General features: G+C 46.5%; 2 protein-coding genes, 1 long non-coding RNA gene and 1 pseudogene across 5 annotated transcripts; 3 read left to right on the forward strand and 1 right to left on the reverse strand.

Moving 5' to 3' along the window:
* Positions 1–4,587: 4,587 nt before the first annotated feature.
* C13H8orf33 (chromosome 13 C8orf33 homolog) lies at positions 4,588–14,057 on the forward strand. Of its 2 annotated transcripts, XM_060116391.1 has the most exons (8): positions 4,588–4,679; positions 4,768–4,807; positions 4,905–5,053; positions 5,253–5,337; positions 5,504–5,650; positions 6,028–6,151; positions 13,179–13,329; positions 13,630–14,057. In XM_060116391.1, exons 1-8 carry the CDS (start codon positions 4,674–4,676, stop codon positions 13,711–13,713), a joined length of 786 nt encoding a protein of 261 aa, XP_059972374.1. In that variant the 5' UTR covers positions 4,588–4,673; the 3' UTR covers positions 13,714–14,057. The 2 variants fall into 2 exon arrangements, with proteins under 2 accessions (XP_059972374.1, XP_059972375.1); XM_060116392.1 differs by lacking the exons at positions 13,179–13,329; positions 13,630–14,057 and having other exon boundaries at positions 6,028–6,635.
* A 7,598-nt stretch (positions 14,058–21,655) lies between these two features.
* On the forward strand, positions 21,656–31,363 carry LOC132500656 (voltage-dependent N-type calcium channel subunit alpha-1B-like). The gene is given in 10 exon segments (XM_060115749.1): positions 21,656–21,744; positions 22,888–23,054; positions 23,546–23,658; positions 24,436–24,563; positions 27,004–27,134; positions 27,285–27,384; positions 27,386–27,404; positions 28,634–28,838; positions 29,072–29,319; positions 29,707–31,363. Coding segments are annotated over 10 exon segments (1,737 nt in total). The 3' UTR covers positions 30,244–31,363.
* A 1-nt stretch (position 31,364) lies between these two features.
* LOC132500911 (uncharacterized) lies at positions 31,365–87,320 on the reverse strand. 2 transcript variants are annotated; one of them, XR_009534094.1, is made up of 5 exons: positions 87,155–87,320; positions 85,912–86,008; positions 38,155–38,231; positions 37,499–37,741; positions 31,366–31,576 (listed from the first exon to the last, which is right to left on the reverse strand). It is a non-coding gene; the product is annotated as an uncharacterized LOC132500911 (long non-coding RNA). The 2 variants fall into 2 exon arrangements; XR_009534093.1 differs by lacking the exon at positions 85,912–86,008 and having other exon boundaries at positions 31,365–31,576.
* LOC132501013 (probable ATP-dependent RNA helicase DDX28) lies at positions 40,249–46,901 on the forward strand (annotated as a pseudogene).
* Positions 87,321–129,387: the final 42,067 nt, after the last annotated feature.

Consider the following 129,387-nt stretch of genomic DNA (forward strand, 5'->3'; position numbering starts at 1 on the left):
ACTCATATGATGGTTGGCATTTTTTAGCAATATTTTGTATTAATGTGTGTACATTGTTTTTTAGACATAATGCTATTGCACACTTAACAGACTATATTGCAGTGTAAACATACTTTTATATTCACTGGAAAACCAAAAAAATTGTGTGACTTTTATTGCAACATCCACTTTATTGCGGTAGTCTGGGACCGAACCTGCTGTATCTCTGAGGTGTGCCTGTATATTAACTGCCACACTTTTTGTACTTTTATGCTTTTTCTTGGGGATTTCACTGTTTAAAATGGCCCTCAAGCATAGTGCTGAAGTGCTGTCTAATGTCCCTAAGTGCAAGAGGGCTGTGATGTGATGCCTTTATAGAGGAAGCGTGCTAGATGAACTTCATTCAGCACAAGTCATAGTGCTGTTGGCTGAGTTCAGTGTTTATGAATCAACAGTATATATTAAATAAGGTGTCTTTAATCAGAAACACACATAAAACAAGGTTATGTATTCATTGGTTGATGAAAATGTCGTGACTAGAGGCTCCGAGGAAGCTAACTCTATTTCCCCTAGGAGCAATGGTTTGTTATTCCCTAATTCAGCGTTCTCAGCTACTTTATAGAACTACCATGGATGATGAGAATTGGCTCATCATATATGCATATATTTGCACATATGAAATTTATAGTATATTTTCTAAACAGGCCAGGGGAATAGGCCAAGGAAAGACTGTGTCAGTGGAGACTAGTGTGTCTCAAGAGACAGAAAGCAGCCATGATGGTTGAGAGTGAAACGTTAGGCATGATTCCTGCAGTGGCTGTGGAGGTGCAGACAGCCAGGCACAGCTAGATGAAGACTTGCTGTTCATTTTATGAGCCTCTATTACATGCCAGGGTGGGAGGCAATGCAGAGGAGACTTGGGGACTTAGTGACATGGAGGACTAGGTCGTCTATGCTTTCCTCTCTAGAGCTCTTCCAGGACCTACTGTCTGAGTCTGGGGGTTTGAACAGGTGCTAGTACTGTCAGGGAAGAAAAATGAGGTGTCTGGCTGGGCAGAGGGCAGTGGGGGCTGCAGCGGCCTGTAAGGAGGGGTGGGGGTTGAGGCTCGAAAGGCTGGCAGATCAGCAGGGCCAGAGCAGAGTGAGGTCTGGAAATAGTTGCCTCTGTATGACTTATGGGGCATGTGCTGGCTGGAAGAAAGGAGCTTGGACTTTATGCTGGAGGAAATAGAAGATTTCTAGGCAGGAGAGCAACACAGTTTCTGCTTTAGAAAGACCACTCTCACCACGGGATGGTTCAAAAAAGACAGGAGAGAGTGAAAGTGCAGGCAGAGAGATGAGTGAGAACTCGATTGCAGTGCAGGCCAGAGATGGTGTGTGTTGGGGGGGTGGGGGTGGGTAGGGGTGGAGATTACTTAGGAGGTAAACTGGTTGGATTCAGTGGCCGACTGGGAATAGAGGCTGTGGAAGGGGAAGCATCTGCTGTGAGGCCTGTGCTCAGGCACACATGTCTGGGCTGAGAAGGCTTCTGTAGGAAGCAGTTTTGGGCCAAGTCATAGAGGGGTTTCACAGCCAAAGGAGGCAGGGAGAGGCCCCTTAGGGTCTGGAGTCCACTCACCACCAAAACCTCAGTCTCGGGCCTCCCTGGTGGCGCAGTGATTGAGAGTCCGCCTGCCGATGCAGGGGACGCGGGTTCGTGCCCCGATCCCGGAGGATCCCACATGCCGCTGAGCGGCTGGGCCCGCGAGCCATGGCCGCGGAGCCTGTGTGTCCGGAGCCTGTGCTCCGCAACGGGAGAGGCCACAGCAGTGAGAGGCCCGCGTACAGCAAAAAAAAAAAAAAAAAAAAAAAAAAAAACCTCAGTCTCCCAGGACTGAAATACATCCTAACTGTGGTTGTTTTAAAATATATCTAAAAAGTCTTTGGTCTTCCTCCAAAAGGTGAAGCAGCCTCAAAGAGAGCCTGAGCTAGAACCAACCAGCTATGCTTTTGCTAGGTTCCTGACCCTCAGAAACTATGAGATAAAGAATGTTTGTTGTTTTCAATCTGATAAGTTTTGTGGTAATTTGTTACACTTCAGTAAATAGCTAATATATTAGCTATTTGGGTTGGCCAAAAAGTTCGTTTGTTTTTTTCTGTAAGATGGCTATAGTAGTGCTTAGTTGTCTTTAACTTCATTCGAAACAATTTTGTTAGATTGTATTGCGACAGCGGTCATATCAGCATACAAAAAAAACTTATCAAAATTGGTGAATTTTTGTGTAGCCATTTTATTTTACTTTTTAAAAATTTTTTTAAATAAATTTATTTATTTAGGTTTTTTTTTTGGCTGCGTTGGGTCTTCATTGCTGTGCGTGGGCCTTCTCTAGTTGCGGCAAGCGGGAGCTACTCTTTGTTGTGGTGCATGGGCTTCTAATTGCGGTGGCTTCTCTTGTTGTGGAGCACGGGCTCTAGGTGAGTGGGCTTCAGTAGCTGTGGCACACAGGCTCAGTAGTTGTGGCTCGCGGGCTCTAGAGCGCAGGCTCAGTAGTTGTGGTGCACAGGCTTAGTTGCTCCGCAGCATGTGGGATCTTCCTGGACCAGGTCTCAAACCCGTGTCCCCTGCACTGGCTGGTGGATTCTTAACGACTGCGCCACCAGGGGAGTCCCTGTGTAGACATTTTAATATTGGAGAAGGAAGAAAACCCCAACATTTTCAGCATATTATGCTTTATTATTTCAAGAAAGGTAAAAACGCGAGTGAAACACACACAAAAAATTTGTGCAGTGTATGGAGAAGGTGCTGTGATGGATCGAACGTGTCCAAAGTGGTTTGCTAAGTTTTGTGCTGGAGATTTCTCACTGGATGATGCTCCATGGTTGGGTAGACCAGTTGAAGTTGATAGCGATCAAACAGAGAACATTAATTGAGAACAATCAACGTTATACCACACGGGAGATAGCTGACATACTCAAAATATCCAAATCAAGCGTTGAAAATCATTTGCACCAGCTTGGTTATGTTCATCACTTTGATGTTTGGCTTCCACATAAGTTACGTGGGAAAAACCTTCTTGACCGTATTTCTGCATGCGATTCTCTACTTGAACATAAAGAAAACGTTCCATTTAAAAAACAAATTGTGATGGGTGATGCAAAGTGGATACTATACAATAATGTGGAACGGAAGAGGTCGTGGGGCAAGTGAAATGAGCCACCACCAACCACACCGAAGGCCAGTCTTCGTCCAAAGAAGGTGATGTTGTGTATGTGGTGGGATTGGAAGGGAGTCCTCTGTTATGAGCTCCTTCTGGAAAATCGAACGAGTAATTCCAACAAGTACTACTCCCAATTAGACCAAATGAAAGTAGCACCTATCGAAAATTCTGTTGGAATTAGTTAACAGAAAACGCATAATCTTCCATCAGGATACCACAAGACTGCATGTTTCTTTGATGACCAGGCAAAAACTGTTACAACTTGGCTGGGAAGTTCTGATTCATCTGCCATATTCACCAGACATTGCACCTTTGGATTTGCATTTATTTCAGTCTTTACAAAATTCTCTTCATGGAAAAATTTCCATTCCCCAGAAGACTGTAAAAGGCACCTGGAACAGTTCTTTGCTCAAAAAGTTAAGAATTTTTGGGAAGACGGAATTACGAAGTTGCCTGAAAAATGGCAGGAGGTAGTGGAACAAAACGGTGAATACGTTGTTCAATAAAGTTCTTGGTGAAGATGAAAAATATGTCTTTTGTTTTTACTTAAAAACCTAAGGAACTTTTTCACCAACCCGGTTCTAACTACTGGGATGACCAAACTCTACCTTCTGAGACCTCCCATCCCCTCGCCTCAGGAAACAACGCCGATTTCACTGACAGGAATCATCGGAGAGCAGCACCTCAGACTCCTGTCCTCTCAAGCAGCACCACGCACCCGGGTCCTCCTGACGCCTGTGATGCGGGACAAGGAGCGGCGCATGGTGGGGGGGCGGCCTTGGGCAGGGAGCGCAGAAGGGCAGGTAGATGGTGCCCACGTCGGGACGCCAGCAGGTGCGCGGGGTCTTCCTGTTTCTGAATCCCCTCCAGGTCCTCCCCTCCCCTGCCCCAGCCCCTCTGGGCCCTCACCACACAGCAGCATCTGGGTAAGGCCGCGTCACTCCTCGGATGGATGAACGTCCCTCAGTGCTTCCACTGCGCTTACAACAGAAGCCGCCTCCCGCTGCGGTCCAGGGCCCTGCAACTCCCCCACCTCGCCTTGCACCTCGGCCCCCGCCCTCCTTTCCGCTGCCGGACCAGCCCCTCCAGGGCTGCTACTCCTCGCAGGACTTTGCTGACCACTCGCCACCCCGTTGGGGCCACTGTTATTCACAGCGCCGCTCTGGGTGACAGCTTTTCATGTCTGTTTACCTGCTTTTCCCTCCCCACTAGCAGGTGAGCTTTAAGGGAACATTCCCTCGTGTAGGCGTCGTCCTTTCATCCAGAGCAGTATCTGCAACATACTCAGTGTTGGGGAGGGTCTCCCGCCCACCGCGCTCCGAACGGCCCGGGCCCCGCCCACCGCGGCCCGCCCACAGCGCTCCGGAAGGCCCGGCCCCGCCCACCGCGCCGCCCGCGCCCTGCGGAACTCTGCTACGCAGACGTGTTTCGCGGGGAGCGAATTCGGCGTCGGTACCGAAGTCCTCCCTCCTCAGGGTCTGGCTGCGGCTGCAGCGCATGGCGGTGAGTGCTGCGGTGAGGGCGCACCGGTGGCGGGGCCTTGGGCCGTTGGTGGCTCCTCGTGACCTTCTTACTGTCCCCCTTTCTCCAGGCTCCAGGACATCCTGCTCGGGAGACATCGGCAGCCCCAGGTACTGCCCACGCACCTCGCAGCCCCCGGTTCCCCCCGCCGCTTCCCGGCGCCCCGAGTCCTTCCACTGTAAGGCCCTATCCAGTCTGTCTGCTTAGGGCACCCTACGTGCAGTGACGCTGCCTCCAGGGCCAAGAAGCAAAAGAAGAAGAAGAAAACCCGGAATGGGGCCTCTGCAGCGAATGGAGGCGGGAAGGCCACAGAAACGCCGGCCCCAGAAGAAGCCCCCCTAAGTGCGGAGGCCCAGGCAAGGGCGGGCCTTAGTCGGGAAGGGTGGAGCCTCGGGGTGCATTCTGGGTGGGAATCCGCCTGTGGGTGTAGTCTCGGATTTGCGGACTTAAAGCGGGGAGAGGATGAGACGGGGCGTTTTGGGTTCCTGTGGGATGGGGCTGGAGGCCGCGGGGTCCAGGTGCCCTCTCACAGCCACTATCCCCGATCCACCACAGGCGGAACAGCTGGCCCGGGAACTGGCCTGGTGCGTGGAAAAGCTGGAGCTGGGGCTGAAGATGCAGAGACCCACCCCTAAGCAGAGTGAGGGGCCTGTCTGTAGAGTTGCGGGGGGCGGGGGCGGGGGCGGGTGAACGGTCACAGTCCTGTGGCCTGCAGGTGCTCCCAAGAGATGGAATCGTTACTTTTGCGGTAGGACAGTTGGAGGTGAGCATAGAGAAGGTTACTAGTCCTGTGTCTTCATTTGCAGAGGAGCAAGCTCTTGGGGCAATCCGAACCCTGCGGAGCCAAAGAACCCCCCTGCCCCGGAAGAGGCAGCTGATGCGCTCCTTGTTCGGGGACTACAGGGCTCAGATGGAAGCCGAGTGGTGCGTGGCCCTGCGGGCTCTCAGGACTGGTGAGGATCTGGGAACTGATTGGTGCACACCTGCCTAGGTCAAGGGGACGGGGAGGAAGAGCCTGGGCAGTGGAAGGAGGAAGCCCAGAGCAGTAGGGCTGGCGGGGGTAGAAGATGGCTCAGGAAAGCGTCAGGGAGCAGGGAGAGAGAAAGCCTGGATCTCAGGAACACAGAATTTGGGCTTGGACCAGGGAGGCAGGGGCAGGAGAGTTAGTGAATCTCTCTGTGATTCTCAACGGGGTGTGATGATAGTGTGATACCTTATAATTTTGAGAAGTAAGTCAGTTAAGTTTTACAATGGGGATAGAGTTGTATGGGCACAGTTAGTATTAGCCATTATCATTCAATTCTGATACGGTCTCTCCCCTCCCATACAGCTGCCCACTCAGTCCAGGTGCAGCCTGTAGGTGAGGCCGCCAGAAAGAAGAGCCGAAGGGTCTGCAGGCCTCGTCTAACAGGGAGAGCCAAGGACACCCTAGACACTCCTGATGAAGAGTTTAGGTTCAATTTCTTTTAGCCTCTTCCCCATTCTGGAATGGTCCTCCTCTGCAGTTGGTGCAGGGGTTTGTCTTGAGTGCAGAGCTTTTCAGGAATGCTCTGTCAGACAGATGTGGGGTTGCCCTATCCCTGGCTGGTCAGTGAATCTGGTGCCATGGCTGTTGGACGGATGCATGTTGGGTACTGACCTGACTGTCAGACAAGCCCAGGACCCCATTTATAGGTTTTCAGCTGAAATGTCTCTCCTGCCAGAAGAGGGAGGTCCATTCAGAAGTTTCTACAGTAAACTGAAGTGAGTGTTTAGCATGTTGTAGAAGGACTCTTTTACAGGCTTAGGAGCAGACTAGTAGATGCTGGAAATAAGGATTAGTAGGGAAGCTACATAGTTATACACTGGTGCTTACTTATGGAAGGATGTTCTGTCAACTGGTGTAGAGCTCCACGCCATTGTGTCACATTGCCGTAATAAAAGTATTCCTCATAAAAATGGAAGAGTGAAAGCGAGTGTTAACTGTCTATATAGATGAGGTGGTGTGCGGCACTGCTGGGTCCAGGCTCTCACCCCAGTGCTTGGTCTTTCGTCTATATTGCCTTCATTCCTGAGCAGGTATCATCCTTGGGGAGCCATCGTAGCCCCCAGCAGCCCAGGCTTTGTTCTGAGGAGCAGGTAGCTTCCTGCCCTAAGAATCCCAGCCAGACACCAGCATTGAGCCTCAGTGGACAAGCTCTGATGCCAGCTGCTCCAGGTGATAATCCCAGGCCTTCTGCATTAAGTTGGGTTTTCAAGGGGGCTTAATCCTCTTCAGTGGTTGTGATGCCATCTTTGGTGGTGTCTCCCAAACTTGCAGACTGGACTAGATAGATACCTGGAGCCCACCTGCCTACTCAACATCTCTTATTTTGCTGTTTCACCGGCATTTCAAACTTGACGTGTCCAAAACATCTGATAAGTCCCTAAATCTCCATTTGTTTTCTGCTTTTCAGTGAATGGCCCTACTGCCCAACTAGTTGATCAGGCCAAAAGTCTGTGTCACCTCTGCAAAAGGGGTTCGTGGATCCAATTCCAATGTGTGTGCGTGTTTGTGTCGAGGGTTCCCGACGCCAACAGCAATTCTTGGATGTCAGCAGCGTGTCCAAGAATGCAACTCAGTTCTGACACTGTCTACCCAGAGATGGAATCAGATTCCACAGGAAAAGTGCTCAGTCCCACAAGACCCCCCCTCCACTTCACATGCCAGTCACGAGTCCTATAGTTGTTCCCTATACTTCTGACAACTGGCTATAAATCAGGTTCCTGTGACCCCCTTCTTTTTTTTTTTTTTTTTTTACATCTTTATTGGAGTATAATTGCTTTACAATGGTGTGTTAGTTTCTGCTTTATAACAAAATGAATCAGTTATACATATACATACGTTCCCATATCTCTTCCCTCTTGCGTCTCCCTCCCTCCCACCCTCCCTATCCCACCCCTCTAGGTGGTCACAGAGCACCGAGCTGATCTCCCTATGCTATGCGGCTGCTTCCCACTAGCTAGCTATTTTACGTTTGGTAGTGTATATATGTCCATGCCTCTCTCTCACTTTGTCACAGCTTACCCTTCCCCCTCCCCATATCCTCAAGTCCATTCTCTAGTAGGTCTGTGTCTTTATTCCTGTCTTAACCCTAGGTTCTTCATGACTTTTTTTTTCTTAAATTCCATATATATGTGTCAGCATACGGTATTTGTCTTTCTCTTTCTGACTTACTTCACTCTGCATGACAGACTGTAGGTCCATCCACCTGATTACAAATAACTCAATTTCGTTTTTTTTTATGGCTGAGTAATATTCCATTGTATCTATGTGCCACATCTTCTTTATCCATTCATCCGATGATGGACACTTAGGTTGTTTCCATCTCCTGGCTATTGTAAATAGGGCTGCTATGAACATTTTGGTACATGTCTCTTTTTGAATTATGGTTTTCTCAGGGTATATGCCCAGTAGTGGGATTGCTGGGTCATATGGTAGTTCTATTTGTAGTTTTTTAAGGAACCTCCATACCGTTCTCCATAGCGGCTGTACCAATTCACATTCCCACCAGCAGTGCAAGAGTGTTCCCTTTTTTCCGCACCCTCTCCAGCATTTATTGTTTCTAGATTTTTTGATGATGGCCATTCTGACTGGTGTGAGATGATATCTCATTGTAGTTTTGATTTGCATTTCTCTAATGAGTAAAGATGTTGAGCATCCTTTCATGTGTTTGTTGGCAGTCTGTATATCTTCTGTGGAGAAATGTCTATTTAGGTCTTCTGCCCATTTTTGGATTGGGTTGTTTGTTTTTTTGTTATTGAGCTGCATGAGCTGCTTATAAATTTTGGAGATTAATCCTTTGTCAGTTGCTTCATTGGCAAATATTTTCTCCCATTCTGAGGGTTGTCTTTTGGTCTTGTTTATGGTTTCCTTTGCTGTGCAAAAGCTTTGAAGTTTCATTAGGTCCCATGTGTTTATTTTTGTCTTTATTTCCATTTCTCTAGGAGGTGGGTCAAAAAGGATCTTGCTGTGATTTATGTCATGGAGTGTTCTGCCTATGTTTTCCTCTAAGAGTTTGATAGTGTCTGGCCTTACATTTAGGTCTTTAATCCATTTTGAGCTTATTTTTGTGTATGGTGTTAGGGAGTGATCTAATCTCATACTTTTACATGTCCCTGTCCAGTTTTCCCAGCACCACTTATTGAAGAGACTGTCCTTTCTCCACTGTACATTCCTGCCTCCTTTATCAAAGATAAGGTGACCATATGTCCGTGGGTTTAACTCTGGTCTTTCTATCCTGTTCCATTGATCTATCTTTCTGTTTTTGTGCCAGTACCATACTGTCTTGATTACTGTAGCTTTGTAGTATAGTCTGAAGTCAGGAAGCCTGATTCCTCCAGCTCCATTTTTCATTCTCAAGATTGCTTTGGCTATTCGGGGTCTTTTGTGTTTCCATACAAATTGTGAAATATTTTGTTCTAGTTCTGTGAAAAATGCCAGTGGTAGTTTGATAGGGATTGCATTGAATCTGTAGATTGCTTTGGGTAGTAGAGTCATTTACACAATGTTGATTCTTCCAATCCAAGAACATGGTATATCTCTCTATCTATTTGTATCATCTTTAATTTCTTTCATCAGTGTCTTATAATTCTCTGCTTACAGGTCTTTTGTCTCCTTAGGTAGGTTTATTCCTAGATATTTTATTCTTTTTGTTGCAGTGGTAAATGGGAGTGTTTTCTTGATTTCACTTTCAGATTTTTCATCGTTAGTGTATACGAATGCCAGAGATTTCTGTGCATTAATTTTGTATCCTACTTTACCAAATTCACTGATAAGCTCTAGTAGTTTTCTGGTAGCATCTTTAGGATTCTCTATGTATAGTATCATGCCATCTGCAAACAGTGACAGCTTTACTTCTTCTTTTCCGATTTGGATTCCTTTTATTTCCTTTTCTTTGATTGCTGTGGCTAAAACTTCCAAAACTATGTTGAATAAGAGTGGTGAGAGTGGGCAGCCTTGTCTTGTTCCTGATCTTAGTGGAAATGCTTTCAGTTTTTCACCATTGAGGACGATGTTGGCTGTGGGTTTGTCATATATGGCCTTTATTATGTTGAGGAAATTTCCCTCTATGCCTTCTTTCTGGAGGGTTTTTATCATAAATAGGTATTGAATTTTGTCGACAGCTTTCTCTGCATCTATTGAGATATCACATTGATTGATTTGCATACTTGATCATGGTGTATGATCTTTTTTTTTTTTTTTTTTTTGTGGTACGTGGGCCTCTCACTGTTGTGGCCACTCCTGTTGTGGAGCACAGGCTCCGGACGCACAGGCCCAGCGGCCATGGCCCATGGCCCCACCACTCTGTGGCATGTGTGGTCCTCCCGGACTGGGGCACGAACCCGTGTCCTCTGCATCCGCAGGTGGACTCTCAAACACTGCGCCACCAGGGAAGCCCGTGTATGGTCCTTTTAATGTGCTGTTGGATTCTGTTTGCTAGTATTTTGTTGAGGATTTTTGCATCACCAGTGATATTGGCCTGTGGTTTTCTTTCTTTGTGACATCCTTGTCTGGTTTTGGTATCAGGGTGATGGTGGCCTCGTAGAATGAGTTTGGGAGTGTTCCTCCCTCTGCTATATTTTGGAAGAGTTTGAGAAGGGTAGGTGTTAGCTCTTCTCTAAATGTTTGATAGAATTCGCCTGTGAAGCCATCTGGTCCTGGACTTTTGTTTGTTGGAAGATTTTTAATCACAGTTTCAGTATCAGTGCTTGTGATTGGTTTGTTCATATTTTCTATTTCTTCCTGGTTCAGTCTCGGCAGGTTGTGCATTTCTAAGAATTTGTCCATTTCCTCCAGGTTGTCCATTTTATTGGCATAGAGTTGCTTGTAGTAATCTCTCATGATCTTTTATATTTCTGCAGTGTCAGTTGTTACTTCTCCTTTTTCATTTCTAATTCTATTGATTTGAGTCTTCTCCCTTTTTTTCTTGATAAGTCTGGCTAATGGTTTATCAATTTTGTTTATCTTCTCAAAGAACCAGCTTTTAGTTTTATTGATCTTTGCTATCGTTTCCTTCATTTCTTTTTCATTTATTTCTGACCTGATCTTTATGATTTCTTTCCTTCTGCTAACTTTGGGGTTTTTTTGTTCTTCTTTCTCTAATTGCTTTAGGTGCAAGGTTAAGTTGTTTATTTGAGACGTTTCCTGTTTCTTAAGGTAGGATTGTATTGCTATAAACTTCCCTCTTAGAACTGCTTTTGCTGCATCCCATGGGTTTTGGGTCATCATGTCTCCATTGTCATTTGTTTCTAGGAATTTTTTGATTTCCTCTTTGATTTCTTCAGTGATCACTTATTATTAAGTAGTGTATTGTTTAGCCTCCATGTGTTTGTATTTTTTACAGATCTTTTCCTGTAATTGATATCTAGTCTCATAACATTGTGGTTGGAAAAGATACTTGATACGATTTCAGTTTTCTTAAATTTACCAAGGCTTGATTTGTGACCCAAGATATGATCTATCCTGGAGAATGTTCCATGAGCACTTGAGAAAAATGTGTATTCTGTTGTTTTTGGATGGAATGTCTATAAATATCAATTAAGGCCATCTTGTTTAATGTATCATTTAAAGCTTGTGTTTCCTTATTTTTTTTCATTTTGGATGATCTGTCCATTGGTGAAAGTGGGGTGTTAAAGTCCCCTACTATGAATGTGTTGCTATTGATTTCCCCTTTTATGGCTGTTAGTACTTGCCTTATGTATTGAGGTGCTCCTTTGTTGGGTGCATAAATGTTTACAATTGTTATATCTTCTTCTTGGATCGATCCCTTTATCATTATGTAGTGTCCTTCTTTGTCTCTTCTAATAGTCTTTATTTTAAAGTCTATTTTGTCTGATATGAGAATTGCTACTCCAGCTTTCTTTTGGTTTCCATTTGCATGGAATATCTTTTGCCATCCCCTCACTTTCAGTCTGTATGTGTCTCTAGGTCTGAAGTGGGTCTCCTGTAGACAGCATATATATGGGTCTTGTTTTTGTATCCATTCAGCCAGTCTGTGTCTTTTGGTGGGAGCATTTAATCCATTTACATTTAAGGTAATTATCGATATGTATATTCCTATTCCCATTTTCTTAATTGTTTTGGGTTTGTTATTGTAGGTCTTTTCCTTCTCTTGTGTTTCCTGTCTAGAGAAGTTCCTTTAGCATTTGTTGTAAAGCTGGTTTGGTGGTGCTGAACTCTCTCAGCTTTTGCTTGTCTGTAAAGGTTTTAATTTCTCCATCAAATCTGAATGAGATCCATGCTGGGTAGAGTAATCTTGGCTGTAGATTTTTCTCCTTCATCACTTTAAATATGTCCTGCCAGACCCTTCTGGCTTGCAGAGTTTCTGCTGAAAGATCAGCTGTTAACCTTATGGGGATTCCCTTGTGTGTTATTTGTTGTTTTTCCCTTGCTGCTTTTAATATGTTTTCTTTGTATTTAATTTTTGACAGCTTGATTAATATGTGTCTTGGCGTATTTCTCCTTGGATTTATCCTGTATGGGACTCTCCGTGCTTCCTGGACTTGATTAACTATTTCCTTTCCCATATTAGGGAAGTGTTCAACTATAATCTCTTCAAATATTTTCTTAGTTCTTTTCTCTTTCTCTTCTTCTTCTGGGACCCCTATAATTCGAATATTGGTGCATTTAATGTTGTCCCAGAGGTCTCTGAGACTGTCCTCAGTTCTTTTCATTCTTTTTTCTTTATTCTGCTCTGCAGCAGTTCTTTCCACTATTTTATCTTCCAGGTCACTTATCCGTTCTTCTGCCTCAGTTATTCAGCTATTGATCCCTTCTAGAGTATTTTTAATTTCATTTATTGTGGTGTTCATCGTTGCTTGTTTCATCTTTAGTTCTTCTAGGTCCTTGTTAAATGTTTCTTGCATTTTCTCTATTCTATTTCCAAGATTTGGGATCATCTTTACTATCATTATTCTGAATTCTTTTTCAGGGAGACTGCCTATTTCCTCTTCATTTGTTAGGTCTGGTGGGTTTTCATCTTGCTCCTTCATCTGCTGTGTGTTTTTCTGTCTTCTCATTTTGCTTCTCTTACTGTGTTTGGGGGTCTCCTTTTTGCAGGCTGCAGGTTCGTAGTTCCCGTCGTTTTTGGTGTCTGTCCCCAGTGGCTAAAGTTGGTTCAGTGGGTTGTGTAGGCTTCCTGGTGGAGGGTGCCTGTGTTCTGGTGGATGAGGCTGGATCTTGTCTTTCTGGTGGGCAGGTCCACGTCTGGTGGTGTGTTTTGGGGTGTCTGTGGACTTATTATGATTTTAGGCAGCCTCTCTGCTAATGGGTGGGGCTGTGTTCCTGTCTTGCTAGTTGTTTGGCATAGGGAGTTCAGCACTGTAGCTTGCTGGTCATTGAGATAAGCTGGGTGTTGGTGTTGAGATGGAGAGCTCTGGGTGATTTTCGCCGTTGGATATTACGTGGAGCTCGGAGGTCTCTTTTGGACCCGTGTCCTGAAGTTGGCTCTCCCACCTCAGAGGCACAGCACTGACTCCTGGCTGCAGCACCAAGAGCCTTTCATCCACACGGCTGTTAGTGCTGGACGGTCTCCTGCAGAGGCGGGCGGTGGCTCATTTTCACCATGGGGACAAGGACACTGGCAGCAGAAGTTCTGGGAAGTACTCCTGGGTATGTCTCTGACCCCCTTCTTGGGTTCAGTTAACTTGCTATAATGAATACCAGAACTCAGGAAAACTTGTTCACTCGCTAGATTACCAATTTATTACTAGTATATGAATAAAAGCCAGATACATAGCACCCCGCATGGGGAAAGGCATGGAACTCTCCTTCGGTCTCCATGTTCACCACCCGGAAGCTCTCTAAACCCCGTCCTTTTGTATTTTATGGAGTCTTCCTTACATAGACATTATTATTTTTTTTTTTTTGTGGTACGCGGGCCTCTCACTGTTGTGGCCTCTCTCGTTGCAGAGCACAGGCTCCGGACGCGCAAGCCCAGCGGCCATGGCTCATGGGCCCAGCTGCTCCACGGCATGTGGGATCTTCCCAGACTGAGGCACGAACCCGTGTCCCCTGCATCGGCAGGCAGACTCTTAACCACTGTGCCACCAGGGGAGCCCTACATAGACATTATTGATTCAACTTTTAGTCCTTCTCCACTCCCCAGGGGTGGGGAGTTTTAACCCTCTAATCACATGCTTAGTTCTGCCGGCCAGCCTCCATCTTTGGTCGGAATTTGAAAGTCACCTTCCCTGAAGTGTTTTCAGGAGCTGAGGACAAGAGACCAAATAGCCTATCGCCATTGTTCCTCAGGGAATTCCATGGATGAAGACCAAATACATGTGAGAAATACATATTTTGATCATTTGAATGAAGCACACATGTATGTGTATATATATATATATTTCTTATAAATCATGGTATTGTGTCCTGTGTTGCGCTTTCTCCCCCACATGTGTTCAGTACTTCAGCTGGTACGAGCTCTGTCTTCAAAATAAGCCTCAGATCTTCCGCGCTTTCTTTGTCTTCTCTGCTAAGCATTCTCATCCTGGCCGCATCTCTCACCCTGAGGGCTCTGGTCCTCCAGGTGCGAGTCCCCTCTGACAGCCACTCTTGCCTCCTGTCTGTTCACCAGCTAGAGTGTTCCTCCTCCATGTGTGTTGGGTTCTGTTCCTCTGGCCCAGTGACTTGATTGTACCTAGGATACCATATGAAGGCTGGTGGATGAGGCCCCACACAGGGCCTGCACACATTTAGGCTCCTGACCCCCTGTCTGATGTGGCTCCCTCTCCGCCACCCACATTCCTGCCTTGCTGGCTTCCTGTCTGCTCCTGAGGTAACCAACTTAATCCTGCTTAAAGGTCTTTAGTTCTGCTGCTCCCTTTGCCTGATTGCTCTTCCTTCAGATCTTAGCAGGACTGGCCTCTGGGAGAGTAAATGGCTTTGATGGAGAAGTCGCTCCACCCTGTCACTCCTCAGTTTGAGCTGGGGAGGGGCACACAGAGGTGAGCAGCTCTGAGGTGAAGCACGGCAGGTTCCATAGAGAGTCCACCTGCAGCAGGTCCTGGACTTTGGGAAACACGCGACAAGGAAACAGGACGCATTTGGAGACCAGAGATATGGGGGAGCTGCCTGGCCTCTGGGTGGGCAGTCAGCTAGGCCGCCCTCTCTAGCCTTGGATCATCTTTCTACTTGGGATGCTCCTCCTTTGCCCTGTACCCAGTGGTGGTCTTGGCGGGGTTCCCTCTGTGACTTTTTTGTTGCGCAACTACAGCCAAGTCAAGTCCCTTCCCCTGTCCTCTGTTCAGCCATCTGCACATGGGGTGGGTGGAGGTAGTGGTGGGCGAGGTGAACTGGAGGGCCTCACCCACCTGCCGTGCTCTTCAGCGTGTTCTGGTCTGTGCAGCAGGCCCTGGTGTGGGGTGGGGGGTCTCAGGCTGACACCAGCTCCACGGCTCAGTGGCTCACCTGCAGATCCTCCAGGTGGCCTTTGCCCTCTGTGTGAGCTACACCCACGTGTGTGACACAAACCACTGGGCGATGTCCTCCTGGTCTGACCCCTGCAGGGGTGCTGGTGTCCAGCCACACTGTGAGCCCTCCGACCCCCCCCCCAGTTGCCCAGTGACCCCACTCAGGGACCCTATTTCTTTTCCTAGTCCCTGCTTTCCTGGGGCCCCTCTCATGCTCTTCTCCTTCCTGCTCTGAGAAGACAGTCCTCCCCCCCAGCTCTTCCCCCGGTGTCCGCTCCCTCTGCCCCGCCCCCAGGCCCTACTCTTCTCACTGCTCCCCACACTCAGTACCCGTGCACCCTTGGGCTTCCTGCACCCCGCTCTCTACCTAGTGTCCCACTCCTGCTCCTTCTGGAGACATCTGCCTCCTACCTTTAAGAAACCCATCGTCCGCCTGCCCCCCCCCCCACCAGGTTCCTTGTTCCTACCCGGGTCCCCATCCAGTCAGCTCTCTCGCCCCCTTCTAGATCAGCTATATCTTGGACTTCTTTAATCCTGCCTGGAGGAGGAGGCGCTGGGATGAAAACCCTGCCTGTCCCTGCACTGGCCCCGGGCAGTGCTGACCACAATTGTGCTGCCTGGTCTCTTCCTCCTGCCGCTTGGAGCCACCCAGGCAGGGCCCACCTGTGAGTCCAGTTGAGGTTCAGCCTGTGGGTCACTGTGTCTGTGGTCCTGGCAGGACCCTCGCCTGGGATGGCGGCAAGGACTCTGGACAGGCTCCAGGTGTCCTGAGCTGGTGGCAGCAGTGTGCTGGCTCCACTGCCCCCACACCCTTGTGTGCACTGGGCCAGAGCTCCGGGGGTGCCTGGGGCAGCCTTGAGCATTGTAGGAGGGACCCTGTCCTCATAGCTCACTGAGGACCCCCTTTTTTTTGCGGAGTTAGGGAAGGGGCCAAGAGGTCAGAATGGATGCGGTTTTGTAAAATGTAATGTACACGTTGGTTTTTAGTAAAATAGACCATTTGTTTTTCCTACAAAATGTTATCAGCACCTGCTCTGTCCCCTATGGCCTGTTCTGAGGACTGTGTTCCTTCCAGGAGAGGGAGGCCCTCCCCCTTACTTTGAGTCCTGTTGTCTCCTGAAAAATGGAGGTGTGTCCCCCACCCTCTGGATGCCTGGACAGGTTTGGCTCAGGGATACGCATTCTGCCCCTGAGATTTCAGAGCCCCAGCTATGTCCACCTGCAATTACACATACCTTGGTATCCTGGGGTCCCAGCCTAGTTTGTCTGCTTGCTGTGTCCCCATGGGACTCACCAAAAGCTGATCCCCACCTAAAGTCTTGCCCTTCCAGTCCTGGGCCCCAGCTGCCCACTCCCCTCTGGTCATGTGGACCCCACACCTGGGGAGCTTCAGAAACAGGTGACACCCAGACACTCTCCTGTTGTCTTCCTGCGAAAGGAATGCTAGCTGCTTACAATTCACAATAATGAACGCTGGAAGAGTAGATCTAAAGCTGTAAACTAACCTCTAGAAATGCTGGGGTAAAAAGCGAGAAAACATGTTCAAGACTGGAGTGTGGGGAAGATTTGCAGAATTTTATAATTCATTCCACACGCTGGGAAGAATATATCTAAAATGGCATTCAAGCCTTTGAAACTGATAACTGAGGGACTGACATTCCTGAAGGAATTGCTGAACACACAGAGCTTACTTTCTTCAATAAGAGGGTAAGTAGTAAATCTAGCTTTAGTTAGGATAAGAGGCAGGACATTAGCTAGGGACAGTGTCAGGCTAGGGCTAGTGTCAGGAAATGAGCTAGGGATAGTGCCAAGACCTTAGTGACTGAGACATCAAGGCCTTATTTACTACCAGCGTCGGGGCCTCAAATAGTACCAGCAACAGGGCTAGAGGAAGGGACAGAATCAGAGCCTGAGTTGGCGAGAGTGACAAGCTTTGAGTCAGGGATTTCGTCGGGGCCCGAGTTAGGGACAGCGTCCCTAACTAGAGAGAGACAGGTCTCACCGTTGCTTCTCCACCTTCATCTCTCAGAGGTGGAACGTAGGAGCTTAGACGCATCTCCGGCACAGTCTGCTCAAAACCTGTTTGAAAGTACTAAGTCATCTGTGTCACACAAAACCTTACTCTCAATGCTCATTAATGGAGGAATCATTGCAGTAGTTGTTCTAATTCTGATAGTTTTACTTCCAGTCATCGTTAGAATAATTATTAAAAGCATCAAACAACTTTCCGTGGAGCTACATCCCGCACTTTTAAAAAATAAAAAGGGGAGATGTCGGAAGCCATCCTGGAGCCATTGCACCATGACAAAGTCATGAGCAACGGAAGGCGAAACTGCAAGGCAGCGCCGTGCCAGGAAGGTGGACTACAGCTCCATTGTTATGTTTTATGATAATTTACATACAAGGGCAATTTTGGGGGGATGTTGCCCCACGTGAAAGAAAAATTCCTCTAGGACTCCCCCTCCTGAAACTAGTACAGAATGGGAAGTACCCACTAAAGCCCCGGGGAAATAGGTAAAGAATAGCCTGGAACTAAGGGGATGTTTTTATGAAAAACGCCCTCTAGTATGGAGTTATGGCCATGGGCCGGAGTTCCTGATGACGACATAGGAAATTTATGGTTCTATTATAAAGGAAGATTAATTATAGAAAAACAAATGACTAGAGCAGAATTCGTTGCCAGGATAGGAAGAAAACACTGTCTTAGTTGAAGAAAACAATGAGAAAGAGCATGCAGGTACATTGTAAATATTTTCATGGAACCATTGTAAAAGGTTGCTCATGCGAGAAGAAAAGTAAGAACAAGTAGCTTTAACTTTTACAATTGATATAATCATACAACTGCTTGACTTGGTTACTAAGAAACAACCTGTGATTAATGGGAACTTGGGGAAATATTTTAATAGGACATCTAGAAACTAGGGGATATTTGTTTTAAAAAATCTTTATAGAATATTTTGAGGTTTGATTGTGCTAAGATTGTTTGGCCACGTACCTGGTAATGTAATCAACTACAATATATAAACCTGTGATTGTAACAAAAAAAGAATGAAAAGGAAGAATCAAGAATAAAGACATGAGAGAGAGAAACATGCAATGCTGAAGTAATAGAATTATTTCCTTCGCTGACGCTATCCATCCCTCGGGTATCCCTGGACTCGCTGGAGCTGGACTCCGGCAGGACCAAATGTGTTCTGTGGAGCTGGATGATTCATACAGACAGAGGGCAGGTGTGACTCCTGGGCTCCCACCTCCCAGGGACGCAAATGAAGTCTGTGTGCCTTTTGAGGCACACAGGCAATCAGGGCCAGCCTCTGATGTGAGGCCCCGATGCCCAAAGCAAGAGTCGAGTTTACCACCAACAGCAAAGTTGCTATTTTAGCAAATGGAAGAGCTTCCTGCCATCAGGGGAGGACAGCAAGAGCCCTGGATGGGTGACCACAGCCCCTGACCTTAACTGAACCTCTTCCTTTCTGGTAAAATGGACATTGAGTGGGTGTCGCCTGGAGTTTCTGGAAGTCCTGGATGCAGCGAGAGAGACTCTTCCTGTGAATGGGGCCACCCAAAGGCATTTAGCAGGATAAAGGATTGGAGGGAGACCAGATCACACTGCAAGAGAGTGAGCCACCAGAACTGCCAGGTCCAAATCCACTCTTAAACCTGTCTCTTGCAGTTACTAATTCATTTATATCATTAAAAAATAATGATTTATTTTACTTTAGTAAGTGTGTCCAGTCCATTGGAATCACAAAAGTCATAGCTGATAACATCAGAACCAATAATCCCCGAGACTCCCTTGGGTGCCCTACTGGATGGGGCCTGGCTGGGCGAGACGAAGACACTGAGTGCAGTCCGAACTTGGGGGAACTGCCAGGTTGCTGTGTCTCCATTCCTTCCCTGTCCCAGGAGAGAGAAATCCCGGATCAATGAAAGGAGAAGCAAAATGGGGAAGAAGTCTTTTGGTGGCTAACTGTTCTGTGTGTGTTTTCCTTTGTTCCGTTCCATTTTGTTAATGAGTGTTTTTACCAGGAAGTTACCCATTTCGTCTAGATTTCTAGTGTGACGCAATAGGTGTCTCATTCTAGTTTTCAACCGAATTGTCACAATTAATGATAAAACGTCAATACCTTATTATTAACTGACATCCATATTTCACTTGGGTTTCCTTCATTCTAACTTTTTCTCTTCCAGGATGCCATCCAGGGTATCACGTGACATGTCTGTTTAGGCCCCTCTGGGCTTTCTCAGTTTCTGAGACTCTCCTTGTTTCTATGACCTTGACGTTGGTGAGGAGTACTGGTCAGGTATTTTGTTGACTGTCCCACATTGGCATTTACTTGGTGTTTTTCTCGGGATTAGGCTTGAATTATGGGTGTTGAGTAAGCAGATCACAGAGGTAAAGTGCTTTCTCATCACTTTATATCAAGGGAACAGGCTCTCAGGGCAACTTATCACTGTTAATATTAACTTTGGTCACCTGACTGAGGTAGTTTGTCAGATTTCCCCACAATGAAGTTAAGTTTTTCCCATTTCCATACTGTGTGTCTTCTTTAGGAGGAAGCTACTTTGGGAACCAGCACTTATGGAGACAGGAGTTATCTCCACCTCCACAATCCATGGATGGCTGAGTGTCCACATCAATTATCTGGACTTCCACATAGGAGATTTCTATTCAACCCTATTCATTAAAACAAACAAACAAACAAACAAAACCCTGTGCAGTTACTTATTTTTACCAGCATGGACACCTGTGGATAGTATTTTTTGTTTTGCTTTGTTTTTTTAACGTTTTGTTATAATCCAGCAGTCCAGATTTTGTTGCTAAGTTCATTCCTACTTTGGCTATTGAGAGCTCTTTCCATTGGTTCCTGTTTTCCTTTGACATCATTCCATCCTGTGGTTTTTTTTTTTCTTGGTACTTCCTTATTTTCTGATATAAGATTCAAGATTGTCCTGGCTCATATATTTATTGTGTCAGTCCTAGTGTCAGCCTTTATTTCAAAGAGCTCTGGTTCCTTTTACTAGAGAATGTTACTAAAAAGTTACATATAGGGCTTCCCTGGTGGCGGGGTGGTTGAGAGTCCGCCTGCCGATGCAGGGGACACGGGTTCGTGCCCCGGTCCGGGAAGATCCCACATGCCGCAGAGCGGCTGGGCCCGTGAGCCATGACCGCTGAGCCTGCGCGTCCGGAGCCTGTGCTCCGCAACGGGAGAGGCCACAACAGTGAGAGGCCCACGTACCGCAAAAAAAATAAAAATAAAAAATCAATCAATATAACAATATATCAAGGAGGAAAATCTATATGATTATCTCAATAGATGCAGAAAAAGCTTTGACAAAATTCAACATCCATTTATGATACATACATTCTATATAAACTAGAAATTAAAGCAAACTTTCTCAATCTGATCAAGGATATCTATGATAAACCTACAGCTAATGACATGCTTAACAAAGAAAGCCTGGCTCCTTTCCCCCTAAGATCAGTAACAAGGCAAGGATGTCTCCTGTCACCATTTTTGTTCAATATCATACTTGAGGTTCTAGCCATTGTAACAAGTCAAGGAAAAGAAATAAGAGGTGTACCAATTGGAAATAAATAAATAAAATTGTCTCTATTCATGATTGACATAATTATGCAGAGAATCTTAAAGAATCAAATAAAAAGTTAATAAAACCAAAGCATCTACAAACCTAGGAATACCAAGGATTGCTGGGAACCACCAGAAGCTAGGAAGAGACAAGAAGCATTCTTCATTAGAGCCTTTCAAGGGATCACAGCCTTGTCGATACCTTGATTTTGAGCTTCTGACCTCCAGAACTGAGACAATATATTTCTGTTGTTTAAAGCTGTAAGAAGAAGTTACTAAAACTAATACCTGAGTGTAGCAGGGTCAGTATTTGAAAAGCAAATGTATTTCTATAGATTAGCAATTAACAACTGAAACTGAAAAAGTTCCATTAAAATTGCACCCAAAACATCAAATAACTGGCTAACTCTAAAAATATATATGCTAGAGTGTATGCTGCAAATTTCAGAATATTGACCAAAGGAGTCTGATTTAATAAATAAACCAAGCACTATATCACGTTCATGCATTGAAAGACTCAATATTGTTAGTTCTCCTCATATTGATCAATAGACTCAGTGTTATGCCAATCAAAATCCCAACAGGCTTTCTGGGTTGAGATTTATAAACTGATTCTAAAATATACGTAGAAAAGCACACAAATTTGAGTAACAAAAACAATTTTGCAAAAAGAATAAAGTATTTTAGCCATTTAAAGAATGACAATATTAAGTACTGATGAGAATGCAGAAAACTCGAATTCTTGTGTTCCTAGTGTGGATGCAGTGGTACCGCCGCTTTGGAAAACAGTTTCACCGTTCTTTATCGTGTGGCTCAGGCATCCCACTCCTAAGGGAGATGACATGAAAGTATACACGCACACAAAAACCTATACGCTAAAGTTTGTGGCTTTATTCATAATCGCGCCAAACTGTAAACAACTCAACCATCAGCCAAATGGTGACGGATAATCAAACTGTGGTGTGTCTGTGCGATGAGACGGTTCTCACTCAGCAACAGAGAAACAGGCTGCTGATGTGCTTGGCGTGGGTGGGGCTCAGATGCATCGTGCTGGGTGAAAAGTCAGACTCGACAGCATGTTGCTTGAAGCCACTTGTATGACATTCTGAGAAGTTGAAACAGTTGAGACAGAAAACACATCGTTGATGCCAGGGCCCTGGGAGAGGGCGAAGGGGTGGACCACAAAGGGTACGGAGGGAGCTTGGCAGGGGTGCCGAGCTCCTGCCTGGATTGTGATGGTGGATCCACGGTCATATGCATTTACCAAAGTTCACAGAGTGGGAGAACTAACAAGGTGAATGTTTATGTACGTAAATCACACTTTAATAAACACGATGTTTAAAGAAAGATGGATCAGAGTGCTTTATCCCTCTGCTTGGACCCTCTGCTGCTTCCTGTCTCAGCGGCCCCCACCTGCACGTCCTCTCCCTCTGCTCCAGCCTCGCCCTCCTGGCTCCCTGGCCCCCTTCAGGGTCCCGTGAGCCCTTTCCTGACTGTTCTGTCCAAACTGCAGCCCTCCTGATAGTTCCTGCCCCTCCCCTCTTGGTTTTTCCTGTATCCAACATACTGGATTTTTAACTTACTGCTACTTTATTGTAGATTAAAATCATGTAACTCCACAAGGGCAGTTTCTTTTTTTTCTTTTTTCTCTTTTTTTTTTTTTTTGTGGTACGCGGGCCTCTCACTGCTGTGACCTCTCCCGTTGCGGAGCACAGGCTCTGGACGCGCAGGCTCAGCGGCCATGGCTCACGGGCCCAGCCGCTCTACGGCATGTGGGATCTTCCCGGACCGGGGCACGAACCCGTGTCCCCTGCATCGGCAGGCGGACTCGTTCAACAACTGCCCTACCAGGGAAGCCCCAGGGCAATTTCTTTTGATTTTGTTCCCTCACCTAGAACAACACCTGGTGTTCGGTGGGCGCTCAGTAACTTTTATGGAATGATTGGTGAATGGCTGGAACACCGCGGTGTCCCTTCCCAATCCCATCGACACCCACGCCTACACGCCTTCACACCCTCGCCACTGGGCGGCTCAGCTCCCACACCTCTTTAGACAGGTTCTGCCAGGGAGCTCTCTGACCAACCTCCAAGGCAGTGTTTCTCCCCCCTGCACCTTTCCTCCAGCATGGGGTCTCTCCCCGCCCACCCCAGCTCTGCCTGTTTCCCCAGGGGGGCTGCGGGATGGCTCCTAACATCTCTCCTCCCTTCCCACCCTTATCCTGCCCCAGCTGGCACAAAGCAGCATCAGTGTGACACAGAATTGAGGAAGGAGATTTCCTCTGTGTGGGCCAATCTGCCCCAGAAGACCCTGGATTTACTGGTGCCACCCCATCAACGTGAGTGGGGTGAGAAACTCCCCCTGCCCACCCCTCTTCTGTCACACCCAGAGGCAGAGCAGGGAGTCCTGGGTGAGGGCAATTGTTGAGTCACCTTGGAGAGGAGGGCTCACGTCCTTGGTACCCCAGAGCACTCGTCTCCAAGGTGGGTGCCAGGGGCTGTGGGAGGAGATGCCTGGGCCGTATTCCGTTGGGCAGAGTCACCCACACTCCTAGTGTGGGGAATTCCCTTCAGAAAATCCAGAGAAAAGGTAGGGGGACACCTACAGTTGGAGCTGGTAGAAGGATGAGGTGTCTGGGGTTAAACTGAGCTGTGCTGTGTTGGGTGGAGCCCAGCGGGGCCTGGGGAAGAGTCAGTGCAGCTCCAGGTGGTCCCACGGTCCCGCCCACGGGTCCAGGAGTCCTCGTGGTGGGCGCTGGCTCCTCACCGCAGCCCACCCCACATGTCCCCTTTCTCTTGTATTCCCTCCCTTGCCTGCCGTGCTCTCCAGCCAATGAGATGACAGTGGGGAAAGTGTATGCAGCTCTGATGATATTCGACTTCTACAAACAGAACAAAACCACCAGAGACCAGATTCACCAAGCTCCCGGAGGCCTGTCCCAGGTACCAGGTTCCAGGAGTTCCAGGAAGTAACCCCAAGCCTCTGCCACCTTCCACTGTTTGGCAGCAGAGGGGACCTGGCCCCTTCTTGAAGAAAGTGCAGCAGGAAAAAAAGGAAAATGAGAGGTTCTTGTAGCCGCCTCTCTGGCCCACAGAGTCAGAAACCCCATATAGCCTGTGCTTCCGTTAGTGGGAAGTGCACACAGGCGGGGCCCAAAGAGGTTCAAACCAACTGCCCAGGGTCATGATGTGTCCCACTCATGCCTCTGGCTGGGATAGTTTGGAGGACTTTCTTCCAGAGGTCATCCTTCAAAGATGACGACTTCACCACACAGCCAAAACCTTTGGTGACCGTGTGTAGACTCTCATCTATAAAGTTGTCTTGTGTCCAGCACTCAGGACATTCACCCCCAGGGTGCGAAGTGTCTGGTGCCCACACCCCAGCCCTGAAATCTGCTCCGAATTCTGCTCAACCTGGGACTCTGGCAGCCTCTACCAGTCCATCCAAGTTGATGATGAGATGAAATCTTTTTGCCATTTGTAATCAGATCCAGTCCCCAAATTGTGTAGGAAGGGAAACTGAGGCTCCAAGAAATGAAATGACTGTCCTGAAGTCACTTACAGGCCAGACTGGGAATGGGCTTCTGATGGGCGAGGGGCAGGCCCAGGGATCCCCATCCTGCCCTGGGGGGTCCGGACAGGTGGCCGAGCACCTTGGTGCCTGGGGTCCATGGGGCGTCCCCATCCTCAGAGACCCTCCTCCTGGCGCCCCTTCTGCAGATGGGCCCCGTGTCCCTGTTCCACCCTCTGAAGGCCACGCTGGAGCAGACACAGCAGGCCGTGCTCTGCGGAGCCCGGGTTTTCCTTTGGCAGAAGAGCTCGGCCTCCCTCAGCAATGGTGGGGCAGTGTGAATACCACCGGGCAGGGTGTGGGGCCTTGGCGGGAGGAGGGCAGGGGTCCCCCCGGGGCTCCCGTGGGCAGTGCCCCAGGACAGGGAGCACTTGGGTCTCACCGCCACCCAGCCACACCCACCTCCACCCAGATGCTTCGCGGTGGGTCCAGCTGGTCCAGTCTGCCACTGGAGCCAGTTCTGTGGTGCATCTGAGGCTAATTCCTGTAACAGTAGACAGGTGCTCTGACGGCACCGGGGCCACCTGCTTCAGACAGTCTGTTATTCCAGCCCATGCCTCCCACTGTGGGAGCCTGTTCCTCTCTCAGGTGAGGGCTCCCCTCTGCTTCCTCGTTGGTCTTCGGTGCCTGCAGACCATTAAGAAGGTATCTGTTTCCACCTCAGCTTCTCACCGCTTTTTGTTAATGGCCTGTTAGTGTTCTCATCTTCCTTTAAGACACTTTCCCTCTCAGATCTCCATTTTGATATGGATGTCTGTTTTGTAGACAAATTGGCAAGGTCTTTCCCTATCACGTAACTCTTGGTAATGACCCCAAAACCAAGTGATCCAGAATAGCCATCCCTGTGGCACTCTGAGGGGTGCCAGGCTGGGCCGCACCGGAGGGCAGGACTCTCTCAGCCACCGTCCCCAGTCAGAGGGGGGTGTCCCACATCTGCTAACATCCCGTTGGCCAAAGCCACTCATTGGTTGAGCCCAAAGCAGGAACGTGCGCTCTGTTTCACCGGCAGGGGCTGAGGGTGGGCCTCACACCCACTTGCCGTCCTGGAGAACCACGAGGCCAGGCAGCAAGCATGGCTAGGGCTCCCGGTTTCTTCCTCTCCTGTGCATGTTTTGGACACACTTTTTGAAGGCTGATTTTGGGTCATGGACTGTGGATCAGGTAGCTTTTGCTGAGTAACAAACTGCCATACTTAGGGAGCCGGCCCTAAGTGCTTTGGCAGTGCTTTGGGCCTGGGCCCGGGCCAGCTCCTGTGGGGCTGGTGGGCCCAGGACAGCATATTCTCACCTCCTGTGTCTGGGCTCATCGGTGTGGGGAGGCTGGAGAACAGCCCGAGGGGAACAGTTAGGGTGCAGGCGTTCAGGCCTCTCCTTGTGCCCCAATGGCCAAAGCAAGTCACCTCCCTAGCCCGAGCTCATGGGACAGGGGTTGACACTGCGGTGGCACAAGTCCAGAGGTGGAGAGGCCACAGGACACTGGGAGAACCTAAGCACAACTGGTAACGCTCGCGTGTGAAAACCGCACTCTTGAGTGCGTGCAGGCCCTGAGGGCGGCCTCCCGGCCCCCGGGAGCCCCCGTGCTCCCACACTCTCCTTTCTCCATGCTGATTACGATCCCTTTTGTGCATTTAAAGTTAAACAGTGGATTCTGAGTGTCCATGTGTGTGTCGGAGGGGATGGGGTGGGGAGGTGTCTTTGTGGATTGATCTGAGCCGGGCTTTCAGTTCAGGAAAATGAACTTCGCTTATTTCCAGGGTTATAATTTCTACACAAATCAGTTACCACCCCTTTTTGTTGCATGTGAGAGAGGGCCCAATCTACCGGGGCCAGGCAGTGGGGGCATTTACTGAGCCTTCTGATGGCTGGTGTAAGTGCCCACCCGGCCTCGGCATGGTGTGACCTCAGAGGTGACCAGGCCTTGGGGCCAGCGTCCGTCCTCCTGGCCGTGCTTCCTCTCAGGATCAGCCTTTCCTGAGGCTAGAGCAGCTCCAGACAGCACAGTGCAGGGGAGATGCTTGCAACTTGAGAAGAGGAAGGATGTTCTCAGAAACCCCAGTGATGGTGGGTCTGGTCATCAGTGTGGCCAGCGCAGGCCGTCAGGCTCCACCTCTGAGCTCAGAGTGTGATTGTTGCTGCTCAGCCTGGGTGACGGAGAATGTACGTGATGCCTCATTGCACACGAGAACGAGCAGAAACCCAGGCAAATGCTGGGCTGTTTTGGTGCCACTTGGGAGACACAATAAGAAAGACAGACACTGACAAGGAGAGGGCAGGCGGTTAGGTTGCGTGTCGTGGGGAAGGCCTCCAAAAGTGGGCTCACCAAAGGTGACACTTGTGCCTAGACCTCCGGGCAGGAAGGCCTCCGTGGCTGGGGTCAGGGGAGTCGTGAGTAGCCGTGGACCATCAGGGCCGACGGAGCAGCCGCGCAGGCTGGATGCCTCACCCGTGTGCATGTGTGTGGCCTTGTCCCACTGCACATGTAAGCCCCTGTCTAGGCCAGATGTCCCCAGACTAGGGTCCCCTCTCTGCCCATCAACTCTGAGCGGGCACGACCATTGCTGTACCTCCACTGGAGAGTGGCCACACTCAAGAGGCCTCCTTCCTCTGGGCTCCTTCTAGCCCAGAACAGGGTCGGGGTGGAGGTTTCTGGCAGGTGGGAGCCACGTTCTGTGGCCCATGGACCTCCAGGCCCACAGGACAATCCTCTCTCCTCCACAGACATACCCAAGAGGGTGGCATCAAGGAGTCGGTCTCCTGGGGCACTCGGAGGACCCAGGAGGTGCCCTGCGAGGTGACGATGCCCCTGGAGCATGGCCACTCCACGGAGATCCCAGTGGTGCAGACAGGAGAACCGATGAGGGCTCCCAGGGCTGGGGGGCCGAGTTGGGGGTGGGGTGAGAGTGGGAGGGTGAGGGCGAGAACAGGATGGGGGGGAGGCTGGCATGGGGGAGAAGGTGAGAGTGGGATGGGGGTGGGTGTGACTGGGGGGCTGCTGCCCCCCCAGGCTGTGGATGTCCAGATGCACAGCATGGCCCTGAGAGGCCCTGACGGGGAGCCCCAACCCGGGCTGGAGAGCCAGGGCCGAGCGGCCTGGCAGCCGCCTGGCAGCGGAGACTCAGGTGGGTGGTCTGGGAGGGTTGGGGTCATGGGAGGGGGGTGGGGGTGAGGAGACTTGGCATGGAGGAGCTTGTGTCCCACACACGGGCTTTGCTGGGGTGGAGCCTCCCCGAATGCACTGTAGCCTGGACACCACCGGCCCTGTTTGGAGCCCTCAGAACACGATGCTGGCCTCGAGAGGTGTGGCCAGGCCAGCAAGAGTCCCCACTGCCCCGTGTCACTGGCCCAGCCCTTCCCTGTCTCTGGGACACGCCTCTCCGGCTCCAGCTTTTCACTCCCCCAGAAATCACACACACGGCCTCCTCAAGCCATCCTTTTCCCTCATGTCCTCTCGGAGGCCCTGGGGGTGACCCTGCTCTCTCTCTGGACACTGGAGGTTCTTTCTCTGGGACTCGCTTGACCACCTGGCAGGAAGCCCCTGGCCTGGGGGCTGCAGCACTGTTTCCTGGGCTGAGCCCTTGGGTTGAGCATTCCTCTTCCAACCCCTCACTCCCCCGTCTCTGCCCACTGCGCCTGGTGACCTCCTGGCCTGGCCACCTCCCTTCGGTGCCATGCTGGCACCTCTTCTCCCTCCTTCATGCTTGAGCCCGAGCAGTGGCTCTGGGTGAGCCCATTTCCGTGGGTTGTGCTTTCAGCCCTTGGGGAGCAGCCTCACGGTGCTGGATGGACGGAATGGCACAGTGGTCTCGGATGGCACAGTGGTCTCACTGTGGCCGCCGAAGCAGCTCTGGGCCCCACTGGGGATCCTTCCAGCCAGGCCAATGGCCTCCCTCTTCCTGGCACCCTCCCTGTCCTGTAGGGACGCTGAGGCCAAGAGGCCTCCTGGGCCCCGCCCGGCCTGGGAGAGACAGGCACACAAACAGCATTTTGTGCAGAGTGCTTCTGAAGAAGCGGTGGGTCTCGGGTGGGCAAGAGCAGTCCAGGGAGAGGGAGGGGCTTGGTGGTCCCTGAGCCCCAGCCCCTCAGTGGGCCTCCCCAGGGACCCTGCCAGACCGCAGGCCAGGCCCTCCGTGGCGCCATGCTCCCCCCCTCCCCACCAGCCCCCTGGGGCACAGCCTCCCTTGTCTGGGGAGATGCCCTAACTTCAGGGATAGAGCCCCAGGCCCATTCCTCCCGATGGGACGTGTCCTGTGGCCCGCCCAGCCCCCGTGTCATGGCGGCTTCCCCGCCGCTCTGGGCCTCCCCGGACCCCACTCTCAGGCCGTGCGCCCGCCCGTGTCCCCGCCCGCAGCCTGCCCCAGACGCCAGCCCCATGAAGCGCTCCGTCTCCACTCTGGCGCCACAGCGCCCCCCCGTGGCTCGTCTCTGCAACGCCGCCCTGGACCGCGCTCCAGCCAGCCAGGCCGCCCCCCACCATCACCACCGCTGCCATCGCCGCAGGGACAGGAAGCCGAGGTCCCTGGAGAAGGGGCCCAGCCTGTCCGCAGACACAGGTGGCGGAGCGTGCGAGGGGTCTCTCGAGGGGCGGGGGCTCGAGCTGGGGGTTCAAGAGCACATGGGAGCACCTCACAACCGCACAGCCAGCCCTGAGCCTGAGACCAGGCAGGAGCAGCCCCCAGCTCTGCCCTGGGACCCTCTGCTGGGGGCCAGTGACCTGGGGGGCCAGGCCGGCGTGGGGTCTGTCTCGCCGCCGGCTTGGCTGTGCTGACTTCTCCTCTCCCCCCGCCAGCACCCAACAGCGCCGCGGGGCCAGGGCCGCCCCCGGGGGACGGGCCAGCAGGCTGCCGGCGGGAGCGCAGGCAGGAGCGAGGCCGGTCCCAGGAGCGAAGGCAGCCCTCCTCCTCCTCCTCCTCCGAGAAGCAGCGCTTCTACTCCTGCGACCGCTTTGGGGGCCGTGAGCCGCCCCAGCCCCAGCCCCCCCTCAGCAGTCACCCCGCGTCGCCAACCGCTGGGCAGGAGCCAGGACCCCCGAGACAGGTACGTGGGCCTGAGGACCCCGCCTCGCCCGCGCTCCCTGGGGTCCGGGAGGGAGCCCCTTCCCGTCCTGGTTCCTAGGCCCCAGCCTGCGCTCCTCGCTTCCCGGGCCCGTCCGTCCCGCCGGGCGGAGCCCTGGCCCTCCCGCTGTCCAGTCCCTTCTTTGCTTTCCTTCTGACAGAGGTGGGCTGGGCTGTGGTCTCCTGGTCCCTGGCCCTGTGCCTATCCCTTGCTGTCACCACCATCCCCAGACTGCCATCCCACCCTCCTGGGGCCGCCCCGGGTCCATCGCAGCTGCCCGCCCCCGCCCCCCGCCGTGGCTCTCCCCTGTGCCGTGCCCTGTTCGCCGTGTCCTTTGACTGGGATTTGCTGTGTTCCCGTTTCCTGCAGGGCAGTACTTCAGCGAACGGGAGCCCCCTGCTGCCAACATCTGGTGCTAGCACCCCTGGCCGCGGCGGGCGGAGGCAGCTGCCCCAGACCCCGCTGACCCCCCGTCCCAGCATCACCTATAAGACGGCCAACTCCTCGCCCGTCCACTTTGCTGGGGCTCAGACCAGCCTCCCTGCCTTCTCCCCCGGCCGGCTTAGCCGTGGCCTTTCAGAACACAACGCCCTGCTCCAAAGAGACCCCCTCAGCCAGCCCCTGGCCCCCAGCTCTCGGATCGGCTCCAACCCGTACCAGGGGCAGCGTCTGGACAGCGAGGCTGCTGCCCGCACGCAGCCTGAGGACACGCTCACCTTCGAGGAGGCCGTGGCCACCAACTCGGGCCGCTCGTCCCGGACTTCCTACGTGTCCTCCCTGACCTCCCAGTCGCACCCCCTCCGCCGGGTGCCCAACGGCTACCACTGCACTCTGAGGCTCAGCTCTGGCGGGGGCGGCCGCGGGCGGCACAGCTACCACCACCCCGACCAAGACCACTGGTGCTAGCCGCACCGCGACCGGCGGGCGCGTCCCAGGTGATGAGTTTTATCATCCGCGCTGGGCTCCGGGGCGCTCGGGCGCTGAGGCGGGGGCAGCAGCCCTGGGAGGAGAGCCTCGCCCCTGTGTCTCCTCCCTCGCGCTGGGCGGAGCGGTCTGTAGAGGGCTGTGGCTCCCTCTCTACCCCTCCCGCGCTGCCTCCCTGGGTCTCAGAGCTCAGAGCCTACCCAGGACGCGGCTGTGTGTGCTGAGCCGCACTGGGTGAAGGGCCCAGCATCCGAGGTGTGTGCTGGGGACGTTTTGCAGGAGGGCTGGATCTTGTGCGGATCATCCTTCATCCAAACGTGCGGTGCAGAGGAGCGGGCGAGACCTCAGGCCAGAGTCGGTGGTAAACCGAGCAGGTCTCGTCAGCCCCCGCGCACCGGCAGTCCGGTGGCGCCCTTCGCACCTAAAATGGCAAATAGGCGCTAGAAACACACGCAGATGCTCTGTCCTCCCAGACACGGTCAGCCCTGACGGGGACCAAATCTGGACCACGTTCTTGCTGTTGGTTTTGATTTTTAGTCACGACACCCTTCACTCGTTTGTTGACTCTATATACTTGATCAGAAAATAAAAATAAAAAACCAGAATAACGGGGAAGGGAATGTTAACATGACTGTGAAACATCAAACCTATAGGAGGATCTCAGCCTCTCAGGATGTGTGTTCTCGGCTTGCTCGAGGAGATGCTCTGTGTCCAGTCCAGGCGGCCAACCAGACCACCCCGGCTCCCGCGGCTCTCGACCAAGTGCCTGACCTCCTAGCCCCTCGCGCAGGCTCCCGGGGCCGGGACGGGAGGCCTGTGTGAACTGCGAGTGGGCTTTGTGGAAACTACTCCAAAGAGCAAATGAGTAGAAAGCGGATGTAATGGAGAACGTGCAGCAAACATCCAGTAGGTCCGTCGTAGTTGGAATGCAGCGGCCGTTTGCCCTTTTTCCTCGAAGCAGTAGAGGCTGCAGGGCACGGGTAGCACGGCCCGCGTGGGCGGGTCAGTCTTTCTACACGCGATTCTCAGGGACAGGGTGCCTGACAGGCAGGGCGCAATCTCTGTAGTTGTGCAAATTTCTTTTCACAGAAGGCTCATCGGGGATAGGCTGGTGGGAAGCGGGGGAGATTGGGGATGGGGTGGGGACTGGCGGAGCGCCCGCATCTGAGCAGATGAGGGCAGCTGGGAACCAAACGGGAATGAGGCCGGAGCTCGGAGGAAGGAGCAGCTCAGCTGAAGCTGCTGAGCTGGGCATCTGAGCCCACACTCTTTCTGGCACAAGAGGTGGGAAAGCAGGCAGCCAAACGAAGTCCCGCTTCAGGGCCACATTCAAAGGAGAAACACCACTGTTAGGATCTGGTGCATAAAACACTGGGAGACCCTTTGTTTTGTGAACAAAAGGAGCATTTAGATGAGTAGATTCTGGTGTGTCCTCCATATTTTGAAATGTGAGATGATCTCTTTGCTGGATCATTTGAGTGTTCCCATTGGCTTTTACCCCATGATTCTCCTAAAGAAACTTGGAGTGTGATGTGTGTGTGTGCGTGTCTGTGTGTCCCCGTGAGTGGATGCCATTAACCCATAGGGCTGTGCAACAAAAGACACACATTTATTATTAGAAATAAAACACACAAGACCGCCACCTGTTCTAGGGTTTGAGCATGATTGTGACCAAACCATTTTATAGAATTTCCTTACTTGAAGGCACAACACTCTGAAACTTTAAAATAACAGAGTATTTTACTCAAATAGGATATAATTAAAATCGGAATCTCGGGCTGTTCATGTCATCACTGGCTCCTGTTGCAAAGCAGAAGGATGAGTATTTTGGGACTGATGCTTTGTCTCTGGTCCCCCAGCCCATATTATTTTGAGTGTATTCTTCTGTGCAGAACCACAGCTGCTTCCCCAGGCCATGCTGGGCAGAGAATCCACTTTTCCAGACGCACACAGCCATGCTGGCTTGTCTGGATTCTTCTAGACACTGGAATTGGTGAAAATTACAGACAGCGGGGGATATACTGTCTTGTTTTCCTGACTCTGCATTTTGTTTCTGTACTGTCTCTTCTCAGCTGTCACGTTTCCCCCCAAATCTCATAGTGAGTTGCCAAATTTGAAGTGCATCACCCAGTTGTCTGCATCTGGAACCAGTCAAGCAGTGGCTGTAGTTTGAATAAGTTATGTGTGCATGTAAAATATATACGTATATACATATATTCAAGTATGTGCATGACATGTATATCTTCATACTTTTTGATAAAATGTATTCATTTGTTAATTTTTAATTATATTTGATATAAATCAAGGGTTTGTTGCAAAACTTTATATTTAAGAACAGTGTTTAAAAAAACAAAAACAAAAAGAGAAGTGCCAACCATTCAACACAACTGGGACTTGCTTTAAAAAAAAATTCTGTGATTGACTAGTTTGCTGCCTGAGTAATATTTATCAGCCAAACTTTGGATTCTGCTATTGTTTCTACAATGACATTTTGTATGAAGCAAAGTCCTTGGATTAAAATAAAACTTAGCAAAAAATCAAAAACAAAACCCCACCATGCTGCTGGGTGATATATGCAAGGGGTGCGGAGCCAGGTGGATGAGCCATCTCCGTGGGTACGGGGCTCGGGGGCGGAGTGCACAGGGCTCAGAAGAAGGTGAGAACCTCTTCAACTTGCTCTGGGCCTGATAGGATGCAAGGGTGGATTAGGCCCAGCTTCACGGTGAGGATCAGGGTAGGCTTGTGGCTGGAGGAGCCAGGATGACTCACGGGGGATGTGGTTGTGTTTTAGGGTTAGGAATACAGTTTGGGAGTTGAGCAGGCATTGGCTGAGGTTTGGGGTGGCTGTGTTGGGTGGGTTAGTGGTTAGAGGTTAGAGTTAGGTTTGGGGTTGAGGTTGGGGTGTAAGTTAGAGTTGGGGTTAGGAATTAGAGGTTAGGGTTAGGTTACAGGCAAAGGGTTTGTCTATATAACCACTAACAGTGTAGGGTTATGTGGGTATAAGAATTAAGGTTTTGTTCAGTCTACTGTACATTAGAGCTCATTTAGAAAAGGCATAATTGAACAGGCTTAGGTTTCAGACAAAAATGAAAATTGTGGTTCTGATTACACTGGGCAAAGGGATTGGAGTAGGGTTCAAGTTTTTCATCTGTTCTGATCTGGGCCTGTATTTGGATTAGGGTTAAGGGTGGTGTAGGATCATGGTCAGGCTCAGAGGTTAGGGTCAGGGAGCAGAGTAAGGTTCAGAGTTCGAGGGTCAGGAGTGAGGATGGGAAGTCAGGCTCAGCGCTCGGGGTTAGAATGTAGGGTCAGGGTCAGGGTCAGGGTTAGAGGCTCAGGGACAGAATTAGAGGGTACATTAAGAGGATGAGGGGCTTCCCTGGTGGCGCAGTGGATAGGACCCCGTGCTTCCAGTGCAGGGGGCCTGGGTCCGACCCCTGGTCAGGGCCCTGGATCCCACGTTCATGCCGCAACTAAGAGTTCGCATGCCACAACTAAGGAGTTGGCAAGCTGCAACTAAGGAGCCCACGAGCCACGACTTAGGAGCCCTGGAGCCACAACTTAGGAGCCTGCCTGCTGCAACGAAGACCAGGTGCAACCAAATAATAATAAAAAAAAGAGGATGAGGTTTTGAGGGATAAGAGTTAAAGGATGCAGGCTAGAGGGTCAGGGTTAGAGGGTCAGGTTAGATGGTCTGAGTCAGGGTCAGGGTAAGGGTTAGGAGTTTACAGGTCAAGGTCGAGTATCTAGGGGCTAGGGGTTAGGAGCATTAGGGTTTAGGATTCGAGATTAGGAGGTTAGGGTTAGGGAGTGAACAGTAGAGGTTTGGGTGTTAGGGTTAGTGGGTTAGTGTTAAGCACAACTGGCCCACGGCCCCCCTAACCACACACCTCTGAGTCCTGTAGGGTGGACAGGACTTGCCCGGGGTCACTCACGAGTGTGGGGTTCACCTGGACCACTGGTTATCTACCCCCATCCTGTAACCTGAGAGCAGAAGAACGAAACGTCTGCTCGGGTCACTGACTGTTTCAAATCCTACTCAACCTCAGTCAACGGCTGTTAGGGCCTCAGAAGCCCACAGGGTTCCCTCCTACCATCTGAACTGGAAAGAGTAGTGCTAGCCCCACTTGGCCTGGGCAGCCCGGGTCCAGCACAGGCCTGACTGAGCTCACTCCATGGTCATGTTATGAATTTATATAGAATAAAATTCAGCCCCCAGGTGCTGCCTCCTGAGGGCTGCTGGGGCCCTCCTGGGACTGCAGGCATCCTTTGTCCCATCTGGGTGGGCATCAATAGACATCAAGTCTCAGGACAGCCCTTGACCTCTGACCATCCAGGCAGTCATCTGTGGTCCTCCAGGTCAGGCCAGTCTGGTCCCTGTCAAACCTCTGTGGCCAATTACTAAGCTGACCTTGCTGCTGGGAAATTGAACAGCTACCTGGGCAGCACAGACAGCCCTTTGGGATGTTTCAGTTACTAACATCCATGTGGTTGAGAAAAGGGCCTCCCCCTCACAGGCTCATAGCCTGGTATGAGCGAGGTAATAACCGTCTAAACATTTGAGTGTGTCCCTGACACAACAACCATACAGCAGATCATGGCCTTGGAATCCTTTGGGCTTCCAGCTGTAACAAATTTTTGATATATATATATTTTTGAGTCTTAAGTAATTAATTTATGAAATTCTTTTCTTAAAAGACTTGATATTAAAGAAAAAACATGGGTTAAACATATCTGGGGGAAATTGATATCTTTGCACAAGTCCTATTTGTGGTTCTACACCTGTGTTATTATTCCTTGGGGTTCATATAGTTTATCTTTTTTTTAATATCTTTATTGGAGTCTAATTGCTTTACAATGGTGTGTTAGTTTCTGCTTTATAACAAAGTGAATCAGTTATACATATACATATGTCCCCATATCTCTTCCCTCTTGCGTCTCCCTCCCTCCCACCCTCCATATCCCACCCCTCTAGGTGGTCACAGAGCACCGAGCTGATCTCCCTGTGCTATGCGGCTGCTTCCCACTAGCTATCTGTTTTACATTTGGTAGTGTATATATGTCCAAGCCACTCTCTCACTTTGTCACAGCTTACCCTTCCCCCTCCCCATATCCTCAAGTCCATTCTCTAGTAGGTCTGTGTCTTTATTCCTGTCTTACCCCTAAGCTCTTCATGACATTTTTTTCTTAAATTCCATATATATGTGTCAGCATACGGTATTTGTCTTTCTCTTTCTGACTTACTCCAGGTTGTGTGATTACATCTAGAATCATCTACAGTGCTGCACAGGGCAATGTGTCCTTTTTTGTTCCTTGGCTAATATTTTGTCTGTACTTGTACCAGTTCTTCTTTGTCCACTCATCTGTTGCTGGACTTTTTGGTTACTTCCATATCTTGGCTATTGTAATACTGTGCAGTGCACATTTGCCTTCCTGTGCCTTTCCAATTCTGTCTTCTTTGGTTATAGGTCCAGGAATGGGCCTGCTGAATGATATTGTAGCTCAATGTGTACCTTTTAAAGGCATCTCCATTCTGTTCTCATTAGTGGATCTTTCAAGGGTACGTCCAACTGAAAGTTGAGGTTATGCATTTCTCCACAAACACTTCAGCATTTATTGTTTATAGGTTTCTTGCTGATGGTTATTCTGAGGTGTACCAACTGAAACCTCTTTGTAGCTGAATTTGCGTGTGTCTCATAATCCGTTGAAATTAAGCTTTAAGGCATGTCCATTTTATTTTTCAAACTGTGATTACAGCTTAGCTCTTCAAAGTGTTTTCTTAAAGTATGTGTCACATTTTGAAATTTATTGGCCATTACCTCCCTCAAGGCATTTTGTGGGCAGGTCTCATTTACAGCCATGCAGTACTTGTTCACATGAAGTGACCATTAGCACAGGTTTTAAGCTGCTTTTGCAGGTAACGGCCAGAGGGTGGCAGCCTTTCTACGTTCCCCATGCTGGTACTAGGGAAACAGACCTTCCTGCCACTGGTGTTCCTCGGTTATAAATTAGAGAGAAATGTGCCCGGATAAACCCCCAAATGCTTACGTCTCCTTACTTATGTTTGTTTTTAAATTTAATTTATGCTTTTTATTGGAGTAATATTCCATTGTGTACATGGACCACTGCTTCTTGGTGCACTCCTCTGTTGATGGACATTTTCGTTGCTTCCAAGTGTTGGCTATTGTAAGTATTGCTGGAGTGCAGAATTGCCAGTCTGTGTGGTTTTGATTCTCATTTTCTCAGGTGACAGGTCCAGCAGTGGGTATGATTGATTGCCTGGTAGCGCAATGTTTCCCTTTTCAAAGCACCTCCATTGTGTTTTCATTAGTGGTTCTTACCACGTCCCCCTTAGAACGGAGGGTACGCACTTCTCCACAATCGCTTCAGCATTTATTGCTTGCAGCATTTTGTTAATGGCCATTCTAACTGCTGTGAGCTGATAGGTTTTTGTAACTTGGGTTTGCGTGTCTTTACAAATACCTAAAATTCATCATTTTTCCAAGCCGTTTTTGTTTGTTTAAAAAAAAGGAGAACGAATTGTTCATACAATATACCTCTTGAAATTGTCTTCTTGGAAGGTTGCCCTCTTTTGAATTTCTTATTCGGTTTTCGACCCCAGGAATTTTTTGGTGGACAGATGCCATTACAGAACTGCACGTTTGGTGAATAGTTAGTGACCATTAGCAGTGGGTTTAAAGCTGCTGTTGTGTGAAACGGCCACTAGGAGGCAGCATTTCTCCATTCCCCAATCTGGGTAGTAGGGCAGGAGACCCTTTCTGGAAGTCGTGTTCCTAAGTTATAAATTAGAATGGAATGTGCCAGGAGAAACCTCCATACGTTTATGTCTCATTACTTCTTGTTGGTTGTCTTAATTTTTGTAATCGGTGTAATGATTAGAATATTGTTTGCCCTAGCTGTACACAATCTGGCTCATTTGTACATTATATATGTCTATTCATATACAGATCCTCTTCCCATGCAAAATATTACAGTGTTCCGTAGACCTCCCTTGCTATATGGTCGGTCTTTGTGACACATGTATATAATATGTATTGGTATATGTAAAACTGATCTTCATTTATCCATTCCTCCCACCTTTCCTTTTAGATAAGTATAGTTTTTTCCTACATCTGTGAGCGTCTTTTCTCTGTGGAAATATTTTCCTGTGTGTCAGTTATTAGATAACGCCTATAAGTAATATCATAGGATATAGGTCTTTTGATTTCCAACTTACCTCATGTTCCATGATTATCTCTAGGCTCATCTGTGATGCCTCAAAGAGCAGTAATTCATTGTTCTCCATGGTGAATATTCCATTGTGCACATGGACCTCTTCTTCTTTATCCATTCACCTGTTGATGGACATTTTGGTTGCTTCACCATCTTGGCTATTGTGAATAAGGCCGCAGTGCAACTGATACAGCCTGTGTCTTCCCGATTCTGGACTTCTCAGGTGAGAGGCCTAGCGGTGGGCCTGCTGCGTCGAATGGAAAACGTAGGGAGTAACCAGGCAAGGTCAGTTACCATGGCAGCCCTGGGAAAAACATTACCAAGTGACACTAACACTCCCAGGAGGCTACATTTGTTTCCACAATAAGTAAACCTTTCTCATTTCTAAAGTACTATACTGTGAAATATGCATCTCAGTCACAACTAGAGGTTACTCAGTGTCTGCTGTGACTGGGAGGAAAACAGAAGGGCCTTACACAGTACCTAAAGTAATGACAAGAAGAAACTAGGGGCCACGGGCAGAGACAGACAGGCTCAGACAGGCTCCTATCCCTATGACATTCTGAGGAGATCACGTTGTAAGGGCTCGAGCACGAGAAAGCAGCCACTAACCAGCTACCCTGTCTCAAATATTTGGAGAAAGTCAATGCAAATACATACCTATGTATTATTCTTTTCTGATCATTCTTTCAGTGTAGCCCTTCTGGCTTTGTGCAAAGCGATTCTTTGTTTTGTACCTGAAAAATGAGTGGCACATGTAAATGGATGAAACATGTCAGAACAGACATCCAACGAGCACTTCAGCTAACGAACGAGGAACTCGGAGTTCTAGGAAAGAATCGTAAAAGTAGTGTAGAATCACAACATCTTAGAGCATCCTTTATATCAACTCCCCTCTATCATATCACCAATCAGTGGTCATCAGCCTATACATGAACTTTGCAGTGACAGAAAACCCAGCACTCTCTAGACAGATCTAGGCATTTCTAGTTGCTACAGCAGTCTATATCAAATTCAGAATCTGACTCTCTGTCATGCATCAGTCCCAGTCTGCCTTCTGCAATGGTACACCCCATGGCACACCTCATCTCTTTTCCATCTGGCCCATTTCCCAAACACATGAGGACAATTTTGTTCTTCCTAAAGCTCTCTTCTCCCACGTCACCCTCCTAAACCACTCCTTCCTGTGTTTATGACTTTGAGGAGCCCCCAAGGTTTTCTCATCCCAAGGCCATGACAAGCAATGGCATCAGTGTGCCTGCTACAGATTCTGGGAAAGGGGCAGGGCCACACAAGAGTCTGGAAAATGTGACTGACAACCTGATGTGAGAGTACATGTGAGAACCTCAGCCTCTCTTCAGTCCTCAGCCTCTATCCAAGGTTTCTCCATAGCACACTATTGACATTTTGGGCCAGATAATTCTTTTGGGGTGGTGGGGAGGGCTGTCCTATGCCTTGTACGATATGTAGTAGCATCCTGGCCACTACCCACTAGATGTCTGCAGCACCACCACCCCCACACCCTGGATGTGACAATGAAAATTGTCTCCAGGCATTGTCAAATGTTCTGGAGGACGGGTGATGGCAAGATCACCTTCACTCAAGAGCCACTGCTCTTTCCAATGACTCTGTTCACCCATGAGGACTCAAAACCCTCTCCTCTGCTGGCTTAGCATTCAACTCTCCAGAAAGTTTATCGGGTTTAAAAATGCTATTTGAAATTTGATAGTATTTATCTCTATAACGGTATCTGATGAAAGTAAAACTCTTTCTCCAGATGTTAAGAACCTCCCAGGTGATTAATCCACGTTTACCTTATCTCCTACCCAAGACACTGGAAATTACAGAAATGATCGGACACCCATTTTCGGTATCCGTTCAGGAAGTACCTGTTGTCTAAGGCTTTTTGGCAACCTGAACAACTGAATTAAAGTAAAATATTCTGCCTGACCATGGCTTTGTGAGACAAGACACAAACCTGTAGCAGGACCCTCCTCTCTGCTGTTTACGGAATTGAGGTATCTGACTGGAAAGCCGTTGGAGGTGAACTACCCAAGAAAGCAGTGGGTTCAGGATGAGAATTTGGAAAGGGTGACAAGGGAGGGGAGAATGAACCTCAGCTGAAAAGAAAGGGGAAAAGTACCAAGAGATGAGTTCTCTTGACTGAAGAGAAGATACGCTGAAAGCCATCAGCTTGCCCTCGGGGCCCTCAGCTCTCTGGGGAGCTCTAAGGGAAGGGTGAGCCTGGACCTACGACTCCGGACTCCTGGTCTCGGCCCCCAGGCCTGACCATTCACTCAGACTCTCAGTAAATACTTGTATTCAAAGACCTTACACGGGGACCACATCTGGGAAAACATCGCCGCACCCTCATCATAAGTCACAGGGAGAGACCCGAACTGGCCAAGCCATGACAGGAGCTGTGAGGGCGACAAAAGAGCACGGCAGGGATTGGACATCGGATCGCCAGAAGCCCTCCGCCCTCCTGGTTCGTAATGCCAGGGCCCCATAGCCGCGTATCGCCGGACCCCGGTCCTGCCTCCGTCGCGCACCCTTCCCCAAGGTTGGCCGGGGTCTGGAGTCACCATCCCCGGTTCGGGCCTACAGACCTCGCCGCTGCTGAGCTCTACAGATCCCGCCCTTTCCACACAGTTCGCCGAGTCCGCGGGCCTTACTGAGCCGCGCCGGCCACCATCCGCGAGGCCTTGGCGCGCCTGTGACGTCACTGTCGTGCGCCTCTCCCGCAGCAAGCGGAGTATGGCTCTCGCACGGCGGCTGCGGCTGTTGTCGCTCGCGGCTCGGTTGCTTCTGGCGCCTCGCCGGGACCTGACGGTCCGCGGTCCCAACGAGCCGCTGCCCGTGGTACGCATCCCGCGGGCTCTACAGCGGCAGCAGGAAGAGCGGCACAGCGGCCAGCGTAGCCCCCCCGCGGCCGATGCTGGCGCGTCCTGGGCTGACGCTGATGTCAGTGCGGCGACCCGACTTGAACCAGCCGGCTCACCTCACGCTGGGCTCTTGGAACCCGCGCCACTCTCTTCGTGGGGCTGGAGGAATCGGTGCACCCACGCGGACCATTTCTCCATCGAGTGCGCGCAACATGAGGCTCCAGCGCTGCGGAACCTTTCGCCCAAGGGCAGCTGCACTGAAGTGTCTGGAGCTCTCCCCGTTCTGAGCGCGCTACAGGAGGCTGCTCCCGCAGTTTTTCGGCCCACAAACGTGCAGTCGAGTACCATTCCCCCAGTTCTTCGCGGCCGCCACATTCTCTGCGCCGCAGAAACCGGCAGTGGCAAAACTCTCAGCTACATGCTACCTCTCCTTCAACGGCTGTTGGGCCAGCCAAGCTGGACCCCTGTCGTATCCCTGCTCCTTGAGGCCTGGTTCTTGTGCCTTCTCGAGAATTAGCCGAACTGGTGCGTGCCGTGGCCCAGGCCTTGGGCAGCTCCTTGGACCTCCAGGTGCGGGAGTTAGGGGGAGGCCATGGCATGAGGAGGATCAGGCTGCAACTGTCCAAACAACCTCCAGCAGATATTCTGGTGGCCACTCCGGGGGCTCTGTGGAAGGCCCTGAAAACTCAACTGATCAGCCTGGAGCAGCTCTCCTTCTTGGTGTTGGATGATGCAGACATGCTGTTGGATGAAATCTTCCTGGAACTGGTGGATTACATCTTGGAGGGGAGCCATATAGCAGAAGGCTCAGCTGACATAAAAGACCCCTTCAATCCCAAAGCTCAGTTAGTGCTGGTGGGTGCCACATTTCCCGAAGGTGTAGGCCAGCTGCTGAGTAAAGCTGCCAGCTTAGACTCTCTAACCCCCGTTACCAGTGACAAGCTCCACTGCATCATGCCTCATGTCAGACAGACATTCATGAGGCCGAAGGGAACAGAGAAGGTGACTGGGTTGGTACAGATCCTTAGGCAGCATGACAGAGCATATAGGACTGGCGCCGCAGGAACTGTTCTGGTGTTCTGTAATTGCTACAGCACTGTGAACTGGCTGGGGTATATATTCTGGATGACCACAAAATCCAAGACTTAAGACTGCAGGGACAAATGCCAGCCTCAATGAGAGCAGGCATCTTCCAGTCCTTCCAGAAGGGCTCCCGAGACATTCTTCTCTGCACAGACATCGCCTCTCAGGGCCTGGACAGCACCCAGGTGGAGCTAGTCATCAATTATGATTTCCCTCTCACCCTGCAAGACTGCATCCACAGAGCAGGGAGGGTGGGCCGGGTGGGGATCAAGGTGCCAGTCACTGTCATCAGCTTTGTGACCCATCCCTGGGACGTGAGCCTGGCTCAGAAGATTGAACTGGCAGCTCGCCAGAGGAGAAGCCTTCCAGGACTGGGGTCCTCAGTGAGAGAGCCTTTGCACCAGCAAACCTTATTACAGCAGGCTTATATATGATGCCATAACAGGGACCTTTCTCTCTGTGCTGGATGGGTGAGCACACTTGTCAGTAGGGTGCTCTGGGCTGCCTAGTCACCTTCTGAAGACCCGGGCTGCTGTCTGGCTTCAAAAGGTTAGTTGCTGGCCAGCACTTGAGGGTGAACTACTGAGCTCGGCTCTCTGTAGTCTTTCACGTGAAGAATAATGTTGATCTTGGCTCTGTATTATGTCATGGTTTCTAACAATAAGCGATGTTTCTATGGGTGCCCCTTAATAACAGTGTCCACTGGGGCAGAATTCAGTAGACCCTGAGAAGATTCACACTCCAAACTACCACACTTAGGACGAAGGCTCTTTCAATTGATGTTTTAGTTTAAATTTTGTTTCCTGCCCCCAAACATCCATTAAGCCCCCAGGAGAAGGAAAAGGGGATGTGACTAGCAATAGAGAGAAACTTTCTTCACAACAATGGCCATGGCAAGCTTAGGCACTTTTGGTGAGATCTCTCTGGGAAGTACTGGCAGAGGAATAAAAGGCAAACTGACACCGAAGTATTGCTTGGTGTGCATTTCCAGGCTCTGCCTTCTTTCTCATCTCTTGGTGGCAGGTGGAGGAAGAGGAGAAAAGGTTAAACTTTTTTATAAACCGGCAGAATAAGCTTATAACATCCTCTCATCTATCTCTGCATAGGTTCTAGTCTCTGCAGCATTATATAAGCTTTGCCCAAAGTAATGAACTGTTGAAAGTCAAATGTAATACTTCACCAAACAACTTAAAAATGCTTGCACACTGGAAAGGGTTAAGTTGCAGAGAACACAAATGGACCCAGAGCAACCTTTGCCGAGAGAGAATATTGTGCTAAATGTACAGTCATAGCTCTATTCCATATGAAGAAACAGTCAGAAGGATAAAAGAACTTGGTCAAAATCACCCAAGTAAGTAGGAAAGAATCTGGTCTGTCTGTCCTAAGGGTTGTGTTAACCACCAGGCTAGCTTTTCTCAAATCTGATTCATGCATAGAATAACTATACACCTCTGCTTGCCTTGAATATTCCCTGTTTATACATATGCCTGCTGCAGTTTTTTATATTGACCACTTTGACTCCCAAAAGCAACCGAGAATACACAATAATTTGGTCTCTCTATCCATGGACCACTGTGGTGGGACTGCCCAGGAAGCTTATGAAAAGTGCCGCTTCCTGAGCCCTACTCCAGATCTAGATAAGTTTTCTGAGGGTTGGCTCAAGAATCCAGGTACAAGGCTTTTTAAGTGGTTTGGTGGAACCCCCCAGGTGATTCTCTCGCTCTCTTAATAAACCGTTTATTCTGCCTCCCCCAGATGCCCAGCCAGGTCCTGTTAAGGTAGGAGTCCCCACACCACATCAGAGGGATGCTCCCAGCCAAGTAATCTCTGGAGCCTTGGAGATTCTGAATGGTCTCATGCTGGCCCACCTGCCATGACAAACCTCCGCCAGAGCAAGCATTCCCCTTCACATTTACCTTCTACCACTCCAAAAGGCAGTCTGCTCCAATGAGGCCTGACTTCGTCTGTCCTAACGGGCACCCACTGATTCAAGCAGTTTAGGGATAGAAGGTGCTGTGGTTCTCGACCAGGGTGGCCCAACCTCTAAAAGGGTAGTCCAAGCAGTCTCTACCTCCTGGGCACATCCCCTCTGCAACAGCCCCAGTAAACGAAGGTCCCATCTTTGCTTTCTCAAGGTCGGCAACAGGGAGTCCCCTCCTAAAGAAGGTTCTCTCTCATTGCCACACTATCAAAAGCTGCCCCAAATGTGGTTCCTTCCTGTGGGCCGGATCAGGCTAAGGGCAGAGTTGTCTCTTTCCTTCTCTGAGTCGGACCAAGTCGTCTTACTAACCCCTCTTCACAGTGTTGACCGTGATTTTCACGGGGGCTGCTGCTGAGCCTTTATCTCATCCTTTCATGGTGGAGAGAGAGAGGATTATAATGATTTTTACTTCTAGGGGAGAGGGGAGTGTAATGATTATGTTGTCATTTTGTATTATGTCCTTTTGTCATGAATTTGTTTTGAATTTCATATTAAAATGGGCCCACCATTCCCACTTTGTGAGGTCATTCAGCACCGTCATTTTGCACCTTTAACATCTCTCTCAGTATCACTTGGAAATGTTTTAAACGGCATGAGCTTGTCCTCACATTCCTATCAGCTGTAAATCCGGAGCCCCGACATGAACGTAACCATTGAGCAGAACCCCTCTCCACTAGCTGTGTAACACTGGGTAGGCTCCTTAACATCTTGGTTTTTCTAAGCCCTCAGGTGTAAAAATGTGAGGGTTCTATGAATTTATATTTGGGGCAGGACAAGGTCGAGAAGAGTGTGTCTTTGCTTGTATTCTTCCAAACTGGAATGTCTTCCCTCTCTTCCCCATGGGTCCAAATCTCACTTGTCCTTCAGGCCCACTGCCAAGGAGCCTTCCCTGATTCCCCAGTCCACACAATTCTCTGCCTCTTAGGGTCAGTGCCATACAACCTAGCTGTCTCAACGTTAATCTTGCCTCTCAAGCCAATTTCAGAATGTGGGTCTCTCTTGCCCTCCTGGGGCCCCTGGGGCTGTACCAGCCCACCTGCACGCCCCACGTGGGGTGTCTACTAGACTAGGGCATGGGTGGGGAGGCCCAGGTGTGAGGGACCAGGCAGAGTACCTCTGCCTCCACCCTGCTCTCCTCCACAAAACTGCCCCTCCTCCTGAAGCCTGACCGCAAGTCACAGGTTCCTTATTATGACCTCACTGGGTAGTGATGACCTCACAGGCCTTCTCACAGTTTCCATGGCAGCATAACTATGGAAATGTGCTGCCCTCAGAGAAACTGCCCTACCAGTTCTCCACCAGATACCAGTCTCTTTGGTTGTCTGAGAGAGAATGTCTGACCGGATCGTCTATATTTATTCAAACCTGTGCTCTGTTCCCTGGCTGGGCAGTGCAGCAGGTACACCGAGACCGGGCACCTGTAGAAGAGGCATGGTGTACACACAACCTCACCTGGCTGCCACATGTTCCTGTGGGGCTTGCCCACTACGTAAACCTCAGCACTTTCCCAGCTGTAAGTAATACCAGTGACCTGGGACACCTTCAGGGTCCCACAGTGCTCACTGCTGAGGACAAGTGAAAGGTCATCCCTGAACTACTGTGCAGGAAGCGTCTTATCTTTATAAATGTAGCCTTCCGCTTTGGGCTACAGGATGCTTCCATTCAGACCCTTTCCTGATTGGCCTCTTAGCAAAAGGCAAGTGCATTTTTGTTGGCAGATGGTAAACGGAGCAGTTTGAGGAAGAGGGCCACTCTTGAACCGCACCTTCAAACCCAGGCACCTCTGTGCTGTCATGTACACATCTATATCGGTCCCCTCAGACACATCCCATACTGAGCTGCTGAGTACTAGGGGAGAGGGTGGTGCCATATTCATGGGAAGACCGGAAGAACCAAGGGGGGTGATGAAGTGCTAGTGAGACTGGAGGGCTGAGCAGATGGTGTCCCAGGAGGCTGGGTGGATGTGAGCCTACACTTGGTACCCAGAACCCGGTTCTGAGTCTCCTGATCACTCTGCCTCAGTATTTGGCCTTGTTCTAATCTAGATAAAAGTATCAGAGGGCTAGAGTCCAGTGTGGTTGTAACAGGCAGTATAAATGGGGCCCAAGAGGGGTTGCCAAAGTGGGAGGGGTCCTTAACCAATTTGTATTACATTATCTTTTTCCAAAACTTGAAAGACGTTTCCATTAAAGCCTCAGAAGTGACACACTGCAAGAAATGTTTTCTCTGTTGTGGAAGGGAGAGATGGAGAGGATCATGATTGCAATTTCTTTCGGGTTCTACTGTTTTCCCTGGCAACGGTGAAGAGACTACCTCACCTGATGCAGCCGTAGGCTCTAGGAATTGCTTTTGCAGCCAGTGTCCCTTCTCTAGGGACTCATAGAGGTGATGGGCCAAGTCTGTGTTTTGGATGTCAAGTAGATTAAAGGTCTTCAGCCAGAAACTGGGAGAGACATGAGAGAGGGAAATTCTGGCAGGAGACTGTGTACAGCAGAAGTGACTGATCAGTTCTGATTTTCTTTGCAGCAGCTGTGGCTCCCATTTCTCCTCCTACACCTGGTCAGTACCATGTCCTCAACCGAGGGTGTGGAGAAACGCAGTTGGGCCGGCATGGGGAGACATACTGCCTGGTTGGTGGCTACCGGGCCTACGGGGATGCTCCTTTGGCCATGCCAGCAAAGGCGGAAGCTGAGAAGCCAGTCCCCAGATGTGCTGCCGAGAGAAAGCAAGCTCCGGAAGAGTCGGACGAAGATCTCGGTTGCTCCAGACCCAAAATCCGGCGATTGTAGCATGGTGCCAGGAGGCGGACTCCACAGAATCTTGCTGGCTGAACCATTCTGAAGACAGGGCAATGGTTTAACTGCCTAAGACAGCGAACGCCTCTTCCTGCAGTGACCCCTCCCGCCCCCCCACCCCACTGCCCACTACCACAGATTAGAACCTGCGTCGTTCTGTCTGAGCCTTCCTCAGCCAGGAGCCTCCCTGCACACTAAATGGCCATAAGCCAGGAGCCTCAGAAAGTGAGGTTTGAAATGAGAGTCTGCCCTGAACATCCCAGGGCGGAAGCTGGCCTGGAAGAAAACCTGGCATTCCTCTGCTCAATCCTCACGGGCCCCTTTGTGAGCTGGAGAAAGTGAAGTCTGCACTCTGCGAGCCGAGGAGGATGCAGGAGCAGAGACGGTGCAGAGAAGCCTTAGCAGTCTACCACATGGGCTCCTGCCCTGAGCCATTGTCAGCGGCCACCACCACAAACCAGTGGGGAGCTGGGCTTTTTGAAACTGAAAGCAGCAATCTGTGGCTTCCCAAAGAGCCTCCTGCCTGGGGTCTCAGGAGGCAGGATAGAGAGGCCCAGGAAGCCCTGCTCCCTGAAGCAAGAACAGGATGGAGAGTCAAGCAGCACGCACCCCGCCCCGAGGTTCACATGTTCCTTTATTGCCAGGCCTTTCCGTGCCCAGTGGCGTCCCTTACTGCTCAATAAAATGCTTTTCTGTAACAGATTTCTAGGGTCGCCAGTGCTCAGACTTAGGTCACTACCCCTGTGCTAGGCACTCCTGCCACCTGGGAAAGATTCCAAAGGTGGAACAGCTCCAGGGGGTGCCAGGGATCAGAGCAAAAACTTGAGAGGCTGGGGATGCAGGAGTTTGGGTACAGTCCCTAAATCATCTCAGTGGTTGAGCTGCTGTGAGAAGGCACATCCCCAGTGTGCGTGTGTGTGTGTGTGTGTGTGTGTGTGTGTGTGTGTGTGTGTGGTGGGGGGAGGGGGTCCCTAGAGGAGGCAGCTAGCGGGAGGGCCTGAGGCTGGAAATGGGGAATGGCGTGCGGCCTCTGAGCAAGCACAGGCACTTAGCCCTTGAGGTTTCTGGGAAAGTTAGAGGCACAAGGGCCACGAGACAAGGCAAGTGTAGCAGCAGAACCCAGGTGCCAGGTCTTTCTTCAGAACCTACACTTCTCCACGAGGCCGGGCCTTCCACGCTGAGGTAGGAGGGATCCTGGCCAGAAGGTCAGCCAGCAGCTCTGGGACGAAGCTTGCTGCAGCGGGGGCTCTTCTGCCATGGAAGCGACTTCATTTCCTTCCACACAAATAGCCTACTGACTGAGTTCCTGCTCTGTTGAGTAAAAGGGTGTTGACTCTCCCCAGAAGGTTGTTCAGTTCACATCCCAAAAGTCCCTCTATTCAGGCCCTGGGGAGGTGTAGCAGCTCCTGAGGGCGCTCTCCTGAGGCTGGCTGACAGAAGTGGGGGAGGTTCCTGATAGTTCCCAGGCGCTGGTTCAAGTCCCCAGAGAATGGTCATGCAGGTTGGGGAGTCAAGTAGGAGGAGAGAGAAGGTCGGGGGCAGAGGGCCCCCTCCTGAATCCAGAGCTCACAAGGTTACCCCCTCATTTCCAGAAATTATCTCTTCCCCCACACCAGCCCCCATGGCCCAGTACCGGGAGACCGGGAGCCCAGAGCACTTGTGGCCACAGAGACCCTCGCACGCAGCCCTCGGGGTGGGCGGGGCCGGCTGCAGGCAGATGGGGACGAGGTGTGCTCCCGGGAGGCCACGGGCTGCAGGTGGTCCTCTGAGAGAAGCACCCCATTTTGGACAGGAAGGTTAGAGGCGGGGGAGAGCACCCTAGGGCGCCCCCTCGGAGCAGTGGGTGTGGGAGGAGGGGCGGGGGCGGAGGGAACCCGTGATGGGAGGCGAGTGGGCTCTCAGCAGAGGCCAGCTTAGCCCGCGGGAGCTGCCTCTGAGCAGGGGTGGGAGGGCAGTGCCGCCCTGTGGCTGCCGGGCTTCCCGGATCGCGGCTCTCCGCACACGGGTTGCAGGGTCCTGTGACTCTGTATCCCCTCCCTCACCCCGCCCCCCTCGCGAGGCCGCGCCGCTGGGTGGCCTGTGTCGACGGGCAGAACCCCATCGCCCGCCCCTCTCAGACCCGCCTGTGCCCGCATGCCTTGCCCTGCGCAGCTTGCGGCCCGGGGGCCTCGAAGGTCCCCGCGCATGCAGCCAGCGGCCTCTGCTGTGCCTGCTGCTCCTGCTGGGTCTGCTGCTGCGGCCGGTAACCCTCGTGCAGACCACGCTGGGCACCTCCAGCACCCCAAGTCCGCGGGAGCGCACGCGGGCCCTGATGCGGGACTTCCCGCTTGTGGAAGGGTGGCTGCAGTGTGTGCGGGCTGCTGGGGGCCGGTGGGGGCCTAGCCTGGCCCTGGGCAGGGGAGGAGGTCCGGAGCATGTAGCGCTAGTGGGGAGGCTCCCTCACACCACCCCTGGATGTCCTCTCCATCATCTATGGATGCCCTTCCCCTTCTCTGTCATCCCCTCCCTGGTGGGAAACCCTCAGCCCAGGCCTCAGCTGCTCCTAGTATAGTCTGTGTGACAGTGTGAGGTGGGGGACCCCCAGGCTGGCCCAGGCCAGGCAATGTGTCCTGCCCGATCCCAAGACCTAAGGAGCCCACCCATTTGCCTTGACCTCCCTCCAGCCACAACAACATGCCCCTGGTCCTGAGGCAGTTTTACCACAATGGGCTATACCATGGTAATCTGTGCAATTTCAGCCATGGCTAGACCAGCTTGGACAGGCTGAAAGATGGTCTCGTGGGTGGCCAGGTACCAAAGGGACACACAAGGTGCCACCATGGCTGCTGGGGAATGTGGGGCAGTTTGGGGGCCACAGAGACCGCAGGTTAGTCACATTGGAACGAAGTTACCATAGTGACCTAGAAAGTGCCATGCCATGGATGCTGGGGGCTACAGGGGTCACAGTGAGCCCACCTGACGGGCTTCCAAGTACCACAGAAAAAGCAACGCATTACATGTGACTTCTGGGCACAGTTAAGTGTTGTGCCAGCTGAGGAGGCTATGAGAAGCCCAAGGAGTTCCAATGCCCAAACTAAGCCCTGGCCTTCCCTCAGTTCTGGTCAGCCTACGTCCCATGCCAGACCCACGAATGGGATGCTGTGCGCCTCATCCTGGAACAAATTGACCTCATCCACCTCATGTCTGCCTCCTATTCTGAGCTGGAGCTTGTGACCTCAGTTAAAGGTAGACGGGGGACTTCCCTGGTAGTCTAGAGGTTAAGACTCCACGCTTCCACTGCAGGGGGGTCGGGTTTGATTCCCGGTGGGGGAACTAAGAGCCCTCATGCTGCATGGCACGGCCAAAAAAAAGGTAAACAGACTGGTGGTAGTGGGTGTTAGGGACTTCAGTAAGCTACCCCTGCCTCTGAAAATGATCATCTGACCTACGTGCCCCCAGCTCTCAACAATACCCGGAAGTTGGCTTGCCTTACTGGTGTGGAGGGCGGGCACTCACTGGACAGTAGCCTCTCCATCTTGCGTACCTTCTATGCGCCGGGTGTGCGCTACGTGACACTCACCCACACCTGCTACATGCCCTGGTGAGCACCTGAATATATTCAGGAAAAAACGCATTCGCCCTTTTTGGCCAACCAAACAAGCGGGCAATGCAAATCAACACTGCAAAGAAGTCTCACTAGGCATTGGTCAAAAGGGCCATGCTGAAAAAGTGTAAAAACCAGAAATGCAGGGCAAGTCAAGGAGAAAAGGGAGCTTTTTTACACTGATGGGCGTGATATAAATTGCCAACGGCCACTCTCGAAAATTGTATGGTGTTTCCTAAAACATCTAAAAAACAGAGCTACAGAGCACAGGGCACTTCCACTCATGGGCTTATATCTTGAGAAAACCAAAAATCGACAGGACACAGGCACCCCAAATTTTAGGGCTGCTGTGTTCACAAAATCCTCGACTCGGGTACACCTTAAGTATCTCATGAAAGAGAAAAATGGATAAACAAGTTGTAGTACTCATGTACAATGGAATATCACTCAGCCATGAAATCAATGTCCTAAGGCTAGTAGCAGCATAATGAGTGGATTTAGGTACGATGATTCTAAGAGAAATACGTCACACAGATAAAGAAACTTATCATAAGATATCAGTTATAGACGGAATGTAAAAATCGCTATATGAACTAAATTACAAAACAGAACAGAGTCACACATTTAGAAAACACACTTATGGCTGCTTAAGGGGAAAGGTGAGGTGGGGTGATGCATAAAACAACAGTTTGAAATTAGCAGATACCGTTCAATCAACCAAATATGTAATAGAGAAGACATACTCATTGCTCAGTGAACTGGACTCAACACACCTTATTCACCACAGAAGAATATATCCGCGTAGTAAGAATCTTAAAAAGTATTTATTGATATTTCTTGGTAAGTGAATATAGTGGGTGTAAAGGGGCACAAACACAGCATTGAAAATCAGCTAAATCCCATTATAAATACAAATTACAAAAAAAAGCAAAGATAGTGAAAGAGAGAGAAATTCTTACAAAATTCGTTCAGTGGCTGTGATGCAACCTGGATTGACCACATCTAGACCCACAGCTGGAAGAGACATAAGGCTGGACACTCTTGGGGGCGACCGGATTGATGAGGTTGCGTGAGCAAATGCAGACCCTTTAAAGTAATACTGCGTGCTACCCATTCCATGGGTCAGAAATCTCCAGGTTCAAGGGAATCTTCCTACAGCTAAAACATGCATGGGAAACCCAGAGGATGGTATACCATATGATTGGGAAACGTTTCTAAAACGCACCTCATTTTTCATCTCGTGGTGCTCGGGTTCGCCATTCCAGCTGCTTTACCAACAATCTCCCCACTTGGAGAATCAGCACCTTTAACCTCCTGTTTCGTACAGTTTGCAATTTGTCCAGAGGTTGAACGGGTAGAGGGGGAACCAATGAGAGATGAGCTCTAGGTGTTTGGACAGACACATGTCACTCTAATTTCCAATCAGGAAGAAGAATTAACCAAAGGCTCTGCCTGCCCCCCGGAACCAGAATAGGGCCTGAAGCAATCCTGCGGTTTGGAGGCCAGCTCCCAAAAAGGCGAGTTGAAAAATGGATCTCAGAGGCACTAAAATTCACAAACCTGCAGGATAATAAATGATAACTTTTGTACCTTATTGAGGTAAGGCAACGTAGAGGATTTGAAAACAAGGCAGAATTGCAGGAAACCGTTTTCAAGAGGTAGATCGGAGTCGCCTTTAAAGCACATGAAAAGCGGCAGAACTTCGACAATGATGCAGTTGGCCAAAATGGGCGTACGTTTTTTTTTCCTGAATATATTAAGGAAAAAATGCGTAGGCCCTTTTTGGCCAACCAAGCAAGTGGGCAATGCAAATCAGCACTACAAAGAAGTCACACTTCGCATCGTTCAAAAGGGGTTTTACCATATTTGAAATTCCAATATTTTAGCCTGACACGTTTTTGGATTTTAGAAAAAAAATATTTTAAATGAGACAAAAAATATTTTTTATGACCCAAAAAGACAGCAATAGTTTTATATTTTTATCTATTTCACTTGCACACAAAAGTCTCATGGGGTTATGTAAAGCAGTCCTGTTGGATGCATGGTGCAAATATGGATTAAAGCTTTGGAATCTTAAGCTTCACTCACCTGAAACTTTTAAATTAGGATGCAAGCAATCCTTTCCAACATGTGAACAGAGAAGGACACTGTCTTTATTTTATTTGTCAGGTAATTAATCTGTCTTTTGCCCCAAGGAGAGAAACACCTGGCACTTCTATCACTGTGTTGTACAAAAATCTTTGAACACAGAGTGCAAGCAGAGGCTGATACAAGATGTGAAAGAAAAAAAAAAGAGAGAGGCCCCTGTGCCATTTTCTCCTAACTTATTGCAATCTCCCATTTAAAATGTGGGAATAATCAATCTTCTGAGGAAAAAGGCCCAAGGAAGCTTTTTGCTTTTGTGGAATAATGCAATGCCTAAAGATTTCATGAGGCAAGAAGAATTAATGAGAATGACCATGAGAAATCAAGAAAAGTCAGATCCATGGATGAAGTGATGTTTACCTCTGTGAATCAATGAGAAGTGGGAGCAAATGAAAAGAAAGCTGAATACATTTTCTGAATAAATGTAACCTTTCAGCTGTCACAGACTAATGCTCACTATGATACAACATATTTAGTTCAGAAAGTTAACTTAAATTTAAAGCTTAACAATTAGATTTATTGAAGAAACGAAAACATATTTGTGGTTTAGAATATATAATGTGTTCTGCAACAGATAAGATTACATAAATAAATAGAAATAAGACTAAATAGAGGAAAATAACAAATTAGATGTTATTAACATTAAAAACTGACACTCATCTAAAGAAAGAGGAGAGACAGAAAGACAGAAGAACTTATATCAAGTATATATTTAAAACTCCTAAATAAGAAGTCTTCAGATGTTAAAAAAAAAAGTCTTCAATAAGAAGATAATGTAATAGCAAAGATGGGAAAAATATACCAAAAGATATTTCAAGAAAGAGAGTACAGAACGTTAAGTAAACATATCAAAAGATGCTTGGCTTCTTAGTAGTCAATTAAATGCAAAAAAGTCATACCTGGAATTATCACTCACCAAACAGAAAGTTCAAATGAAAATGACAGGTATTATCAAGTTTGACAAGAATGTGTGTAATCCTTGAATCTCATTCACTGCCGCTGAGGATGAAAAATCATACAAATGTTTTGAAAATATTTAGAAATATCTAAAAAGATAAACAGATGAAAGCTATGAGTCAAAAATTTTACTACTACATGTATATTGAACAATAATTTATACACATACCACCAAAGCTCAAGTTCTAGTATGTATATACCAGTGCAATTCTCAATAGACCCAAACTGAAAATCACTCATATTGTAATACATTTTGGAAAAAATTAATTAATAGTTAAATATTTACACTATGGAATCCTATGCAACAGTGTCAGTGCATGACAACAACAACAGGCAACCATATAGGCGTATTCATAAACAACATAAAATAAAAAAGCCCAATCCAAAAGTGATTTTACTGTGCCATTACATTTATATAAAATACAAAATACAGGTAAAGTGATCTTTTTGTTAGATACCAGAACAATATTAAACCTTAAGGGGAGTCACTAGAATTGGACAAGGGGGGCTCTGAGTATCTGGCAATTTTCTGTGTCTGTATCTAGAAGTTATGTATAGAGTGTATGCAGATTCTGAATTTTCTGAAATTTGTCATTTCCTTACAAACCATGCATATTTTAGTTGTTTTTTATACATAACAAAAGTAAAAATGATAGACTAGGGAAGGTAATTATATTAGCACTTTAATATCCATGCTTTTCAAGGTGGAAGTGAAAGGTATTAAATACTTGACACTGTGATTACTTCTTAAAAGTAAGGTGAAAATTTCAGATTAATAAATAAGACATACTTCTTCATATATCATCCTCAAAGAGGAGGGGCAGAAAGGAGTATTATTATTTTTTATTTAATATAGAACAGTTAAGATAGAAAATAATGAAAACAGACTAGGTTTAAAAAAGAGCACACTGGACTTCCCTGGTAGCTCAGTGGGTAAGAATTTGCCTGCCAATGCAGGGGACAGGGGTTCAATCCCTGGTCTGGGAAGATCCCACAGGCTGTAGAGCAACTAAGCCCGTGTGCCACGACTACTTGGCCTGCATTCTAGAACCTGCAAGCAACAACTACTGAGCCTGCGTGACACAACTACTGAAGTCCATGCACCTAGAGCCCATACTCCACAAGAAGAGAAACCACAGCAAGGAGAAACCCATGCACCACAATGATGAGTAGCCCCTGCTCGACACAACTAGAGAAACCCTGTGCAGCATCGAAGACCCAACACAACCATAAATAAATAAAATTAAGTATTGTGACTGGTGAGATGACTCACTCATGTGGCTGTAAGTAAGAGGCCTCAGCTCCTTGCCACATGAATCTCTCCTTAGGGCTGCTTGAGTGTCCTCATGACATGGCAGCTGGCTTACCCCAGGATGAGTGATCTAGCAGAAACCAAAGCAGAAGCTCCAATATCTTTTATACCTTTGGAAGCTGCATTTTGTCATTTCTGCAATGTCTTATTAGTTAAAACATCAGCCCTTTTCAACTGTGAGGAGGCACACAGGTGCATGATGACTGGGAGATAATTAGGGTATGATTAGGGCCTTCTTGGAGGCTGGCTACCAAGGTGGCTGACTCACCGAACACTGAATTTTGTTTTCTTCACTGATGGAGAGAAAATGGTGAGTGAATCTCATTGGTGTTCTTTGAGATGTACCAAAGCTAGCTCTTGCTCTCACCCCCAGCTGTGTGGCTGAGAGGGTCTTGGTGCTCCAGCCGGGTGTCAGGCCTGTGCCTCTGAGTTGGGAGAGCAGAGTTCAGAATATTGGTCTACCAGAGACCTTGGGCACCTTGTAATATCAAAACGGCGAAAGCCTCCCAGAGATATCCGTCTCAATGCTAAGACCCAGCTCCACTCAAAGACCAGTAAGATCCCGTGCTGGACATCCAATGCCAAACAACTAGCAAGACAGGAATGCAGGCCCACCAATTATCAGAGAGGCTGCCTAAAATCATAATAGGTCACAGACACCCCAAAACACAACACCGGATGCGGACCTGCCCAACAGAAAGACAAGATCCAGACAAACCCACCAGAACACAGGCACCAGTCCTCTCCACCAGAAAGCATACACAATCCACTGAACCAACCTTAGCCACTGGGGGCAGACACCAAAAACAACGGGAACTACGAATCTTCAGCCTGCGTAAAGGAGACCCCAAACACCGTCCAAAAAGCCAAATGAGAAGACAGAGAAACACAGAGCAGATGAAGGAACAAGGTAAAAACCCACCAGACCAAACAAATGTAGAGGAAATAGGCAGTCTACCTGAAAAAGAATTCAGAGTAATGATACTAAATATGATCCCAAATCTTGGAACTGGAATGGAGAATATACAAGACATGTTTAACAAGGACCTAGAAGAACTAAAGAGCAAACAAACAATGATGAACAACACAGTAAATGGAATTGAAAATTTTCTAGAAGGAAACAATAGCAGAATAACTGAGGCAGAAGAATGGATAAATGACCTGGAAGATAAAATAGTGGAGATAACTACCACAGAGCAGAATAAAGAAAAAAGAATGAAAAGAATTGAGGACAATCTGAGACACTTCTGGGACAATGTTAAACACACCAACATTCGAATATAGGGGTCACAGAAGTAGAAGAGATAAAGAGAAAATATTTGAAGAGATTATAGTTGAAAACTTCGCTAATATGTGAAAGGAAATCATTAATCAAGTCCAGGAAGTGCAGAGAGTCCCATACAAGATACACGCAAGGAGAAACATGCCAAAACACATATTAATCAAACTATCAAAAATTAAATGCAAAGAAATAATATTAAAAGCAGCAAGGGAAAAACAACAAAAAACATACAAGGGAATCCCCATAAGGTTAACAGCTGATCTTTCAGCAGAAACTCTGCAAGCCAGAAGGGACAGGCAGGACATATTTAAAGTGAAGAAAGGGGAAGAGCTACAACCAAGATTACTCTACCCAGCAAGGATCTCATTCAGATTTGACAGAGAAATTAAAACCTTTACAGACAAGCAAAATCTAAGAGAATGCAGCACCACCAAACCAGCTTTACAACAAATGCTAAAGGAACTTCTCTAGGCAGGAAACACAAGAGAAGGAAAAGACATACAATATCAAACCCAAAACAATTAAGAAAATGGTAATAAGAACATACATATCAATAATTACCTTAATGTAAATGGATTAAATGCTCCAACCAAGAGACATAGACTGGCTGAATGGATCTGAAAACACAACCGGTATATATGCGGTCTAAAAGAGACCCACTTCAGACCTAGGGACACATACAGACTGAAAGTGAGGGGATGGAATAAAATATTCCATGCAAATGGAAATCAGAAGAAAGCTAGAGTAGCAATTTTCATATCAGAAAAAAGAGACTTTAAAATAAAGACTATTACAGGAGACAAAGAAGAACACTACATAATCATCAAGGGATCAACCTAAGAAGAAGACATAACAATTGTACATATTTATGCACCCAATATAGGAGCACCTCCATACATAAGGAAAAGGCTAACAGCCATAAAAGGGGAAGTCGAAGGTAACACAATCGTAGTAGGGGACTTTAACACCCCTCTTTCACCAATGAACAGATCATCCAAAATGAAAATAAATAAGGAAACACAAGCTTTAAATGATACATTAAACAAGATGGACTTAATTGATATTTATAGGACATTCCATCCAAAAACAACAGAATACACTCTTTCTCAAGTGTTTGAGGAACATTCTTCAGGATAGATCATATCTTGGGTCACAAATCAAGCATTGGTAAATTTAAGAAAATTGAAATTGTATCATGTATCTTTTCCGACAACGCTATCAGAATAGATATCAATTACAGGAAAAAAATCTGTAAAAGAATACAACCACATGGACGATAAACAATACACTACTTTATAACCAAGAGATCACTGAAGAAATCAAAGAGGAAATTAAAAAATACCTAGAAACAAATGGCAATGAAAACATGACGACCCCAAACCTATGGGATGCAGCAAAAGCACTTCTAAGAGGGAAGTTTATAGCAATACAATCCTGCCTCACGAAACAAGAAACATCTCAAATAAACAAGCTAAACTTACACCTAAAGCAATTAGAGAAAGAAAGAAAAAAAAAACCCCAAAGTCAGCAGAGGAAAGAAATCATAACGGTCAGATCAGAAATAAATGAAAAAGAAATGAAGGAAACAGCAAAGATCAAAAAAACTAAAAGCTGATTCTTTGAGAAGATAAACAAAAGTGATAAAACCATTAGCCAGAGTCATCAAGAAAAAAAGGGAGAAGACTCAAATCAATAAAATTACAAATGAAAAAGGAGAAGTAACAACTGACACTGCAGAAATACAAAGGATTATGAGAGGTTACTGCAAGCAACTATATGCCAGTAAAATGGACAACCTGGAAGAAATGGACAAATTCTTAGAAAAGCACAAACTTCCAAGACTGAACCAGGAAGAAATAGAAACTATAAACAAACCAATCCGAAGCACTGAAATTGAGACTGTCATTAAAATCTTCCAACAAACAAAAGCCCAGGACCAGATGGCTTCAAAGGCAAATTCTAACAAATATTTAGAGAAGAGTTAACACCTAGCCTTCTCAAACTCTTCCAAAATATAGCAGAGGGAGGAACACTCCCAAACTTATTCTATGAGACCACCACCTCCCTGATACCAAAACCAGACAAAGATGTCACAAATAATGAAAACTACAGGCCAATATTACTGATGAACATACATGCAAAAATTCTCAGCAAAATACTAGCAAAAAGAATCCAACAGCACATTAAAAGGATCATACACCATAATCAAGCTGGGTTTATCCCAGTGATGCAAGGATTCTTCAATACATGCAAATCAATGTGATACACCATATTAAAAAACCTGAAGGATAAAAACCATATGATTATCTCAATACATGCAGAAAATGCTTTCGACAATATTAAACAGCCATTTATGATAAACCTCTAGAAACTAGGCATAGAGGGAACTTTCCTCAACATAGTAAAGGCCATATATGACAAACCCACAGTCATCATTGTTCTCAATGGTGAAAAAGTGAAACCATTTCCACTAAGATCAGGAACAAGACAACGTTGCCCACTCTCACCACTATTATTCAACACACTTTTGGAATTTTTACCTACAACAATCAGATAAGAAAAAGAAATAAAAGGAATCCAACTCGGAAAAGAAGAAGTTAAGCTGTCACTGTTTGCCACTAGATGACATGATACTATATATAGAGAATCCTAAAGGTGCTACCAGAAACCTACTAGAGTTAATCAATGAAGTTTGTAAGGCTGCAGGATACAAAATTAATGTACAGATATCCCTTTCATTCCCATACACTAAAGATGAAAAATCTGAAAGAGAAATTAAGGAAACACTCCCATTTACCCATGCAACAAAAGGAATAAAATACCTAGGAATAAACCTACCTAAGGAGACAAAAGACTTTTACTCAGAAAACTATAAGACACTGATGAAATAAATCAAAGATGACACAAACAGGTGGAGAGATATACCATGTTCTTGGATTGGAAGAATCAACACTGTGAAATGACTATACTACACAAAGCAATCTACAGATTCAATGCAATCCCTATCAAAATAGCAATGGCATTTTTCAGAAAACTACAACAAAATATTTCCCAATTTGTATGGAAACACAAAAGACCCCGAACAGACAAAGCAATCTTGAGAAGAAAAACAGAGCTGGAGTAATCAGAATCCCTGACTTCAGACTATACTACAAAGCTACAGTAATCAACACAGTATGGTACTGGCACAAAAACAGAAATATATATCAATGGAACAGGAGAGAAAGCCCAGAGATAAACCCAGACACATATGGTCACCTTATTTTTGATAAAGGAGGCAAGAATATAGAATGGAGAAATCACGGCCTCTTCAATAAGTGGTGCTGGGAAAACTGGACAGCTACAGGTAAAAGAATTAAATTAAAAGACTCCCTAACACCATACACAAAAATAAACTCAAAATGGATAAAAGACTTAATGTAAAGCCAGACACTATAAAATTCTTAAGGAAAACATAGGCAGAACACTCTATGACATCAATCACAGCAAGATCCTTTTTGACCCACCTCCTAGAGAAATGGAAATAAAAATAAAAATAAAAACATGGGACCTAATGAGACTTAAAAGCTTTTGCACAGCAAAGGAAAACGTAAACAAGATGAAAAGACAACCTCCAAAATGGGAGAAACTCTTTGCCAATGAAGCAACTGACAAAGGATTAATCTCTAAACTTTACAAGCACCCCCTGCAGCTCAATATCAAAGAAACAAACAAGCCAGTCCATAAATGGGCAGAAGACCTATTAGACATTTCTCCAAAGAAGATATACAGATTTCCAGGAAACACATGAAAGAATGCTCAACATCACTGATCATTAGAGAATTGCAAATCAAAATTACAATGAGGTATCATCCCACACAGGTAAGAAGGGCCATCAATCAAAAAATCTACAAACAATAAATGCTGCAGAGGTGTGGAGAAAAGGGAACCCTCTTGCACCGTTGGTGGGAATGTAAATTGATACACAGACACTATGGAGAACAGTATGGAGGTTCCTTAAAAAACTAAAAATAGAGCTACCATATGACACAGCAATCCCACTACTGGGCATATACCTGGAGAAAACCATAATTCAAAAAGAATCATGTTCCACAATGTTCACTGCAACTCTATTTGCAATAGCCAGGACATGGAAGCAACCTAAGTGTCCATCAACTGATGAATGGATAAAAAAGATTTTGCACATCTTCAATATAAAATGGAATATTATCAGCCATAAAAATAAATGAAATTGAGTTATTTATAGTGAGGCGGATGGACCTAGAGTCTGTCATACAGAGTGAAGTCAGTCAGAAAGACAAAAACAAATACTGTATGCTAACACATATATATGGAATCTAAAAAAAGAAAAAAATGGTTGGGAAGAAACTACGGGCAGGACAGGAATACAGACGCAGACGTAGAGAATGGACTTGAGGACATGGGGAGGGGGAAGGGTAAGCCGGGACGAAGTGAGAGAGTGGCATTAACTTATATATACTACCAAATGTAAAATAGACAGCTAGTAGGAAACAGCTGCATAGCATGGGGAGATCAGTTCAGTGCTTTGTGACCACTTAGAGGGGTGGGAAACGGAGGGTGGGAGGGAGATGCAAGAGGGAGGAGAAATCGGGATATATTTATATGTATAGCTGATTCACTTTGTTATACAGCAGAAACTAACACACCATTGTAAAGCAATTATAGTCCAATAAAGATGCTAAAAATAAATAAATAAATAAATAATTTGTACCTCCCCCAAATTAAGTCTTTTTAAAAATAAATAAATAGGGCTTCCCTGCTGGCACAGTGGTTGAGAGTCCGCCTGCCAATGCAGGGGACGCGGGTTCGTGCCCCGGTCTGGAGCCTGTGCTCCGCAACGGGAGAGGCCACAACAGTGAGAAGCCCGCGCACCGCAATAAATAAATAAATAAGGGTACTCAATAACATGGTAACTCTAAACCTAAGTATTTTCAATAAGACAGCAAAGGTAAATGGATTAATGTCTCCTGTTAAACTGTAATTTTTTATATTATGTGCAACTAAAATTTTTTCCCAATACACAGGTAAAATAAAATAATTACTTTAGAAAGGTGAAAACATTCCATGTATTTAAAAACAGTAAAACGATAAGCATATGATATGCATCTTAGATAAAGTAGTGTTTAATTTCAGAACAATTTGTCATTATTGTAACTAGTACTATTATCCCAATTTCTTAAAAATATTTCAATACTTTTTCTATTTGAAAAAATACTTTAATATTTTTTTCTTTGCTCTTTTGTGGTCTAATACATGGTAAGTATTTAGCTGCTAACATAACTTAAAAATATATGTTGTTTTTTACAGCCAAACAAAACGGAATCAAGAAGAAATAGATAACTTGAACAGACTGATCACTACAAGCAAAATAGAAACTGTAATTTACAAAAACTCCCTACCCACAAAAATCTAGGATCAGATGGTTTCACAGGCAAATTCTACCAAATATACAAAGCAAAACTTACACTGATTCTTCTCAAGCTCTTCGAAAAGATTGAAGATTAAGGAATACATCCAATGACATTCTATGAAGCCACCATCACCCTGATATCAAAACCAGATGGGGGGGGGACTTCCCTGCTGGCACAGTGGTTAAGAATCCATCTGCCAATGCAGGGGACATAGTTTCAAGCCCTGGTCCGGGAAGATCTCACATGCCGTAGAGCAACTAAGCCTGTGTGCCACAACTACTGAGCCTGTGATCTACAGCCCATGAGCCATAACTACTGAGCCTGACAGCCACAACTACTGAAGCCCACGCACCTAGAGTCCATGCTCTGCAAAAAAGAAGCCAGTGCAGTGAATAGCCCGCACACCACAACGAAGAGTAACCCATACTCGCCACAACTAGAGAGAGCCCGTTCACAGCAACAAACACCCAATGCATCCAAAAATAAATAAATAAAGAAATTTACTGAAAAATAAAAAAACACAGATGGGGACTTTTCTGGTGGTCCTGCAGTTAAGATTTTGCCTTCCAGTGCAGGGGGTGTGGGTTCAATGCCTAGTGGTGGAGCTAAGATCCCACATGCCTCACAAATAAGAAACCAAAACATAAAACAGAAGCAATACTGTAACAAATTCAATAAAGACTTAAAAAAAAACAACACAGAGAAAGACACTAGCAAAAAAGAAAATTGCAGGCCAATATCTCTGATAAATATGGATGCAAAAATTCTCAACTGAATATTAGAAAACCGAATCTGACAGCACATAAGAGGATCATACACCATGATCGTATTTGATTCACCCCCGTGTCACAAAGTTGTTTCAACATATGCCAACCAATCAACATGATACACTCCATCAACAAAGGAAAAACACAAAAAAATGATCATCTCAATAGATGCCGAAAAAGCATTTGAGAAACTTCAACATCCATTCATGATAAAAACGCTTACCAAAATGGGTATAAAGGAAACATATCTCAACATAATAAAAGCTATTTATGACAAACCCACAGCCAATATAATATTCAATGCTCATGACAAAATATCAAAGAAGCACGGAAAAGTGATGGAGGAGATGGAGAAACTTCTCAGTGTGCAGGTGCAGGATCAACATCAGCGCTAAATCCTGCTCAGCTTATGGTGATTCAAGAAAAAGCTAAAAGCCTTTATGAAGACTTGAAGAAAAAACACGGGAAAGAATCAGAGGGCATATTTTTTAATGCCAGCCATGGCTGGTTTCATCGGTTCAAGAGTAGAGCCAACCTCAACAAGGTAAAAGTAAGTGGAGAGGCAGCAGGTGCAGATAGGGTAGCTGTCCAGGAACTTCCTGAAACACTTCGAGAAATTATTGATAATGGTGTGCATTTACCCAACCAGGTGTTTAATGTGGATGAGACACAACTGTACCGGAAGAGGATGCCAGACGGAAGTTACATCAGTAAGAAGGAAAAGTTGATGCCGGGCTGTAAAGCAGCAACAGATAGGCTGACTGTTGTTTGGTGGCAATTCTTCCAGTGATATGAAGCTGAAGCCTCTCTTAGTTTATCATTCAGAGAACCCAAGAACCCTTAAAAACATAGCCAATGACTCTCTTCCTATTGTGTGGAAGTGTAACCCCAAATCCTGGATTACACAGGCCACGTTCCAGGACTGGTTTTGCCAACACTTTATCCCAGATGTAGAGGAATACTGCTCGGAGAAGGACGTCCCAGAAAAACATTCTCTTGCTGCTTGACAATGCTCTGGGCCACGCCCCTTTCATGGATGACTTTTCCCAACGTCAAAGTAGTGCATCTGTCACCGAATACTGCATTGCTCATCCATCCTATGGACCAGGAAGTTATAGCGACTTTCAAGAAATATTATTTATGTCACACTTTTTGTCAGGCAGTAAAGGTAAGTGAGAAATCAGGAAGAACCTAGGGACAATTTTGGAAGGACTATAACATCTACAAGGCCATAAAAAACATTGACTTTGCATGGTGTGAGTGTATGTTGGTCACCATGAATGGGGTTTGGAAGAACCTTTGCCCACAGTTTGTTCATGATGTTTGTGGATTTGAGAAGGCAGATCAGAAGTCTGAAGAGGTCTTCAGCAACGTAGTGACCCTCAGTGAGAAGCTGGAGCTAGATCTGCAAGAGGACGATTTCACTGAACTCCTTGCTGTGCAACATGAGGAGCTTACTGATGGAATTGGAGGCGCAGAGAAAGGATGAAGAGGGACAGGAGGAAGAAGTAACTGAAGAACTGAAGAGATTCACGACACAGAAAATGCCAAGGGCATCTTCTACATTTGAGGAGGCACTGTTAGTTTTGGAGGCACAGGGCTCGGACCTACAATGGAACCCAAAGGTGGCAGCAGCCGTTCAGAATGCAAACCAGTGCTACCATGTCATCATCTATGATGAGAAGAAACGAGCTACAACCCAGACATCAATGGATCATTTTTTCAAGAGGGTAGATAGAATTAAATCCAGCAAGGAACCAGAACCTGTGTCATCAATGTCAGGTAGGAGTGAAATTGTAGCGTGCCCCCTGTCTCCCACTGCTGATAATCCTTCACCTCTACCATCTCCCACCTCCTCTCCCTCCTCCAATTAGTAACTCTTCTCGCCTGTTCCCTCGATGCCAGCCCCAGTATCCCAGCTGTTGTACTGTATTACTGTACTTTTCAAGTTACTGTACTGTAAGACTAAAAATGTCTTCTTTGTTTTTGTGTTTGTTTCTTATATACTGTTTGTGTGAAAAGTATTATAAACCTATTATGGTACAATACCATATAGCCGACTGTGTAACCTGGGTACCTCGGCTAACTTTGTTGGACTTACAAACAAATTGGACTTACAAACTCACTCTTGGAACAGAACTTGTTCATACGTAGCGGACTTACAGTAAAAGCAAAAAAGAAACAGGAACTAATCAAACTTATAAGCTTTTGCACAGCAAAGGAAACCATAATCAAAATGAAAATACAACCTATGGGCTGGGAGAAAATATTAGCAAATGATGAGACTGACAACGGCTTAATTTACAAACTATACAAACAGCTCCTACAACTCAATAACAATATAACAAATAACTCAATGGAAAAATGGGTAGAAGACCTAAATAAACATTTCTCTAAAGAAGACATACAGATAGCCAATAGGCACATGAAAAGATGCTCATCATCACTAATTATTAGAGAAATGCAAATCCAAATTACAATGAGGTATCACTTCACACTGATCAGAATGGCCATCATTAAAAAAAATCTACAATTAACAAATGCTGGATGGGGTATGGAGAAAAGGGAACCCTTCAGCACTGTTGGTGGCCATGTAAGTTGGTGCAGCCACTATGGAAAACAGTATGGAGATTCCGCAAAAAAACTATAAAGAGAGTTGCCATATGATCTAGCAATCCCACTTCTGGACATATATCTAGACAAAATTATAATTCAAAAAAATATATAAAACCCTATGTTCATAGACGCACTATTTATAATAGCCAAGACATGGAAACAACCTAAATGTTCATTAAAAAATGAATGTATAAAGAAAGTGTGGTATACGTATACAATAGATATTACTCAGACATAAAAAAGAATGAAATAATGCCATTTGCAGCAACATGGATGGACATAGAGATAATGATACTAACTGAGGTAAGTCATAAAGGGAAAGACAAATACCATATAATATCACTTACATGTGGAATCGAAAACAGGACACAAATGAACATGTCAGCAAAACAGAAACAAACACACAGATATAGAAAACAGAGTTGTGGTTGCCAAGGAGAGAGTGATGGAAAGATTGGGAGTTTTGGAATAGCAGAAGCAAACTATTCTACATAGGATGGACAAGCCACAAAGACCTACTGTACAGCAGGGGAAACTATATTCAGTATCCTGTGATAAATCATAATGGAAAAGAATATATATATATATATATATATATATATATATATATATATGACTGAATCACTTTGCTGCACAGCAGAAATTAATACAATAATGTATAAAGGCTGCAGAGGGTGTGGAGAAAAGGGAACCCTCCTGCACTGTTGGTGGGAATGTAAACTGATACAGCCACTATGGAGAACAATATGGAGGTTCCTTAAAAGCTAAAAATAGAACTACCATATGACCCAGCAATCCCACTACTGAGCATATACCCGGAGAAAACCATAATTCAAAAAGATACATGTATCACAATATTCACTGTAGCACTATTTACAAGAGCCAGGACATAGAACCAACCTAAATGTCCATCAACAGATGAATATAGAAAGAAGATGTGGCACATATATACAATGGAGTATTACTCAGCCATAAAAAGGAACAAAATTGAGTTATTTGTAGTGAGGTTGTTGGACCTAGAGTCGGTCATACAGAGTGAAGTAAGTCAGAAAGAGAAAAACAAATACCGTATGCTAACACATATATATGGAATTCAGAAAAATGGTACTGACGAACCTAGTGACAGGGCAGGAATAAAGACACAGATGTAGAGAACGGACTTCAGGACACAGGGCTGAAGGGGAGACAGGGACGTAGTGAGAGAGTAGCACTGACATATATACACGACCAAATGTAAAAGAGCTAGTGGGAAGCTGCCGCATAGCAGCTCGGTGCTTTATGTCCCCCACAGGCGTGGGATAGGGAGTCTGGGAGGGAGCCTCAAGACGGGGGTATATGGGGATATATGTATACATACAGGTGATTCACTTTGTTGTAAAGCAGAAACTAATACAGTGTTATAAAGCAATTATACTCTAATAAACATGTATTTTAAAATACCACAACGTTGTAAATCAACTACACTAGAAAATATTTCTTAAGTGAAAAAGATTTTTTGAATGTATGTTTTATTGTGTGTGTGTACCACAGGTTCAATATATATGAATTATGTCAAATTGATTACACTGTTTTTCAAAATAAAGAATTTTTCATATTCTATATCAGCTGCATAATATAAATGCAGAAAAACTATATTTTTTTCTAAAGTTCAGAAATACCCATTTTGCTCATTCAGTATACTATAAACCACTAACTGTTAAAAAGGGATTCATGACCTCTTTCTTCCAAAGAAATATTTCTGCACTCACACAAGTTTAATAGAATGTTCCACCATGAACTGGCTTCCCACCTTAGAGACACGAGATTTACATCCTGAAATCTCTTTCTTGCAAAAATGTCCAAATAGCATCCTAGCATTACAGAAAAGAAATGCTTTTTGCCAGATCTCAAATTACATACAACTTTATCACGACATCATGTATGTTTTTTTTTCCACACACACAGACTGCATTTTATTTTTACAAGAGAAAAATCAACTGACACCAAACATTGTAAATGGATGACCACAGCAAAAGCAACAATGATTGTAATTACCAAACATGAAACACACTCATACTATTGTCATAATATTGACATTCATTCCAGGAATCCTCCACAGCTCCTTTATTTTGCAGTGAAAGACACCATTTTTTTGTTTGTTTGTTTTTTTGCAGTACGCGGGCCTATCAGTGTTGTGGGCTCTCCCATTGTGGAGCATAGGCTCCGGACGTGCAGGCTCAGTGGCCATGACTCACGGGCCTAGCCGCTTCGTGGCATGTGGGATCTTCCCGGACCGGGGCACGAACCCGTGTCCCCTGCATCGGCAGGCGGACTCTCAACCACTGAACCACCAGGGAAGCCTGACATCATATATATTTAAATTATCAGCACTCACCTGAGATCTTCAAAAATCAACAAAAACATAATTTTGTGCTCTCTTTCATTTATTCTGGTTCTAAGTGGTCATTTCTAAACGAAAGTATTTAAGTATGTTAACGTCATCTTATAACATCATATTTCAAATGACTACCATCTCTCCAAAGATGCAATATGAGGAACTCATAATTAGGCTCTCCAAAGTTTTACTCTTTGAATCTGTATTACACTTCTGCTGAACTTCACACTGTTCATTATTCTCTGAGAATATTCTTTTTCTTGTATGCCCATCTCACATGCTCTTTCATTTCATGAAGTTTTTTCCTACAATTTTATGCCTAGTTTATTTCTGAGAAAATGCATTATTCCAGATTGATAATTATAGACACAAAGACTTCTATATAATTCCCTGAGAGTTTCAAAAACTCCTTCTTCTTTTTTTTTTAAATACCTAGATTCTGAAGCTCTCCACAAAGCATTACTAAAATTGCATTTACATAGTATCTACATATTAATCACACATTAATGCATTTACAATTGTATTATGCTTTATTGCTAATTTTGGAGCATAAACGTAGCTGTCTTATTTACCACCCTCTTGGAAATCACTTTAATATTTGCACTTAGGACTTGAAAGAGAATGGATAAATAAAAACCTGAAGAATATGCAAATACAATTTATATATTTCTCATAAAATTAGGTGATTATCTAACCTTTATCCAGAAAAAAGAAGAGCCCACATACTCTGCAGTCATGATACTCGAGAATGTGTGGTCTTCCAGCAGGAAAACATGCAGTAATCCACGTGGCCAAGTTTACCTGTGACCAGCTGGGGTTAGTGTCCTATGCATTCCTTACATGCAACATATCAGGAGTGGCCAAAGTGAATTTGTCAGTTGTGGCAATAAGTATAGTGAAGATTTGTAGCAGGTCATGCTCATATATGCAGCACAGGTACAATCAACATTTTGCTCAATTCTGGTAGATCTAAATCTGTATCTGTTACCTTGTCTTTAACGAGGAAATGTCAGAACTGACTTACCAAAAAAAAGTGTTTTGTTTGTTTGTTTTAATTACAGTCACAGTGAGTAAGACATAGCTCAGAACAACTAATGTGACTTAGTGATTCTCTCATCAGGAAATGCAGTTTCTACTTCCCTGTTTATTCTCCACATCTTGTAGTAAGTTAAGTTTCAGTGAAAGATAAATCTACAGGGTGAAAAGAAAAGAAAACTTACATGTGTTGATAAGATCATTCTGACAGGTTTTACCACGTATGTCAGTGCTTCTGGTGATGGACACAAGCTAGAGCTCCCTACTCTGACATTTTCACTGATGTCATTCCCCTTGACCCTCAATTTGAAAGTGGATAAAAATGTTTTCTATGTTTTCTTCTTTAAGAAATTAAATAAAGAATGCTGTCTAGACATGATCCTCTAATGACTTTCAGTCAGTGGTCATCAAGAGAAGAAAAGCACAAAATCTCATCCCCACAGAAGGGTGACATTCAGTCAGGTAAGAAAATTCTCCCCAAAATCAGAGCTTCATCTTTAACAATCAATCAAAGGCTTTCACAGGTTCTTCATACTCTGCACTCAGCTTTACCATACGGGATTGGCTCTGAGAATCTCACACCAGATGACTGACAAACATGTCATAGTACACTGATCTGGGACCAGATCCTGCCTCTCTTAATGATCTCCCGCAGGGACATTGCAATATTCTAGGATATTTCCTGGAGCCCTCTACTCTATACAGGTACACTTCCAAGTAGAAACAGAAGCTTTGATTCTCACTGGGACCCCTGCTCTGTCCAACCAACCTCTCTAGAAATATGATGTTCTAATCTCTCCTGATTAGAACATTGCACGGTCTCTCACTGTGCTAATTTAGTAAAGGTAAAAGAGAAACAAGAAAGAGCAAACTATGCAGGGAGCAATATATAAGATTCCTTTACTTCATGTATTTATCTGATATACACAAATATTGAGAAATATAGATTCATTTCATAATGGTCAAGAAAAGAGGAGGAGGAACCTCCATGCCAACAGTATATATAAATTGGAATCAATCCTGCATAAGCTCCAGCTAAAGCTTAGCTACGAGGTATTAACTCTTCTCATAAAGCAGCAATAGTTCTCCATCATTTGAAGCACACTAAGGACTCAGACAGCTGGACGCTGAGGGTGTAGTCTCCTCACTCGAATTCTGTACCTGCATCACAGAGCAATGAAATATTCCCAAAGAATTATTAAGGATGAGGTGGGGAGCCGAAATAAAAAAGATGAAACCACAGTCTGCCCTACCATCCATTCTGCTGGATATTACCACCATCTTGGCCCAGTATGACCTTCCCACTTTTCTCTGGGCCTCCCTAATTTCCCACCTCCATCCTCTCATTATAGCTTACCTACACTTGGAAAAGACTCTAGTTTTTCCACTGATCTTCATCAACAAGCAATCCAAATAGCAACTGTGTATATAACTCCTTAGAAACCTCAGGTCTGACTCAGTAATACATGACCTTCGAAGTCAAAAGTTTTCCTAATTCCCTTTATTATTATTTTTTCCAATTTCCATGTACTTACACTCTCAGGAACTCCACTGTTCTCAGGTTCGTCTTCCCTGCAAAATCTGTCAACTTAGACATAGACTTAAGTACCACCCTCTAATTATCTCCTAGGGAATCCAGTTTTTAAAAAAGCCTCAGCAAGCCTTATGGACTTTAGTAAAGACTCTTAAAGATAACCCATGGGAGAGAGCAGTACACCCACAGATGTCTATTTAATACACCCTCAGAGGAATTTTTTTTCTTTTTTATAAAATCTCTTCTGTCCAATGAAGACTCTCAGCTCTTCTTCTTCAACATATGCAGTGTCTCACCCTTCTGATTACTCTCTGCTGTATCCCAGGGCCACTCCCTTTCCTGATATTACATTCTTTCCCAATTTTGTATGTTAGTAACATCAAATAACATAAAGTATAACATGTTAATTATTATAAAGTGCACCGTTCAGTGATATTAAATACATTCATATTATTGGACGATCAACATCGCCATTTATCTTTCTAATTCTTTTCTACGTTTTAAAACTGTAACTCTATATCCTTTAAACATAACTTTCCTTTTTGTTCCATAACCACCTGAAAAGCATCATTACCCTCCCAATTTCTATGGTTTTGACTACACTAAGTACCCCATATAATTGAAATAAGTAGTTGCATTGTTATGACTCACTAAAAGTCACAAAAATGGCATATTTGGTAGCTAAATTTCCTCAGGATTCATCCATGTTGTAGCATATTCCTAGATGTTTTCCTTCTTAACGCTGAATAATATTGTATTATATGGGTATACCACACTTTGCTTATCCAGGAACTAGTGGATGAACATTTAGGTTGCTTTCATATTTTAGCTACTGTGATTATTACTGCTCTATACACTGCAGTACAAATATTACTTTAAGACCCCGATTTCAATTCCTTTGGGTATACCTCATAGTAAAAATTTCCTGGATCATGTAGTAATTCTATTTTTCAATATCTGAAAAATTGCCATACTCTTTTGCGAAGCAGCTGTATCATTCTACATTCCCACTGACAGAGCACAAAGCTTCCAACTCCCTCATATGATGTTAGGTAAGAGTCCATCTTCCTTCTTTTGCATGTTGACAACAAGACTTCTCAGCATCATTTGTTGAAAATACTATCCTTTCTACTTTGAAAAGACGTGGCAACTTGTCAAAACCCATTTGGCCATATATCAGGGTTTATTTCTGGGTGTTCTATTCTATTCTATTGGTCTTGAATAAGGGAAAAAATAGTATAACCTATCCAGGTTGATAAAGAACATAAAGAAAGACCAGGACTGAGATTAGGAGGGCAATATAAAAAAGCAGGGAGTAAAAGACAGTGTGAGAGAAGATCTTGTACTTGCAAGTTCATGGAAATATGATCATGTTAAATCACTAAACGCCTGACTTTGAACAATACCGTAAATATGCTAGCAAGAAACGTAACACTTACCCATCTCTGGGAAATACAGTATGGGCAAAAAGATAAACTACACACAAATATATTAAAAAGGGAAGGGTTTTCATGGTGTGAGAATATTGTGGGATTTGAAATACAATTTACTTCTGTTCTACCATTGTCTCTAAAATTTATCATAGTGTATATACAAGCAATTCCAATTCTGGTAATGTGCTTGACAGGTTTAATATGAACTTCAGCAGACCAGTAAATGTACATTGATAGTAGGACTGTTCCCTAATCCAAAAAACAAAACACAAAAACTGGAAAGACTTAGAGTTCACTTTGTCAACACACATACAGATGCAGCGATGGTTAACGGTCCAAAAAAAGAAGGTGAGCATGGGTGCAAGAGGTTAATCCCCAGTCTGGTGTGGGGTGCAGAGTTTGAGGGTAAAACCGGTAGAAAATGCTTTTGTTCTACCCTTGATTTTTTGAGGTATGGAAATTCACAGGTCACTACCTTCATTTCAAAATGAATGAATGCACTATTCAATTTTTTTTAAAACAGGAGAAGTAAACATGAGTGATAATAAATTTTAAACTGTCGCTAGTCAAATAAGATACTAAGAAAAATTAAATCATATGATTTAAGAATGAAGTGGAGAGATTGTCTAAGATGGTAGCATTCAAAGACCCAGAGTTTGATGCCTCTCATGGGCACACCAAAGTCACAACTGTTTACAGAACAGCAATTGATGAAAAAGGCCGAGACCTACCATAAAAGATGTTTTAGAGCTAAAGATATAAGGAAGGCACCTCGGCAAGACAGGAAGGAAGGGCAAAATCTCAACAGAGTCAAGACCCATCCCCCCAGGTGGCTGGCCCACAGATGGGAGAATAATTACAATTTCTGAGGTGCACCCAGGTGGCAAGGGGTATGAACCCAACATCAGGCTCCCAAGCCCAGGGACCCTGTGCTGGAAAGAAGGGTTCCTAGAAAGTTGGGCTTTGAAGACCAGTGGTGCTTATTTTCCAGAGAGCCAGAGGGTTGTGGGAAATAGAGATTCCACACTTAAAAGATGCTCACAGGGCTTCCCTGGTGGCTCAGTGGTTGAGAGTCCACCTGCTGATGCGGGGAAAAGGGTTCGTGCCTTGTTCCGGGAGGATCCCACATGCCGCAGAGCGGCTGGGCCCGTGAGCCATGGCCGCTGAGCCTGCACGTCCGGAGCCTGTGCTCCGCAACGGGAGAGGCCACAGCAGTGAGAGGCCCGCGTACTGCAAAAAAAAAAAAAAAAATGCTCACAAAATCCCACATGACCCGAGAATCAGAACGGAAGCAGTCATTTGAACGGATCCTGGGTCACACCTACCTCCTGGTCTTGGAGAGTCTCCCAGAGAGTCCAGAGGCAACTACAGCACAGCCTCAGGGACACAGACACTGGCAGCAGCCACTTGGGGGAGCTCCTTCTACCTCGTGGCCACTGGTACCAGCAAGCATAATTTCAGAGTCCTCCCTCTATCTTTTTAGCCTCAGGGTCTAGCCCTACCCATTTCCACCAGACTATAGACACAAGTACTAGGATGCTGCAGGCCAAGCAACTGACTGAGCAGGGGCATAGCTCATCCACCAGCAAACAGGCTGCTTTCAGACCCTCTCAATGCACAGCTGCCGCTGGACATGGGCCCAGCCACCAAAAGCCCCAGGACCAGCGTCCACACCTAAGTGGAGAGGCACCAGCCCCAGAGTCCTTGGCCCCTCTGACAAGTGAGCCTGCTCTGGCCTTGGAATCAGTCTCACCGTCGGCAGGTGATTGCTGCACAGGGACTGGATGGAGCTTGGACCTACCCAACAGCAAATCTGCTCTAGCAGTGGGATCAGCCTCATACACCAACAGGAACACACCAGCTCCAGGAATACCACAGCCCAGCAGCCTGTGTGACCAGAACACTCACTTGCAGGCCAGAAGCAGCCATGGACTCACTTGGGTCTTGACCCTGTCCATCAGAATGACAGCACAAGATTAGCGATACCCCAGACCCTGCAGATAGCTGTGTCAGGAACAGTGATCCAACACCAACTCTGAGACTCCTGGGCCCTGCAGCCAGAACTCAGGACCTGTGTCTTCCTCCCAGTAGCCAGCATCACCCCAGTGACTGGGCACTAGCCCTGATATCACCTGGACTGCAATTCTACCCATAAGTGAACCAGCACTAGATTTGGTGTCCCACAGAGTCGTGCAGCCAACTGCCTTATGATTTAGCCTCACCAAGCAGCACAGACAGCCTCCATACAAGGCAGAGTCTGTCAAACAAGCCGTCTGGGGGCAGCCAAGCCTACCAGACCACCCACAGCAGTCAGCCCACCACAATAGAAGAGCCCAAGTAGCCCACATAGGGGGTACACCTAGAACATAGTTCTAGTGACCAGGGGACAGTGGGCTTCTGGGACACATAGGACCTCTCCTACAAAAGGCCACTTCTAGAAGGTCAGGAAATGTAACGAACCTACTACATACACAGCAATAAAAACAGCAAGTTAAGAAAAATGAGGTGACACAGAAACAGGATCCAAATGAAGGAACAAGATAAGAACTCAGAAGAGGATCTACGTGAAGTGGAGGTAGCCAACCTCCTCAACAAGTAGTTCAAGGTAATGACTACAGAGATGATCAAAGAACTCAGAAGAGGATCTACGTGAAGTGGAGGTAGCCAACCTCCTCAACAAGTAGTTCAAGGTAATGACTACAAAGATGACGAAAGAACTCAGGAGAAGATCTACGTGAAGTGGAGGTAGCCAACCTCCTCAAAAAGTAGTTCAAGGTAATGACTACAGAGATGATCAAAGAACTCAGAAGAGGATCTATGTGAAGGGGAGGTAGCCAATCTCCTCAAGAAGTAGTTCAAGGTAATGACTACAGAGATGACCAAAGAACTCAGAAGAGGATCTACGTGAAGGGGAGGTAGCCAATCTCCTCAAAAAGTAGTTCAAGGTAATGACTACAAAGATGACCAAAGAACTCAGAAGAGGATCTACGTGAAGTGGAGGTAGCCAATCTCCTCAAAAAGTACTTCAAGGTAATGACTACAAAGATGACCAAAGAACTCAGGAGAAGATCTACGTGAAGTGGAGGTAGCCAATCTCCTCAAAAAGTAGTTCAAGGTAATGACTACAGAGATGATCAAAGAACTCAGAAGAGGATCTACGTGAAGTGGAGGTAGCCAACCTCCTCAAAAAGTAGTTCAAGGTAATGACTACAAAGATGATCAAAGAACTCAGAAGAGGATCTACGTGAAGTGGAGGTAGCCAACCTCCTCAAAAAGTAGTTCAAGGTAATGACTACAGAGATGACCAAAGAACTCAGAAGAGGATCTACGTGAAGGGGAGGTAGCCAACCTCCTCAAAAAGTAGTTCAAGGTAATGACTACAGAGATGACCAAAGAACTCAGAAGAGGATCTACGTGAAGGGGAGGTAGCCAACCTCCTCAAAAAGTAGTTCAAGGTAATGACTACAAAGATGATCAAAGAACTCAGGAGGATCTACGTGAAGTGGAGGTAGCCAACCTCCTCAAAAAGTAGTTCAAGGTAATGACTACAAAGATGACCAAAGAACTCAGAAGAGGATCTACGTGAAGTGGAGGTAGCCACTCTCCTCAACAAGTAGTTCAAGGTAATGACTACAAAGATGACCAAAGAACTCAGGAGAAGATCTACGTGAAGTGGAGGTAGCCAACCTCCTCAAAAAGTAGTTCAAGGTAATGACTACAGAGATGATCAAAGAACTCAGAAGAGGATCTACGTGAAGGGGAGGTAGCCAATCTCCTCAAGAAGTAGTTCAAGGTAATGACTACAGAGATGACCAAAGAACTCAGAAGAGGATCTACGTGAAGGGGAGGTAGCCAATCTCCTCAAAAAGTAGTTCAAGGTAATGACTACAAAGATGACCAAAGAACTCAGAAGAGGATCTACGTGAAGGGGAGGTAGCCAATCTCCTCAAAAAGTACTTCAAGGTAATGACTACAAAGATGACCAAAGAACTCAGGAGAAGATCTACGTGAAGTGGAGGTAGCCAATCTCCTCAAAAAGTAGTTCAAGGTAATGACTACAGAGATGATCAAAGAACTCAGAAGAGGATCTACGTGAAGTGGAGGTAGCCAACCTCCTCAAAAAGTAGTTCAAGGTAATGACTACAAAGATGATCAAAGAACTCAGAAGAGGATCTACGTGAAGTGGAGGTAGCCAACCTCCTCAAAAAGTACTTCAAGGTAATGACTACAGAGATGACCAAAGAACTCAGAAGAGGATCTACGTGAAGGGGAGGTAGCCAACCTCCTCAAAAAGTAGTTCAAGGTAATGACTACAGAGATGACCAAAGAACTCAGAAGAGGATCTACGTGAAGGGGAGGTAGCCAACCTCCTCAAAAAGTAGTTCAAGGTAATGACTACAAAGATGACCAAAGAACTCAGAAGAGGATCTACGTGAAGTGGAGGTAGCCAATCTCCTCAAAAAGTAGTTCAAGGTAATGACTACAAAGATGATCAAAGAACTCAGGAGAAGATCTACGTGAAGTGGAGGTAGCCAACCTCCTCAAAAAGTAGTTCAAGGTAATGACTACAGAGATGACCAAAGAACTCAGGAGAAGATCTACGTGAAGTGGAGGTAGCCAATCTCCTCAACAGAGAGTTCAAGGTAATGACTACAAAGATGACCAAAGAACTCAGGAGAAGATCTACGTGAAGTGGAGGTAGCCAATCTCCTCAAAAAGTAGTTCAAGGTAATGACTATAAAGATGACCAAAGAACTCAGGAGAAGATCTACGTGAAGTGGAGGTAGCCAACCTCCTCAAAAAGTAGTTCAAGGTAATGACTACAAAGATGACCAAAGAACTCAGAAGAGGATCTACGTGAAGTGGAGGTAGCCAATCTCCTCAAAAAGTAGTTCAAGGTAATGACTACAAAGATGACCAAAGAACTCAGAAGAGGACCTACGTGAAGTGGAGGTAGCCAATCTCCTCAACAAGTAGTTCAAGGTAATGACTACAAAGATGATCAAAGAACTCAGGAGAAGATCTACGTGAAGTGGAGGTAGCCAACGTCCTCAAAAAGTAGTTCAAGGTAATGACTACAAAGATGATCAAAGAACTCAGAAGAAGATCTACGTGAAGTGGAGGTAGCCAATCTCCTCAAAAAGTAGTTCAAGGTAATGACTATAAAGATGATCAAAGAACTCAGAAGAGGATCTACGTGAAGTGGAGGTAGCCAACCTCCTCAAAAAGTAGTTCAAGGTAATGACTACAGAGATGATCAAAGAACTCAGGAGAAGATCTACGTGAAGGGGAGGTAGCCAATCTCCTCAAAAAGTAGTTCAAGGTAATGACTACAAAGATGACCAAAGAACTCAGAAGAGGATCTACGTGAAGTGGAGGTAGCCAATCGCCTCAAAAAGTAGTTCAAGGTAATGACTACAAAGATGACCAAAGAACTCAGAAGAGGATCTACGTGAAGTGGAGGTAGCCAATCTCCTCAAAAAGTAGTTCAAGGTAATGACTACAAAGATGACCAAAGAACTCAGAAGAGGACCTACGTGAAGTGGAGGTAGCCAATCTCCTCAACAAGTAGTTCAAGGTAATGACTAAAAAGATGATCAAAGAACTCAGGAGAAGATCTACGTGAAGTGGAGGTAGCCAATGTCCTCAAAAAGTAGTTCAAGGTAATGACTACAAAGATGATCAAAGAACTCAGAAGAAGATCTACGTGAAGTGGAGGTAGCCAATCTCCTCAAAAAGTAGTTCAAGGTAATGACTATAAAGATGATCAAAGAACTCAGAAGAGGATCTACGTGAAGTGGAGGTAGCCAACCTCCTCAAAAAGTAGTTCAAGGTAATGACTACAGAGATGATCAAAGAACTCAGGAGAAGATCTACGTGAAGGGGAGGTAGCCAATCTCCTCAAAAAGTAGTTCAAGGTAATGACTACAAAGATGACCAAAGAACTCAGAAGAGGATCTACGTGAAGTGGAGGTAGCCAACCTCCTCAAAAAGTAGTTCAAGGTAATGACTATAAAGATGATCAAAGAACTCAGGAGAAGATCTAAGTGAAGTGGAGGTAGCCAACCTCCTCAAAAAGTAGTTCAAGGTAATGACTACAAAGATGACCAAAGAACTCAGAAGAGGATCTACGTGAAGTGGAGGTAGCCAATCTCCTCAAAAAGTAGTTCAAGGTAATGACTACAGAGATGATCAAAGAACTCAGGAGAAGATCTACGTGAAGTGGAGGTAGCCAATCTCCTCAAGAAGTAGTTCAAGGTAATGACTACAAAGATGATCAAAGAACTCAGAAGAGGATCTACGTGAAGTGGAGGTAGCCAATCTCCTCAAAAAGTAGTTCAAGGTAATGACTAGAAAGATGATCAAAGAACTCAGGAGAAGAGTGGACGACCAGAGCAAGAAGGTAGAATTTTTTTAAAAAGAGTTAGAGCACTAAAGAACAACAAAACAGAGATGAGGAATACAATAACTGAAATGAAAAATACACTAAAAGGAAACTACTGTAGACTAAATGACACAGAGGAATGAATCAGAAAACTGAAGGACAGAGTACTGGCAATCACTGAAGATGAACTGTAAAACAATAGATTAAAATGAAATGAAGAAAGTTGAACAGACATGTGAAACATCAAGTGTACTAATATTTGCATTATACTGGTCCCAGAAGCAAAAAGGAAAGAGAAAGCAATGTAGAGCATACCTGAAGACATAAGAGCTGAAAACTTCCATAACCTGGGAAAGAAAACAGACATCCAAGTCCAGTAAACACAGTAAGGCCAAAACAGGATCAACCCAAACAGGACCACACCAAGACTCATTGTAATTAAAATGGCAAAAAAATAAAGATAAAAAGACACTATTAAAAGGAGCAAAGGAAAAGCAACAAGTTACAAACGTGCGAACTTGCATTAAGTTATCAGCTGACTTTTCAGGATAACCTCTGCATGCCAGAAGGGAGTGGCATGGTATATTTAAAGTCATGAAAGGGAAAAGCTTATAACCAAAAATACTCTACCCAGCAAGGCTCTCCTTCAGATTTGATGGTGAGATCTAAAGTTTTACAGAGAAGCAAAACTAAAAGAGCACAGTATCGCCAAACCAGCTTTATGAGAAATCTTAAAGGGGCTTTTCTCAGTGAAAAAGAAAAGGCCATGACTGAAACATAAAAATTAGAAAAGGAAACTTACTAACGGAAAAACCTCATTGGATACGGCAAATATTCAACAAAGGCAGTAAATCAACCATGTACACAGCTAATAGGAAGGATGAAAGAAAACAGTAATAAAATCATCTATATTCACAATAAGAAGTTAAGGGACACACAAAACAAGTAGATGTAAAATATAAGGTCAAATTCAGTAACTGTGGGGGAGCAGGGTAACAATGCAGGGTTGTTAGTGTCCATGTAAAATTAAGAGCTCAGCAACTTAAATAATCACACACACACACACACACACACAACTGAAAGAAATCCAAACATAATATTAAAGATAGTCCTCACATCACAGATGAATAAAAGGGGAAGAAAGGAACAGTGAAGAAATTAAAGAGGGATTCTAAAAATACCAAAGAGAAATGAAAAATGAACACACAGTGATCCAAAATCTATGGGACACAGCCAATGCAGTTCACAGGGGGAAGTTATAGTGATACAAGCTTATTCTTAGGAAACAAGAAAAATATCAAATAAACAACCTAACATTACACCTGAAGGAATTAGAAAAAGAAGAAAAAAACAAAACTCAAAGCTGTCAGAAAGAAAAAAATTAAGAAAACAATACCATAGGCAATCACACTAAAAATAATAAGATACCTAAGAACAAACACACCTAAGCAGGTAAAAGACATGTACTCAGAAATGTATCAGCCATTGGTGAAAGAAGTTGAAGGCAACAGAAAAAGATGAGAAAATATAGCAGGTGCATGGACTGGAAGAATTAATACTGTTAAAATAACCATACTGCCAAAGACAATCTACAGATTTAATGCAATCCCTATCAGAATACCAAAGCATTTTCATAGAACTTGAAAAAGTAATTTTAAAATTTGTATAGAAACACAAAGACCCCAAATAGCCAAACAATCTTGAGAAAGAACAGAGCTGGAGGCATCAGGCACCTTTACTTCAGATTATACTGCAAAGCGACAGTAATCAAAGAGCATCGGACCGGAGCAAAAACAGACACAAAGATCACAGGAATAGAATAGAGATCCCAGAAATAAGCCCACACGCGTATATTTAATTGATTTATGACAAAGCAGGCAATATGGAGAAAGAACTGTCTCTTCAATAAGTGGTACTAGGAAAACTGGTCAGCTACATGGAAAAGAATAAAATTAGAGCATTTTAGCACACCGTATATAAAATTAACGCAAAACTGAATAAAGACCTAAATGTAGGACCATAAAACCCCGAGAGGAAAATACAGAACATTCTTCAACATAAATGATAGCAACAGTTTTGCGTTCAGTCTACTAAGGCAAATGAAACAAAAGCAAAAATAAACAAATGGGACTTCATTAAACTTAAAAGATTTTGCACAGCAAAGGAAACCAAAGACAAAATGAAAAGACAACCTGCTGAAGGAGAGACAATATTTGCACGTGATAAGAGGTTAACACCAAAAAGATGACCAAGCAAGGGTTCATATCTAAACTACAGAAACAGCACATACAACTCAATATCAGAACAACACCCAAAATATTTTTTTAAAAAATGAGAAGACCTAAATAGACATTTTTCCAAGGAAAAAATACAGATAGACAGCCAGAATGCACAAAGATGCTAAACATAGCTAATCGGCAATAAAATGCAAATCAAAACTATGAGATATATCACCTCAGTCTTGTCAGAATGGCTGTCATCAAAAAGGTCACAAATAACAAAGGTTAGTGAGGATGTGGAGAAAGGGAAACTCTTGTAAACTCTTGATGTGAATGTGAAGTAGTGCAGCTACTGTGGAAAGAAGAATGGAGGTTCCACAAAAAACTAAAAATAGAACTACCATAATATCCAGCAATTTCCCTCTTGGGTATATCAGAAGAAAACAAAAACACTATTTTTAAAAAAAATAACTGCACACCAATGTTCATAACAGCGTTATTTGCCATAGCCAAGATATAGAGTCAAACTAAGTGTTCATCAATAGGTTAGGGGATAAAAAATGATATTTATGATGACTTCAGCAAAAAATGAAATTTTGCTATTTGCAAGAACATGGATGGACTTGGAGGGTATTATGCTTAGTAAAATAAGCCGCAGAGAAAACAAGCCTGGTAGGTTATCACTTACACGTGGCATCTAAAACACTGAATACAACAACAATGAAACAGACTCACAGATTAAAGAACAGACTAGTGGTTACCAGCAGGGAGAGACAGGGTGGAGGAGCAAAATAGTGGTAGGAGATTCTGAGGAAGAATCCACTATGTATAAAATCAATAATCTACAGTGACGTTCTGTACACCATGGGGAATAGAGCCACTCTTTTATAATAAGTATAAATGGAGAAGAACCTAAACATTTATGAGTCACTATGTTGTACCTCTGAAACTAATATAATAATGTAAATTAACTATAGATCAATAAAATATAAAGTAAGATACAATAAAGGAGAGACAGATTATTAGATAGAAATCAATTAAATAAACACAAGTTTTGGAAATCAAGGAATTAAAAAACAACATGTAAGACAACATTGGCCTTTAAAGTGTACGATCTGTTCATTTAAAAGAAATCATTTAAGTGGTGAAAAATGGTACCCATTCTCACAATTTTGTATATCTAGGATAAATTATTATCTACAAAAATATGTTACAAATATTCACTCAAAAAGAAAGAGAAAATTTGGATTAACCCATTTTAGTATACAAATTTAATATCAAAGTCTCTAAGTAACATTGATGTGAATAAGTTGTTAGCCACTTCTAGTTTCTTTGTGATGTAAAATCTTTTAAAGCATAAAAATCAGCCTTTCTACATCATTCCATTAGACATACATAGAAGTTAAAGAAATGAGAAGACAGAAAAATCAACCAGGAAGGTGAATTTACTGAGAAACAGCCATTCGTTCTCCCTCCTCCTTTGCTTTTCCTCCTTTCCCAGGTCTCTTTCGGTTCCAATCAAGAGAAGTCTTGAGAATTCTGAGAATATTTCTTTGAGGGCTTCAAACCACCATACCTATGTCCTCTGCCACAACTACACACACGGGAACAAAAATAAACCTCTGCTATCTACTCATGTAGGAGAGATTCATGCAAAATAAATTCCTACATGGAGACCAACAGGTGAGTTTTCTACCTGTTCTTTATAATGTCCTTCCATTATAGTAAATCCCACACATTATGAGGCAGAAGGGGTTATGTGAGCTCTTCCTTGAAGTCAAAAACCTTGCATTCATTTCAAGTACCTGGTGATCATAGGGTACAGCCAGGGAAGGTGCCATCACCCTCGGGGGTGGGGGGCGGTGAATGGGCTTCCGCAACCATGCACCTCCTGATGAACAGATTCTGAAGAAACAAAGGGCGGTCACACGGCAGCCAGCCTGTCAGACTGTCGGGCCACTGGGCAACCCCACCAGTCTGGAAGTGCCCCATAAGTTGCTCAAAGCAAAACTCTGCACCCCCACCGTGAAGCCAGGCAATTTGGGCCAGAGTCAGAGGAGACCGGTAATCAACTCCTCCTCTCTGCTCACCTCCTTGGGGTTACAGCAACCCCATCTCCAAACCCAACTCTGATCCTGGAGTGCCAAGGTGGGAGCACAGGTGGGCTCTGCCGGTGCTTCAGCGCCTTCTGGGAAGCCCCCTAGTTTGAATATGATTTGAGTTTGATCCTGAGAAACCATCAGAACTTCCCACCAGAGATAAATGAGGAGATTCTGGCCTTTATTAGTGCGCACAGTGAGCCCGGTTGTCTTGGCTGTACTTTCCAACCCTCCTATTTTACGCACCTATGTTTATCCACCTTCCTCCCTGTGAGTACCTTTGATTAACCCTGAGCTCAGACTCCTGGCCTATTACAGTGACTTTTTCAGTCTTTCTTTAAAAATGTACAGGTAGGGTTTCTCTGGTGGCGCAGTGGTTGAGAGTCCGCCTGCAATGCAGGGGACACAGGTTCATGCCCCAGTACGGGAGGATCCCACATGCCGTGGAGCGGCTAGGCCCATGAGCCATGGCCGCTGAGCCTGTGCGTCCAGAGCCTGTGCTCCACGACGGGAGAAACCACAACAGTGAGCGGCCCGCGTACCGCAAAAAAAAAAAAAAAGGACAGGTAATAAAATGAATTTAACCTAGAAGCAGCAGCTCAGTAAGGGAAATAAAATCATCAGAAGTTATCTAATCACAGCCACAGCCATCCAGGGCCCTGTCTTATCTGCTGGGGCATAAGAATGGGACCTTCCTAAACTTGAAGGGCATCCAATCAGATAAGTTGATTACGCTCACCTCTGGCTCTTGGAGGGACTGCTAGGCAGTCTACCCAGTGTATACTGACTGCAAAACACGGTCATGGTTTTGAAACACCTATGCTCCGGGAAAGATTTTTGCGGTGCATGGGGAAGGTTTCTTTTTTTTTTTTTTTTTGCCGTATGCGGGCCTCTCACTGTTGTGGCCTCTCCCGTCGCGGAGCACAGGCTCCGGATGCGCAGGCTCAGCGGCCATGGCTCACGGGCCCAGCCGCTCCGCGGCATATGGGATCCTCCCAGACCGGGGCACGAACCCGTATCCCCTGCATCGGCAGGCGGACTCTCAACCACTGCGCCACCAGGGAGGCCCGGGAAGGTTTCTTTTTGACATCAAGCAAAAAATAAGTCACCAAGCCCTTTGAGCACAGGGCTTCTTAAGAGGGACGTAGAAGGAAGGAATGGGCAGAAAACATGATCTCCTCGGAAGTGCAGGGCGTTTTTCCAAAAGAGTAGGATTTAGTCTCAGTTTAAGGAGAACACCTTTAAATAGCTGGGACAGCTCCAAACTGCAGTTTAGAGAACGAGTGCTCCAAAAGAACAGTGCTTTACAAGTCCTGGCCAGGCAGCAAGAGGATGAAGAGTTGGTTTTGCATAGTTCTGAACGCAGGAGTAAAGAAACCGAGGCATCCCTGACTAAAAGGGCCCGAGATCCTATGGCATCAGTGGGTCAGTCAGTTGCAGGGGGCAGGGGGTGTGGGGGGCGATATTTCTCTCTCAACGTCTCCCAGGGCAGCCACCCCTCCCAACCCCACCCCCCTACTCCCTTCACCCTTCCTCCCTCCACTGTTGGGTCCCCAGGGACAGCACTTCTTGAGCTGGAGCGCTCAAGCACCATCTCTGCAGTCTGGATTCTTCCTGGAGCCTGGCAAGTTCTGGGACAGGAAGCCAGGTCTGCAAGGCCACTGGGGTGCAGTCAGCCCTGGAGGTCTGGAGGGGAAATGGAGCCCTGAAGCCCACCCACGTCCTTGAAGCCGAGGGAGGAACACATCCTTCTAACAGTACTTCTCAGGGGTCAGCATGCTCCCCACCTGACGGTGATCCATACTCACTTGAGGCAACAAGGACTGCCTCTAACTGGCCCCCTCGATTGCGCCTTAAGGGTCCTCGCACATGTGTCATAGCGCAGGCCCTGGATCTCTTTAGTCAGCCTAGGCCAGTGCTGCCGGGGTCCCTCCAGTCCCATCCCCCAGCCCCTCCCTCTGGGACTGTATCTAATAGAAGAAAGAGCACAGAGGAATTGGCTAAATCAAGGGACCTGGGAGCCTGGGTATGAGTTTGAAGACCGAGAACCTAAGGCACAATTACATATTATCGGAGACTCTTGTGGGGTGTGTGGGGTGAGGTTAGGAGGCTGAGAGGCTGAGTCGACCTGGTGAGTCCAGCCCCAGGACACCACACAGCCCCGTCCCCCCTTCCCTGCCATCAGACAAGGGGTGCCGCAACTCCAGCCGGGACTCTGCACTTCCCCCTCCCTGATTCTCCTCCAGAAGAGCAGGTGGTCCCGCTCTGAGGGCAGCGGCAAGACAACGGACCAAGTCCCCCCGCACTAAGGCGCTACTGGAAGCTCTTCCTGCACAGCAGTGCTGGCTTGGAGCAAACCCGAGCACCGCCAAAGTTGGTCTCTTCCTGCAGCGGAGGGACGCAGGGTTTAAGCCAGCTGCCCTGGCTTTAAAGCAATCAGCCCCCGCTTTAGGTCAGGTGACCCGACTTTACATCACTGTGTGCCCCTCAAGCCTGCAACTTCAAAAGTTGGGAACTTCACTTTGATCCCAGCACCTCACATAGCTGAATGCACACTAGTCACCCCCAAGCCTGGCTTAGAGGCAGGATATAAGGTAAGGGGATGGGCGTGCACTCATGGTGATGAGGGTGTACTTCATGTACCAGAAGGGTCTAGGCACTCTGGGGTACAGCTAGGAGTGCACGATACAGCAGCTCCCTGGCAAAGCTGGTGAGGCCCAGGGAGAGCAGACACACCCATGCGTGCAGAGGTTCCAGGACGGGAGCTGGAGCACAGCCAGCCAGGAGGGTGTGAAAGTGGAGGATCTGAGCCTTTTGTGAAAGGCAGACACAGAGGATGGATGAGAAACAAAGACCAGATGAAATATGGATTTGAGGGCCTCCCTGGTGGCGCAGTGGTTGAGAGTCCGCCTGCCGATGCAGGGGACACGGGTTCGTGCCCCGATCCCGGAGGATCCCACATGCCGCGGAGCGGCTGGGCCCGCGAGCCATGGCCGCGGGGCCTGTGTGTCCGGAGCCTGTGCTCCGCAACGGGAGAGGCCACAGCAGTGAGAGGCCCGCGTACAGCAAAAAAAAAAAAAAAAAAAAAGAAATATGGATTTGAAAAACACACCCTGCTCTTGAAATTGGGGTTGGGGGGCACCCCAGACTTGAGACTTCTTACTCCCCAGTACCTAGTGCTTTGGCCTTTGCCCAATTACTTATAAAATTTACTGATAATATCTAACCCATAGAATACTGCATTTGTAGTGGTATTGCATGTTAATGTTTCTATAGTGGAAAAATCTTTTCTACAAGAAACATGTACACTATCTGAAATCAACTAAAACCCCTCTTTATAAAGTACTATATTGGACTTCCCTGGTGGCGCAGTGGTTAAGAATATGCCTGCCAACGCAGGGGACATGAGTTCGAGCCCTGGTCAGGGAAGATCTCACATGCTGCGGAGCAGTTATGCCCATGCGCCACAACTAGTGAACCTGCAGGCCACAACTACTGAAGCCCGTGGGCCTAGAGCCGGTGTTCCACAACAAGCGCAGCAAGAGAAGCCACTGCAATGAGAAGCCCGCGCACCACAACAAAGAGTAGCCCCCGCTCGCCGCAACTGGAGAAAGCCCGCGCACAGCAACGAAGACCCAACACAGCCAAAAATTAATTAATTAATTAATTAATTTTAAAAAGTACTATATCCTTCTATACATCTTCTCTGGGAAGCACAGAGATGGCGTGGGAGAGTGAGAAAGACCAATATTTAGTGCACATCTCTCATGCAGGTGCTCTGCTGGCTCAGATATATTTATCCCCACTTTACAAAGGAGGAAATAAGCTCAGAGAGGTTTAGTAATGTTCCCAAAGCCAAACAGCTATTGAGTGGCAGAACCAAGATCTGAACCAAGTCTGTTACCTCCAAAGCCTAAGTCCTCATCACAACAAAACTCAATTAATATTTACATTTATCGAATTACATTGCAGCCTGGGGAGTTCTTGGCACAATCCTGAATAAGAGTGAGAAAGAAAAAAATAGCATTGTTCCTACAGTCAACCAAAATTTTTGGAGCAGCGGCTAGATGCCTGGTCCTTTTTGGGGTTCAGCAGTGATCACGACAGGAAAAGTCGTGCTTTCATGAACCATGTAGTGGGGAGGAGAGACGGGTGCAACTTGGGTGAGGGATTTCACCTTGCTGGGCCTCTGTTTTCTCATCTGGAAAATGGGATGGGTGTTCCTCATTTTCTGGGATTGTCCGGCTGGACATTCTCTGATTCCATAAGAAGCATTTGTTTTCCTGTTTCTTTAAAATTCATTCAAGCCATGAGCCGTGATGCATGTTGTTAGCTGCTCCCCAAATCACTCTTCCCCACCCTTTTCCTGTGATCAGGTCTTTCCCGAAACATGACTCACAATCAGTCAAGTCACAGAACCTAAGGGGCACCCAGCAGAAAAATTCCAACCCTTGCTTCTCAGGAGCTCTGTGGTCTACCTGCCAGGTAAACTTAACTCACCTGGGACAAGGTGGCCATCCCTGGTTTCACATCAACATGATCTCAGGCACAAACCTCCTTTTTTTCCATTTGGTCTTTAAGTTACTTGTTGAAACAACTGTACAAATATGACAAAGGTATAAATCAGGCATCTTCTGCCCTCAGCGCCTACTAATACATGATGTTCTGCCACTTTAAGGATAAAGATAGAACATTTCAACATTCTGCTGCCCTCATCATTTGTCATTTTTGTTGATATTTCTATTGAATACATCTTTCAATATTTTAACAATGGAACATTTATTTAGGTTGCTCCAGACCCAGCCTTTAGTGGTAAGGGATTTGTTGTCATATTTCAATTATGTTTCCTTTAAAAACCATTATCCTATTTAAATGGATTAAGTCAATTCTATAGGCATGTATCTTATGATATTCATGAAGTTAATACATAGAGGGCAGTAGTACAAGTTGATCACACTTGAGAACCTCTAGTAGCACAGTTAAGTGTACATATTATCTATATGTAAACCAAAGTACATGCCGAGTGAGATTCTCCTACCCTTTTCACTCTGTGCCCCTCAAGCCTGTGAGAAATGGAATATTTCTTGCCATCTCAGTAAACAAAGGATATCAGTCATCAGCCCTTGCAGCCCTCCAGTGTGAGCCGCGAGCCCTGAGGATCTCAGGATATGCAAATACAGAATGCAGGCCCCAGAGCGCTGAGGTGCATATGAAAGGAAGGAATTCAGGGAGCCCAGCCTCTGGCATCTCCTCAAACAAAGAAAAGCGCTGCATTCCTCACGTTGGGAAAGCCGGTTTTCCTTAGTTAACAATCACCTGCTGATGGTCCCCATTACCTGCGCCAGAGCCCTGCCCTGTCCCCTCCCCCCGGTCCTTTAGCTCAGGGAGGAAGGAGGGCAGAGGGACTCCGCTGAATAAGGGGCCTGCGAGCCTCGGGAGGAGTTTTTAGCCGCCTTCCCCGCAGTCGCGGGGAGGCGCGCTGACGCTGCAGCCGGGCCCTGCGCCTCCCTTGCCCCGTTTCCCCTCAGGACACTCAGGCCGACCCCCTCCCCACGCCCCCCAGGCCCCGCGAGCCAGGCCGAGGGCAGGGGCGAGAGGAGGGACCGAAGTTCCCGGGACCAGACGCTGGGGGCCGCCCTTTCTGCACAGCAGCGGCGGGTGGCAGCGAACCCCTGCCCCTCAGAAGCTGGTCTTGCCCTGCCGCCAGGGCACCGTACCAGGCGGAGGGTTGGCGCCCACTTACCCGGCCCGCCGTCCGCACGACTGTCGCGGCTTCGGCCTCCGGGGCCCCTCCAGAGCCGGCAGCGTCAGTGAGGCCGCCCTCGCCGCGGGCTCCGGGACAGTTCCGTGAAGGCGGAGGGAAGAGACCCCGAGCCGGGAGCTCCAGCTCTGCGGAAACGCGGGCTCCGTTCTGGGCGCAGCGGGTGGGACCGCTCTGCCCCGAGGCCTTCTGGGAGGGACGGAGGCGCCGGGGGAGGGAGCCGCCAGGAGCGCAGGGCCCCGTCGGGGGTCCTGGAGGGGCGGCCCGGCCTGAGGGCCCCGCCCACTGTGACCGCAGCCCAGGCATTTTTCCTGGAGTCCTACACTACAAAGTTAGAAAGATACACGGTCTATAGTCAATATTCACAAATGATTGTTGCTGCTGTGCTTACTATCCTATTAAAGGTGTAAAATCTATAAAACACTTTTAAGTTCAAAATTAAATATGAATTTTTACCTTTCTAATTATGTCTCTGTTATTCACAATTGTCGTTAATGAATCAGAGACTGTGGCATCACTAGTTAAAAGTGAGCTTGTTAAAAAAATAGAACTCAGGCCCACCGGACCTACTGAATCACAATCTGAACTTTTACAATCTCCCCAGTGTACTTGTGTACCCATGAATAGTTGAAAGGTACATTTCTACCTCGACACGTCTTTTCTGTCTGAGAAATACACACATTTTATCCAATTTGATATAAATAAAACACTCAAAAATGCATATGCCTGTGTTGAAACCATCATTTTATCATTTCTTTTCCAGATAAGTATAGTCTCTATACTGGTTTTGTGGATCACATGCCACACTCTTTTCTTGTAGTTAGAAATAAGATAGAGAAACTTACTTTGTAAAAAAAAAATATATATATATATATATATACATTAGTGGGTAATTGAAGACACTCTTCTAAATTAAAACCAGTTCTCTTAACTTGCTCTTTTCTTCTTGGGTCACATTATGAACTCTTCCCGTGGCCACACGGTATGTGTACTTTTAATTTCAGGGACTGCTGACATTCCAGGATATGGCCATAGTTTTCTCTCAAGAGGACAGGCAATGCCTGGACCAAGATCAGTGGGAACTGTCCAGGTATGTGATGTTAGACAAGTATAGGAACCTGCTCTCCTTGGGTGAGGATACCTTCCTTCCAGAATTCCTTATCCAACCACAGGGTTTAGAGTCCTTCATTTGTACAATGTCTCCTGGAATCTTCTGCTTCCTACAATAGGGTTCCAGACTGCAACGTTTCAGGAAAGATTGGGAGTTTGTGGGTATAATTTATCTTATTCTTTTAACATTGCAGCCTCCCTCAGCCGCATAGCACAGGGAGACCAGCTCAGTGCTTTGTGACCACCTAGAGGGGTGGGATAGGGAGGGTGGGAGGGAGGGAGATGCAAGAGGGAAGAAATATGGGAACATATGCTTATGTATAACTGACTCACTTTGTTATAAAGCAGAAAATAACACATCATTGTAAAGGAATTATACTCCAATAAAGATGTTAAAAAATAATAAAAATAATAAAATAAAATTGCAGCCTCCCTTTTAATATACTTTGTAACTGCTTGGGCTCTGTCTATATGAACTGTGTACTATATGCTTCTGTCACAGTCCTTACAATATTTTATTGTCTTATTTTCTGTAACAATTCTCCATGGATTCTTTGGGCTTAAGGTATACTAAAAGGGAGACTGCGATTCTGGGACTTCCCTGGTGATGAAGTGGTTAAGAATTCGCCTGCCAATGCAGGGGACACGGGTTCGATCCCTGGTCTGGGAAGATCCCAGTTGCCACAGAGCAACTAAGCCAGTGGGCTACAACTTCTGAGCCTGTGTGCCACAATTACTGAAGCTGGTGCGCCTTGGGCCCGTGTGTCATTTATTTTTTGGAGAAGCAACCACCTCTGAGTGATCAAAATTTAGACCAACTAGTCAAAATGCTTTATCACCTGTTCTAAAACACTGATCAACAGAACAACTTTTACTAGGGATAACAGTGTAATTGTATTCTGCAGTTCATAGCGGCAATATGGTTTATGACCTTGATGCTGGATCACGACATTTCAATGGTATAACTGCTTTTAATTGTTCAACGATTAAAGTCTCACGTGATCTGAGTTCAGACTGGGGTCATCCTGGTTGCTTTCTGTCTATTGCAGATTTCTGCCAGTAGGAAAGGACAAGAGCATTACGGCTTACTTTACAAAATGTCTGGAAACTAAATGATGATATACTCTACATTCAATTAATTTATACATACCCTACTGTAGAACCATGTGTGTTAAGGTGGCAGAGCCCGGTAATTATGTAAAACTGAAACCTTTATCTGCACTGGTTCAAGTCCTCTTCCTAAGAATATGTTTATAATCAACATTCTTTCACAAATGACCCAATTTAATTCACCATAGCATTCCTCATATTAATTAAATGGAAAATCCTAGGCTATATACAAATCCAGAAAGGGCCAACAATCCTCAGCCCCCATGGATGATTACAAACCATTGCTGAGGCATACAAATTACTTCTTAAAGAACCACTATGTCCATCAACATCATCAATTTATATATTATTGCCCCAATGCTAACCTTAACCCTGGCTCTCAAAACATGAATTCCTCTTCCCATATCTTACCCACTAATTAATATAAATGTTGGCATATAATTTCTATTAGCCATATCACCCCTAGACATTTATTCCATTCTCAGATCTGGATGAGCTTCACATTCAAAATACTCACTCACTGGAGCCCTAGGGACAGTAGCACACACACTCTCATATGAAGTAATGTAGCAGTTATTCTACTCTCAGTCTTACTGATAAATGGATCATTTACACTTTCAACAGTAATTATTACACGAGAACGCCTATGACTAGTTTTCTCCTGACCCCTACCCAGAATTTGATTATCTCCGCGGTAGCAGAAATCCAATGAAGCCCCACTTGAGTTAACAGAAGTAGAATCAAAACCTGTATATGTCTTCAATGTAGAAAATGTAGCAGGCCCATTCACCCCGTCCTTCCTAGAGAATATGTCAATTTCCTTATAATAAACGTTTCCACAACAATCTATTTTTAGGAGCATTCAACAATCCCTAGGTGCCAGAATTATAGATTCTTTCATCTTGTGAATATAGTTTTTTTTAAAAATGATTTTTTATAGTTTTACTGCTTTTAAACAAAATGTACTCCATTGCTGTGGAATATTCCTTCATAGGAGCGTGCATGGTTCATTTCTGCATCTGCTTGTGATGGTCTTCAGGTTCTTTCAGGTTTGGCTCCTGTGGCTGCAGAGTCCATGTCCGTGTGTCCTGGTGCAGGGCTGGGGGGGTTGTGTTCAGCTGGGAGGAACACTGTGGGTCTGTGTGCACGGACTTCGCTCTCTGAGGCCCGATTGTTTCAGAAGTGGTTGCACCCCCCGCTGCGCACCAGGCTTTCCATTGCTCCACATCCTGCTGATATTTGATACTGTGTCTTCATGTCTGCCATTCTGGTAGGTGTGTGCACAGTAGTTTTCTTATGGTTTTAATCCCTCCGTTGTTAGTGAAGTTGTGCATCTTGTGTTATTCACGGACTACTTCCTGTTGTTTTTTTTAAAAAGTTTTAAAAATTGTGGTCCAATACACAAAACATAAACTTTATTATCTTAACCGTTTTTAAGTGCACATTTCAGGGTCCAGAAGTAATTCGCACTGTTGTGCAAACTTGACCGCCATCGCCCTCCAGAATTTTTTCATCCTGCAAAATTGAAACAGTCCCCATTAAACACTCAGTCGCCATTGTCCCTCCCTCAGCCCCTGGCACTCACCATCCTACGTTCTGTCTCTATGTTTCCGACTGCTCTAGGGGCCTTGTATGAATGGATCAAGCACTGTTTGTTTGTTTGTGTCTAGCTTACATCACTGAGCATTAATGCCCTCAAGGTTCATCCCTGCTGCAGCCTGTGTCAGAATTGCCTTCCCTTTTAGGCTGAATAACATTCCCTTGTATTGATGGACCATGTTTTTCTTCTCCATTCATCCATTAGTGGACACATGTACTATCTACATTCATTTCTCCTGTCATATTTGTGGAATAACGTCAGAAAGTCCTATGAATCAAAAGTCATTTGCCATTAACTTTTTCCTTAAACTTTTTATTGTGAAAAACATCAAAGCTAAGAAAAGGGAAAAATACATGTCAGCTTCACTTGTGTTCAGGACTTAATGCTTTACGGACTCACTTTATGGATTCACTTTATTCCCTGTGTGTGTGCTATGTACATGCGTGTGCATGTGCCTGTTTGCATACCTATGCTGTGCATGTGCATAGGTATGTGCACTTGCACACGTTAGTTAGTGTGCACTTGCTCACGTTAGTGTGTGCATGGGCATATGCGTGCATGTGTGTTCATATGCTAGTGTGTGAATATATTTGTGTTGTGCACCTACATATGTTTATGTGTGTGCTGTGCCCGCCTGTGTGCACAACTGTGTGTTTGCTGGAACCACTTGCAGATATATCCACACGCAGCTGCTCTAACAATCCTGCGTAGCCACGTAAAGGTCACAGATCTCAGGGATTTAAATGGATGGAGCAGGATGTCCTGACACAGAGTCTGTCTTCCAATGACTGTCACGGTCTCAGTAACATCCTTCACACCTTCTTTAAGCCCCATTCAGGGTGCAGTTTAGACCCCCATTACATTCAGTCACCTGCCCCAGGTCCCCTAAAGCTACAATGTCACAGTTGGAGAGCCCGGCCAAGGCTGGGGATGCCCCTCCTGTTGGCCTGGCCTCCAGGCCCTGCACTTGGCTCCTGTGTTCCCATCTCTCAGCCAGGCCCCGACTTGGATGGGGCCGCCACCTCTTTCCTCACAGTGTCCCATTGCCCAGTCAAGGGGGTTCATTCTCCCAAAGTCAGCATCAGGAGTGGGGGCATGACAGTCCCCACTGGGTCTCCTTCATGTGAGACCTTGTCCTTTTGAAAGAGCAGGCGCCCTGCCCTCGGGGGTGGGGGCTGGGGGGTGACATGCGGCCCACGATGGGCAGGCGGGTCAAAAGGTGGGGTGAGCCAGTGTGCAAGGAGCTCCGCGGTGGGTTCTCCTCTCCAACAGCTTCTGTGCCCCTACCTCTCCCCGTGACTCCCCTCGAAGACAGCGCGGTGCCCGGGATGGGAGCCATGGGAGCCGTCAGCCACCGCCCCCTCTACACACACCCACATGCACATGCACACACACATGCACACGCACATGCACATGCACACGCTGCAGGGAAGCAGGACCTGAGTGCAGGGCTCTCAGTGGCCCTGAGCGCCCCGCCCGGAATCGGCCAGTGGAATGGACAGACCGGATCTCCCGGCCCGGACCATGCAGGACTGTCCTGCCTGGGTTCCAGTGCGGCCGCCTCCTTCTGGAAGCTTGGGAGGCTGGAATCAGGCCACTTCTTGTCTGTCCTGGCAGCAGATGGGGCTGCACTCTCAGAAGTTCGTGGCTCACCCATGGATCCTGACCATCAGGTGGCCAGAGATATTGGTAACATTTTGGTTTTGCCTGTTGAAATGTTTAATGACAAAGATTTTGTTCAGTTTCCTGATGTGGGTGTCCAAAGATAAGAGACCCATGTGTGTGATCTGTACCTCCTATGAGATCAGCCCTAAGCTAGTTTAAACATGGTCAAGTTCTGTCTACACAGTAGATTTAGACCTCTGCATGTCCTTTCTACTGATTATGTTCAGAGCTGACCATGTGTTGTCTATAAGAAGAAGATTTAGGCCTGACCATGTTCTGTGTACGCTAGGACTATGGGAACCTGGGTAGAAACCCAGCCTGGCCTCAGGAGTGGGAAGCTCCGTGCCTGCATCTGAAGGTGAGTGCTTAAATGTCTGGGGTCTGGAACTGAGGTGGGCTTCTCTAAGTAACAGCCTCTCTTCTGAGTGTGGTTACTTGGTCCTCCCAAGGGTCAGTGCTGTGGTCGGGGCCTTAGTCTTAATCCCTGTAAGGTTCACCTTCCCTGGGGCTCGTGGAGAATCCACAGGAGGGCTACCTGGCAATAATTCCAATTCACCAGCATGTGCATGGTGCGTAGGGAGGCAGGTTTAGCTGGTGAATTGATTGCAGGGCACGCAGATCGGGCAAAAGCCCGATGGGTAACAGCTGAGGCTGCTGCTGAGCTCTCCTTCCATTCTACCGTCCCTACTCAGAAGCGTCCAGAGCTGCCCCTCTGCTTTCAGCCCTGCTGTCCTGTGAGTTATCTCAACAAGCGTGTGAGACAAGAAAGGACTGAGCCTGCCAGAACCAAGTAGTGTGTTCAACTTTAGCATGAAAGCTTTAAAAACAGGTAAAATCAACAGAATCAAACTGAAAAGAGGAGGACTTCTCTGGTACAAGTGTGGGGAGAGGAGACCCACCTGCCACATTTTCCCATCCCAGGAGGCCCCAGGAACACAGCTTGTTTCCACATGAGGGGATCCACCAGCAGAGCCATGGTGTCCTGACCAAGGGGACATGTCACCCCAGGTGCAGGGTCTGGGGAGGTGAGGTCACCCTGGAGACTGTGCACGTGTGACCCCAGTTGGGGGAGTCTGGGGAGGGCGGTTCACCCTGGGACTGTGGACATGTGACTCAGGTGGAGAGGTCTGGGTAGGAGGGGTCACCTGTTGAGAGAGAACGTGTGACTTTAGGCGCAGGGTCTAGGGAGGTGGGGTCACCGTGGTGAGTGTGGACGTGCGACCCCAGGTAAAGGGTGTGGGGACTGTGTGGCTCTCACCACATCTGCATGGGTCAGGATCACATGTACGGGGAGAGCCCATATGTGCTCTTTGCCTGCAGTGTGTCTTTTCCCCTTTGAGATTTCCAACCTCTGCATTAAGGGTGTTGACCTGATTAACCTGTGGTACCTTTTCTTCTCTTAGTCTTCTCACATTCATGTGAGGTCAGGCATGTTTGAGTGGGTTGCTGCTCTGTGTTCTGGTGAGTGACAATGCTTGGTAGTATCATATTAATAACATATCATATCATATGTCTAATCTATGGGGGTCACCACTGCCTGGGTCCCCCTGGACAGAGGTCAGGTGAGCACAGACTAACCCCCCCTAAGAATGGCCTCCCATGTGCCATGTGAGGGTACCGTGATGGCCCCTAAGGTAGGGGACTGTGTCTGGGCCTCCGACATCTGTGATGAAGGGGAGTCGAAATGGAATCACAGCGAACAAGACATTATTTTAAGAATTTATTTTAAGTGAAATAAAACACATGTCACATACCCTTTACCATCTTCACCATTTTAAGTGCACGTTTCTGAGGCATCAGATCTATTCACTTTCTCGTGGAGCCATCACCACCATTCCTAGAACTTTTCATCTTGCAAAACCAAAATTCCACAACCACGAACGTCTCACTCCCCATTCTCTCCCACTGCCCCTGGCACCGATATCCACTTCAGTCCCTGAGTTGTGGACTCCAGGGCACCCACTGGAGTGGAATCCTGCCGTGTTTGCTGAGGGGTCACTTTGGAAGAGCTGACTTTCAGCCTGAAGCTCTGCCTGTTTGCATCTGAAGAATCTGCATTTAAGGAGAGGGTGTATGAGGAAGGGGCTGTATGAGGGACAAAGGTGTCTGGGGTGCAGATGAGCCAGGACCTGACCAGCTGCCTTTTGGGTCCTCTGGATCCATCTCTTGGTCTGTGCCTCATCTGCATCATCACTGTTCCCGCTGGCACCCCTGGGGTGTTGTCTGAGTGAGATTCCCCTGGTGCCCCTGCTCTCCTCCCCTCCTCCTGCTGGTTGGGGAGGAAACTGCTTGCTGTGGGGTCTGTACTCCTGAGGCAGGAAGGACCCTGCAGCGTGGACCTGCAGAGTGTGGGTGTGGCCCCAAGAGCAGGGGACCCACATAGGACACAGCATTGGGGCGTGACAAGTGCTGGGGCTGCCCCATCACCGACAGGGAATGTTGCCAAGATGCTGCTCGGGGGGGCGTGGTGGGTGGCCTGGGACCCCAGAGGCCCCATTCCTATCCTGGAGCTTGGAGGGTGCATCCCCATGGGCTCCAGATTCACCCCATATCTCAGCCATATCCCTCTGTCCTGTCTTTGAACTCAGGAAAACGACCTCTACTGATCATTGTCCACAACATAGGCCTGGTCCTGTCGGTATTAGGATTCTTTAATTTAGGCGTCCTGGGAGAGCAGCTCTTTTTAGGCCTGAGAAGGAACAGCTCAGGAGTGTACAACAATTTCAGATGAAACTAATATTCAATGACTATCTCTATAGTGCTAGGTTGTTGACTTCTATTAATCACTATTCTCCTGGTTTTAGCTCTGATGTGGGGATTACAGAGCAGTCAACATTTAAATCTTCATAATCTGTGTATTTGTAGCATCAGTATCATTACTGACCCATAGTTTTTATGCTTTGGGAAGAGTAATTGATTTCATGTATCATGTAAAGAATTCACAATGATGATAGAGCAGCTAAGATTACAGTAATGGCTGGTAAAATGTTCAAATTTTCTCTACCTGTGCATCTATTGTACACATATGAGTTAGTTTAATTGTCAATATTAGTGAAATAATATAGAGGACTAGAGAACTTCTTTTAAAAATCACTATTAATGTGTGTGATGAAAATGTAAATGTTCTTCCATAATCGGTGACGTTGTATCTTGAGAGCCTAGATGAAATTGATATGCCTTCGTGATATACACTATTTTAGCCTATAATTTCACTTTGAAAATTTTACATCACTTTTTACTTTTATCTCATTTATTGAGAAAGACATAATTGTTATGCTGTTGGCTTCAAACTGCTTGAAAAGGACTTGAGTCCTACCTTATTTTACATTTACATAGGTAGGACTTCAAATATAGGATATGGTGGAGGGCATCCGTGCAACCATTCTAGGTTAGGAGCAGCAGTTTCCACTGCTGAGACTTCTCGTTTGGACACGAATGGTTTTCACAGTATGAAGATTATTAGCATTACTGCTGCTACTGAGACGAATGAGCCTAAAGACAAAATATTTCATGTTGTGTGTGCCTCAGAGGAATGTAGTAACCTCCCTGAGAGGCCAAGAAAGTGCTGCAGGAAGTCATATTTACTACTACAAATATACCTGTGAAGTGAGTTTTGCTACTGCTGAGTTAACTGTGTAAGCTGAGAATAGTGGGAATCAGTGTAGGAAGCCTCCTATAATAGTGAAGACTGCTCCCATGGACACTACGTCATGGAAGTGTGCTACTACGTAGTATGTATCCTGGAGGACAATGTCTGGGGATGAGTTGGCTAAGATGATTCCTGTCAAACCACCTACTGTAAAAAGGAAAATAAAGCCTAAAACTCATAATAGAGTGGGATCTCATATAATATTACCTCCGTGAAGAGTTGCTAATCAGGGACTTCCCTGGTGATGCAGTGGTAAAGAATTGGCCTGCCAATATAGGTGAAACGGGTTTGATCCCCGGTCCAGGAAGATTCCACATGCCGCGGAGCAAAAAGCCCGTGCGCCACAACTACTGAGCCTGCCCTCTAGAGCCCGTGAGCCACAACTACTGAAGGCCACATGCCTAGAGCCTGTGCTCTGCAACAAGAGAAGCCACCACCATGAGAAGCCTGTGCATGGCGACGAAGAGTAGCTCCCGCTCACCGCAACGAGAGAAAGCCGGTGCGCAGCAACGAAGACCCAACGCAGCCAAAAATAAAAAAATTAAAAAATTAAATAAAGAGTTTCTAATTGGCTAGATACTTTTACTCCTGTAGGGATAGAAGTAATTATGGTAGCTGATGCAAAGTATGCTACTGAGTCGACAGCTATCCTTATGGTAAATATAAGATGGGCCCACAAGAGAAATCCTAAAAGGCCAGTGGACATGACTCATAATATTCCCAAATAGCTGAAAGGCAGTTTTTGTCCTAAATCGTATGTAATGATATGTGAAATTATAACAAACCCTGGTAGGCCATGAATACACACTTCAGGGTGACCAAAGAATCAAACTAGGTGTTGCTATAGGATTCGGTTTCCTCCTGCAGGGTCAAAGAATGTAGTGTTGAGATTTCTATCTCTTAACAGTCTGGCAATTCTGGCTGCTTGGACTGAGAGTGGTAATTATAGTAATATGGCTATAGTTAGGGAAGACTAAACAAATAATGGTGTTTGGTATTGGGATTTGACTGCTGGTTTTGGATTAAAGACTATAGTAATACAAGAAATAGCACGAAGAATTGAAGAGACACCTGCTAAAGGTAAGGAGGAAATGGTTAGGCCGACAGAGGCTCCTGCGTGGGCCAGATTGCAGGCTAGAGCTGAATATACAGTTCCACTTTTATCAGAACCAGCTTCTACTATTGGTAATATGAGTAGGAGTAAGAATGGTGGGGGAAGTAGTCAAAAGTTTACATGATTTATTTGGGGAAATGCTACCTCAGGTGTCCCAGTTATTAGTGGCCCAAGTCAGTTTCTGAACCCTGCAGTATAATGGGTACAACTATAAAGAAAATTATTACAAGTGCAGGGACTGTTATGACTACGTTAAAGATTTGGGCATTTCCAAGTAGCGCTCCAGGTTAGCATAGCTCAGCCAGGATTAATATACTCAAGGCGCTGCCTGCTACTCCAGCTCAAGCACCAAATAGTAAGTATAAAACACCGATATCTTTGTGATTTGTTGAAAATAATCAGCAGTGTATGAACAGAGGTAAAATGACTTGAGCTCGCATTAGACTGTAAACGTAAAGACAGAGATGGAGCCCTCTGCTCTTGTCCCGTTTAACTGTGGATCTAGATGGGGTCAATGCAGGTTTCATCACAGCTCCTGAACGAATTTTGTAACAGTTTCTCCTTGGTTTTTTTTTTTTTTTTGTAATTTATTTTTATAATGGGGTATAGCTGATTTTCAATGCTGTCTTTCTTGCTGCTGCACATCCACTTGATTCACTTACAGAGAGACATCCATAAATTCTTTTTCAGATTCTTACCAGTCGTATATATTCTTTTATGGTGACTAGAGTGTGCCCAGTCTAGTTTTTTGAGCTATAGAGTAGGTCTTGTCAATTACCTATTTGGTCTTTGGAACCCTATCTGTGCTAATTTCAACCCTCTGGTTTATGCCTCACCCCACCCCACCTTTCCCCTTTAGCAGCCTTAAGTTTGTTTTCTAAATGTGTGACTCTCTTTTGTAATTTAGTTCATGTGTAGCCATTTTTAGATTCCACCTATAAGTGATATCTTATGCTAAGTGTCTTTTTGTGTCTGACTTATGTCACTTAGAATGATTGTACCTAAGTTAACCTGAGTTGCTGCAACTGGCCTTATTTCATTGATCTCATGGCTGAGTAATATTCCATTGTACATAAGTACCATATCATCTTTATCCATTTTTTCCTTCCAAGGACATTTATATTGTTTCCAAGTCGATGCTCCTGCAAAAGGGCTGCACTAATAGTTGAAGTGCCTGTGTCCTATGGGTTTATGGTTCTCCCGAGATACACACCCAGGAGTGGAAGTGCTGTATGCTCTGTAGCTCTATTTTTTTAAATTAATTAATTTTCTTGGCCTGTGTTGGGTCTTTGTTATTGCACGTGGGCTTTCTGTAGTTGCAGCAAGTTGGGGCTACTCTTCGTTGAAGTGCATGGGCTTCTCATTTCAGTGGCTTCTCTTCTTGCAGAGCATGGGCTCTAGGCTTCGGGCTTCAGTAGTTGTGGCTCACGGGCTCTAGAGCACAGGCTCAGTAGTTGTGGTGCACGGGCTTAGTTGCTCCGCAGCATGTGTTATCTTTCTGGACCAGGGCTCGAACCCATGTCCTCTGCATTGGCAGTTGGATTCTTAACCACCGCGCCCCCAGGCAAGTCCCTATAGCTCTGTCTGTATTTCTGGCATGGTATGACATGGCTGTTTTGATAAGTACTTTATTTTCTAGTAAATTTCAAGTGTATAAAAAACTTTAAATAGCAGTATAAAGTTTTCCACATTCACAAAATACTCCAGTTTGTTTTATCCTGTGAGAGTAGGAGGGCCACTCTCCCAGGGAACGAGCACATAACCCCCAAATGAGGAATAATTATGGTTTCCACATTATAATCCTATCTACAGACCTGCTTCAACTTTCACCAGCTGCCCCAGCTTTGTGGAAATGTATTTTTCTATTTGAATCCAGTTTTCTTTTCTTGGAACCATCACTGGGGCTTTTCCTCACTTAAAAAACCTTGCTGGGTTTAAAGTGTACAAGATGAGCATGATCTGGGTGGTTTTTCTGTATGGCTTCTTTCACTTAGGATGTTTTCAGTGTTTATCCACATTGTAACATTGATCATTATTTCATTCATTTTTTCCATTGTGATTAAAAACACATAACATTTACCATTTAAATCATTTTTTAAAAACTTTTTAAAAAATTATTTTATTTTATTTTCTATTTTTTGGCTGTGTCGGGTCTTTGTTGCTGCACGCAGGCTTTCTCTAGTTGCGGCGAGCGGGGCTACTCTTCGTTGCTGTGTACAGGCTTCGCATTGCGGTGGCTTCTCTTGTTACGGAGCACGGGCTCTAGGCACACAGGTTTCAGTAGTTGTGGCACAAGGGCTCAGTAGCTGTGGCTCACGGGCTTAGTTGCTCTGCAGCATGTGGGATCTTCCAGGACCAGCGCTTGAACTCGTGTCCCCTGCATTGGCAGGCAGATTCTTAACCACTGTGCCATGGGGAAAGCCCCATTTAAACCATTTGTAAGTACACAGTTCTGTGGCATTAACTACATTCACATTGTTGTAAAAATATCCTCACCATCCATCTCCAGAGCTTTATTTTCCCCATGTGAAACCGTAACCATTAAACACGAACTCATCTCAACCCCTGGCAACCTTATTCTACTTTGTCTTTGAGTTTGACTTATGTGGATACCTCATACTAGTGGAATCATAGAACATTTGTCCTTTTTGTGTCTGGCTGGTTTCACTTAGCATAATGACTTCAAGGTTCATCCACATTGTAGCATGTGTGAGAATTACCTTAGTTTTAAAGGTTGAGTCATATTCCATTGTGTATATACTACACTGTACTTATCCATTCATCTGTTGAAGGATGTGTTGTGTTGCTTCCACCTTTTGGCTATTGTGAATAACGTTGCTATGAATATGGGGTACAAATGTCTGTTCCAGCCCTTGCTTTCTAATATTCTGGGTGTACACCCTGGAGTGGAATCAAGGGATCACATCCATGTTTTTTAGGAGCCACCATACAGTTTTCCACAGCGGCTGTATAATTTTACTTTATTCCTTTATATGACAGAATAATGTAGCTTATGAATCTACCTTATTTTGCTTACCCGTTTACCTGCTGATGGACATTTAAATCTTTTCTACCCTGGGCTATTGTGAACAGTGCTGCTATGAATAATTGGTGTCCAAGTTTTTGTTTGAATGCCTGTTTTCCATTTTTTTGGTATATATCTAGGAGTGGAGTTGTTGAACCACATGGTAATTATATTTTATATTTTTAAGTAAATGGTAAAGGTTTGTACGCATAGACTGCACCATTGTGCATCTCCACAAGTAACTTTTAAGGGTTCCAATTTCTCTGCATTGCTGCCATTTGTTATTTTTATTTATATATTTTAAAATTGATTTTAAAGTTTATTTTTATTCTAGTGTGTGTGAAGGGGCATCACACTGTGGCTTTCATTTACATTTTCATCATGACTACTGACGTTTGACATCTTTCCATGTCCTTGTTGACCATTTGTATGTCTTGCCTGGAGAGCAGTCCATGCAGCCATTTGTCTGTTTCAAAAATGTTGTTGTCTTTGTGTTGATGAGTTGGAAAAGTCCTGGGTATATTCTAGGTAAAGAGTCTTATCAGATATAGAATGTGCCAATATTGTCTTCCATTCTGTGGACTGTCTTCTTCCTTTCTGGATAGCCTCTTTTGATGCACAAAGGTTTGTAATTTTGAGGAAATCCAATTTATCTATTTTTTTCTTTCATTTCTTATGCTTTACTGTCAAATCTAAGAAACCATTGCTAAATTCATGGTCAGGAAGATTTAATTCCTTGGTTTATTTGAGAGTTCATACAGTCATCCCTCGGTACCCACTAGGCCAGGCTTTAGGCCTAGGTTTGAGTCAGTGTGAGGGTTCAGGGGTCACAGTTTAGGGTTAGGGGTCATTGTTGGAGCATCCTGGTAGAGGGCTGTGGCTAAAGGGTCGGGGGTTAGAGTTTAGGGGTCGGGGCAAGGGTCTAGGGGTCTGGGGCTAGGGTTGTTAGGGGGTTATGGTTAGAGGTTAGGGTTCTTAGGGTAAAGGTTAGAGTTAGGTTTAAGCACAATTGGCCCTCATTGCCCTCCCCTCTCTTTCTCTCTGAAGCCTCCAGAATGGATAGGACTTGCCCAGGGTCAAACAGGAGTCAGGGAGCTGAGGTCAATAACTGGTTTTCTGGCATCCCTTCCCCCAGTCCTGGGCTCTGAGAGAAGAATGAAATGTCTGTTCTTGTCTCGGACTGTTTCTTATCCAACTCAACCTCTGTCAAGGATTGGGGAGGGTGTCAGAAGTCATGCATGGTTTCCTTCTGCCCTCCTACCTGGGAAGGGTGATGCTGGCCCTACTCTGCCTGGGCAGCCCCAGGTTCCAGCACAGCCAAGACAGGAGGGCACTCAGCGGACACGTGTGGATTTATACAGGACTGGGGGTAGTGACCTGCCAGCCCCCAGATGCCGCCTTCTTAAGGGCTGGTGGGGCCCTCCTCGCCCTGGAGGCATCCTTTGTTCCATCTGAGTGGGCATGAATAGATGATCAAGTCTCAGGCAGGACAGCCTTTGACCTCTGACTATCCAGGCAGGCATCTGTGGTCCTCTAGCTCAGTCCAGCCTGGGCATTGTCAGGCCTTCATGTACAGTTACGGAGCTGACCATGATGCTGGGCAATTCAAGAGCTACCTGGGCAGTGTAGACATTTCTTTGAGAAGTTTCAACTACTAACATGCATGTGGCTGAGAAAAAGGCCTCCTGCTCACAGCCTCATAGGCTGCCAAGAGAAGTAATAATCCTCTAAACATTGGAGTGTGTCCCTGACACAACACCCATACAGTAGACCATGGCCCTGCAATCCTTTGTCCTTTCAGTCGTTAGAAACTTTTGACATGCATATTCATTAAGAATCAAAGATATGGAAGCACCTGGACCGCCCAGTGGGAGGTTTACAGTGACACTGCCATTGTCTTGGAGAGCCATATGCATCCATGTGGCCTCTGGAAGCCTGACAATTATGGGTTCCATGGCATGGAATAATTCTTGAGCCTCCCGTTACTTCATTGCACAAGAGTTTCCTTACCACCCTAGCATTTGGTTTCTTCCCTTAGAAAAGGAGAGAGAAGAAACTGGAAAAGGAGCAGTATTGTTTTTCAGGGATGGGTAGTTAATATGGCCAGGGAGATGGCATAACTCACGGGATCCCACATCTCAGGGGCAGGAATGAGGCCTGTGGGTCTTCTGAGGGCACATGGGCTGTCCTGGGCCAGCCTCTGAGATGTGAGGACCTGATGCCCAAGGAAAGAGACTTGAGTTTACCACCACCAATGATCCTGACTTTTCAGCAAGTGAAAGAACTTCTTGCAGTCTTGGGAGGGACAGTAAGAGCACTGGATACATAGCTGCAGCCCCTGACCCTAAGTGAACCCCTTTCTTCCTTTTGTGTCAGATTCTGTGCTGTGCAGTGAGCTGTCATTGACTTAGAATCTGTTGCTTTCTCCCAGCCAACATCTGTTCTCAGGCCCAAGTGCCTCAGTTTTCCTTTGGGAATTACATCTCACCTGCTTCCAGTCCAAACAGTTGCAGAAGGATGACCCCATGTTCCACCCAGCTCGAAGAAGGGTTTACAACCCACATCTAGCCAGTCCCATTTTCCATCTTCTGGTGTTGGGTCAAGGATGAGAATGCAAACCAAGCCAGATCAAAGGCATTTAAAACCATGACGTTTTGGAATCCAAGAAAAGGAGAAACTCTTTCTCGGAAAATGGATGGTGAGTGGTTGTCAGCCTAGAACTGCTGTTGGCCCAAGGGCAGTGAGAGAGCCTGTGCCTGTGAACGGGGTCCCCCAAAGGCACTGAGTGGGACAAAGGTTTGGAGGGAAGCAAGATCACACTGAGACAGTGTGAGCCGCTGGAACTGCCAGGTCCAAACCCATTCTTCAACTTGTCACTTGCAAGTATTAATGTATTTCTACCCTTACAATAAATACTAATTTATTTTACTTCCGTGTGTCCAGTCGCTGGGAAAAGAAAAAGTCCTAGTTGATACATCTGAGTCAATAATCCCTGATCCTTCCTCAGGTGTCCTCACTGGGTAGGCGTGGCTGGGGGAGGTGAAGACACTGAGTGGGGTCATATACTAGGGGAGCTGCCAGACATCTCTGTCCCTGCTCCTTCCCTGTCCCAGGAGAGGGAAACCCTGGAACAGTGATAGGATAACCAGTAGAGGAAGAGGTTCCTCAGTGATTAATTGGCCTTTTTGTGTTTTCCTTAATTTACGGACCATTTTGGTAATGTGTTTTTACAAAGAAATCCCCCTTTTCCTCTAGGTTTCCAGTTTGTTACAGTAGGTTTCTCTTATTTGACGTTTACTTTTTCCTGTCTAATTTTCTACAGAATCATGACAAATAATGAACAAATACTGATACTTTACTATTAACTGAAGTCCCTATTCACTTTCCCTTTGTTATACCTTTCCTTGTTCCAGGGTCTCAAAGGACATGGGGTCATCATGTCTGTTTAGTCTCTTCTGGGCTCTGACAGTTGCTCAGACTCTCCTTGTTTCCATGACCTTGACAGTGTGGAGGAGGACTGGTCAGGTATTTTATAGACTGCCGGGCACTGGGATTTGCTTGGTGTTTTTGTCGTGGTTAGACTTGGCTTTGAAAAAGCAGATCACAGAGGTGAAGTGCTTCCTCTTCACTATATATCAAGAGGACAGGCTCTTAAGGAAACTTCTCACTTATATTCTTAACTTTGGTCACCTAGCTGAAGTAGTGTTTGTCAAGTTTTCCCACAGGTTAATTTTTTTCCCATGTCCATCCTGTGTGTCTTATTTAGGAGGAAGTCATAATGCAGAAGCCACACTTGAGGAGAGAGATGTTACAGCTGAGTGTCTATATGAATTGTTTAGAAGCTTTGTGCATAGGAGATTTCTATTTAACACCATTCATCGAAAACTATGTAATTTATTTTTACCAGTTTGGACACGTGAATGATTACTGTAAACTTTTGTTTATAATCCAGCACTACATTATTAGACTGCTTAGTTCATTCTTGCTTTGGCTATTGAGAGCTTTTTCCATTTGCCCCTGTTTTCATTTTACATAATTTTCCTTTTGTGGGTTTTTAAAATTTTGGGTACTTCTTTACTTTCTGATATTTTAAGATTATGCTGCTTCATATATTTACTGTCTCAGTCCTAGCATCAGCCCTTTCTTCAAAGAGCCCTTGTTCCTTTTATTAGAGAATGGTATTAAAAACTTACATGTGGGAGCTCAATATGCTCAGCTGACAGTACATAGAAATACATGCATGTATCCCAGCCTATGCATATACACATAATTATAAAGATATCCATGTGGAACTATGTGTAGGCTAAAGATAGTTTATACCGATGTCTCCAACCGGATCTGTTATGACATGGATATCGTAACCTTTTCCCTTTGTTTGACTGTAACATCCCACTCCAGTGGTAAGAAACCTGGCTTCCACCATTTGTCATTTATTAAATTCAGTGCTTGTTGCATTCGATTACTGATAGTAGTTTCAGTACTGTTAGCTACTACCCGTCATGGGAAAGAACTTAGAGTCCACTGTGTATGTATGGCACATTTTGTCTTTGGCCTACAGATTCTGTACATTTCCAAAGTTAACTTAGGTCAGCCCATTTGTCCCACTACCAACAGTGAGTTTTTCCATACATTTCTGAAACAGTTAGATTCTTTGTTACATTCTGTATTCCAGGCTTTGACACTCCCATGTCCTAAGTAGCTAAGTTTGAATAGATTGTAAATTACTTGTTGTGTTGTAAAAATCTGTGGGTGTAGACAAATTCATAGTGACAGGTATTCACCACTAAAGTATCATATGGACTATTTCTACCACATATTCCTTAAACTGTTTACCAGTGTCAGTTTTACCTTTTCTAGAATGTCATATAAATGAGGTCATACAGTGTGTAGCACTTCAGACTGGATTCTTTCACTTAGCAATGTACGTGTTATTTGCATCTATATATATTTGCATGGGTTGATGATCCATTCCTTTATATCTCTGAATACTATTGCACTGCATGTATATGAGAGGAAAAATAATTTTCCCTCTACACTTCTATGTTCTTTATTGAGATCTCCCTTGTAATGAAAAAGAGACGAACTGGAGAAAGCAATCAGAAGTTTAATATATCCCATGCGTACCTCCTGTATACTTGAAAGATACCCAGGAAAACTGAGTCACTCCCTGAAATGGCCCAAGCCATTACCTTAAATGCTATCTTCTGCTGAGAACAAAAGAAAGATGTTAGGGAATGGAGGAAGCCATTTAAGGGATGTTATTAGTCAAAGCCCAGTAAACAAGGGTATGGTTGTTACACAGATTTACATCCAGGCTTATTTCATTGACAAGCTTTGTTTTTTTTTTTAAACATTTATTTATTTGGCTGCACTGGGTCTTATTTGCAACCTGTGTAATCTTTAGTGGCAGCATGCAGGCCCTTAATTGCAGCATGTGGGATCTAGTTCCCTGACCAGGGATTGAACCCTGGTCCCCTGCATTGGGAGTGTGGAGTCTTAACCACTGGACCAGCAGGGAAGTCCCAACAAACTTTTCTTGATATTTAGTCATCTTTCAATTCCTGGTCCAAAGAGGGACATACCCTTACAAATGGAGATATCCTTAATAAATGAAAATTTACCTCCTAAAAGGGCATTTTCTACTTTATTTATTTATTTATTTTTTTGCGGTACATGGGCCTCTCACTGTTGTGGCCTCTCCCGTTGCGGAGCACAGGCTCTGGACGTGCAGGCTCAGCGGCCATGGCTCATGGGCCCAACCACTCCGCGGCATGTGGGATCTTCCCACACTAGGGCACGAACCCGTGTCCCCTGCATCGGCAGGCAGACTCTCAACCACTGTGCCACCAGGGAAGCCATCTACTTGGTTTTGAAAGATTCTCCTGGGTCTGCTGTTTCTTAAATTAACCAGTCCAAAATAATCCTTTTGTCAAATGGGCATATTTTGGGGTGGTGTATTCTGCTCCCCTTGACATGTATGTGCCCTAATTTGCTTATGAATTCATCTACAGAAGGACATCCTGATATCTTAAGTTTTTAGCCATTATGAATAGAGCTGCTGTGCATTACTTGATGCTAGTTTTGGTTTGAACACAGTTTTTCAAAGCAGTTGTCTAAATACAAGAGGTACACTTCTTGGATCCTAAGGTGAGACTTTTTAGATTTGGAAAAAACTGCCAAACTGTCTTCCAAAGTTGGTTGTACATGCATTCCACCAGCATCTTGAGTATATTCTTGTATGCTTATTTACTGCCTGTTTATCTTCCTGGGCTAGGTGTGTGTTTCAATCTTTACTAAATTTTAATGGCGCTGTTGGCATAATTTGAGTACAAATCCTTTATCAGATATGTGTTTTGGAAATAGTTTCTTGCAGTTTGTGGTTTGTCTTCCTGTTTTCTGAATAAGGTCACCAGACCCAAAGTCATGTAGATTACCTTTTTTTTGTCTAGGATTTTTATAGTTTGGTAATTTAAATTTGTCTATGGGCAATTTTGAGTGAATTTTGGTTTAAGTTGTAATGTTTGTGTCTACATTCATTTCATTACATATGGTTTGTAATTAATTGCTCCTTAACCAATTTTAGAGAAGATACAGTGAGACACTTGGCTCCATTTCAGTTTGGATTTCCAAACTTAGTATATACAGCAGAACTGCCTTCCGGATGAGGCCTCTGGGTTTGTGAGTGCGGCACTCCCGGCACTTTTCTCACGTCCCACAGGGGGCGCCAAACCCACCTGTCTGACCCTGAGGGCACAGGTGCACCCTGCCCACAGACTTTGCTCTGTGACAAGCAGACGGGAGCTTTGTCTCCTGTCAGGTTTCTGGAACATGAGGCATTGTCCACACTGACAGGAGCTAGGTTTTCTCAGGAGCCACTGGTGAGGAGACTCCGCAAGAGGAAAAAATGAGCAAGTGTGGAGAATCTTCCTGTGCAACTGACTGCTGGCTGGGTGGGGTGCATCTTCAGGGGACTCAGGAGAGAAAGAGTTTAATGTGGAATACTGTGTGCTTTTAGTTAGCTTTATATGCAGTGTAGATGGTGACCACTGTAGTTCTTTGGAGTCCGGTGTCTAGTTTTCCAGGCACTGGTTGTTGATGGCTTTAGGTAGAATAAACATTTTTTTACAACTTTATTGGAGTATAATTGCTTTACAATGGTGTGTTAGTTTCTGCTTCATAACAAAGTGAATCGGTAAAACATATACATATGTTCCCATATCTCTTCCCTCTTGCGTCTGCCTCCCTCCCACCCTCCCTATCCCACCCCTCTAGGTGGTCACAAAGCACCAAGCTGATCTCCCTGTGCTATGCGGCTGCTTCCACTAGCTATCTATTTTACGTTTGGTAGTGTATATATGTCCAAGCCACTCTCTCACTTTGTCACAGCTTACCCTTCCCCCTCCCCATATCCACAAGTCCATTCTCTAGTAGGTCTGTGTCTTTATTCCTGTCTTACCCCTTGGTTCTTCATGACATTTTTTTCCTTAAATTCCATATATATGTGTCAGCATATGGTATTTGTCTTTCCCTTTCTGACTTACTTCACTCTGTATGACAGACTCTAGGTCCACCCACCTCATTACAAATAGCTCAATTTCGTTTCTTTTTGTGGCTGAGTAATATTCCATTGAATATATGTGCCACGTCTTCTTTATCCATTCATCCGATGATGGACACTTAGGTTGTTTCCATCTCCGGGCTCTTGTAAATAGAGCTGCAGTGAATATTTTGGTACATGACTCTTTTTGAATTATGGTTTTCTCAGGGTATATGCCCAGTAGTTGGATTGCTGGGTCATATGGTAGTTCTATTTGTAGTTATTTAAGGAACCTCCATACTGCTCGCCATAGTGGCTGTGCCAATTCACATTCCCACCAGCAGTGCAAGAGTGTTCCCTTTTCTCCACATCCTCTGCAGCATTTACTGTGTCTAGATTTTTTGATGATGGCCATTCTGACTGGTGTGAGGTGATATCTCATTCTAGTTTTGATTTGCATTTCTCTAATCATTAATGATGTTGAGCATTCTTTCGTGTGTTTGTTGGCAGTCTGTATATCTTCTTTGGAGAAATGTCTATTTAGGTCTTCTGCCCATTTTTGGATTGGGTTGTTTGTTTTTTTGTTATTGAGCTGCATGAGCTGCTTGTAAAGTTTGGAGATTAATCCTTTGTCAGTTGCTTCATTTGCAAATATTTTCTCCCATTCTGAGGGTTGTCTTTTCATCTTGTTTATGGTTTCCTTTGCTGTGCAAAAGCTTTGAAGTTTCATTAGGTCCCATTTGTTTGTTTTTGTTTTTATTTCCATTTCTCTAGGCAGTGGGTCAGAAAGGATCTTGATGTGATTTATGTCATAGAGTGTTCTGCCTATGTTTTTCCCCTAAGAGTTTGATAGTGTCTGGGCCTTACATTTAGGTCTTTAGTCCATTTTGAGCTTATTTTTGTGTATGGTGTTAGGGAGTGATCTAATCTCCTACTTTTACACGTACCTGTCCAGTTTTCCCAGCACCACTTATTGAAGAGGCTGTCCTTTCTCCACTGTACATTCCTGCCACTTTATCAAAGATAAGGTGACCATATGTGCGTGGGTCTGTTATTATAGGTCTTTTCCTTCTCTTGTGTTTCTTGCCTAGAGAAGATCCTTTAGCATTTGTTGTAAAGCTGGTTTGGTGGTGCTGAACTCTCTCAGCTTTTGCTTGTCCGTGACGGTTTTAATTTCTCCATCCAATCTGAATGAGATCCTTGCTGGGTAGAGTAATCTTGGCTGTAGGTTGTTCTCCTTCATCACTTTAAATATGTCCTGCCAGTCCCTTCTGGCTTGCAGAGTTTCTGCTGAAAGATCAGCTGTTAACCTTATGGGGATTCCCTTGTGTGTTATTTGTTGTTTTTCCCTTGCTGCTTTTAATATGTTTTCTTTGCATTTAATTTTTGACAGTTTGATTAATATGTGTCTTGGCATGTTTCTCCTTGGATTTATCCTGTATGGTACTCTCTGTGCTTCCTGGACTTGATTAACTATTTCCTTTCCCATATTAGGGAAGTTTTCAACTATAATCTCTTCAAATATTTTCTCAGTCCCTTTCCTTTTCTCTTCTTCTTCTGGAACCCCTATAATTCAAATGTTGGTGCGTTTAATGTTGTCCCAGAGGTCTCTGAGACTGTCCTCAGTTCTTTTCATTCTTTTTTCTCTATTCTGCTCTGCAGTAGTTATTTCCAGTATTTTATCTTCCAGGTCACTTATCCGTTCTTCTGCCTCAGTTATTCTGCTATTGATCCCTTCTAGAGTATTTTTAATTTCATTTATTGTGGTGTTCATCGTTGCTTGTTTCATCTTTAGTTCTTCTAGGTCCTTGTTAAATGTTTCTTGCATTTTCTCTATTCTATTTCCAAGATTTGGGATCATCTTTACTATCATTATTCTGAATTCTTTTTCAGGGAGACTGCCTATTTCCTCTTCATTTGTTAGGTCTGGTGGGTTTTCATCTTGCTCCTTCATCTGCTGTGTGTTTTTCTGTCTTCTCATTTTGCTTCTCTTACTGTGTTTGGGGGTCTCCTTTTTGCAGGCTGCAGGTTCGTAGTTCCCGTCGTTTTTGGTGTCTGTCCCCAGTGGCTAAAGTTGGTTCAGTGGGTTGTGTAGGCTTCCTGGTGGAGGGTGCCTGTGTTCTGGTGGATGAGGCTGGATCTTGTCTTTCTGGTGGGCAGGTCCACGTCTGGTGGTGTGTTTTGGGGTGTCTTGGACTTATTATGATTTTAGGCAGCCTCTCTGCTAATGGGTGGGGTTGTGTTCCTGTCTTGCTAGTTGTTTGGCATAGGGAGTCCAGCACTGTAGCTTTCTGGTCATTGAGATAAGCTGGGTGTTGGTGTTGAGATGGAGATCTCTGGGAGATTTTCGCCGTTGGATATTACGTGGAGCTCGGAGGTCTCTTTTGGACCCGTGTCCTGAAGTTGGCTCTCCCACCTCAGAGGCACAGCACTGACTCCTGGCTGCAGCACCAAGAGCCTTTCATCCACACGGCTCAGAATAAAAGGGAGAAAAAGGAGAAAGAAAGAAAGAAAGAGGATAAAAGAAAATAAAGTAAGGTCAAATAAAATAAAGTTATTAAAATAAAGAATTATTAAGATAAAATTTTTTAAGTAAGAAAAACAAAACCCCCCCAAAAAACGGGCGGATAGAACCCTAGGACAAATGGTGAAAGCAAAGGTATACAGACAAAATCTCACACAGAAGCATACACGTACACACTCACAAAAAGGAAAAGGGGAAAAAAATCATAAATCTTGTTCTCAAAGTCCACCTCCTCAATTTGGGATGATTCGTTGTCTATTCAGGTATTCCACAGACGCAGGGTACATCAAGTTGATTGCGGAGCTTTAATCCGCTGCTTCTGAGGCTGCTGGGAGAGATTCCCCTTTCTCTTCTTTGTTCGCACAGCTCCCGGGGCTCAGCTTTGGATTCGGCCCCGCCTCTGCGTGTAGGTCGCCGGAGGACGTCTGTTCTTCGCTCAGACAGGACGGGGTTAAAGGAGCCGCTGATTCGGGCGCTCTGGCTCCCTCAGGCCGCGGGGGAGGGAGGGGCACGGAGGCGGGGCGAGCGTGCGTCGGCGGAGGCCAGCGTGACGTTGCGTCAGCACGAGGGGCGCCCGTGCGTTCTCCCGGAGATGTGGTGTGTGGAGCCGTGGACCGTAGCGGTGGCGGGCAGCACAGGCTCCCGGGAGGGGAGGTGTGGAGAGTGACCTGCGCTCGCACACGGGCTTCTTGGTGGCGGCAGCAGCAGCCCCAGCGTCCCACGCCCGTCTCTGGGGTCCGCGCTTTCAGGCGCGCCTCGCGCCCGTCTCTGGAGCTCCTTTCAGCAGCGCTCTGAATCCCCTCTCCTCACGCACCAGGAAACAAAGAGGGAAGGAAAAGTCTCTTGCCTCTTCGGCAGCTCCAGACTTTTCCCCGGACTCCCTCCCGGCCGGCCGTGGCGCACTAACTCCCTTCAGGCTGTGTTCACGCCGCCAGTGCGCTCTGACTGAAGCCCGAGCCTCAGCTCCCAGCCCCGCCCGCCCCGGTCGGTGAGGAGACAAGCCTCTCGGGCTGGTGGGTGGCGGTCGGCACCGGTCCTCTGTGCGGGAATCTCTCTGCTTTGCCCTCCGTACCCCTGTGGCTGCGGTCTCCTCCGCGGCTCCGAAGCTTTCCCCCTCCGCCACCCGCAGTCTCCGCCCGCGAAGGGGCTCCTAGTGTGTGGAAACCGTTTCTCCTTCACGGCTCCCTCCCACTGGTGCAGGTCCCGGCCCTATCCTTTTGTCTCTGTTTATTCTGTTTTCTTTTGCCCTACCCAGGTACGTGGGGAGTTTCTTTCTTTCTTTTTTTTTTTTTTTTCGGTACACGGGCCTCTCACTGTTGTGGCGTCTCCCGTGGCGGAGCACAGGCTCCGGACGCGCAGGCTCAGCGGCCATCGCTCACGGGCCTAGCCGCTCCGCGGCATGTGGGATCTTCCCGGCCCGGGGCATGAACCCGTGTCCCCTGCATCGGCAGGCGGACTCAGAACCACTGCGCCACCAGGGAAGCCCCGTGGGGAGTTTCTTGCCTTTTGGGAGGTCTGAGGTCTTCTGCCGGCGTTCAGTGGGTGTTCTGTAGGGGTGGTTCCCCGTGTAGCTGTATTTCGGATATATCTGTGGAGAGGAAGGTGATCTGCGTGTCGTACTCTTCCGCCACCTTCCCCCTCTCCCAAACATTTTAATAATAGTAATTTTTCTGACGCATGAGCGTGGAATATTGTTTCCTATTGTGCCTTCAGTTTCTTTACCAGTGCTTTATAGTTTTCTGAGTATAGGTCTTTCGTGTCCTTGGTTAAATTTATTGCTAAATAGTTCGTTCTTTTGGATGGAATTGTAAATGGGATTGTTTTCTTAATGTTTCTTGCTGGTGGTTCATTATTAGTGTATAGAAACGAAACTGATTTGTGTATATTGAGTGCATATTTTGCAACTTTACTGAATTTATTTTTTAACATATTTTTTGAAGTAATGTGAACAATTGCAAGACTAAAATCTCACCGTTTCTACTGCCCCCAGGTGATCCACAGGACCCACGACATGGTAGCTACTAATACACTCTTCCCACGGTGCCTCTTAATACCGTGCGGACTCCTACAAGGGAAATAGGTATCACAGCTTTGGTTGAACGTGGTCTGGGTAAGTGTTGGCCTCTATAAGAAAAATTTGATGTCTGTCTTCTCTGATTTTCTGGCACGATACTGACATGGTTGTCTAGAAAAGTAATTTACTTTCCAGTAATTTAAAATGTACAGAAAAGTTGCAATAATGTCAAAAAGTACTCACATTTGCCACTTGACACAAAATGCTCAGTGTGTTTTGCCCAAGGCGCCAGCACATAACCCCTAAATGAAGAAATCCTGATGTCCACATTATAATTTAATACTCAGCCCCACTTCAACCTTCACCTACTGTCCGAACGGTATGAAAATGTCTTTTTCCGTCCTGATCCAGTTTTCTTTTTCTGGAACCATGACTGAGTTTCTCCCTCATTTGGACAACCTTGATGGATTTGAAGCAGACAAGATGAGTATGGGATCTAGGGGGCCTTTTCTGTATGGCTTTTTTCACTAAGAATGTTTTTAACGTTCATTTTTGTAACAAATACCAGTGCTACAGTTTTTTTTTCCATTGTCATTAAAAATACAAAACACGACTTTAGCATTTAATTCACTTTATGTATACAGTTTTGTGGTATTAACTACCTTCATTTAGTTGCACAAACAAGTTAACTAACATGTGTACCTCCTGTGTGCATGGCAGATACCCAGGAAATTGAGTAACACCCTGAAACAGCCCAAGACATCACCTTAAATACCGTATTCATCTGAAAGGGAAAAAAAGGAAGGCTATAGTTGTTTCTGTCTACAGTCACTTGATTGTATATGGTTTCCAATTGATGTTGTATAACTAGTTGTGGAGAAGTCATGGGATAGGTGGCTTCATTTCAGTTTGAATTTCCAAATTTAGTGGATTCTGCAGGCTTGTTACAAGGTTTACAAGCTTCATATTGGATCAGGACATCCCCTGGTGTAACTGGTATTCACGGTTTGTTCAACAGTTAAAGGTCTGTGTGATATGAGTTCATCCGGGAGTAATCCAGGTTAGTTTCTGTTATACATTTGTCCCAGGATGAAAGGACAAGAGAACTAAGACCTAATTTATAAAAGTGCCTTCAAACTAATTGATACTGACGTATAGTTAACCTACAATGTTGTGTTAATTTCTGCTGCACAGCAAAGTGATTCATATATACGTACATACATATGTACATATTTTTCATATTCTTTTCCATTATGGTTCATTACAGGGTATTGAATACAGTTCCCTGTGCTGTACAGGAAGACCTTATGTATCCATCCTATATATAATAATTTGCATCTACTAATACCAAACTCCCACTCCATCCCTCTCCCCTGTCTTCCCCTTGACAACCACAAGTCTGTTTTCTATATTTGTGAGTCTGTTTTTGTTCTGTAGATAGGTTCATTTGGGTCTCAGTTTATAATCCACATATAAGTGATATCGTATGGTATTTGTTGTTCTCTGTCTGACTTACTTTGTATGATAATCTCTAGGTCCATCCATGTAGCTGCAAATGGCATTATTTCATTCTGTTTTATGGCTGAGTAATATTCCATTGTATATATGTACCACATCTTCTATATCCATTCATCTGCTGAGGGACATTCAGGTTGCTTCCATGTCTTGGCTATTGTGAATAGTGCTGCTGTGAATGCTGGGGTGCATGTATCTTTTCGAATTATAGTTTTGTCTGGATATGTGCCCAGGAGTGGGATTGCTGGGTCATATGGTAATTCTAGTTTTAGTTTTTGAGGAACCTCCATACTGTTTTCCATAGTGGCTGCATCAATTTACATTCCCACCGGTAGTGTATGTAGTACACCACACCGCTTCCAGCATTTCTTTCTAGACATTTTAATGATGGCCATTCTGACCACTATGAGGTGATAACTCACTGTAGTTTTGATTTGCGTTCTCTAATAATTAGCGATGTGGAGCATCTTTTCATGTGCCTATTGGCTATCTGTATGTCTTTGGAGAAATGTCTGTTTAGACCTTCTGCTTATTTTTTGATTTTTTTTTCTTTTTTGAGCTGTATGAGCCGTTTGTATATTTCAGAATTAAGACCTTGTTGGTCGCATCATTTGCAGGTATTTTCTCCCAAACAGTTAGCACAGGTAGTGGAACAACTGGATACCCACCTGCAGAAGAGTAAAGTTGGACCCTTACCTCCCCCCACCCCATATACAAAATCAACACAAAATGGACCAAAGGCCTAGGTGCAAGAGCCAAAATTATAAAACTCGTAGAAGAAAACATGAGAGTAAATCTTCACGACCTTGGATTTGGTCATGATATCTTAGATCTACCAAAAGCACAAGCAACAAAAGACAAAATAGATGAATTAGACTTCCTCAAAATGAAAAGGAGTTGTGTGTAAAAGGAGCAAGGAATAAGATAATCCACCATCCAAAATGGCGCAGGATGTTTGCAAACCATGTATCTGATAAAGGACTGTATGTAGCCCACCGGCCAAGCCCCCGGTGGTCCAGTGGAGTGTCTGTGCGGCCCCTCCCGTCCTCGGTGATCAGGGAATTTCAGGCCCCACGGCACCCGAGGGGTGGTCACTGGTCATCCTCGGCACCCTCAAGGAGTGAGTGAGTGCTGGATGGTTTTGAGCCCCGATGCACTCGCATTACTGCCCTCAAAGGCTGAAGCCTTCAGCATGCCTCCAGAAGGACACAGAGTATTTGCAAGTCTTTGAGAGCCAAGAGAACAGTCTTCACTTTTCTGAAAAGGGCATCTTACTATCTCACAGCATGACCATTTTCAATCTGGCTCTCGGGGTGCCCTCCCACCTTCTTTATTTGTCTGAGAGTGGCCATGGTGGTTTGGCTGTCCCCAGTCCCCACACCAGGTGACAAGGCCAGTGGGGCCAGATCCTGGTGGCCGTTAGCTTCGTTGGAGATTAACCCAGACCCTCGGCCTGCGATTGAACGGGGATGCCCCTCCTTCTCCCCATCACCGATTCTCATCTCCTCCTCTATCTCTTTTCCTCTTGCTTTTCAGTCTCAGATTTACCTGATGGTCACCACTCACAGCTCCCGCAGAGCCCAGAGATTTCTCCTTGAAGGAAAGGTTCTGGAAAATCAGAGGGATAAATAAAGGATGCAGCTGATTCCCGCCTTGTGCTGACACCCAAGAGGGTGAGGAGAGTGAGTGTTTTCTCATTAGAATTTTAAATCCTGCAAGTAATAGATCACTGGGGGTGGGGGGCATCCAGTGTTTTCCTGCTCATTCTAATAATGTCATTCCTGAATTTTTATGTGGTAAGTAATTTATATTATTTATCAGTAATTTGATTATTGCTACAATCAAATTATTATCAAATTATCCTGAGGGGGATATCCATTTAAACAATGTTAGAGGTAACTCCAAGGGATTTACAACAAACAAGGACACAGAACCCGTTCTCCAGACACTGGCTGAGAGATTCCTACCCTGAGCCGCAGTCCCCTGGAGGGCGGAGTGGCCATGACTCTCCTCCCACAGGTGAGCCTACACAGGCACATCCCACGTGGGACCACTGCATCGCAGAATCTCAAGAGTGGCCAATGGCAGGCAGCTGGCCAGAGATGCGGACAAGAGAGAACTGCCCAGCAGCCTGGGACAACGCCGGGGTGAGGCCTTAGGAAGGGCCAGTGTGAGAGCCTCAGAGATAACCTGAAGAGAGTTCAGGCTGTTAAGGACATCGTCAGAGATGCACTTAGGGACATATTCAGGGCCTTAGTTGTGGACAGGATCAGGGCATTATTTAGTGACAGCTGAGACTCTAGGGGACAGCATCATGGCCTAAGGGACAGTGTCCGTGCTTCCGTTAGAGAGAACGTGAGAGCCTTAGCTCGACACAGTTCGGGCTGTTACTTAGGGGTCTCTTCAGGGCCTTAGAGCCAGCATCGTGGCCATAATTAGAACCAGTGTGAGTGCGTTAGGTAGGGCCAAAACTGTGGTGTTAGTTAGGGAAAGAGGTCATTAGTTACAGACAGTGTCAGGGTTTTAGGTGGGGACAGCGGCAAGTCCTTAGTTAAGAAGAGTGTCAGGGCTTCACTTAGGGGCAGCGTCAGGACGTTAGGGAGAGTCGGGACATTAGAATTTCAGATTCTGAGGTAGAGACAGCATCCGGGCCTTAGTTAGGAAGAGGGTCAGGGCCTTGGTGAGGGACAGGGTCAGGACAATGGTGAGGGACATCTAAGATGATTAGGGACATCGTCAAGGCCTTAGACTGGGCCAGCATCAGGGCTGTGGTGTCGACCAGTGTCAGGGCATTAATGAGGGACAAAATGAGGGTGTTAGTTAGGAAAAGAGTCAGGTCATTAGTTACAGACAGTTTTAGGGCCTCAGGTAGAATGGGCATCAAGGCCTTAGTTGGGAAGAGCATCAGGGCCTCAGTTAGCTTCAGCATCAGGACGTTCGTTAGGGCCAGCAACGGGGCCTTAGTTAGGGACAGTGTTGTGAGGCCCTCAGAGATCACTTGAGGGCCTTCGTAAGAGACAGTTCAGGCCGTTAGTTAGGGACACTTCAGAGACTTTCTTGGGGATATATTCAGGGCCTTAGTAATAGAATCAGGGTGTTATTTTGTCACCGCTTAGGCACTAAAGGACAGCATCAAAGCCTCAGGGAGGGTGTCAGCGTCCTGGGGATAGTGTTAGGGACTTTGTAAGTTATAGCTTAGGCCATTAGCTAGGGACAGTGTCAGGGGCTTATTAAGGGCAGTGTCAGAGACTTCATGAGGGACATCTTCAGGGCCTTAGTTATGGACAGGATCAGGTCCATACTTGGGACCAGTGTCAGGGCCTTCTGTAGAAACAGCAGCATACAGGTGTGAATGTCCATGTTGCCTTGCACAGATGCTTTCTAGGAATTGAAAGCAATGAGGAATGAACAAGTAGCAACAAGGTGCAGGATTTTGCCAAAGAATCATTTTTTTTAACATCTTTATTGGAGTCTAATTGCTTTACAATGGTGTGTTAGTTTCTGCTTTATAACAGAGTGAATCAGTTATACATATACATATGTCCCCATATCTCTTCCCTGTTGCATCTCCCTCCCTCCCACCCTCCCTATCCCACCCCCTAGGTGGTCACAGAGCACCAAGCTGATCTCCCTGTGCTACGCGGCTGCTTCCCACTAGCTATCTATTTTACGTTTGGTAGTGTATATATGTCCAAGCCACTCTCTCACTTTGTCACAGCTTACCCTTCCCCCTCCCCATATCCTCAAGTCCATTCTCTAGTAGGTCTGTGTCTTTATTCCTGTCTTAACCCTAGGTTCTTCATGACATTTTTTTCCCTTAAATTCCATATATATGTGTCAGCATACGGTATTTGTCTTTCTCTTTCTGACTGACTTCACTCTGTATGACAGACTCTAGCTCCATCCACGTCCTTACAAAGAGCTCAATTTCGTTTCTTTTGGGGGCTGAGTAATATTCCATTGTATATATGTGCCACGTCTTCTTTATCCATTCATCCGATGATGGACACTTAGGTTGTTTCCATCTCTGGGCTATTGTGAATAGAGCTGCAGTGAACATTTTGGTACATGACTCTTTTTGAATTATGGTTTTCTCAGGGTATATGCCCAGTAGTTGGATTGCTGGGTCATATGGTAGTTCTATTTGTAGTTTGTTAAGGAACCTCCATGCTGTTCGCCATAGTGGCTGTGCCAATTCACATTCCCACCAGCAGTGCAAGAGTGTTCCCTTTTCTCCACATCCTCTGCAGCATTTACTGTGTCTAGATTTTTTGATGATGGCCATTCTGACTGGTGTGAGGTGATATCTCATTCTAGTTTTGATTTGCATTTCTCTAATCATTAATGATGTTGAGCATTCTTTCGTGTGTTTGTTGGCAGTCTGTATATCTTCTTTGGAGAAATGTCTATTTAGGTCTTCTGCCCATTTTTGGATTGGGTTGTTTGTTTTTTTGTTATTGAGCTGCATGAGCTGCTTGTAAAGTTTGGAGATTAATCCTTTGTCAGTTGCTTCATTTGCAAATATTTTCTCCCATTCTGAGGGTTGTCTTTTCATCTTGTTTATGGTTTCCTTTGCTGTGCAAAAGCTTTGAAGTTTCATTAGGTCCCATTTGTTTGTTTTTGTTTTTATTTCCATTTCTCTAGGCGGTGGGTCAGAAAGGATCTTGATGTGATTTATGTCATAGAGTGTTCTGCCTACGTTTTTCCCCTAAGAGTTTGATAGTGTCTGGCCTTACATTTAGGTCTTTAGTCCATTTTGAGCTTATTTTTGTGTATGGTGTTAGGGAGTGATCTAATCTCCTACTTTTACACGTACCTGTCCAGTTTTCCCAGCACCACTTATTGAAGAGGCTGTCCTTTCTCCACTGTACATTCCTGCCACTTTATCAAAGATAAGGTGACCATATGTGCGTGGGTCTGTTATTATAGGTCTTTTCCTTCTCTTGTGTTTCTTGCCTAGAGAAGATCCTTTAGCATTTGTTGTAAAGCTGGTTTGGTGGTGCTGAACTCTCTCAGCTTTTGCTTGTCTGTGACGGTTTTAATTTCTCCATCCAATCTGAATGAGATCCTTGCTGGGTAGAGTAATCTTGGCTGTAGGTTGTTCTCCTTCATCACTTTAAATATGTCCTGCCAGTCCCTTCTGGCTTGCAGAGTTTCTGCTGAAAGATCAGCTGTTAACCTTATGGGGATTCCCTTGTGTGTTATTTGTTGTTGTTTTTCCCTTGCTGCTTTTAATATGTTTTCTTTGCATTTAATTTTTGACAGTTTGATTAATATGTGTCTTGGCATGTTTCTCCTTGGATTTATCCTGTATGGTACTCTCTGTGCTTCCTGGACTTGATTAACTATTTCCTTTCCCATATTAGGGAAGTTTTCAACTATAATCTCTTCAAATATTTTCTCAGTCCCTTTCCTTTTCTCTTCTTCTTCTGGAACCCCTATAATTCAAATGTTGGTGCGTTTAATGTTGTCCCAGAGGTCTCTGAGACTGTCCTCAGTTCTTTTCATTCTTTTTTCTCTATTCTGCTCTGCAGTAGTTATTTCCAGTATTTTATCTTCCAGGTCACTTATCCGTTCTTCTGCCTCAGTTATTCTGCTATTGATCCCTTCTAGAGTATTTTTAATTTCATTTATTGTGGTGTTCATCGTTGCTTGTTTCATCTTTAGTTCTTCTAGGTCCTTGTTAAATGTTTCTTGCATTTTCTCTATTCTATTTCCAAGATTTGGGATCATCTTTACTATCATTATTCTGAATTCTTTTTCAGGGAGACTGCCTATTTCCTCTTCATTTGTTAGGTCTGGTGGGTTTTCATCTTGCTCCTTCATCTGCTGTGTGTTTTTCTGTCTTCTCATTCTGCTTCTCTTACTGTGTTTGGGGGTCTCCTTTTTGCAGGCTGCAGGTTCGTAGTTCCCGTCGTTTTTGGTGTCTGTCCCCAGTGGCTAAAGCTGGTTCAGTGGGTTGTGTAGGCTTCCTGGTGGAGGGTGCCTGTGTTCTGGTGGATGAGGCTGGATCTTGTCTTTCTGGTGGGCAGGTCCACGTCTGGTGGTGTGTTTTGGGGTGTCTTGGACTTATTATGATTTTAGGCAGCCTCTCTGCTAATGGGTGGGGTTGTGTTCCTGTCTTGCTAGTTGTTTGGCATAGGGAGTCCAGCACTGTAGCTTTCTGGTCATTGAGATAAGCTGGGTGTTGGTGTTGAGATGGAGATCTCTGGGAGATTTTCGCCGTTGGATATTACGTGGAGCTCGGAGGTCTCTTTTGGACCCGTGTCCTGAAGTTGGCTCTCCCACCTCAGAGGCACAGCACTGACTCCTGGCTGCAGCACCAAGAGCCTTTCATCCACACGGCTCAGAATAAAAGGGAGAAAAAGGAGAAAGAAAGAAAGAAAAAGAGGATAAAAGAAAATAAAGTAAGGTCAAATAAAATAAAGTTATTAAAATAAAGAATTATTAAGAAAAAATTTTTTAAGTAAGAAAAACAAAACCCCCAAAAAACGGGCGGATAGAACCCTAGGACAAATGGTGAAAGCAAAGGTATACAGACAAAATCTCACACAGAAGCATACACGTACACACTCACAAAAAGAGGGAAAGGGGAAAAAAACCATAAATCTTGCTCTCAAAGTCCACCTCCTCAATTTGGGATGATTCGTTGTCTATTCAGGTATTCCACAGACGCAGGGTACATCAAGTTGATAGTGGAGCTTTAATCCGCTGCTTCTGAGGCTGCTGGGAGAGATTCCCCTTTCTCTTCTTTGTTCGCACAGCTCCCGGGGCTCAGCTTTGGATTCGGCCCCGCCTCTGCGTGTAGGTCGCCGGAGGACGTCTGTTCTTCGCTCAGACAGGACGGGGTTAAAGGAGCCGCTGATTCGGGGCTTTTGCTCCCTCAGGCCGCGGGGGAGGGAGGGGCACGGAGGCGGGGCGAGCGTGCGTCGGCGGAGGCCGGCGTGACGTTGCGTCAGCACGAGGGGCGCCCGTGCGTTCTCCCGGGGATGTGGTCTGTGGAGCCCGGGACCGTGGCGGTGGCGGGCAGCACAGGCTCCCGGGAGGGGAGGTGTGGAGAGTGACCTGCGCTCGCACACGGGCTTCTTGGTGGCGGCAGCAGCAGCCCCAGCGTCCCACGCCCGTCTCTGGGGTCCGCCCTTTCAGGCGCGCCTCGCGCCCGTCTCTGGAGCTCCTCCTTTCAGCAGCGCTCTGAATCCCCTCTCCTCACGCACCAGGAAACAAAGAGGGAAGGAAAAGTCTCTTGCCTCTTCGGCAGCTCCAGACTTTTCCCCGGACTCCCTCCCGGCCGGCCGTGGCGCATTAATTCCCTTCAGGCTGTGTTCACGCCGCCAGTGCGCTCTGACTGAAGCCCGAGCCTCAGCTCCCAGCCCCGCCCGCCCCGGTCGGTGAGGAGACAAGCCTCTCGGGCTGGTGGGTGGCGGTCGGCACCGGTCCTCTGTGCGGGAATCTCTCTGCTTTGCCCTCCGTACCCCTGTGGCTGCGGTCTCCTCCGCGGCTCCGAAGCTTTCCCCCTCCGCCACCCGCAGTCTCCGCCCGCGAAGGGGCTCCTAGTGTGTGGAAACCGTTTCTCCTTCACGGCTCCCTCCCACTGGTGCAGGTCCCGGCCCTATCCTTTTGTCTCTGTTTATTCTGTTTTCTTTTGCCCTACCCAGGTACGTGGGGAGTTTCTTTCTTTCTTTTTTTTTTTTTTCGGTACACGGGCCTCTCACTGTTGTGGCGTCTCCCGTGGCGGAGCACAGGCTCCGGACGCGCAGGCTCAGCGGCCATGGCTCACGGGCCTAGCCGCTCAGCGGCATGTGGGATCTTCCCGGCCCGGGGCACGAACCCGTGTCCCCTGCATCGGCAGGCGGACTCTCAACCACTGCGCCACCAGGGAAGCCCCGTGGGGAGTTTCTTGCCTTTTGGGAGGTCTGAGGTCTTCTGCCAGCGTTCAGTGGGTGTTCTGTAGGGGTGGTTCCCCGTGTAGCTGTATTTCGGATGTATCTGTGGAGAGGAAGGTGATCTGCGTGTCGTACTCTTCCGCCATCTTCCCCCTCTCCCAAACATTTTAATAATAGTAATTTTTCTGACGCATGAGCGTGGAATATTGTTTCCTATTGTGCCTTCAGTTTCTTTACCAGTGCTTTATAGTTTTCTGAGTATAGGTCTTTCGTGTCCTTGGTTAAATTTATTGCTAAATAGTTCGTTCTTTTGGATGGAATTGTAAATGGGATTGTTTTCTTAATGTTTCTTGCTGGTGGTTCATTATTAGTGTATAGAAACGAAACTGATTTGTGTATATTGAGTGCACATTTTGCAACTTTACTGAATTTATTTTTTAACATATTTTTTGAAGTAATGTGAACAATTGCAAGACTAAAATCTCACCGTTTCTACTGCCCCCCAGGTGATCCACAGGACCCACGACATGGTAGCTACTAATACACTCTTCCCACGGTGCCTCTTAATACCGTGCGGACTCCTACAAGGGAAATAGGTATCACAACTTTGGTTGAACGTGGTCTGGGTAAGTGTTGGCCTCTATAAGAAAAATTTGATGTCTGTCTTCTCTGATTTTCTGGCACGATACTGACATGGTTGTCTAGAAAAGTAATTTACTTTCCAGTAATTTAAAATGTACAGAAAAGTTGCAATAATGTCAAAAAGTACTCACATTTGCCACTTGACACAAAATGCTCAGTGTGTTTTGCCCAAGGCGCCAGCACATAACCCCTAAATGAAGAAATCCTGATGTCCACATTATAATTTAATACTCAGCCCCACTTCAACCTTCACCTACTGTCCGAACGGTATGAAAATGTCTTTTTCCGTCCTGATCCAGTTTTCTTTTTCTGGAACCATGACTGAGTTTCTCCCTCATTTGGACAACCTTGATGGATTTGAAGCAGACAAGATGAGTATGGGATCTAGGGGGCCTTTTCTGTATGGCTTTTTTCACTAAGAATGTTTTTAACGTTCATTTTTGTAACAAATATCAGCGCTACAGTTTTTTTTTCCATTGTCATTAAAAATACAAAACACGACTTTAGCATTTAATTCACTTTATGTATACAGTTTTGTGGTATTAACTACCTTCATTTAGTTGCACAAACAAGTTAACTAACATGCGTACCTCCTGTGTGCATGGCAGATACCCAGGAAATTGAGTAACACCCTGAAACGGCCCAAGACATCACCTTAAATACCGTATTCATCTGAAAGGGGAAAAAAAGGAAGGCTATAGTTGTTTCTGTCTACATTCACTTGATTGTATATGGTTTCCAATTGATGTTGTATAACTAGTTGTGGAGAAGTCATGGGATAGGTGGCTTCATTTCAGTTTGAATTTCCAAATTTAGTGGATTCTGCAGGCTTGTTACAAGGTTTACAAGCTTCATATTGGATCAGGACATCCCCTGGTGTAACTGGTATTCACGGTTTGTTCAACAGTTAAAGGTCTGTGTGATATGAGTTCATCCGGGAGTAATCCAGGTTAGTTTCTGTTATACATTTGTCCCAGGATGAAAGGACAAGAGAACTAAGACCTAATTTATAAAAGTGCCTTCAAACTAATTGATACTGAAGTATAGTTAACCTACAATGTTGTGTTAATTTCTGCTGCACAGCAAAGTGATTCATATATACGTACATACATATGTACATATTTTTCATATTCTTTTCCATTATGGTTCATTACAGGGTATTGAATACAGTTCCCTGTGCTGTACAGGAAGACCTTATGTATCCATCCTATATATAATAATTTGCATCTACTAATACCAAACTCCCAATCCATCCCTCTCCCCTGTCTTCCCCTTGACAACCACAAGTCTGTTTTCTATATTTGTGAGTCTGTTTTTGTTCTGTAGATAGGTTCATTTGGGTCTCAGTTTATAATCCACATATAAGTGATATCGTATGGTATTTGTTGTTCTCTGTCTGACTTACTTTGTATGATAATCTCTAGGTCCATCCATGTAGCTGCAAATGGCATTATTTCATTCTGTTTTATGGCTGAGTAATATTCCGTTGTATATATGTACCACATCTTCTATATCCATTCATCTGCTGAGGGACATTCAGGTTGCTTCCATGTCTTGGCTATTGTGAATAGTGCTGCTGTGAATGCTGGGGTGCATGTATCTTTTTGAATTATAGTTCTGTCTGGATATGTGCCCAGGAGTGGGATTGCTGGGTCATATGGTAATTCTAGTTTTAGTTTTTGAGGAACCTCCATACTGTTTTCCATAGTGGCTGCATCAATTTACATTCCCACCGGTAGTGTATGTAGTACACCACACCGCTTCCAGCATTTCTTTCTAGACATTTTAATGATGGCCATTCTGACCACTATGAGGTGATAACTCACTGTAGTTTTGATTTGCGTTCTCTGATAATTAGCGATGTGGAGCATCTTTTCATGTGCCTATTGGCTATCTGTATGTCTTTGGAGAAATGTCTGTTTAGACCTTCTGCTTATTTTTTGATTTTTTTTTTCTTTTTTGAGCTGTATGAGCCGTTTGTATATTTCAGAATTAAGACCTTGTTGGTCGCATCATTTGCAGGTATTTTCTCCCAAACAGTTAGCACAGGTAGTGGAACAACTGGATACCCACCTGCAGAAGAGTAAAGTTGGACCCTTACCTCCCCCCACCCCATATACAAAATCAACACAAGATGGACCAAAGGCCTAGGTGCAAGAGCCAAAATTATAAAACTCGTAGAAGAAAACATGAGAGTAGATCTTCATGACCTTGGATTTGGTCATGATATCTTAGATCTACCGAAAGCACAAGCAACAAAGGACAAAATAGATGAATTAGACTTCCTCAAAACGAAAAGGAGTTGTGTATAAAAGGAGCAAGGAATAAGATAATCCACCATCCAAAATGGCGCAGGATGTTTGCAAACCATGTATCTGATAAAGGACTGTATGTAGCCCACCGGCCAAGCCCCCGGTGGTCCAGTGGAGTGTCTGTGCGGCCCCTCCCGTCCTCGGTGATCAGGGAATTTCAGGCCCCACGGCACCCGAGGGGTGGTCACTGGTCATCCTCGGCACCCTCAAGGAGTGAGTGAGTGCTGGATGGTTTTGAGCCCCGATGCACTCCCATTACTGCCCTCAAAGGCTGAAGCCTTCAGCATGCCTCCAGAAGGACACAGAGTATTTGCAAGTCTTTGAGAGCCAAGAGAACAGTCTTCACTTTTCTGAAAAGGGCATCTCACTATCTCACAGCATGACCATTTTCAATCTGGCTCTCGGGGTGCCCTCCCACCTTGTTTATTTCTCTGAGAGTGGCCATGGTGGTTTGGCTGTCCCCAGTCCCCACACCAGGTGACAAGGCCAGTGGGGCCAGATCCTGGTGGCCGTTAGCTTCGTTGGAGATTAACCCAGACCCTCGGCCTGCGATTGAACGGGGATGCCCCTCCTTCTCCCCATCACCGATTCTCATCTCCTCCTCTATCTCTTTTCCTCTTGCTTTTCAGTCTCAGATTTACCTGATGGTCACCACTCACAGCTCCCGCAGAGCCCAGAGATTTCTCCTTGAAGGAAAGGTTCTGGAAAATCAGAGGGATAAATAAAGGATGCAGCTGATTCCCGCCTTGTGCTGACACCCAAGAGGGTGAGGAGAGTGAGTGTTTTCTCATTAGAATTTTAAATCCTGCAAGTAATAGATCACTGGGGGTGGGGGGCATCCAGTGTTTTCCTGCTCATTCTAATAATGTCATTCCTGAATTTTTATGTGGTAAGTAATTTATATTATTTATCAGTAATTTGATTATTGCTACAATCAAATTATTATCAAATGATCCTGAGGGGGATATCCATTTAAACAATGTTAGAGGTAACTCCAAGGGATTTACAACAAACAAGGACACAGAACCCGTTCTCCAGACACTGGCTGAGAGATTCCTACCCTGAGCCGCAGTCCCCTGGAGGGCGGAGTGGCCATGACTCTCCTCCCACAGGTGAGCCTACACAGGCACATCCCACGTGGGACCACTGCATCGCAGAATCTCAAGAGTGGCCAATGGCAGGCAGCTGGCCAGAGATGCGGACAAGAGAGAACTGCCCAGCAGCCTGGGACAACGCCGGGGTGAGGCCTTAGGAAGGGCCAGTGTGAGAGCCTCAGAGATAACCTGAAGAGAGTTCAGGCTGTTAAGGACATCGTCAGAGATGCACTTAGGGACATCTTCAGGGCCTTAGTTGTGGACAGGATCGGGGCATTATTTAGTGACAGCTGAGACTATAAGGGACAGCATCAGGGCCTGATACTGTCCCTAACAAAGTCCGTAACCCTATGCCTGACTCAGGCCCTGACAGTGTACCTAACAGAAGGCCCGGACGCCAGTCCTAACCACGACTCTGACACTGTGCCTAACAAAGGCTCTGATGGTAGTGCTAACCAAGGCCCTGACACAGTCCCAAAGTAGGGCCTGAGACTACGGCTAACTCAGGCCATGACATGATACCTAACCAAGGCTCTGATGCTAGTCCTAACTCAGGCCCTGACACTGTCCCTAACTAAGGCCCTGACACTACTACAAGCTCAGGCCCTGACACGATACCTAATGAAGGCTGTGATGCTAATCCTAACCAAGGCTCTGATGCTAACCCTAACTAAGGCCCTGACAGTGTTCCTTACTAATGCCTTGAAACTATTCCTAACTAAGGCCCTAGCTGCAGCCCTAGCCCCAGCCCTAGCCCAAACCCTAGCCCCAGCCCCTGATCCTACAGAGGCCTTTATGCTCCTCCTAGGCCTTGCCCTGACACTGGTTAACTAAGGCATTGACACTACTACTAACTCAGGCTGTGATACTGTCTGTAACTAAGGGCCTGACTCTCCTCATAACTCTGTCCCTGCCATTATACATAACAAAGGCTCTGACGCTCATCCTAACCAAAGCCCTGACACTGTCCCTCACTAAGGCCCTGACACTATTTCTACCTCAGGCCCTGATATTTTATGTAATGTAGGCTCTGATGCTAACCGTAACTAAGGCCCGGACACTGACCCTAACTAAGGCCTTGACACTATTCCTAACTAATGCCGTAACCCTAGCCCTAGCCCCAGCCCCAGCCCCAGCCCCAGACCTAGCCCCAGCCCCAGCCCCAACCCCAACCCCAGGACTAGCCCCAGACCCAGCCCTAGCCTTAGCCTCAGCCCCAGCTCCAGCCCCAGCCCCAGCGCCAGCCCCAGCCCCAGCCCCAGCCCTAGCCCCAGCCCCAGCACTAGCCCCAGCCCCGGCCCCAGCCCTAGCCCCAGGCCCAGCCCCGGCCCCAGCCCCAGCCCCGGCCCCAGCCCCAGCCCTAGCCCCAGCCCTAGCCCCAGCCCTAGCCCCAGCCCCTACCACAGCACTAGCACTAGCCCCAGCCCTAGCCCCAGCCCCATTACCAACCCCGGCCCCAGCACTAGCCCCAGCCCCAGCCCTAGCCCCAGCCCCAGCCCTAGCCCTTGCCCCAGTCCCAACCCCGGCCCCATCCCCAGCCCCAGCACTAGCCCCAGCCCCAGCCCTAGCCCCAGCCCTAGCCCCAGCCCTAGCCGCAGTCCCATCCCCAACCCCAGCCCCAGCCCCAGCCCTAGCCCCAGCCCCAGCCCTAGCCCTAGCCCTAGCCCCACTCCCAGCCCCGGCCCCAGCCCCAGCCCCAGCACTAGCCCCAGCCCCAGCCCTAGTCTTAGCCTCAACCCCAGCCCCAGCCCCAGCCCCAGCCCCAGCCCCAACCCCAACCCCAGTCCTAGCCCTAGCCCCAGTCCCAGCCCCATCCCCAGCACTAGCCCCAGACCCAGCCCTACCCTTAGCCTCAGCTCCAGCTCCAGCCCCAGCCCTAGCCCCAGCCCTAGCCGCAGTCCCAGGCCCAGGCCCAGCAACAGCACTAGCACTAGCCCCAGCCCTAGCCCCAGCCCCAGCCCTAGCCCCAGCCCCAGCCCCAGCCCCAGCCCTAGCCCTAGCCCTAACCCCAGTCCCAGCCCCAGCCCTAGCCTTAGCCTCAGCCCCAGCTCCAGCCCTAGCCCCAGCCCCAGCCCCAGCCCCAGCCCTAGCCTTAGCCTCAGCCCCAGCTCCAGCCCCAGCCCTAGCCCCAGCCCCAGCCCTAGCCCCAGTCGCAGCCCCGGCCCCAGCCCCAGCACTAGCCCCAGGCCCAGCCGTAGCTTTAGCCCCAGCCCCAGATCCAGCCCCAGCCCCAGCCCCAGCCCCAGCCCCAGGCCCAGCCCCAGCCCCAGCCCCAGCCCTAGCCCCAATCCCTGCCCCGACCCCAGCCCCAGCACTAGCCCGAGGCCCAGCCCCAGCCACAGCCACAGCACTAGCACCAGACCCAGCCCTAGCCCCATCCCCAGCCCTAGCCCCAGCCCCAGCCCTAGCCCTTGCCCCATTCCCAGCCCCGGCCCCAGCCCCAGCACTAGCCCCAGCCCCAGCTCCAGCCCCAGCCCCAGCCCCAGCCCTAGCCGCAGTCCAAGCCCCAGCCCCAGCCCCAGCTCCAGCACCAGCCCCGGCCCCAGCCCCAGCCCCAGCCCTAGCCCCAGTACCAGCCCCGGCCCCAGCCCCAGTACCAGCCCTGGCCCCATCCCCATCCCCAGCACTAGCCCCAGCCCCAGCCCTAGCCCCAGCCCTAGCCCCAGCCCTAGCCGCAGTCCCAACCCCAACCCCAGCCCCAGCCCCAGCCCCAGCCCCAACCCCAGTCCTAGCCCCAGCCCCAGCCCCAGCCCCAGCCCCAGCCCCAGCCCCTGCCCCTGCCCCTGCCCCTGCCCCAGCCCCAGCACTAGCCCCAGCCCCAGCCCTAGCCCCAGCCCTAGCCCCAGCCCCAGACTCAGCCCTAGCCCTAGCCCCAGCCCTAGCCCTTGCCCCATTCCCAGACCCGGCCCCAGCCCCAGCCCCAGCACTAGCCCCAGCCCTAGCTCCAGCCCCAGCCCCAGCCCCAGCCCCAGCCCTAGCCGCAGTCCAAGCCCCAGCTCCAGCCCCAGCCCTAGCCCTTGCCCCAGTCCCAGCCCCGGCCCCAGCCCCAGCCCCATCACTAGCCCCAGCCCCAGCCCTAGCCTTAGTCTCAGCTCCAGCTCCAGCCCCAGCACCAGCCCCAGCCCTAGCCCAAGCCCCAGCCCTAGCCACAGTACCAGCCCCGGCCCCAGCCCCAGTACCAGCCGTGGCCCCATCCCCAGCCCCAGCACTAGCCCCAGCCCCAGCCCCAGCCCCAGCCCTAGCCCCAGCCCTAGCCGCAGTCCCATCCCCAACCCCAGCCCCAGCCCCAGCCCTAGTCTTAGCCTCAGCCCCCGCCCCAGCCTCAGCCCCAGCCCCAGCCCCAACCCCAGTCCTAGCCCTAGCCCCAGCCCCAGCACTAGCCCCAGCCCCGGCCCCAGCCCTAGCCCCAGGCCCAGCCCCG

The sequence above is a fragment of the Mesoplodon densirostris genome, chromosome 13, assembly GCF_025265405.1.
Source record: "Mesoplodon densirostris isolate mMesDen1 chromosome 13, mMesDen1 primary haplotype, whole genome shotgun sequence".
NCBI classification, from domain to species: domain Eukaryota; kingdom Metazoa; phylum Chordata; class Mammalia; order Artiodactyla; family Ziphiidae; genus Mesoplodon; species Mesoplodon densirostris.

Coding starts and splice junctions, on each gene's coding strand:
- C13H8orf33 (XM_060116391.1), top strand. Junction 5,054..5,252: donor CCCTAAGTGCGGAGGCCCAG/GCAAGGGCGGGC, acceptor GATCCACCACAG/GCGGAACAGCTGGCCCGGGA. Junction 5,338..5,503: donor GAGACCCACCCCTAAGCAGA/GTGAGGGGCCTG, acceptor CTTCATTTGCAG/AGGAGCAAGCTCTTGGGGCA.